The sequence below is a fragment of the Marmota flaviventris genome, chromosome 9 (assembly GCF_047511675.1).
Source record: "Marmota flaviventris isolate mMarFla1 chromosome 9, mMarFla1.hap1, whole genome shotgun sequence".
NCBI lineage: Eukaryota > Metazoa > Chordata > Mammalia > Rodentia > Sciuridae > Marmota > Marmota flaviventris.
The window spans coordinates 88663287-88807465 of record NC_092506.1 but is presented as its reverse complement, the minus strand read 5'-3'; the positions used below and the strand labels follow the sequence as shown (position 1 = coordinate 88807465).

General features: G+C 38.5%; 5 protein-coding genes, 1 non-coding gene and 2 pseudogenes across 6 annotated transcripts; 6 read left to right on the top strand and 2 right to left on the bottom strand.

Moving 5' to 3' along the window:
• The first annotated feature begins 5078 nt into the window (after positions 1-5078).
• Positions 5079-15295, top strand: Mmp12 (matrix metallopeptidase 12). The gene is made up of 9 exons (XM_027930671.1): positions 5079-5302; positions 5903-6051; positions 6149-6274; positions 10057-10218; positions 10675-10798; positions 11906-12039; positions 12369-12528; positions 14351-14460; positions 15198-15295. The coding sequence occupies exons 1-9, from the start codon at positions 5085-5087 to the stop codon at positions 15293-15295; spliced, it is 1281 nt and encodes a 426-aa protein (XP_027786472.1). The 5' UTR covers positions 5079-5084.
• Trnaa-agc (transfer RNA alanine (anticodon AGC)) lies at positions 13546-13620 on the bottom strand. The gene has a single exon. It is a non-coding gene; the product is annotated as a tRNA-Ala (tRNA).
• Positions 15296-29918: 14623 nt separating the features above from the next.
• Positions 29919-33430, bottom strand: LOC114089020 (origin recognition complex subunit 2-like; annotated as a pseudogene).
• A 1655-nt stretch (positions 33431-35085) lies between these two features.
• On the top strand, positions 35086-43131 carry LOC114088888 (stromelysin-1-like). Its single transcript, XM_027930624.2, has 10 exons — positions 35086-35187; positions 35962-36206; positions 36300-36448; positions 36581-36706; positions 38781-38945; positions 39104-39257; positions 40120-40253; positions 40641-40800; positions 41856-41959; positions 43031-43131. The coding sequence occupies exons 1-10, from the start codon at positions 35086-35088 to the stop codon at positions 43129-43131; spliced, it is 1440 nt and encodes a 479-aa protein (XP_027786425.2).
• Positions 43132-64082: 20951 nt separating this feature from the next.
• Positions 64083-70881, top strand: Mmp1 (matrix metallopeptidase 1). The gene is made up of 10 exons (XM_027930579.2): positions 64083-64184; positions 64646-64887; positions 64981-65129; positions 65368-65493; positions 66337-66492; positions 66628-66745; positions 68228-68358; positions 69807-69969; positions 70498-70601; positions 70772-70881. Exons 1-10 carry the CDS (start codon positions 64083-64085, stop codon positions 70879-70881), a joined length of 1401 nt encoding a protein of 466 aa, XP_027786380.2.
• An 8530-nt stretch (positions 70882-79411) lies between these two features.
• LOC114089021 (growth arrest-specific protein 7 pseudogene) lies at positions 79412-80634 on the top strand (annotated as a pseudogene).
• A 3796-nt stretch (positions 80635-84430) lies between these two features.
• Positions 84431-93587, top strand: Mmp10 (matrix metallopeptidase 10). The gene is made up of 10 exons (XM_027930580.2): positions 84431-84535; positions 85173-85417; positions 85516-85664; positions 86096-86221; positions 88068-88232; positions 88393-88537; positions 89626-89759; positions 91177-91336; positions 92044-92147; positions 93487-93587. Exons 1-10 carry the CDS (start codon positions 84431-84433, stop codon positions 93585-93587), a joined length of 1434 nt encoding a protein of 477 aa, XP_027786381.2.
• Positions 93588-127563: 33976 nt separating this feature from the next.
• On the top strand, positions 127564-139288 carry Mmp8 (matrix metallopeptidase 8). The gene is made up of 10 exons (XM_027930625.2): positions 127564-127748; positions 129395-129636; positions 130307-130455; positions 130540-130665; positions 133166-133327; positions 134889-135006; positions 135745-135878; positions 136425-136578; positions 137290-137393; positions 137562-139288. The coding sequence occupies exons 1-10, from the start codon at positions 127638-127640 to the stop codon at positions 137669-137671; spliced, it is 1410 nt and encodes a 469-aa protein (XP_027786426.1). The 5' UTR covers positions 127564-127637; the 3' UTR covers positions 137672-139288.
• Positions 139289-144179: the final 4891 nt, after the last annotated feature.

Sequence of the window (144179 nt, the reverse complement as noted above, 5' to 3'; positions counted from 1 at the left end):
GAGCTCTCTGATACAATTTTGAGCTGAGCACTAGCTTAGAAGGCAGGAGAGCCTCAGCAATTACTCTGATGATCTCTGTCTTACAAATGTGAGCTGAGTAGCAGCCCTGTGCAGGGTCAAGCTCTAGTTCATTCTGGCAGAAGGGGCTCTCCTAGCTGTCTGCATCATCAACCTCACCTGTTTTCAGGACATTTTTCCAGCTGTTTTCTTGTTGGATGTGGATTCACTTGTGGTCAAAACAGAGTAAGAACACAAAGGAACTATGCAAAAGTTTTATTTTCCTACATGTGGAAATCCCTTTCTGTTGAAGGTTTTCTATTTTACTTGTTATTTAGATACATTTTTCTCCATTGCAGAAAAAGTAAGCTGGTCTATCCCAAACATGGCCAACATGCATGAGCAGGGAGGTAAGGGAGAAGGCAAAGAATTAACACTTATTGAGGTCCCATCATATGATGGCACACAGCTAGGTGTTTTTAATGAATTATGCTACTTGTTCTTTACCAAAAAAACCTTAATATTATCCACATTTTTAGATATAAAGAAAATGAAGCACATAAAAATTACTTGTTTAAGTCTACAAACTCACTAGGGTGACTCCAAACATTGTTCTCCTCAGAGATGCTCTAATCCAATTTCTGGGGAGCCCTAGAAGCAGAGGGCATGGTAGTCGCAGGGCCAAGCCCAGGCCAATGTAGGGGCAGAGGTGCGCAGAAGTTCACCCTCCAGAGAGCAGACACGTGTTGCCACCTCCTTGGAGAATTCACATCTACTTACAGTATTCCCAGGACTATCTTGTTACACCTGGCACCCCCAAGAGCAAAGCTTTTACTAAAACGTTTGAGGGTGTCTTGGTATTATTTTTGTAGTTTTTGCAATAAGATATTCATAAGGGAGACACAACTGAAGAAAAATCAAAATAGCAAAGGAAGTGTGACATAGCAAAAAGACAGGACAGAGTCAGGAGACTGCCTGGATGTCTCCTTAAGCAATCCACTTCTCTTTTCCAGATCTCCATTTCTTTATCCATAAAAGGAATCAACTAGCTGAAGTTTTCTTTCTGCACAAACAAACTATTTGTTCAGGGAAGGGACAGCTAAGAAATTTCTTTGAGCATTTTGTGAGTGTTGCTCCTTCCTGGTCCTGGCTGGTAATCATGCTTCTGGATTCCTGGGGATGACACTACAAATGATTGCAGGTATCAAGAGTAAATCAATGGATGTGTAACTGATGTGATTCTGCAATCTGTATATGGGGTAAAAATGGGAGCTCATAACCCACTTGAATCAAAGTGTGAAATATGATATATCAAGAACTATGTAATGTTTTGAACAACCAACAATAAAAAATTAAAAAAAAAAAAGAATATACCCTGGAATATCCTGGTGTCTGGCAAAGGAAGAAAATAATGTAAAAAGCTTTGGAAGCCTTTAGAAGCTTTGTGCTATAAAGCATGCCTTCTAATAAGGAAAACCTTATCAGCATAGTAGACACTCATGAGGAGCTCTGACCTCAGCTGTTCTCTGAATTTTCATAAATATGCTCCTCTTCACATAGAGCATTGCCACTAATCCCTGTATTCTCCCTTCCTTCAGTATGTCCCCTGGGAGCCATGTCTTTCCTGGGACCCTCAGCTTCCAGTATGGGCCTGAGTCAGAATATTTCTGTAGCCCCTTCTATCTCAGGAGAGAGGCCTGGCCAGGTAGTTGATCTCCCTCTTAATTTCCATTACACACTTCTTTAAAAACGCCTTATTTAAGAGTTCAGTAAAGGAAGATGAAGGGAGAGAGCAATTGCTAAACCCTTAAGGTGTATTGGCCGTAGGCTAATATTTTTCCTTATTACTTAATGTAATTTTTGTAATTCACAAGGTATATACAATTATCCCAATTTACAAATGAAAAAAAATAAGTGTTAAAGAGTTTAAAGTGACTGTCCAAGGTCATAAAGTGCTGGAACAATTTTATAGCAGGTCAGTTAGATTCCAGGACCTAAGCTGACAACAATTATAATGTCCTATGGCTGCCCAAATGGCCTTTATCTCCTCCTACTTGACTCATTTGGGGTATTCAGTGAATCAAGACTTCTAAAGAAATAAAATTTGGTTATGGTATTCTATTTTTATTTCTAGTGAAGACATTCTTTCACTTCTCTGTATCTTTGGAAGTGTTTCCTTGTATCTCACATCCTACACTTTCAAGATTCTTACTGTAAATCTTTGTATAACCAGATTCATTCCCGCTGTGTATAAGATCAGTTCTTGCTTTCAGTGAGATTTAGGAATACACCATTCAGGAAAGGATTGCTCCTACTAGGGAAGTTTTCTCTTGATGTCCTTAGCATTCTCCAAATAGATTCATTCACATATGTTTATTACGAATTCCAAGGTAGTTTTTTTGGTATCAGGAATAGAATGGTGGAAAAATCAGCCTTTCTGATATTTTCCAACAAATAATATTTTTCCTGCTTTCAAGTCCAACTCTGTTGTGTTCCTTTTATGATTCTTGAACTGATTTCAGCATTCCAAAGGGTTACCTTACACCTTTCCACCTGATTTTCCTCCTCATGAATTCTAGAACTACATCTGGTTGCAAACTTGATAAAAATCCCACTGGTCCAACTATGGAACTTGAAAAGTTCAGAGTTTGGAGGAGTAATACCAGGGCCAATGCAAAGGCCTCTTTTTCTTCCTATTGAGAAGGGATCATTCCTCCAGAGGTGCCACCTTAGAAAAATGCTAGCAAGCTGCTAGTAGCATGTCCCAGGTCAGGGACGTGGGTCAGAGCAATTATTCAATGATGACACACTACTGAGTGCCTCCAAACATCCAGAAGGCTGTTATGCCAGCATCAGCAGGCAGCTGACTTGTGGTGGGATTTGAAGGGCTGTTCAGTAGGGTCTTTCCCCCCACACAGCCCCACTACTTGCAATTCTACTTTTGAAGTTTTATTCCTTGACTCTTACATATTTTCAGTTCTTAATACTCTATGTCTGTGAGGCAGGTTTTATGAAAAATGGAATAGTTGGGTCAAGAGGGAAAGAAGCTGTGTTGATAAGATGGAGAGATTCCAAAGGTAAACTTTTTCTGTCACTGAAAAGTGTTAAGCCTTGTGCTGCCAACTCTGGACAATTAGGGAGCTAAGGAAATTTTGCCTCTGGAAACTATCAAAGAACCCCATTGGGATTGGTTTTCAAGTGCAATGACTTGATGATCTCAAGTTATAGAATTAGGACCTAAGCTCATACAACACATAGAACATCAAAGCGTACTGATGTTATGAAATTTCTTTTGCTAAACATAAAATCTCTATATCATAGTTCCATAGTTCTCTATGGAGTTCCCAAGGTAGAGAGGATTCATCTATCTGGCAAAAAAAGAAACTTTATTTATTAAATATTTTCAAATCTACTTTAAAAACTGATTTCATTTCTGATGAAGAGGAATATCATAATTAAAACTGAGAATACTAAACTTTATAAAAATGTGTTTTAAGTTATCTTTATATTTTAGATGCTCAGCTTTTTCTTTTCTTTAAAGAAGGGCTTATTTCATAGGGGTGAAAGAACTTAGCATTTTGCAGAAATATACTATGAGATACCTAGGTGAATGATGGGTTAATGCGGATTGACCCATTGTTAGTTAAATAAGGTCATGCTTGCATGTTTTTGAGATAAATCAAGGGATGATATCAACTGTGAGTCACTCAAAGGATTTCATATTCAAAGAGTCTGGCCTAAGAGTTATATAAAAAGGGACATATAAGGAACTTGAACTACAATAGCGCAGAGTAAATTGAGTTAAGCTCTTCTGGAGGGAGAAGTTAACAATGAAGCTTCTTCTGTTGATTCTGGTCCTGTGGGTCACTGAGCTTGGAGCTGCTTCCCAAGCCAAAGTAATAAGCCCCACAGAAATGGATGAGGAATTTGCTGAAGTAAGTATTGTCACTATAGTATTTATCTAGCCTGATTTTTGTCTTTATTGCATTTACTTGTTTTATTTTGAAAAAGGCTATTTGAAAACTGTTCTATTAGGCTGTTTGCCTTCAGCATTGAATTTTTTCTTTGCTAGAGAGGAATATAAAGAAAGTATTAGTTTTGAAGGAGTGTTATGAAATGGGTAAGTGACATTTGTCCCTTTCTCTAAAAAGTCTTGACCAAGGACTTTCAGTTCAGTATAATTCTGTTATAATATTTTATATTAGTCATCTATGCCAATTAACAGTCTGAGATTGTCTGGTGGATTGACCAATTTAACCACATCAGCTGCCATGATAATTTCAACATACTCCCATTACCCTTCTTCATCCCAGATATTTCTTCATAAGCCTTTTTCTTAAAAATATTACTTTCAATTCTTATGTGCTTTATGACTAAAAGAGCTGGATCTCTTATTTTTAAAATTAACTTGATTTTTTTTTAACATAGGCTGGCTTCAAACTCTTGAGCTGAAGTGATGCTCTCACTTTAGCCTCCCACATAGCTGGAACTACAAGCATGTGCTGCCATGCATGGTTCTATTTTCTAAAATTATTTTAACTTTGAACTTATCATAGTTGTCCATTGTGTCCAGCTTTGTATTTTTAAACAAGGATTTTTTTTTTGTAGTACTGAGGATGGAACTTAAGGCTTAAGAGCATGCTAGGCAAGCCGTCTACCACGAATTGCATCCCAAGTCAAGCAAGAAAGTTTTATCCCAGCTTAAATTAACACTTTAAGCATTCTAGCAATGAAGATTTTTGTCATTTATCAAATAACATAATATACTAAAATATTTTCAAAGGAGTAGAAACAAGTTTGAAGAAGTAGAAACAAAGATTTTTTCCCCCCATTGGGCTTCTAGAAATAAATCTAGTAAGTTCTGACATGTTTTTGATAACACATAAATTAAACTGTTTTTTCATTATAATAATCGTCTAAATAACAACATTCTAACCTGTGATTAAAATGTAAAAATACCTAGTTTGAAAATATCACTGTTCAGGTGGGTCAAAACGCAAAGCTCCCAGGGCCAACTTTCCTGCGTGTGGCTATATATTACTGAATGTATCTTTTTCCAGATGTACCTGAATCATTTTTATGGACTTATGGAGACAATTCCAATGACAAAAATGAAAATCAGTAGGGACTCCTTAAAGGAAAAAATCCAGGAAATGCAGCAGTTCTTTGGGCTAAACGTGACCGGGCAGCTGGACACTTCTACTCTGGAGGTGATGCACAAACCTAGATGTGGAGTGCCTGATGTCCATCATTACAGCACATTTCAAGGAAGGCCAGTGTGGAAGAAGCATGAAATCACCTACAGGTAATGCAGGTGTATGGAGCTGTGAGTTCTTCTGTTTTCCCAGTGGTTTGACTTCGAGAAACCCAAGCCCTTTAGATACAATATATCCCTAAATTTGGAAGTAGAGAAGTGACCTTCCTCAATTGTTACTCTATCTCTGTGCTTAAATTCATTATCTCTAGAAGGAAGGAAGAATTGCTCACTCAAGAAGAGTTGTAATTGTATGTCTTGCAGGTTAAGTTAGCAGAATATAAGAAAGTTTCAAATAAAAGGAGCATGAAGTTGAAATAATTATAAGTCCGAGAGAGGAGAAAGTATACAGAGTAGTCAAGATGGGCAAATGTGGAAGTCTGGGAGCAGGAGAAGAAGCTATAAGCATCTATGAAAGAAAATCCATCACAATGACTTCATTTCAGTCATAAATAAGAGAAATTAAGATAGATTTTGGTTAGGAGAAAGTTGTCCAAGGAAAAATGGTTTGTACTAAAGCAAATTGTTCTTTGTCTGAATTCTTGATTTATGCAATGCTTCATCCTTCAGTGAGGGTCTTGGAACTGAAGTATTATGATAAGACAATTAACATATAGTTTCTATGTTTCTCTCTCTTTTTTTCTGATAAAGAATCAATAATTACACTCCTGACATGAAGCAAGAGGATGTTGACTATGCCATCCAGAAAGCTTTTCAAGTATGGAGTGACGTGACCCCCCTGAAATTCAGAAGGGTTCATGCGGGAGAAGCTGACATTATGATATCTTTTGCAAATGGAGGTGAAGAATTTGGACTCCATCTGTCTCATTTGACATGATCTATAGCATATATGAAAGCACTAATTTTCTTTCCTTTTTTTTTTTTTTAAAAAAAAAGCTCATGGAGATTTCAACCCTTTTGATGGCAAAGATGGAGTCTTAGCCCATGCTTATGAACCTGGACCTGGTATTGGAGGAGATGCACATTTTGATGAGGCAGAAACCTGGAGTAAAAATCACAATGGTAGGGAAAAAAAATTAAACCTAACAAATTTTAAAATCTGTCCTGATTTTGAAAGTCTACCTTCTGGCAAAATATGATAACCTGGAAAAATTTGTGCAGACTATAATTTTGCCTCTAGATCAAATTTAACTCTTTAGCTGAGTCTCAGTTTCACCTCTTATAAATTGAGGATATTACACTAGATTATCTTAAAGATAATCTCTAAGAATCTACTGTAATTCTATGAGATATAAGCAAGATTATTAGTATAGACTCAGGGAAGGTAAAAGCTGTTATTTAGGTTTGGAAAGTAAAATCCATGAACTCTAAAGCAAACACAAATACTAATAATTCTGTATATGCCAACACATAGCATAACGTGGTCATGGGTTTGACTCATTACTTGCTGATAATTTCTTAGATTCATATTGATGCAGAAAGATAAAGTTATAGAGAATTTAGAGACCTGTATGGAGAAACCCAAAATTATATAGTCACATGGTCTTGTGTGGTCCTGTGACAAAAATTGCAGAATGTTCAACAAATCAATTATTTAAATGATTGAAGTACTTTGTGTGCATTTGCAGAAGGACTGTAACTCACCCTCTGTCTCAGATGTATGCATATGGTTAACTAAACTCACCTATAACTTGGTGAATCACTAACCTGAAAAATTCTAGATTATATGACTTGCTTATGTGGAAAGTAAATAGGGATAAAGTTAAGAAGATAGTCTAATCAGCATCCCCCTGTCTCTGACTGTAGGGCAATATTTTTATAGACACTCTGTCCACCAGAAAGGCTATTCCAGTCTGATATATAGCTTAAGGCTTATCAACTTTTTGATGAGAAGAGGACTTCTGTATTTTAAAGGCAGATAATGTAGGATTAGGCACTTGCTGAATTGCAAATCCTCAACCAGACATGTTAAATGTGTCTAAATTTTATCCAGGGGTATTTGGGGATTGTAAGCTCTTCATCTGAAATGAGATACTAGTGCTGGCTAGCCTCAAAGAACGTTTAGAATTCTAATAGTCCTTTAAAAAGTATTTAATACAGCTCAAGAGAAAATTGAGACCAAGAGAAGGGTAGTGACTAGTTGGTGGAAAAGCTGGACTGGAATATGTATTTCCCAGTTCTTAGACTTAGTTTTTTAAATTGACTTGATTCTATGCTTCAAAAAGTTATTTATGAAAATTCTAACTTAAAATGCTTATTCTCAACCTAAATTTTTGACTCAAAAAAATTAAGTGAATAATTAGGCTAATTGTTATGGTGTTGGGTGATGGGGTATTTGCATACAGAGATCAGAAGGACACAATTCTGTCATTGAGCCTGCAATCTAGTAGAAGACAGAACATGAGCAGAAATACGTTATTTGGAGTTGGGGACTAATGGTGGTGGTTTGTACAAAGTGATATGAGAACTGAGAATAGAATAAATTCAGATTTAGGCCAAATTGTAAAAGCTTTGTTTACTCTTCCCAGTCTCATGTGGAGTTGAGGGAATAACCTAGTTCTAGCTTCCTTCTTCTGTTTGTGAGAAGAATGACAGCTCTCTGAGTTAGTTGCTGGGCCTGGGTTAAGGTTGTGCATAGCCTGTGTGCCTGGACCCTCTGCAGGAGAGGTGTGGACTCTTCACCTAGTTACCTGGTGGTAGGTATTTCAGGAGTCCCAAGTGGTGCGTGACTCAGACAAATCATTTCTTCTGAGATATAGTTTTGTTACAGGAAAAAACAAAACAAGACAAAACAAAACAGAAGACATAGGTGTAAAACACAAAATTTCAGGAGTTATTTAAATCTGAGAATTTAGAAATTGGGGAGAAGGGGCATACCTTTCTTCCCTCTTTTACTAACAAAAGTGAATCCTCTAAGACATATAGAAATAACGAATAAGCATGATTATAACTTTTTAGTCCAAATTCTGTTAGTGCCTTTAATTATATTTAGAATTATGTGTAGTAAAAATCATGAGCTTCTGAGCCAAGAAATTTGGATCTGATCTTGACCCAAGCACTTAATTTGATCAATTGACCCTTTGGGTTCTCTTTCTTTATTTTGTTTATTTTTATGTGATGCTAAGAATCAAACCCAGTGCCTCACATGTGCAAGGCAGGCACTCTGCCACTGAGCTACAGCCCCAGCCCTGGGTCCTCTTGATATATAAATGATGAGCTGGTGGTTTTCTTGAGTTGGGTAAGGATTAGACACAGTGTGCTGTATTTCTCAGTCATTCATAGTATCTGGAACTTATGGATAGATAGCCTCACATGTGGGTCTAGTAAAGGATGGTTATCAAAGACCTTTCTATATTCACTGAAGCTGGATAAAGAGTAAAAGCAACCAGACATGGTAGTGCAGACCTATAATACTAGCTGCTCAAAAGTCTGATGCAGGAAAATTTCAAGTCCAAGTTTAGCCTGGGCAACTTGGTGAGACCCTGTCTCAAAATAATTTTAAAACGGGGCTGGCAGTGTAGCTCAGTGGTGGGATGCTTGTCTAGCTTGTTCAAAGTGCTGGTTCAATCCCTAGTTCCAAAAAATAAAACAAAACAAAAAAAGGAGTAAGAGCTGAGTATAAGTAGAGTCATGGGACTTGGGAATTACTTTTTTTTTTTTTTTTTGAGATTTTGGGGATTGAACCCAGGGCCTACTAGGTGAGTGCTCTACCACTGAGTTATAACAACCTCTATCTATTTCTCCCCCTTACCCCCCCCCCTTTTTTTTGAGAGACAAGCTCTCTCTACGTTGTCCAGGCTGACCTTGAACTCCTAGGCTCAAGTGATCCTCTTGCTCATTCTCCCAAGTGGTTGAAACAAACACACCTTGCATTAGTTAAGAATGATTAGAATCAATGAGTTAATTACTGAACATAGCTATGAGTTATTCTAGGAATTTTCACAACAGAATACATTTCATTTGCTTACTAGTTCAGTGGTCCCGAGCAAATTTTTCCCTCCCAGGAGATATTTTTGTTGTTGTAAAAAATAGAGGGGGTTTGCCATTAGCATTTAGCATTTAGTGGTACAACTAGAGATTTCTAAACAGCTATAATACAAAGGACTGCCTTATACAAAGAATTATCTGACCTATAATGTCAATAATGTTGATTTTAAGAAACCCTATTTAAGAGAGTGAGGAAATCAGTAATTTCACTGTCTCCAGATATTATGTTATTGTCTTCAGAATTCCAAGGTAAGAAATGTAAAGTTAATTATCCATCAGCTGATGAATAGATAAAGAATGTATTATATATACATAGTGGAATACTATTCAGCTATAAAAAGTATGAAGTCCTATCACTGAATGGAACTGGAAGTCATTAAGTGAAAAACTGGCACAGAAAAACAAGTACCACATGATCTTACTAACAAGTGGAGTCCAAAAAAGTTGATCTCATAAAAGTTGTGAGTAGGATAGTGGTTTCCAGAGGCTAAAGAGAACATAGGGAAGGAAAGAAGTGGGAAAGGTTGATCAATGGTACTAAGTTATAGTTAGGTAGGAGTAAGAATTTTTGGTGTGCTATTGTACAGAAGGGTTACTATAGATAACAATATTGTAGTGCATATTTCAAAAAGCTTGAAGAAATAATTTTGAATGCTTTCCCCACAAAGAAACATTGCATATATATAGATAGATAGATATAGGTATAGATACAAATGTTTCTATACCTATATCTATATTTCTATATCTATATAGATAGAATCATGATACTTCATAAGTATGTACAATTTTATGAGTCATTTTAAAATAAGATGACTATATATTTCACACTTTATCCCCTTTGGTTGATTTCTTCCTAGGCAGAAACTTATTCCTTGTTGCTGTCCATGAACTTGGGCATTCCTTGGGACTTGGGCATTCCAATGATCGAAAGGCAATAATGTACCCCAACTATGGTTATCTCGACCCCAACATGTTTCACCTGTCTTCTGATGACATCCGTGGCATTCAGTCCCTCTACGGTGAGTTGGACCTCCATGTCATTTTGCCATACAAAGTTAGTTACACTTATAAACATTCTAGGAGTATCTACATTAGGATGAAACTTTACTTCCTTTTCTGTTGCATGGATAACATCTTCATATTCCATATGGAGACAAAAGACTTGGGGTGTAATTTCAGGTGAAACCTGTGGCTTTGGTGTGTTGTCCTTTCTATCCGACATGCCATTGTCCCATTGAAGAGGCACATGGAGAAATAATCTAACAATCACAAAAATCAGATTATTCTCCTCCATGATATGCAACTATATGGAAAAAAATCCTTAGCATATACATCTTATGAATTTTATAGAACACTTAAATTAACATTGATGCATTTTGTCGCCAAGAATATGGCATGTTTTTAAAAGAATGGTTCTTTCTCTTAGGAATTAAAATGCACAATTTTTACTAATGTTTCTTGAAATGTATTTTTAGGAGGCCCAGAGAAGCACCAACCTATGCCAAATCCGGACAGACCAAAGCCAGCTGTCTGTGACCCCAACTTGAGTTTTGATGCTGTCACTACATTGGGAGATAAAATTATTTTCTTTAAAGACGGGTAGGACCATTTTCATATCTACCCAATATCCAGGGCTTTGTTTTGTTCAGAGAGAGAGAGAGAGATAATTTTAATATTTATTTTTTAGTTTTCGGCAGACACAACATCTTTGTATGTGGTGCTAAGGATCAAACCCGGGCCGCATGCATGCCAGGCGAGCGTGCTACCGCTTGAGCCACATCCCCAGCCCTTGTCTTTTTTGTTGATCAGAGAATAGTTGAAGTGAGGTAGATGAAACTTGTAAGCAGTGACTTGAATTTGGTTCAATAGACAGAGGAAAGATCTTACAGATTTTAAAGCAAGAAATTGGTATGATTATGTCTGTATTAACTAGAACACTAGTGTGCAAAAATGGATTTACAGTAAGAATCTGGGCTGGGAAGTTAGAAGACAGGAAGCAGAAAAGCCCAACTATTTTAGTTATAGAAAAAGATAGTGAAGTTGGGAGGTAAGGAGCTGCTATGTAAAAGTTTTTCTCCAGGATGACTTACAACTTGTGCCTTGGAACACAGATTGAGGTAGATTTTGCAGGGAGGGCAGTGGGGAAGATTGATATTTGGTAGGTAGGACCAATATTCTGTTTTTTTTTTCTTTTTTGAAATTATAAAACAGACATCTAAGATTAGGTAACTTCCAGTTTATAAAACTGGTGAACGAGCTGGGAGGCCAGGTTAGAATCTTAGATTGCTAGATTCCAAGTTCCAGATTATTTCCATATCTCAGATTGACTGTAAAAGTCATTGTCACTATCAAAAATTGATTAAGATCTTCTCCTGTGGTGCTCCCACTGAGACATCCATAGACTAGAATGTGCAAATAATGGAATGATGTATCAACTCTTAACCAAGAGCTGTGGTGGCCACCTGTCGTCACAGATATGTTGGAGGTTGAGGAGGGAAGACCCCTTGAGTCCAGGAATCTGAGTCCAGTCTGGGCAACATAGTGAGGCCCTCATCTCAAAAAGAGAGGAAGGAAGGAAGGGAGGCAAGGAGGGAGGGAGGGAGGGAGGGAGGAAACAATAACTGATTTCACAGGTCCTTCCTGTTCACATTTCACGGTACTTGAGTCTATAACAGTGGCTAACGTGTCAAATGCCTTTCATGGCAGGTTCTTCTGGTGGAAGTTTCCTGAGACATCAAAGACCGGCATTAGTTCAATATCTTCCTTATGGCCAACCCTGCCTTCTGGCATTCAAGCTGCTTATGAAATTGAAGCCAGAAATCAAGTTTTTCTTTTTAAAGGTAATTCCAATGTTTAGTTTTGCCAAATTAAGGGAAAACTACTATTTTTTTTATTGATATAGATCAAAAAAGCACTCCAGATTTTATTAATGGTAGCTCTGAACCAAAAGTACCCTAACTACACAGGAAATAGAATTTTGGGGGCTAGTTTGTAAAATATAACATGTTGATATTTGTGGGAAAAAAACTCAAAACTGTAGGAGATAGACCATGTTTAAGATCCATGTACATTTAAGAACTCTAGGGAAAGATGATGTTGTTTGTAGTAAGTCAGTATTTTTATTATTCTTTCTGGGTAACCCTAATATATCCTTTTTTTGTCTTCACAGATGACAAGTACTGGTTACTTAGCAATATGAGACTGCAGCCAAACTATCCAAAGAGTATATATTCGCTGGGCTTTCCTAAATATGTGAAAAAAATTGATGGTGCTGTCTTCAACCCACTTCTCTACAAGACCTACTTCTTTGTAAATAGCTGGTATTGGAGGTGAGCTTTAGCTTTGACCTCTAAGATTTGTGAAACAGGCATGGAATGGATCTTTCCAGAAGGTACTTCTTCTAAAGAAAAGAGAACAGGGACCCAGGGGAGGGAGAGAAAGGGGAGGAATGAAAACTGACTGGTATGTTAGGTGCATGTACAAATGTGTCACAGTGATTCTCACTATTATGTATAATCATAATATATGAATAGAAAATTTGGGAAACTTTTTTGAAAAAAAGAAGTAGTTTTTTGATGCAAATTCTTAAAGATCCTTGACCTTCTTGGGAAAGGAATCGAGAGAACATAGGACTGAAATAGTCATTTTCAACCTAGTTCTTTTTTCTCTTTGCTGTGGGTTTCTGATATATAAGAATAGTATAAAATGTATTTTTTAAAAAAAGCATTTTGCTCAGTGGTAGAGCACTTGTCTAGCATGCGTGAGGCCCTTGCTTTGATCTCCAACAGTACATAAAAGAGATAAATAAATCTTAAAAATAAAAAGAAACACTTTATTTTTCCCCCCACATTTTTTACTGATGCATTATAGTTGTACCTACTGATGGGATTCGTTGTTACATATTCATACATGCACACAACACACAGTATAACAATATAACTTGGCCCATATCACTCCCAAAAGAAACACATTAAATGAGATGTTATAGTATTAATCAGAGTGGAAACACTAGAAAATAGTTTTATAGATGTGTGAGAACTAGTATTTAGTGCACAGTCATTTTGGATTTCTGGACTCCTTTCTGTGATCACTGAACCCAAAAGGTAAGGGAGGAAACCTTCCTTAGAATGGCAGGAGATCCTGAATGGCCAGCAGCACATCTGATGATTGTCTGGTTTTGTCTCAAATATCTAATTTTGAAGTACGACTGAGTCATCTATAACTTCTGCAAAAACCAGCCATTTCCCAGATTGCTTACGTGATTAGCATGAGGAATAACAGAATGTATTAAGAAAGCTACATTATAATCTCTATTCTCTAATTTTTTTTCTTTTTCATTTTTGTTTTGTTGGTACTGGGAATTAAACCCAGGACCTCATGCATGCTAGGCAAGTACTCTACCATTGAGCTACACCTCCAACCCTTTTTATTTTGAGACAGATTCTGGGTAAGCTGTCATGGCTAGCCTCCAACTTGTTTCTCCTGTCTCAGCCTCCCAAGTAGCTGGGATTACAGACATGTACCATTAGCAAAATTCTATTTTTCTTTTGAAAATCTAAAATTCAACATTTAATTTCAGTTGACTACCACATGCTTATGACATCTTTGTCCACCAATCTTAGCCTTTTTTTGAGAAGTAGAACTTTTGATTTTAGAAAATAGGACTTTGTGTTCACTAACTGGTATAGTATTTCATAGCCCATCATCATTAACATTTAATATTCAAATTCCTTTGAGTCCATGGATAGTAAACCCTTGCCTCTTCTGTTATCTTCTGGGAGGAAATTGTTGATTTTGTCTCAGTGGTAAGCTTTTGAAAAGAAGACAATGTCATGCAAACAAATATTTGTTCAGTGGGGTCTTTTGCTGTAGTAAATCACCTTCAATTCCAGGCTGCATAAAGGAGGACTCAGCTTTGGGGCAAGCACTGTGGGGTAATAGAAAGGCTTGACTAGAGTCAGCAGCCTAGGGTTGGAGTCATATAAGGACTTAGAGTGAAGCAGAGATCTGTTTAGGTCCCTGGTTTTCTTTAACAGTATAGTTAAAACTTTTTCAGAAAAAAAAAATCTTTCAGGAGAGAAGACAGGTTTAAGGCTCATGTCATATGATCCATTTTCTGATTGAGTTCCTGCTGGTTATTTCTCTGCTCAGGTATGATGAGAGGAATCAGCGCATGGACCCTGGTTATCCCCGACAGATTACCAAGAACTTCCCAGGAATTGGGCCTAAAATTGATGCAGTCTTCTATTTCAAAAGTAAGTAGACTGGAAATCCTACTAACACTTAAACTAGATTTTCAAACTCCAAGATCAGAGAATGAGCTCCAAATAGGAAAGGGGAGGGACTCTGAATTCTTGATAGGGCCACAGAAGGAAAACACCTTGTGCCTGACTGAGAAGACAGGATAGAAAAATGAGTGGGCAGTGGCACCAGCACTGTCCAAGGGTGGTCTGGCAAGCAGGGGGACATGGTCACTGCTAGTCCTCCTGTGTCTGAGCCCCTGGAGTTTCCTGTGACTCCATTGGCTGCTTAGTGTGTGCAGTGAGCCCATGGCAAGCCTGGACTCATATTTTCTTACACCTTACATTCTTTACCTTTTCTTTTTAGTCACTTTTACCCTCATCCATCCTCATGGTCTGGGACTGAGGTGGGATGAGGAAAGAAGTTCAAGTTTGTGTTGTGAATATCTTCAGGTTCAGCCTAAGCATAACTTTTCAATTGGTCTCAGATTATTTTTTTCTTTCCCTAAGTCTATTTTTTCTCCATCAAGGTCTATATGTGCCCCACCTGGCCACACTAGCCACTCTTGAGTCCTGCACCCTGTATGTGATTGGTTCTGGGTAGATATCCAGGGGCAGAATACCTAGCCAAGAGTCCCCAATATTTATATTTTTAAATCCCATCTCATCTAATCTAGGTAATCTATAAAAACAGATTTTTTTCCTAAAGAAATACAAGGGTAAAATTAAATAATTTAATCTGTTTTTATTTTTAGGAGACTACTATTTCTTCCAAGGATCTACCCAACTTAAATATGATGTTATGTTACATCGTGTTACCAAAAGGATGAGAAGCAGTAACTGGTTTGGTTGTTAGAAATTATGTAATTCATGGTGCTTGTTAATTCAACTTCAGTTTAATAAGTATTTATTGCATATTTTCTATGTGCTCAGGGTACCACTACATGATGATATGTACCATAAAGTAAAATCTATAGGCCGTAAGAAAATGATTGTATAGATAAATGATTATACAAAGTGTAAACTTTTACTGTCAATTTTTGCTTGACTCTACTATTAAGTTTGAGAATAGATACCTTCAACGTCCACAAAATACCTTTTAGAGGCTGCTCTGTAAGTTGGTTTCTAATAACCTTGGGCTGAGAAGTTATGATTACTTCTTTGATTTAACTAAATTTTTTTCTCAAATAAAAATTTTAAAGGGAGCATTTGGTTTTTTAATATTTTTTTTTAATTGAAAAACAACATGTTTTGAAAATAGCTCTGGACCTATCTCTAAAGTCTTTCTGTGACTATACCAAGGAGCAAATAGATATATGACAATTATAAACACAAAAAGCTTAGATTCCTTTTGGTCACTTGTGTAAGGTCACCTGTTTCCTTGGTCTCGAGACAAGAAAGCATTCTCTAGTCTGTACACGACCCTGAGGAGTAACTACAGCGTATGACCAAAGACAAGAGAGGAGAAGGGATGGAATGTTTGCTTCCATTCTGATGGAATTTACTGTGTAGTTCACGTTTCATATCACACTGGGGACTATGAATTACTGTGTGACCCTGATAAGCAATTAAGTCTAAGCTTCCTTAAATTTAGGAGAAATATTAGTGGTCCTCACCGTATTGGTTTGCTGTAGAAAATTTTCAAAATATATGGAGAGCAAATGCTGGTAGTATAGACTGTCTCATATCAATTTTGTTGACTATCTTGACACATCCTCCCTGTCTTCTGCATTAGCTCTCACTAATAGCTTATGGCTTATGACATGCTTCCAGTTTTTAAGTTAATTTATGTGCTCAAGATCCAAGATATAGTTAAACCCACTTCATGTCAGATGATGATTTTTGACAAGAGGAATGAACTGAAATCAGGGGGACTATGAGGAACAGAAAGAATCTAGTTGGGCAAGAAGCTCTTTATCCTTCCTATTTTAGATCCATCCTCAACTCGATTATGCATTCCTTCAGAATAATTCTAGAATTGTCTTTGCAAGGAGTAGGGTCAAGTCATCCCTAGATGAAATGTTATTCCCCACAGGAAACTAGATGCTGGACTTCCTTCAAAAGACAAAACTTCCTTAGAGGAGTAGCATCAAAAGAAAATTGAATTGTATCAGGGTTGCACTGTATTTGGCCTTAGGTAATTCTGGAGGAAGCAGTTTATCCTAAATGATGTCAGAACTGACCCAGAGTTCAGCCCTCTCATTTCATGAGAAATGCCTTCAAAGATTTCAGATGTGAATCTTTCTCCCCTTAACCTTTACCTGGATTATATTTTTTAAAAGTCATCAAACAAGCCCTTTAATAAGTGTTAACTGTGTGTTGGCACTGATCCCAGTGCTACACACACATGTTCACACACACATACACACACACACAAATTAGATCACTTAACCCTTATTACAAGCACGAGGTAAGATTATCATCTCATTTTTTCAAGTGAGGAAACTGAGGCATCAAAAAATTTACTCCCCCAAGGTCACATATCCTTGGAACTTCAATTCAGATGTGGGCACTCTGCCTCCCAGAATTTGTGTTATTAACTGCTACAAGATTATGTCATTCAGATTTATAAAGTAGCAAGAATGAACTAAAGCAAAATTCCCAGCACTCCATCCTATAATGCTTTGCATTTTCACTTGGTTTTTCAATTAAAAGTCTTTAATGACTAAGCTTGGTTTATGTCCAATATGGAGAATATAATTTTTTTTCCTCCTGGGGAAAGAAAATAGTGTTATCTTGCTGATGTCAGAAAACAAGTGTCTAAGACTTGGAAATTGCAAATGTCTTTACAATGGAGTGCTGGACATGTTCTAGAAGATCTTCTGGAAGGTGAACACTGCTGACTAGACTCTTGTATAAGTCTGTAAAGATAGAAATAAAAGTAACATAAAAATTATAGTAATGCAAATGGATCCTTCTATAATAATATAAATATTACCTATTAGAGATACAATTGATTTGTGCCTATTAGAAGAGATAAACTTAAACATTTTATTTTACTACCCTATAAGACATTAATCCATTTACATTATTAGAAAATTCATTTCAACATTCCTTACTGCTTATGTATCTGTTCTTCAGACCCTTCTTGGAACTGATTATCTCTTTAGTTAGTGGATGCTACTGATACATGGTGGAATCTTATGGAAATGTTATAGTTTGGATCTAGAATGTTCCCCAGAGGCCCACGTGTTAAAAGCTTAGTCCCCATCCCATGGAACTATTGGAAAGAGGCAGAACCTTTATGAGGAGGAGCCTTGTTGGTGGTTTTGGGTCACTGAGGACATGCCCTTGAAGGGGAATATAAGACCCCAGTCTCTCTTTCTCTTTTGCTTCCTGGTCAGGAATTTTATGGCATTATTCCAGCACAAGTTCTTTACCATGATATGCTGCCTCCCCACAGGCTGGCTTCCAGTCATCCATGGACAGAATCCTCCAAAACTGAGAGTCAAAATAAACCTATCCTCTTTATAAGTTGGTTATCTCAGGTATTTGTTATAATGATGGAAAGCCAGCTAAAATACTGAGTTAACTTATATCTTCAACTAGCTCATTATATATTTTCAACCTTTTGGAAATCATATTTTAGCCTAGTTAGCCAATAGGAAAGATAGTAGGCCTGCCCACCCACCCCACGGAGTACTAGGCGGAGAAGAACTTATGCTAGTGGGCAACTTCTATTTTCCTGATCCTGCCTATCTCCTTATACATGGTGCTTGTATAAAACACACAAAAAAAGGATATATGCACCTGGGTTGCATATAATTTCACAGTTTCACTTTTTAAAACTTCGTTCATCTACTCAAAAATATTTACAATGCTAGATTCCCTGTGATAGGTATGGGGGATTCAAAGACGTCAAAGAATCTGCTTCCAAAGGCACAAAATATGGTAAAAACACAAAAAGATGGACATATAAGCAAAAATCATACTGCAATGTGGTAGGTAGACTAATAAAAGCAGATAGAAGACAGAAATGAATGGGTCTGTGCAGAAGGATTCGGGAACCACAGAACAACTTACTGTGTGAAACAATATCCGGATGTCTTATAAAATATGAGAGGGAGTTGTCGGATGAAGAAGGGAGCTAGAGGATTCCAGATTCAAGAAGCAGTTTCTTCAAAGACTTACTACATACAAATGTAGAGTCAAGACATTAAATACAAGGGAAAGAATGGCAGGAGAAGGGAAACAAGTCATGAAGAAACTTCACTATTGTAAATTTTATTTTTCTCTCATAAATATTCTTTTTTGGGGGGACAGAACTGGGAATTAAGTTCAAAGTCTCGCTTCTACTAGGCAAGCACTCTAACACTGAGTTACACCCCAAGGCCTTTTAAGATTTTATTTTAAGAGAAAGACAGAGCCTTGCTAAATTTCCAGGCTGGCTTCCAGTTTGACTTTCTCTTGCCTCACTCTTTTAAATAGCTGGGATTACAGGCATGTGCTACCACAACCTGGCTGTGATATGGCTTTATTGAAGGACTTAAATAAGCAGAAATTACTAAATTGCATGGAAGATATTTTTGATGGAAGTTTGAAAGATGGATCAGAAGGAATTAAGGCTAGGTACAGAGGAGATCACTATTCTATTATTACAGTAGTCTGTGCAGGAAATACTAGAAACCGAGTTGTAGTCAGGGGAAGGATGGTTATGAGCACTTAGTAAAGGGGAGAGTTCACAGGGTTTGGTGACTGCTTTGCATGTGGACTATGGCTGGAAAGTAATAATATGGGCTGATTTTTTAAACATCTGGTTTAAGAAGCAATCTAAAATAGGGAATAGAGAAGGAATGGCAGAATGTGGAGGAGATGATGGTATGGTTAACGCAATGGAAATAAATTGAGTCTGTTGAGTCTGGGGAGCCTTTGGACAGCCAGGTGGACATGTCCAGTAGATAATGGGATGGAATCAAGGCCTTATAAAGGAATCCAGACCAGCAATCCAACTGTTAGATTCTTTAGTGCACAGACTGAAGAGACAACATGAAAGTTAATGGGTTATTCCCTAAGAAGCATGAGTAATACTCTCTTCAGTCGATGCATCAGCTCTGTGGTGATGTTCTAGATTATACCACTATTGTTGTTAGAATATCAAAATGTTTAAGAAGGCCATAATGTACCAAAGAAAAAGGGCTGTCTTCACTCATGATAGAGAACTCCTAGTTCATGGGGATTAAAATCTAAGTCTTTTTCCTCATTGGTATATAAATATTACATCCCAGGACTATTTTTGCTTCTTTCCAGATTGGAGTAACTAGTACTAGTACTGAATTTTTCTTCCTGTTGTGATTGACTAGGAAGCTTGAAAAAAAATATACAAAACAGCTGATTTCATTCATTGGATATGAAACAGCACAGCAATATGATTTAGAAAAGAGGAGAAACACCTGTGATCCTAGTGACTTGCTATGTTGAAAGGGGAGAATTGCAAGTTCAAAGTCAACCTGGGAAACTTAGAAAAAGCCTGGAAATTTAGCAAGGCTCCGTCTCTCTCTTAAAATAAAATCTTAAAAGGCCTTGGGGTGTAACTCAGTGCTAGAGTGCTTGCCTAGTAGAAGTGAGACCCTGAACTCAATCCCCAGTACTGCCCCCCTCAAAAAAAGAATATTTATGAGAGAAAAATAAAACTTACAATAGTGAAGTTTCTTCATGACTTGTTTTCTCTTCTCCTGCCATTCTTTCCTTCGTATTTTATGCCCTGACTTTACATTTGTATGTAGTAAGTCTTTGAAGAAGCTGCTTCTTGAATCTGGAATCCTCTAGCTCCCTTCTTCATCTGACAAGAAAGGGCTGGGGATGTGGTTCAGTGGCAAAGCAACCCTGGGTTAAAATCCCACTTAAAAAAATCTTTCCTCCTTTCTGCTTTTAGGTAATTTCCAGATTGTAACACAGGGGAAGATAAACCAGCAGAATATTGTGGTCTCAATGAGAGAAAGAGATTAAAATTCTGGAAGGTAAAGATGTGTCTAATTCACAAGGAGAAGTATGAAAGAGGAGAGATCTGCACAAAGAAACTGCTCCAGAAACCAGGACAGGAGTGTCCTTGAGCCTGTTGATGAACACACAGCTGCCCACATACCACCAACAGCTGTAAACTAAATAATTCTCAGAGATTCCACAGAGCTGGGACAAGTTTGAGTTTCATTCATCCAGATATCACTGAACTCCTGGGACTTTCAATAAAGTCATCTTAAAAGTAAGCCCAACTTGCCCTGGAGTGTAGGCTTTACTAGACTCACCCTAAAAAAGCATAAAATCTAATTTTGAAAACTCATGCTGATCTGCAAATTACTTAACTGCCTCCACAAACAAAATTAAATACTTTAAAAGAAAAAAGAAGGGCTGGGGATGTGGCTCAAGCGGTAGCACGCTTGCCTGGTATGCGCGGGGCGCTGGGTTTGATCCTCAGCACCACATACAAATAAAATAAAGATGTGTCCACCGAAAAAAACTAAAAAATAAATATTAAAAAATTTTCTCTGTCTCAAAGAAAAAAGAAAAATTTAAAACAGCTAACACTACCATGTTCACCATGTCCAGCATCTAATAAAAATTAACCAGAGAATCAGGCAAGAGGGCACACGCCTGTAATCCCAGTTCCTCAGGAAGCTAAAGCAGGAAGATCATAAATTCAAGGCCAGCCTGGGCAACTTAGCAAGACTCTGTTTCAAGGGAAAAAAAAAAAAAAAAAAAAAAAAATATATATATATATATATATATATATATATATATATATATATATATATATATATATATATATATTTATGGCTTGAGTTTAACTCCGGGGTAGAGTGCTTGCCTGCATGCATGAGGTCCTAGGTTTAATTCCCAATACTGAAAAAAAAAAATCACTAGCCATACAAAAAAGTAAGAAAATGTGATTTATAACAAAGAGGAAAGTTGTCGATAGAAACACATAGAAATTACACAAATGATGTGATTAGCAGAAAAGGACTTCCCAAATAGTTATATTTTCAAGAATTTGTCAAAAATATGAACATATATGGAGAGAAATGAAAGATATGAAAAACCACCAAATGAAACTTGAACTGAACTGAAAAATACATATTTGAAAAGAAAAATAAGCTGGCTGACCTAACAGACCCTACAGAAGTAAAAAACATCAGTGAAGTTGAAAATATACACCCAGTCCCATAGGCTCAGTGACCTGAGGAAGCAGCTCAGGCATTCTAAATAATTTATAACCAAACTCAAAAAGCTCAATAATGTCAAACATGATACACATGGAAAATCACATTGGGACACATCATAAATATTATGATTTGGATCTATAATGTTCCTCTAAAAAGCTCATGTGTTAGACAATGCAGCAATGTTCACAGCTACAATGATTAGATGGTGACGGCCATAACCTCATCAGTAGATTAATCCATTTGATGGATTAATAATTTAAATGGGCTATTGGGTGGTAACTGTAGGCAGGTGGGTATGACTGGAGGAAGCAGGTCACCTGGGGTGTGCCCTTCAGAACTAGACCAAACTAAATCTTTCCTTCTCTAAGTTGTTATTGTCAGGTATTTTGGTTTCAGTGACACAAAACTGACTAACACAGTAAGCAAATTGCTAAATAACCATGATAAAGAGAAAAGGCATAAAGACAACCACAGGGAAGAACGACATGAATATAGATGGAAATTATGCAATTGGAAGGCAATAAAGTTATAAACTTAATGTGTTGAAAGAAAAAAAGACACCAATCTAGAATTCTATATCTACTGAAAATAACTTTTTAAAGTTAAAAGTGATGCAAGCTTTTTTTCAGAGAAGAAATAACTGATAGAATTCATTGTCAGAAGACAAGTCCTACAGGAAATGTTAAAGAATCTTCTTTTATCAATACTTACGGTGGAGGCACCCTTCAGAATATATCATCAAGCTATACCAAAGGAAATGAAGGTGTGGCTTATCTTTTGTTATTTTAAATATGGAAAGGCAGAGTTCTGGGAAGTGACTAGTTGTACAAAGTCCACTCTACTGATAAATTAGAAACTCTGCTTTATGACTCATTGTGTGATCTTAGGCAAGTTAGCTGACCTCTTTGAAACTAAGGGACAATAATATCTGCTTCCTCACACTGTTCTGAGGATTATCATAGGTGAAACTCCTGGAACTTTGTAGACACTCAACTGAAACACATTTCTTCCCATTCCAGCTTTCCCTTTACCCAGAATTTCCCAGTTTTTCTGCTCTCCTCCTCAAAAGACACATTCACAGCCTAATAACCACTCTGTCTTGCAGGGAAGGCAGAGCGCCCTTGGGGATCCTCTTCCATTTGTTTGTATTTCCTTCATTGCCTACAACTAAATTTAGAAATACTGTCACCTTACTTTTTGCCATCATTCTAGATATCTAATTGTCATGAAAAAATGTCTATCATATTTCTATAAGTTTATATATAATTTGATTTATTTCTATGTATCTACCATGGGTTATAGTTTCTCATATTTTTATTTGTCTCTTCAAGAATGAAGAAAAAAGAACCTTGACAATTTGTCACAGAGCTAGGAAGTACAAACACCAGGATTCTAGCCGAAGGCTGTTTAACCCCAATACTCATGCTTTTTCTACTATACCACTTTGAGTCTTTTGGCTGATAATCTTTTAACTTACAAGGAGTATGATTTGATATTCTTTGGTCCAATTATTAGGGACAAAATAAAATAGGCAATAAATTATTAACGTCGAAATCCTTTCTTCCTCTGTACTTTTATAAGCAGTCAAGTTACCAGAAAAATATTTTAAGGGAGATGTGTATGTAAATGGGGCTTGGTTGAGGTTTTTCTATTGTGCTCTAAATTCATGACTTTAAATAGCATGTTTCCATCATTGTAATTGAACAAAATGAGGCTTAAAAAGAAAAAAAAAAAAGGATTGTAAAATGTGTGTTGGATCACAAAGGTATTGGACTGTGTATATTTGCTCAGATCCTTAGCGTTGGATTTTGTTGAAAAGCACTTGGGAATTCATGCCCAGCAAGATTTTGCTAATTTTTCCAGGACTTGAAACACCGACCAGCCTTTGAAAGTGAAGAGGTTTGGTTTGGTGTATTTTTGAATCTTAGTAAGACATGGTGACGGCCCCGTTGTATCCTAACTGGGTCACATCTGGGCAGCATGAGTGGAAAATAATGGGCAGGAAAGACTGGGTTTAGGGAGAAAAGGAAGTCAGCAGGTCAGAGAATGATGAGAGGTACCCACAAAGCTGATGACTAAGTATCACACAGACACTGGGTTAAGAGTGTCTTAAATCCAGGGTTTGATATGGAACCACCATTTGACACAGCTATCCCTCTCCTCGGTCTATACCCAAAGGACTTAAAAACAGCATACTGCAGGGACACAGCCACATCAATGTTTATACCAGCACAATTCACAATAGCTAAACTGTGGAACCAACCTAGATGCCCTTCAATAGATGAATGGATTAAAGGTGGCATATATACACAATGGAATATTACTCAGCAATAAAAGAGAATAAAATCATGGCATTTGCAGGTAAATGGATGAAGTTAGAAAAGATAATGGTAAGTTAAGTTAGCCAATCCCCCCCAAAAAAACAAATGCAGAGTATTTTCTTTGATATAAGGAGGCTCATTCTTAGTGGGATAGGGAGAGGTAGCATGGGAGGAATAGATGAACTCTAGATAGGGCAGAGGGGTTAGAAGGGAAGGGAGGGGGAATGGGGTTATTGATGAGGTTGGAATGTGATAATCATTATTATCCAAAGTACAGGTATGAAGAAATGAATTGGTATGAATATACTGTGTATATAGCTAGAGATGTGAAAAATTGTGCTCTATATGTGTAATAAGTATTGTAATGCATTCTGCTGTCATATATATATATATATATATATATATATATATATATATATATATATATATATAATGTAAAACTTGACATGTAAACTTTGTAAGGAGGGTTAAGTCTATGCTAAGAGAATATTATTAACAGATAAAATGAAGGGTTTGGGGTTAGCCTAAGGCATAGTAAGCTCTTATTTTTGTTTGTTCTGATTTTACTTGTACAATATTGTACCATCTCTGCTACTTACTGTGTGGACTTAAACAAATGTTTTCACTCTTTCTGAGCTTCAATGTCCTCATCTGTGAAATGGAGATGCTAATAATTACCTTGTAAAGACTGTGTAGAGATTAGACAAAATCTATTGGGAATATAGTAGATGACTCATGTATGGAAATATTTTTTTTTCTAAAGAACAGTTATAGTCCACATGTCTGTTTGTATGACCACCATTACACTCTCTGAAAGACTCTGAGTCATTAATTAACTAAAACTAAAAATTCCAGAAATTCAGCCCTGGTGGCCTTATTCTCACAGTGTTTTTTTTTTTTTTTTAGTTCTTTGTTTTAATTAGTTATACATGACAGCAGAATGCATTTATGCACTTTATATATTATACATAGATGGGTTATAGTTTCTCATTTTTCTGAGTATACATGTTGCAGAATCATATTGGACACGAAGTCACATATACACATATAGTAATAAGGTCTGCTTCATTCTATTATCTTTCCTATCTCCACATCCCCACCCGTCCCCTCCCCTCACTTTCCTCTACCTATTCTTCCCTAGTGCCCCCCACTTTATTATGAATTAGCATCCACATATTAGAGACAACATTTGGCCTTTGGTTTTGTGGAATTGGCTTATTTTGCCACTGAAAGAGAAATTAGAAAAACTACTCTATTCACAATAGCCTCAAAACAAACAAACAAAAAAACCTGGGAATCAATCTAACAAAAGAGGTGAAAGACCTCTACAATGGAAATTACAGAACACTAAAGAAAGAAATTGAAGAAAACCTCAAAAGATGGAAAGATCTCCCATGCTCCTGGATAGGTAAAATTAATATTGTCAAAATGGCCATACTACCAAAAGAGTTAAACAGATTTAATGCAATTCCTATTAAAATCCCAATGAAATTCTTCTTAAAAAAAAGAAAGCACAACAATGAAATTCATTTGGAAAAATAAGAGACCCAGAATAGTTAAAGCAATCCTTAGCAACAAAAGTGAAGTAGGAGACATCACAATACCAGACCTTAAACTATACTATGGAGCAATAGTAACAAAAATGGCATGGTTTTCGCACCAAAATAGACATGTAGACCAATGGTACAGAATAGAGGACACAGAGACAAACCCACATATATATATATAGTTATCTCATACTAGACAAGGGTGCCAAAACATTCATTGGAGAAAAGATAGTTTATTCAATAAACGGTGCTGGCAAAACTAAAAATCCACATGTAGCAAATGAAATTAAACCTCTATCTCTCACCCTGCACAAAAATCAACTCAAAGTTGATCAAAGACTTAAGCACAAGAATAGAGACCCTGTGTCTAACAGAAAAAAAAAAGTAGGCCCAAATCTTCACCACATTGGCTAGGATCTGACTTCCCTACCAAGACACCTAAAGTGCAAGAAGTAAAATCAAGAATCAGTAAATGAGATGGATTCAAATTAAAAAGCTTCTCAGCAAAAGACAGTGTGGTTTTAATGTTGACAGTGGCTCAGGGGATCTGTGTGAGTTGGTTTCATCTTGGTATATATCTAACCCTGATGTTAGCTGTTACTACAACTCTTTCATTCTATCATTCATATATAATGTGATCCATCCAAAGGATGTGTTGATACTAACAAAGTTATGACTTGAAAGAAGATGAGGTCCCTCAGAGCAGTGACAAAGCAGCCTAGGATCATTGCCACAGATATGTCAGGGCAATGAGCAGTACTGGAGTACAGGATTGGAGAAAAAATATGAAGAAATCTAACTCTGAGAATAAAGTACTTATGAATTACAGAGTTTAAGTCAAACAGATGTGGTCATTCAGCCAAGGGAATGCCCCAGACTTTCTCCTGTTACAGAAGTACAAGAGCCATGGAGTTCAGAACAACTTGTTAGTGGGAGAGTGAACATAGAAAGGGACAATGTCTAGATCATGTGTGAACCTGTGCACCTTCCCAGCAAACCAGTCCCTTTATCTACAATATAGCCCAGAAAGCCAGCATCCATGAAGTCAGACTTGTAGGAAGCCAGATTGTCATCTCTAATCATAATCCAGGAAGCTAAACAGCCATCATTTCTGTCACAATTAGCCCCCAATGGTGATGTCTTGATGAATAACTGACAGTGTCTTTTTTGTTCTTTTAGCAATTGGTGCTATTTTATTTTGGGGCTTAAATTCCACACAATAAAATAATTTGGACAAATTTGGTTCCTATTTTTAAAATTTATTTACTTATTTTAATTAGGTATATATCTCAGCAGATTTTTCAACCCAGACCCTCAAAGTCAGGAGATCCTTGAACAACATATACCAAGCTCTGAAAGAAAATGGATGCCAACCAAGAATCTTATATCCAGCAAAATTAAGCTTCAGATTTGATGACAAAATAAAAATCTTTCATGATAAACAAAAGTTAAAAGAATTTACAGTGAGAAAGCCTACAGTATAGAGCATCCTCAGCAAAATATTGCAGGAGTGGGAAATGAAAAATAACAATGAAAATCAGCAAAGGGAGAAACCACACTAAAGGAAAGGCCAATCAAAGGAGAAACCAAGTCAAGTTAAAAACCAAAATAAACCAAACTGGGAAAACACAGCATATTTCAATAATAACCCTGAATGTAAATGGCTTAAACTCATCAATTAAAAGACATAGACTGACAGATTGGATTTTAAAAGAAGACCCAACTATATGTTGCTTTCCAGAGACTCATCTCACAGGAAAAGACATCCACAGACTGAAGGTGAAAGGGTGGGGAAAAAACATACCACTCACATGGACTGGTGTCTTTATTTTTGTCCCTGCTTCCAACTTTGGACCAGTCAGAGGAAACTACACATGTACCCAAAAGCCATCACACAGGATGCCCTACATCCAATAACCAGCCAACAGCTTCCCTTGCCAGCCACCTCCAGTTGGGCAGACCTGAAGCCTTCATTATCACACTAAGAAGTTGCCCTCCTTCTCTACCTGCATTTTGAGCCTGACAAATCTCAAATGACAGCAGCTGATTTCCCTTATTATAGCTAGCTATGAATAAGTAGTCTTTACTTTTTCTCATTTGGGTGATCTTTGTTTATTTCCACACCAGGCAAAGATCCACCAAGAAAGGAACCCAGTTTTAACTATAGACCACCTATTTTCAAGTCTTCCCAATTTATAGGATGTGAGGCCATGCCTTGCCTCTCACCCTGCCTGTCTTTGTTCTGTCCATATCATTTTTTTTTCTGCATCAATTCTTTTTACTGATATCTGGAGTCCTTCAAGTTGCCTTTATTTATTTATTTTGGTACTGGGGATTGAACTGAGGGACATTTAATCACTGAGCCACATCCCCAGCCCTTTTTTTGTATATTCAGGGACAGGGTCTCACCAACTTGCTTAGGGCCTCACTATATTGCTGAGGCTGGCTTTAAATTCAAGATCCTCCTGCCTCAGCTTCCTGAGGTGGTGGGATTATAGGCATGTGTCCCATACCTGGCTCAAGTTGCCTTTATACCTCACTTTGATCATTATAGCCTCTAAACAGTCCACTTTCTACACATTCTAATACACCTTAATCACTGCTACCAGACAGATTCCACAAAAGAACAGTTCTGATGTTGACACTTACCTGACCAAAAATATTAAATGAAAAAAGTTTTGGTCCAAAAAGACAACTACTTAGTAGCCACTGTAGTAGCTGATCTCCCAGCTGATTTCTTGCACTAGAGCACATGAAATGGAATGAAAAACAGAACTAACAGCATGAAAAACAAAATTTTTCTCATTTGGGAATGAGTGTCCCCACTTTTTATAGGGACTGTTAAGCTCTATTGGGAAAAAAGAAGATCCAGAGGCCTATCTGTGCTTGTCTTATGAAAGCTCTGTGACCCCTAGTCATCCAGAAGAACTCTAAAGATATTTTGCTGTTAACAGGGGCAAGAACATATAGGTTTCTATCTATAAAAAGACCAAAGCTGTATCTCTATTGAATGAATCTTGAGATGGGAAGAAAGAAAAAAGATTGTGACCTTAGAATTTCATATTCATCAAGTTATCTGACAAACGATATTTTAAGAAAAGCCATGCTCAAACATGCTGGTGGAATCAGTAAATCCTAAACCATCTTTGGGAAAAAAATTGCTTAAAGACATGCAATTGTCAACTGACTAAAAATGAACAATTTCAGAATGTGTATGTCAGGCTCCCAAAAGTTTATAGAGCTGCTGTTACTCAGCTGTTTGACAAAGTCAGTTTTCTGATTGAAGGATTGCACACCAGGTGGATTTTATAGCCTGGAGCTAGGTTTGGTCCTAATCTTTCCTTCTGCTTCCACTCTAATCCTCATGTGAGAAACAGTATTTCTTAAGTGACATATTTTACCCTATAATCAGATGGGACATACTGCCTGTTGAGGTACAACTAAAAATTAATTTATTATTCTGCTCTTACACAATTGGAATATTTATGACAAGAATATTACAAAATGTTCTTCTTCCTTCCATAAGAGCAGAGTTGCCTAGAGCCACATAAAAGCCTTTGCCAGTGCCAAGGAATTTGAATGATGGATTTCAACATTTTTACAACTCATGGTGAGTGATCTTAGTCATTATGCTTTTCTTTCTTTCTTTTTTTTTTTTTTGCAAGAATAATTAAATGTTTTCATTTCCATTGTCTTGAAAACAATTACTAAAATGTAATTCAGGATTTTATTTCAATTTTTTTCATTTGAATCATGAAAGTCATGGCACAGAATGTCAGCTTTTCCAAACATCGTGGTCCACTATTCACATGCTTTCTAGGTTGGGTGTACACCCTGCATGCTCTTTGTTATTTTTCCCATTACCCCAGTGTTATAAATAGTGTTATGTTCCCCCAGTCGCAGGTATGTAGCCTAAATCCAAAAGGAGGAAACTGGATCATTACTTCTTCCCAATCATTTGTCAGAAGCAGTAAGAGATGATCTGTCTTTTCCATTACATTCATCAGTTCTGACAGTAAGAACAGCAAATGAAACAGATTTATGCAATGCCTATGTGTGTACTTCCACACTCTGGAACAAGCATATTTGCAAATAATCAACTTGAGAAGTATTGAAAAGCCCTCAAAAAATAAGAATAATATCTCTTGTATAAAAGAATTTTAAAAATCCAGTTCCCAATAGTCCCTGAGCACACTGTTTGTTGCAGCAAGAAGTCTCCATAGATGTGATAAATAAAAGGCACATTTTTCTCAACTCGAGTACCACTGCTTAGTACTAGAGATGGTACCTAGTCAGGCTAATCAAAACTTCTAATTGATGATATCTCTGCCTCATTTTAACTGTTTGCCTTAAAAAGAGCCTAATGTTGGGTATAAGACAGCCCTTTAAACTAGGGAAGGGGCAGCTGGAGTACAACAACACTTCCATGGAAGGTTCAAGAGCAAAGGACAACTTCAAGCCTCTTCATCCTCATTTTCCAAGAGATCAATCCATGGTCCATTGCCATCAGGAATTATGAAACATTCCCAAGTTCCCTTCTTTGTTTTTGTGAGTTTGTGGTACCTAAATTCATTTAACAGGGCCTAGAGTGTCAGATAATTATTTGATGAGAAATGCCTCTCAACACTGCTAGTGAACTTTGAGAAGAAAGTTTTGAAAAGAACGTAGGAAGGACATCTGTTACCCAGCTGATACTTCATTAGTAGCTTGAAAAAAATCCCCCTTGTGTTGTGGTAAGACTTTGTAAGACAGGATTCAGGAACTAAGTGGTAGGGATACAGATTATTTAACCAGAATTCTTACAAGGAGGTTTCTTTAGTATAAGGGCTCTGTGTCGTAGTGCCACACCCAAGCCAGTTATAAAGACTCTGCTTTGCATGATTCCATGTGAGAGAAGCATTGAGGTGATTGGTAGATGCTATGAGGTGTATGTTCCATAAAGGTGGCACTGTCTACTAACATGCTGGCTGTTATCCCCTCTCATCATTTGGCTATACAAATTGTGGACGAGAAGAAAGAGTTTCAAAGAGGAATCTTCTTTAAATTTGTTTATTATCCACTCTAACTGATCTAGTACATACAGTCAAAGATTTCTTCTGTTATATAATTCAGGACTGATCTCACACTGACTCCGGGAAGGAAGACATTGATGACAGCACGAGTAGTAATATCTTGCAGCCTGGTGTTTCAAAACCTTTCTAGTAAATTTCTCCTAGGACCCAAATCATAAAGTACCATGTAGAACTCAAGACAGAACTGCAGCATCCTTTTATGAAATGATTTTTCACGTGTTGATTTAGTTGTTCACATTCAGCAGACAACAAAAGAGAATCTTGCTCAATAAATTGCACAAACTTCTGACAGGTTTTGTCTCTCTTTAGCTTCTTCAATGTTCTATCGAAGGCTAAAATTTCTAAACTGCTATGAGCTTCAAAATATTCTTGAACTAAATCATTTGTTTTATCTCTTTTTTATTCTCTTGAAGATGTTTCTTTGCAAACAGGAGCTGGAACTACTCTGTTGTGAGCTTGAATCTTTTGACTAGACGTGACTGCATTATGTTCCTCAGCAACCCCTTCATCATCCTTGGAGTTGGAAGCAGAATGTTCACTTTGGCTGTCAGAATGAATGTTTGGAAATGTTCATCTTTCCTTAGACTATGGAGAGGTGTTGACAGAGATTCACATTTTGTCATTGTTTTCAGGTGAGCTCTGAAGCAGAGTGCCCCTTGCTATTTTTATCAGAATTAAAGGATCATTCTTCAAACTAGTGACATATTTTCTTGGTGTTTTGGCTAGTTCTAGCTAATCTAGCCATCTTTCAAAATGTTTTCTATTTTGAAGAGAATTAGCTTTATTCCCACCATCTGGAGAAGGGCTATTTTTCAAGGATTAATTCAGGAAGTTTGAGGGTATGGTAAAGGCAAGGGTTCAGCCCTGCTGAGGCCTCCTTCGATGGATCATGGAGTGAAAGGCATCATGGTAGGAACACTTACAAGAGGGAGAGGAGAGCTCACACGCCAAGACAGGAATCCCGAGAGCTTGAGCTATTGTGCTTTTACACATGAAACAAAACAAAACAAAACAACAACAACAAAAACCCCCTAAACTACCCAGGTACAGATATCATCTGTTCCTGATCCCCTTTTTTTATTCCAATTAACTTCCAACTGGAATATTTGAAAGTTTCTGTGGAAAACAGGCATAAAAATCAACAAATATGGCCTGAGTTCAGCTATGAAAAGCTCGTGTGGGGAAAAAAATCTGTAAACAATATGATTTATCCCTCAAATCAGATGAAATATAGTGCCTTATTAAAACTTTTCTCTGGCTAGTGAGATTCAGAATTTGGGGGGAAAAAGATAAAATTTTATAAATTCCCATGATTAACATGATGTAAAAGATAATATGCTGGCATTAAAAATTTAGAAGAAAGTACATAATTAATGGTATTAATAGGTTTTTCTCCTGTGCCATGACTATAAATGATTTATTTTTTCTTTCTACTTTTTAGTATATTCTAAATTTTCTATAATAAGTATATCAAACTTTATTGTATTTTGTAGAAACATGACTTTCCACCAAAAATAGAGTGAACTCTAAACACCTTAGCTGCAGACTAATGATCTTACACCATCAGGGTCCAAACTATCATCCCACAATTTTATTTTTTCATATTTCATTATGATCCTTCTCTTCAATACAAAGTAACTCTGCCATTTTCCACGTGTACATGTGTGTTGCTAGAAGTCGAATTCAGGGCCCTGTGTATGCAAGGTAAGCACTTGACAGCTGGACAACATCTCTAGCCCCACACTCTTTTTTGTCTCTGCATAGCTGTTTATTCTATTCCTGAATTTTCCTCCATGTTTAAACTCTGGATTCGCATTTGCTGCTTTACCTATGGTCTTCTCTTGAAGCAAACACTTTCTGCTTCACTCCAGTACAATCTCTTTCTTTCTTTAAATTTTTTATTTGTTCTTTTTAGTTTCCATATTAAAGAGGAGTCTCCATACTGTTTTTCAGAGTGATTGCACCAATTTTCAGTCCCACCAGCAATGTATGAGTGTACCTTTTCCCTCACATCCTTGCCAACATTTACTGTTACTTGTATTCTTGATAATTGCCATTTTGACTAGAGTGAGATGAAATCTCAGTGTAGGTTTAATTTGTATTTCTCTAATTCTTGATTTCTCTCTTATAGAGCTAATTGTATAGGTACTATCTCTTCTAGATTATAACCTTCTTTCCTTCATTTCCTTGTTTCCTCATTCCTGTTCTCTTTCCCACTTTTGGAAAAAACTAATTTAAAATTAACTTTACCTTGATTTATAACTTTTTCTAAATTTCTCTTTTAAGATTTTCTTTAAGTCTACACTCTTGATCTGGGATATTCCAAAGACTTTCAGATTCAGACATTTGATAAATTAATATATAGCTGAATGATTATATCAGCTGACTGTGGCAAGGATCATGCTTCATCATGTCTAATTAGTCATGAAGAAGCATGGTAAACAGGAAGACAAATGTGAAGATTTATCAGATCGAATGTTCCTTGGACAAACAGAATGCAAGTTTGGATCAGTTTAAATTTGAATCCAAGATTACGGAAGTCAGATTTATAAAACCAGCCATTATCTGTCCCTCATATATATTTAACCATGCAATAAATGATGTTTTATGGAATAGCCATTTTATTCTTTTGTGGAAAATGTCCATTTCTCGTATTCACAGTTTCCTTCTACATTTGAATTATAAATTCACCTACCCTCCCTTCTTTCCTTCTTCCTTTTCCTTGTTCTACTCAGTTGTTCTTTGATTTGATTATTCCTTTTCATTAAAGAATTGACATTTCAAGTTTAATCAACAAAATGCAAGGAGAAGCCTTCATCTAGAAGGAATTTGCATTGCAGTTGTTGTAACCCTTCTGCTTTTGATTTCTTACTACCTTCCCCGGTTGGCTCCATTGTTCCTTCCTGGAATTCATATTTGGTATAGGTTCTGCCACCACCCCCATCCACCTTGTCCACCCATCAGTGTGGACAAATATTTCCTCCTTACTTCAATGCAGACAAGATACAGATTTTTTTCCCAAAGGAATGGAAAACCATAGAACACTAGGGTTTGTTTTTGTTTGAGTTGTATGTTTAGAACACTAGTTTTGAGTTGTTTTTATGTAGAATCTAACCCAAAAATGGATGCTTAAATTTTTATATGGCTTCCTGCCACGTGAGCATCTGGCATCTGTTTGGACACTTCCAGTTTTAGAACTCTTACTACCAATGGGAAATCCAATTGCATCTTTTATACTTAGTGGGTGAAATCTCTCCAACAATTATTAAGAAGCATATAAAAATAAAACAAAATGCAAATGGAGGAAGCAAAACTTTCACTTATTAATTACCTCTTAGGTGCACAAAATTTTAATTCAGCACTTTACCTAGTTCTCATTCCCAGAATGTTCTACATTTTAGGAAACAAATAAACAGGCAGTGATCAGGGAAGAGTCGGGGAAGTGGGTGAGAGCAGGTGATGAGGACTCTAAAATGTTTAAGAAAAAACTTTTCCTGAGAATGTTCAACATCTTCCTTATAAGCATTTATTATATACCAATAATGTGATCAACACTGTAGTTGACAAAAGAAGGGAAAGAAAAGGAGAGAGGAGGGGAGGGGAGAAGAAGAGAAAAGAAGAATTATGAAGAGAGAATTTAGGATGTCTTTTTTTTTTTCCAACTTCAAATCATCTACTAATTTGAATTTAAGGATGAGGAAATGAAATTGAAATAGAATAATAAGGTAGAAGACAAAGATAGAATTCCAGTTCGGTGAGAAATGTCATTCATTTCAATTCTACAAGTTTTTGTGGAACAGCTATTATGGTTCCACCACTCACTAATAAATTGGGTAAATAATTAAAACCAACCCAAAAAGCATTTCCCTCCTTCTTTTTAAAAGACCATCTTTGTTCTTTTTTTCCCATGAACTTTTCCTATTTTTAGGGATTGGCAAATGCAACCAGAAATCAATTGCAGGTATTTCAAATTCAAGACACACACAAAAAAGAATGAATTTTCTTCTAGATATTATGCCCTATATTTTAAAATATAATAGCATATAGTATAGATTACAGCTATGTATATGCATCTTTTCATTTGCTTATATCTTACTATATTTAATTTTAGTATGTTTTTAAAATAAAACTGCTTTTAAAAGTTCTGCACGATTCTGACTTTTTAACGAGTCAGTCCACCTCTCTCAAACACAAACATAATTTGCCAGTGAATTCTAGTCAATTTTTCCATCTTAAAAAAAAAAATGTCCTAGTTTTCTCTTCTGCCACGACAGGAAGCATTTCCTGGAGATTAATCACCATTTTGCCTTGCAAAATTGGGAAGGTTGAGAAAAATTAGTAAAGTAGGTTATATCATCCTAATTTGAATTCGGAATTTTTGGATATGGTCCCGCTGCCATTTGGATGAAAGTAATGATGAGTCAAGCTGCGAGTGATCTAAACAAACACTATCACTCTATAAATGTTGAGCTGCAGAGCGTGGACTTAGCAGGAGGTAGACAGAGAGCAGGGCAAAAAGGCATCTCCGATCCAAGGAAAGCCACTGGAAATGAGGAGTCTCCCAGTTCTGCTGCTGTGTGTGGCAGTTTGCTCAGCCTATCCACTGAATGGAGCTTCAAGAGGCGCAGACACCAGCATGGAGCTTCTTCAGGTAACTAATGGAAATAGCCCTCACATGCATTGGTGGGGGCCAAGCTGGGAAACCACCTCTGCTGCCCACAGAAGGGTTTGACTTACTGCATAAGAAGAGTTCAAGGATGGAGATTTATAAAGTACTAGAATGAAGAGGTCCCAATATCACATCATTTGGGATACTCTTTTTTTTTTATGTTGGAAGAAAGAAAGCCTAGAAATATTGGGTATTTTTCAGGATCACATAGCAGCACAGGAGTAGCAGCTGGAGGAACATGAATAGCAAGGGAAGAGTTTATGAACCATGTCTTGCTTGGAACTTCTTTGTGGGTACTTTAATCTAATGTAATTTTACCTAAATATTTATAGTGCTGATATGCTTGCACAAGGAAATTTGTCCAACATTTTTCTTAAGGCAGATCTTTATGAAAAGCATAAAGTGGAAAATTGAATAAATTTCCTTGAAACCTGAAAATATTTATGCTCAAAGAGTTTTATTTGTTATATTTTTAAAAAATTCTCATTTAAGGGCACTGGAAATTTATCTCAGTTTTCTATTTCACCTGCATGTTTTGGTAACAAACTAAGCTCCAGAGATGTTTGGTTACAAATGTGAAGCAAGGGTGAGGAGAAGTCTCTAACTGAAGAATTAAATGCACTTTGACATTTATTATTTCAGCAAACTAGAGAAGTATTTCAAATAGATTAAGAAAAGTGGGGAACTCTAAAATTTTACTATGAATAGCTAGTTCTAAAAATCTTTTTTTAAAAAAAACTATGCTTATTCCACTAGCAATACCTAGAAAAATATTACAACCTTGCAAATGATGGGAAACAATTTGTTAGAAGAAAGGACAGTAGTCCTGTTGTTAAAAAAATCCAAGAAATGCAGAAGTTCCTTGGACTGGAAGTGACAGGAAAGCTGGACTCTAACACATTGGAAGTGATCAACAAGCCCAGATGTGGAGTCCCTGACGTTGGTCACTTCAGTACATTTCCTGGCATGCCAAAGTGGGGGAAAAACCACCTTACTTACAGGTAATGGGTCCAAAGAGGTCCTCACATGTTATTGAAATTTAATTGGCTGTATCATAGGAGAAAATATTACTTTCTTCACATTTTCTCATCCAGAATCGTGAATTACACACTGGATTTGCCAAGAGATGATGTTGATTCTGCCATTGAGAAAGCTCTGAAAGTCTGGGAGGAGGTGACTCCACTCACATTCTCCAGGATGCATGAAGGAGAGGCTGACATAATGATCTCATTTGCAGTTAGAGGTAAAAAATCATGAAAATAAAAAAAATCAAATGAAATGCAAGTATTTATCAGATGCTATTTCATTGATGGCTCAGGAGAGATCATAATTGCCTATCTTTTTAAAAGGAAAAAAAATTTTTTTTTCCTTTTAGAACATGGAGACTTTATCCCTTTTGATGGACCTGGACAAGTTTTGGCTCATGCCTATGCACCTGGGCCAGGGATTAATGGAGATGCTCACTTCGATGACGATGAGCAATGGACAAAGGATACAGCAGGTTAGTGTTACATGTTATAGAGTGTTAATTTCTCTTTATATTTAGAATTATCAAGAAAATGTCTGTTCTGTATTTCCCATTGGGTTAGGGATCAACAGAATATATATATATTATGTAATATATATTTTTTTGTCTCAAGGATTGAACCCATTGGTACTTAACCACTGAGCCACATTTTCATTTTTTATTTTGAGAGGGGATCTTACTAAATTACTTAGGCCCTCGCTAAGTTGCTGAGGCTGGCTTTGAACTTACAATCCTCCTGCCTCGGCCTGCCAAACTGCTGAGATTACAGGCATGTGCCACTCTGCCTGGTCAGGGAAAAAAAATGTATATATATATATATATATATTAGATGGACAGCATGCCTTAGTTTATTTTTATGTGGTGCTAAGGATCAAACCCAGTGCCTCACAAATGCTAGGTAAGCACTTTGCCACTGAATTACAACCCCAGCCCCCAGAATATAGTTTTGTTTTATTATTATTTAACAAATTTTTGTATGTTTAAAAGTTTACTCCCTGACAGGTGTGGTGGCACACACCTGTAATCTCAGTAGCTCAGAGGACCAAGGCAGAAGGATTGCAAGTTCAAAGCCAGCCTCAGCAACAATAAGGCACTAAGCAACTCAGTGAAGACCCTATTTCTAAATAAAATATAAAATAGGGCTGGGGATGTGGCTCAGTGGTTGAGTGCCCCTGAGTTCAATCCCTAATACCCATCCCCCCAAAAGTTTATTCCCTCTCCTAGTAAGCTCAATATAGGAAATATCATTGTTATTTTTTAAAAATGACTGTGGATTGTCTGTGCTCTAAGGAGGACTATTATTAACAGCAGATATACAAGAGATGGTATAGTGCATTGCATCTACACTAAAAGGTGCCCTGGATATTGTTTATGCAATTTCTCCCACCAACTGTGCTTTTCAGACATAAATCAAAACTAAATTCCAGAAACTTAGGTTCTTTTTGTTCTTTATGGCTCAGTCAACATTTTACTACTTCTAGGTTAAGAAGACTATTGGGGGATTTGTGAAAGAAAGGACCAACCCCAATACAATACTCAAACTATTTAGGTGGAAGAAATTTTCTCAGTTCATAACGGTATAGTTTGGGGAATGTCTTCCAAAGTTTTCCAAAAAATGACTGAAACAAATAATTCTACTTCTGAGATTTAATTTGCATTTATAATGAAAATACAGAATATCTGGAGAAAATACATATATGAGTTTAGTGCTATATGAAATTCTTGTTTTGATTCAATTTACATCTTCTTACAAAGTAAGGTTCCTACAGTCTTAAACGAGAACTTTCCCAGGGTTGCAAATTGCCCAAGCAATACTTTAAAAAGTAAAGTATACTTACTTGTTTGTCAATCATAATTACTGAAAGCTTTCCAATTTCCAATTGCGGGTTTTTAAATATATAATATGAAGAAAAAAATCTGAATGCAGCCCACATTTGTATATCCAAAATCTTTTTTATAACAAACACTAGACATGATTGGTCATGTTATACTTTAAACCAATTTTGCAAATCCTATGACATCTATCATAATTCATCTTTTTGGACTCAGTATGTGTGTAATGATGATGAGGCTAAAAATTATGCAGGCAATATTCCAATAGAAAGCCACAGGAGTATGATTGTTCAAGGAGTCCAGAACAGAATACAGGGTGATCTGTTTAACTGAGACTGTGACTGGAAAATGTTAATACACTGAAACAGTGTTTCTCTTTTCATTGGCAAACAAGAGAAATATTTGTTGATATGCTAAACAAGTCCCTTCATATCTGCATAGGAGTAAAAAGGCTCTTGAGGCTGGGGAGGGACAGAGAGGAAATTGTGCCTGGGTACTTTCTCTTGATTAATTTCAAGTATGAGTCTTGAAATACACTTGGCTTTCCATTAAATGTGTAATCAGTTAATTGCACAATTAATCAATGAACAAGGCAGGAAAACGAAAAGAGCCCTGTGTGCCTGTGTGGTTCTGAGAAATAAATAAATTGCACAGCTACCTATATAATGTACATGTATTTAGGGAATAAGTAACTATTTTTATATTTCTGAAGTAGGGACCAATTTATTCCTGGTTGCTGCTCATGAACTTGGCCACTCCCTGGGTCTCTTTCATTCGGCCAACCCTGAAGCCTTGATGTATCCAGTCTACAAATCCTTCACAGACCTGGCCCGCTTCCGCCTTTCTCAAGATGATGTGGATGGCATTCAGTCCCTCTATGGTAAGTGATGCTGGTCAAAATAGGTATCGTAGCTTTGCAACCAACGATGCCATGTGAGTATTGGAGATTTAGCTCACAGCACCTTGAGGATGTTTGCAAAGCATCTAAATCCACATCACCTTTCCCGTCATGTTTGCCTTCTTTATTCTTTCCTTCAGGACCTGCCGCTGACCCCCCTCGGAACCCCCTGGTGCCCACAAAGTCTAGCTCACCAGAGTCTGGGCTAGGCTCACCACCAGCCATGTGCGATCCTGCTTTGTCCTTTGACGCAGTCAGCACCCTCAGGGGAGAAATCCTATTCTTTAAAGACAGGTCAGGCCAGAAAATCATATTTTCCTCTCTGTCCTTTTGATGTAAAATGCTTAGGAAAGAAAACAAACAGAAACTTGATAGAGATATTTAAACATTAAAAATTTAAGATAAAAAACATTTCCCCTGAGCTTCAAATCATTCAGATCTGGTGCTCTCCTTTCCACATTTTCCTAAATTGTCAAGTTCACATATGAAAACTCAGGATGATTTGGTTCTTGATCTTGAATTGTTTTTCCTGGACATTCTAAGTCATATTTACTTTTCAAAGGATACAAGTAGATCTTTAGATTCAGAATTTTATCTGTGCTTCCTTTCAAAATGACACTAGGATAAGTATTACATTTAATTTGCTTACAGTTTGATATATACACACATGCTACACATTCAAACTGCCCAAATGAAAGTTACATTTTTGCTTCCCCAGATGACTCTACAGTCAATACTTCTTGTGTTTCCTCCCAGAATTATTCTAGGCATATACAAGAATATATTTAAGCAACACACACACACACACACACACACACAATCTTTTTGAAAAGTGTGGACGGTAACATGGTGTATACACCATTTTGCATGCCCTACAGGCAGTTAAAGCTTACGCTGGGCCGCTTAGTTTTCATGGTAGGATAACTTTCCTTTCACAGAAGACATTACTCTGGAAATCTGTGACAGGAGACACTTTGCAGTGTTCTGAAGAAAAAGTAAAGCTACTTTTCCAATGATGATATACCTGATTTCCATCTGGAATCTAACCTAGAAGATGAAGGAATGGGAGACAGTGGGAAAAGTGGGACAGGGAGGAAATTGTGCTAAAGATGAAAGACTGTTTTACAGTTTACACTTCTCTTAACATGAATTTCAGGCATTTTTGGCGCAAATCTCTCAGGGCCCTGGAACCTGAGTTTCATCTGATCTCTTCGTTTTGGCCATCCCTTCCTTCAAGTGTGGATGCTGCATATGAAGTTACTAGCAAGGATACTGTTTTCATTTTTAAAGGTAATTATTATATAAACACTGAAATAAACCTGAAACAAACTCTCTGACAATCAAACTTAATAGGACATTAATTTTCTCTACTGTGTCAAATTTTGGCTGTTAAAGTTGCTAAAGGTTATGAGGAAATAGCTAAGATCAATCTTATTCTATTATATCTGGGGGTTAAAAAAATGAACACAGGAAGATAAACTACCCAGGGTTGTAAATTCATTCATTTAATTTTTGTTCATTCCTTTAATATGCATATTTTTGTTAAATGTCCGCTATGGAGCTGGAGACTAAATCTAAAACTTAAGCTTCATCTTTAAGGTGCTCAAATGTATTTCTAATACTAAAAGGATTTTAACTGTTATAAAGTCAATATGACTCTGAATTTTTAACAAATAGGAAACCAGTTCTGGGCCATCAGAGGACAAGCAGTAGAAGCTGGCTACCCACGAAGCATCTACACACTGGGTTTCCCCCCAACAGTAAGGAAAATTGATGCAGCCATTTCTGATAAAGAAAAGAAGAAAACTTACTTCTTTGTAGAGGGTGAATACTGGAGGTAAGATGCAATAGGAAAGACTTTGCCTAGAGCCCAATTAGGGAGATCACCCCTCCACTCTACCCTTGGATCTGCTTCCCTCTCACTAGAGGGTGGGGGCTCCTGACACTGTGGGCCAGCACCTGCACAGACACACGGCAGTGCCTCATAGCAGACATTGCTTCAGCTCTCCTGAGTGGTGTTCCATCAACTCAGCTGGCACTTCTACTTCTACGCTGCTCCCCACTTGCCTGGAGTCCCTCATTTTTTCTCTTCCTACTTGATCCTTCCCATTCTTTGAGTCCTGGTTCAAATCCTATTGCCCCCATGAAGCCTCCCCTCCTGAACTTCAAATCTTCAAGACCAGCTGATCTTTGTCTCATGGCGTGTTTGTCTTATCTTACTAACATTACATATGCTTTTCAAGGACTCCTTTAAATTGACCCATTTATTATCTCTGCCTGTTTGAGGAGCAACAAGAAACATCAGTCCTGTTTTATGAATACAACTCAGGATTTGAAGACAGGCTAGTGTCTAGGCCATCTGCCCAGACTCTGAGATATCAGGGCAGACCATACAATGCCCAGCCCATGAGCCCAAAACATATTTTCATGCTCTGCTTCTTGTCCCAAATCCTTTTCTTAGGAGGCAGCAACAGAACTCCTCTTGTGTGGGGTGAGGAGGGATGGCAGGTATATACAGACCAATTATGGTCGGGAACTTGAGATTGTATTTCAGATAAATGATTAAATTCACTCTGTGTGTATCTGTGTGTACATTTATCTATTTACAATTTCATGCCTGTAAATAGACAATTAAGGAGATTTCCTTACAGTCCATTACAAAAATTATAAGCAGCATCTTCTATAGTAGGGTGTTGTACCTGCTCCTGATGGAGCTTTGGCCTTAAGAACTAAGTTGGTAGTGCTATTAAGGTCATATATTTCTATAGTGATAAATATGCTTGATGTTTATTTGCAGTACTTGGGAAATTTACTAGAATTCCATATGATTTATGAATTTGGTTAACACAGTCTGTTCGCAATCCTGAGCTGGTCTTCTTTTACTTGGTACAGATTTGATGAGAAGAGCCAATCAATGGAGCCAGGCTTTCCCAGGCAGGTGGCTGAAGACTTTCCAGGGGTGGACTCGAAGGTTGACGCTGTTTTTGAAGCATTTGGTAAGAGGATTCTTACTCTGTTGACTGTAGGGGCCTTTAAACATTCCATGGCATCATTGGGAAGAGGAGAATTGAATAAATTTTAATACCAGGATTTTTTAAAAGTCTGTTCCCTCCTCCTTCCCCCAAATTTCAATTCACCTACCTCTGTATCAACTGTATTACTACCTCACATGAGTTGTTTTGCATCGTAAAGATAATTAACACAAACCTCTATTTTATACATGCTTTATATAAAAACCAAATTTCTCAGGTGTTACTTTATCACATTACCATGTGTTAGTGCAAATATCCCATCAAAAGATGTGATCAGGTTTAATACTGCCTGGCTGACCTTCTCCCTCGTCTCATCCAGTTTTTATTACTAATTCCCAGGGATATTTCTCTGTCTTGCCTAAATTTGTGATTGACCACATTGCAAATACTTTTCTTCTCATGTACTCAAGGTTTTAATAATAATAATAATTTAAAAAGCATTTTTTTCTCACTCATGGATAAGTGAATGGAGGTTGATGATCTTTACTGAAAGATAACCTGGGTACCATGTTTTCAGAACACTGAAGTGTAGCCTTTGTTTTGAAAGGGAGAAAGGGAGGAGGAGGAATGTTAGGAAGAAAGAAAGAAATAGAGAGAGAGGTGGGGGGAAGGGAAGGAGTAAGGAAGGAAAGAAGCAAGCAAGCAAGCAAGCAAGAGATCATAGTTTTCAAGCAAGCAGAGAGTGTTTTCGTTTATTTGTTTTTTCTGATTAGAAGCAGAACAACCTAAAAATATAGAACTTGGCTATGATACAGACACCTTCCTTCCTTGTTGAGTAAGCCTGGACAAACATCTGTATCTGTCCAAACCTCTACTTGCTCAACTGTAAGATGGAGTTAGGTGTGTTTACCTTATAGGGCTGTTGTATAAATAAATGAAAACCAATCTCATAAAATGCTTAGTATTTTTCCTGGCACAGAGTAAAACTGTATAAAGGCTTAATATTTTCAGTTATCTATTTTTCTGAGTTTTCTCTGTTGCCCAATTTCTTTTTTTGAAAAAAAATATCACTGTTTCTCTTGTCTGTATTTGCAGGGTTTTTCTATTTCTTCAATGGATCTTCACAGTTGGAGTTTGATCCAAATGCAAAGAAAGTGACACACATCTTGAAGAGTAACAGCTGGCTTAATTGTTAGGAGAGAGAAGGAGAAGGCACAATATGGGCATTTTAATTGGAGCTAACAATTCTTCGTCTGCGTTTGTGAATTGAAGTGGTTTGTTTTCTCCTGCAAGTATTAGGACAGAACTCAAGTGTGAGCTCTGTTTCTTGTCAGTCATCTTCACCTTACAGGGCATTCAAAAGGACTGCTGCTTAGCTTGCACTTTGGCACATGGACTGATCTTTCACAAGAGAAAGGGAAGTGTTCATGGGCAACAGACAAGTGATTGTATCTATATAAACTATTTGCTTGTTATTTAATAAATATGATTTGTCGCTTATTTAATTTTTTTGTTGTTTGTTTCAAGAATAATTCTTATCATCTTGGGCACAGTATGGGCTGAGCAATAGACAGCCTGAGATGCTTGGTCAGTGCAGCTGGCAGGACTAGTCTCCCTGGCTAGGATCTCATAATGGGTTTATCCAGAACTGAAGACAATTATCCACTTGCCCTCCCCATGCACCATACAAATAGGATGCTTATTTCTACCACCCAGACATTGTACATATTCTGACATACCTAAGAAGAATGATCTAGGGGGTTGTTATGTTGTAGAGTAGGCTCTAAGAATAATTGTGAAGTGAACCCTATGATCATAGCAAATCACCTAGTTCACACACCTCATTTTACAGGTGGGAAAGTCAAACTTACTCTTGGTCTCTTCCTTTTACTTATATATTCTCTCAGTAATGCCCCTTCCCTGCCCTAGCCAACAAATTTCCTCATAAATACCCTATTCACACATGAAAATATCTTCTTATACTCATTTTATATCTGTCTGTACCTAGAGGTAAATGTCCATTGACAAATGACAATTCTAAAACACGTTTATCTCCCGTAAGTAACATCTCTAGCACAATGCCTGATACAGGGTAAGAGTTCACCCTTTGGTTGATCTATTCCTTTGAGAATAATTTATTAATCATACTCATGTGCTAGGCATTGTGCTAGGTTGTGGACATAGGAACCTGGAAAAATGGACACAGTCCCTGCTGCCCTTATTGAGATTACAATTGGGCAAAAATGATTATATGCAAATAATCACAAATGTGAACATGTGATTGTAAACTTAATTAAGAGTTACAAAGGAAAAAATAGACACCTTTTGTAAAATAATAGGGAAATCTAATTTGAACTTGATGGCTTTAGAAAAAAGCTTTTGAGGAAATGACATAGAGAAGGTTTGAAGGGAGGTGTGGAGACTAGGTAGGAGATAATGGCATAACTAACGTGGTCACATAGCAGGGTCACAAAGAAGAAATGGCAAATATGCAAATAAGATGAACATTAGGACTCAATGCGGGGGGTGGGGGGGTTGGACATGCAGCTAAAGAGAAAGTATCCAAAATAATTCCCAGATAGTTTGTTTGAGCACAAAGGTAGAAGGTGACATCATTTACTGAGATGGAGGAAGAATGGCAGAGAAGGTTTATGAGGGAAGGGCAAGAGTTAAAATAAATTACTTAGTTTTGCCAATTCTTGTAATGTCTGTGAGATATTCAGGTAATTGCAAGACAAAGTAGTCTGGAATTCAAAAGACAGAACATAAATATGTGAGAATTTGCAGTATTTGTTAATTTATATATGTATTTATTTAGATATTGCATCTTGCTATGTTGTCTGGGTTTGTCTCAAACACCTGGGCTCAAGCCCTCCTTGGTCAGCCTCCTGAATGGCTGGGACTACAGGCATGCACCACCATGCTCAGCTTAGTTTTCAGCATTGAGGTTTTTCTTAAAGTCACAAATGTAGGAGAGACCATATGGGGAGACTTTATGATGAAAGTCCAAGAAATAGCTACATTTTGTTAAGAAATATAGCATTTCCTTATTTTTAAGGTTATCTAAATTTATTTAGTTTGTGTTTGAAAGTCACTCCTTAGTCACAAGGCAAAATTCAAAAGGTAAAAATATATGCAATGGAAAGTAAATTTTCCCTCACCTTTGTCTATTTCTTTTTCTCAAAGACAGTCAAGTAGATTTTAAAGATTTTTATGAATCCTTCTAGAGATAGCTTATGCTTACCAAGTATAAATATCTTTTAAAATAAAATCACATTGTCCTGCTCTTTATTATTTTTACTTTACATTTATTGGCAACCATTCCATATTAGTACATGAACAAATGCCTCATTTATTCTTTTTATTTTAAGATTCTTTTAATTTAGTATCAAAAGTGCAAGACTTAAGGCTCAAATGCAATAAAAGAACACATTCATCCATTTATACTAATGACAATGCACTTTTAATAAAGCTCATTACTGAAAAAAAAATAATAGTGAGTCTTATCACAGTAAATGTCCTTCTAAAATATTTTGCAAAATCATTATTTATAATTCTGCAATCTATACCTGAAGTTTGATACCACATCTTCATGTTTGCACAGTCCTCAGTGTATCATACCATATACCTCAAAGAACAAATCATTAATTTAAGAGTCAATTAAGTAATATTATCCCAAACCAAATGGTTAAACAAAGGAACCAGTTGTATTGACATCTGTTATTTGATTTTCCCAAGAGTATTAGAAGTTGTTTCTTAGCAAATTAACTTGACAAAATTCACCTTATCTGAGTTTTGACCCAGCAGCTGAACAACAATGATAAAGTCTACAGTCTTACTGAAAAATCTGATAGACAGTGTCTCTAAGTCACTATGCTCAATTAAGAGCAATGCATATTCCATTTTTACATTGTGCTAGAATTTTACTTGTTCAATTTATGATTTTTAAATCTCTGGATTTCCATTTCTCCAAACTGCTAAAGACAAAATGTGCCACACACCTAAGACTTCTGTTTCTCCCTCTATATTTTTCCAACAGAAACATTTTCTCAAGTGTCTACATGTTCTATAGAAGAAAAAATTTTCACAGATGGCCACCTTTGTCTAATGCCATCAAGTCTCTGAATCAAGGGGACTTGGAACAGAAAAAAGCAGAAACAAGGTTCTTCTAAGTTTTACATGAACTACTACAAGTGGGAAGTATAAGAAAGTGGTTTTCTTTTCTTAGGAAGTGTGAGTCTTTTTCAGGAAATGAGTACTTAGTTGTCATATCACAACTTTTTAAGTAGTGAGCCGGTCAGGGAATTCTGCACTGGTGAGCATGGTCTGTTTACTTACCAAGTATAAACTTCCAGCACTTCATTCATTTTGTGCTTGCTCCAATTTGGCTTGAGTCTGTGCTAGTTCACTAGTTCACCTTTTGTTTTTAGAAAAACCAAGTTGGTTGTTAAGTCTACCACTACTGATCTCAGCTAGGCAATACTAGGCTGTTGGCTTTGCTTGAGGTCCTGGATTTGAGAAGCAATCTCTTACCCCTGGGTTGCTACTCCTCTGTCCCTGTGTGCAAACTCCTGCTATGGTTGCTTTAGTTTTTCTTCAGGATGCCTTTAGCCAGTTACATCACTCAAGCTGGGTTTTGCAGATGGCCTTCCAAAGCTCAAACGGCTGTTTCATATTTAGCGTCTCATGTTAAAACGAACTCAAAAAGTGCCATGGCTTTGAAGTCTGTTCCACTCAGCCAAATCTTTAGGAAGAGTTTTTCTGTTGGTTATTTTCAATCTGAGAGTTGCTTCCTGGGCCAGACTCAGGCATTCCTCCAACCCTGCAAGGGGATTGTGGCCAACCAGAGCCCCAGCAGCCTGACCCAGCTCTGTCCTTTCCCTGGAGTCTGTGGAATAAATATGTTGTTTATTTACTCAATTATTGGTGATTGAACACATAAATTTATGCACTAAAAAACAAATTGAAGAAATAAAATGTTAACGAATATTTAAATAAATATTTTATAAAGAATATAACAATTTTATAACATACAAATACATTTTAGATACATGATATTTAAAAGAAAAATAATAAAATTTGTGTGTAGCTGTAGATTATTTCCAGTATTCAGTTATCAGTAAGCTATCATCTTCAATATTTTGCTATCACATCCAGTGCTACAATGAATATGCTTGAACACACTTGCATATTTGATGAAAAATCTAATCTTCAAAGGCTGAGCAAGGATGGAGAAGCAAGAACACTGCAGGATGATTTCTCCAACAGGAAGGCCATTGGGTGCTCTTCACAATAGCAGTGTTGGTGGAATAGCTGATCTGCATTAGGATTGTGGGTAGAAAAGTTGCAAAGTTAGAATTCTTGATTACAGGTAGTAGAAAATTTGTGTTGGTTTATATATAAAGGAGACTATTGGTTTGCATTACTTAAAAGTACAAGACCAGGGCAGGTTTTAGTTTTAGTGTAATGGGGTACTGGCTTCTTCACTCTGGGACTGTCTTATTTTACTTTAAGAGTGACTTTCATCAAGGCAACAAAACAAATACAGTAGTTCCAGGCATCAAGCCTACATAGAATACCACCTCTGACCAGGAGAAGACAGTTTTGGGCCTCCCCCTACTTGGATCATTTTAATCACATAAGCATCCAGACCAGTCACTGTGGCAAAGAGGAATTCACCCTGGTCACATTGGTGTTGCAGAGTGGAGGAAAATATGTTGAGGCAGCAATCTCTGTCCATTTACCACAAAACAAATCTGGGTCATGAGAATGTGGAAATAGTAGATACAGATGATTATTAGATGTTGGTCTGGGGAGATAGAAAAAAAATATTTTCTGTGTCCTGGAAGACCAGATTCATAATTCTTACACATGTGTTTGCTTAATTGGGCAAAAGGAATGAAATAACTTTTTATTTACTGGATAGCTCTTTTGTGTCAGCCACTGGACTAGGGTCCTGATATGAAATGCTGTTCATTTACTCCTCATAGTAACAGTTGCATTGGTGGTTTGTCTCAATAGTACAAAAAAAATTTGAGTGCTTCAGTAACTTTGCGGTGGTTACATAGTAAGTACCATTGGTGGGATCTGATTTTATATCATCCTAATTTCAAAGATCTCATTCTTACTTTGTCTTACAGACAATAAGTTAGCCTCCATGGTCTTATCTCATTAGTTTTGACTCCATTCTGTAGTAGAGGTTCTGCTGTATGCTGTATGACCACGATGGGCCTGGATAATCTTCAATCCTGCAGTTTAAAATCCCCTCAAGCTCAAAGGCCAAGGTTCTTTTGTGTGCATTTCACATATATCCCTGCTAAATTCTTCTGTGCCCTCCTAACTTGTAATTAAAATTGGGGAACCTTATACCTGCTACTTACTATTTGTGTCTGTAAATTTCCCCAAGCCATCTTGTTCCAAAAGGCCTGATGTGTATGTGTGTGTGCTCACAAGCCACTTGCCAAGGTTTGCTTGATACCAGCCGGAGGCCAGCTGCTAGAGCCCAGACTTGCAGCCCACATCAAGACAAGACCAGTCCTAATGGTGACGTGATGCTGAGTCCCAGAATGATGTTTAGTTCTTGGCTCAGTTCCTCTTGCCTTGGGCAGGTTTGCGCTGGGAACTGTGAAGTCCGCATGCATTAACAGGAAGTGATTGATCTGAGGCCTGAGGTTGCGGGTTGGAGAAGGAAAGTAGAAGCCAGAAATCAGATTGGGACTTGGCAATAAGCCAACAGAACGGTGGATTTGACAAAGATGAGAGAATAAGACAAAGAAGGTTTGGAATTTCACCAGTCAGTGAACAGAAGAGTCACGATTCTGGAGGCATTTGGGAAGCCTATCACAAAAACTCAAGTGGAGAGACATTAGTGGTGATCCTATTGTGAAGGGACATAGTGGGGAGAGCATGCTGAATCTACTCAAATTTGATGGAAATGACTTGCGAAAGCAGTAGTAAAATTGAAGAAGCTGGCAGGGTTTATTCGTGAGGAAGTGTCTAGCTTGCTTGTCACAAACCATCCATGAGCTGTGTGTGAACTATGGCGCATAGTAGCCAAATGAGGGGATAGGCCCCGGCATTGCAGGCTCCCTGTCAGGAGTGATCACATGATACAGGTGCGCATCCCTCTCTAGCTCTGCCTAAGATCCCACACAGCAACTGAGATGGGAATGATTTGCCAAGATGTCAATCAATCTGCCGACCACAAGACATCATGAAGCAAGACTCCACCCTTGAAACCTTATGCTTGCCTCTGATGTCCCCGCTACAAAATAAAGGAAGCACAGGCTCTTGCTTTTTTTCTAGTGCTCTTTTTCCAGTGTGGAAGCTGACCTTTAAGGTCGCAGAGCTGTCTCGCTCTTGATTTGAAAAACTAATATGTCTATGTTGCATGACTTTTCTCCACTTTCTTAGTTTAAGTTGCAGCTAGCTCTATTAAACCCAATGAGTCTTGTCTGCATGGGTCATGGGTGAGACTTGCTAACTTTGGATTTGGATAGAATCATGGAAGCAGCACAGATGTCCTTTGCCTCAACTTACAATCTCAGATAATAATCTGTATGTGCAACTTTAATGTGTACTGGGTCTGACATAATAATATGGTGAGGAAGCAAATTGGCCACTTTTAGAAGGAGGAAATATATAGTGAGAGAGAGAAGAAGAATTAGAAGAAATACAATATTGAGATTTGACTTAAGTAGTATTGATGTGCTGTTTGTAGTCAGTATCAAAACTCTGTTTTCTGTTTTTTAAGATATTTGAAAAGTATATGAGAATTCAATGTAAAGCATTTAATTTTTTCATTTATTAGATTAATAGGAGTTAAAATGCTTAAAAATAACCTGCTTGTTGAATTTTAAGAATGCACCATAGGTTTGAATTATTTGAAAGAATTAGCCGTATTAAAATTGTAATTATATCTTGAGGTATTGATGAAAATGCTATTTATAACTGCAAATAGTATTAAATGATCAAGGATATTTCATATTTCAATTATATGAGTCCATGAAACATTAATAAAAGAGTAGAGAAAGTGATTATGTTTATTTTTATACAAACATATTTCATTGGTAAACAGAATAACAAGGTTAGAGTGCTGCACTTAAAAACCTTAAGAAAACCTAAGACTTAATTTCTTGATAAGTTGAACGTTAATTGTAATATAAGTAGAACTCTATTAATAGGCAGGCAAAAAGAAAGCTCCATTGGACATTACCAAATCCAACTGCAGGCTGACATATATTACTAGTCCTATTTTACCACAGAGGGAGACATATTTTACATATATTTTCTCATTTAATTCTCACCTATGAGGTAGATATTATTAAATTCATTTTGTAAATATAATTGTTGCTATTTGGAATGTTTGTGCAACATCCCCGAGGTCATGCGGAAAGTAGCAGAGCCAGAGATCCAGCCCATCTTCCTTGACATCAAGCTTATATTTCGTCCACTCTGCTGCCTCCCTACTCATTACGTTAACATGAATCAACCTAGAGATGTGATGGACAACAAAAGCAGTGGAGCAAGAAGAAGCCTGACTGAGGTAAGGCAGCGACTGTCTGAATTGAAAAGAGAGAAGGAGCAGTGGCTCTTTGTAGCAGGCCAAGTGAAAGGGGTAAGATGGAGTGGCTCAGCAATAGGCATATGATAGAGATATGCCAAAGTCAAAGGTTCATAATTTCAATAAGCTCCAGTAAGTGATATCTCATATTATTTTTCCATTTAGATAAGCAATTTAAATTTTATTGATAAAGTATTTTTACTTGCATGTAAGTGCCTACAAATAAGTATAGTAGCCATTTCATTGTTCAGAAGTTGGAATAAATCTTTTAAGAAATCACTGGAAATATTTCATATCACAAGGAAAGTCCTGGATGACTCCCTGAAGAGCATCGTGCAGGGCCTTTGCATTCTTGAAACAAGTTCTCCATCAGAAAATGACAATTTAATCCTTAACTTTTTCTCTATGTGAACTTCTTTTGAATTCCTTTCTCACAAAATCATGTTACCTTTTGACTCTGAGGCAGGTAAAATAGTCCTTTTCTAGAAGCACTCAGCTGGCAAAAGGCTTGTGACTATTCAGATTCAAATTATTCTTGTGAATGAGTGATCCACGACCTTCCGAGGAGGGTCACAACCACAAGGCTACAGAAATTTAGGTCAAAATTTTGCTCTGCTAAGAAAAGATAGAAACACTTTCAATCCTTTGAAGCTCACAATTTGGGGATGATATCACTGATGTGGAGATAAACAGATGGTTGACAATAAACAATAAATATAGTAGATAAATACATTATATTATATATTAGAAGGAGATAAGTGCTATAAGAAAAAAAAAGTGGAGTGGGATGGGTTGCAGTATTGTACAGGATGGATGAAGTGGGTCGCACTGAGACAAAGGCTTGGAGGAGGTGCAAGAGCCGGCCAAGAGAATGAGGGGGAAGAAAAACCAGGCAGAGAGATCAGCTGGAGTGCAGAGTGTGCTCAGGATGTCCTAAGAACAACACAAAAACCAGTCATGGTAATGAAGTGGAGGAGGGAGGGAGTACCAGATGAGAAAGTCAAAGATATGAGGGCTGAGATGGGAATAAGTCCTGTGGGGTTATGAGAGCCCATGTGCACACTTCCTCTTTCCCTAGGAGTGGAATGGGGGCCACTGGAAAGTATGGAGCAGAGAAGACCCTGGTGTTCTTATAGAAAGGGTAAAAATGCAGATACCTATTAGGAAGCAAGACAGAAAGGTGGCTCCAACCATGGTGGTGGCTGTGCAAGCGATGAGAAGTGGGGAGAAGTGTATATTGGAAGGTGGAAACGGCAGCAGTTTTTTTCCTGTAGTTTGACATTCTATAATTTGTTCATTTGTTTTGCTTTTATAGTCATATGCAAACCATTAGCAGAAGGATTGTACTCCAGTTTTCATGGGGACACATATTTAAATAGCATTGTTATAGAAATTACTTGAATCAACAGAGAGGGGGTAGTTCTTTGAAAACAGTTTTATTTTAAAAGGGGGTTGCATACATGGCTTAGGTCGAAGAAATATATTATTTGATGTGACGTTTCCTAGCATAGGATCAGGAGCTCTCAATTCCTTTCAACTCATTGATTTCTCCATGAGAAATCTGCCAGTGATCTTTCTGAGAGGCTTCCCCAATGCTCAATTCAGTGATATGTGATGCATTGGAAGGGCAGGAGTTGCTCTCTATATCCTCCATCAGCAGCACTTGGGACCATCGGGATCTAATGATAGACTGGCTGTGAAGTATAACAGAGAGGAGGAGTTTATTCTGATTCCAAATTCTTCAGACTGAGCAACTGGAAGCATGAAGTTGCCAAGTTGCCATCACCCAAGATGTAGAGGACATGGATGAACGGAGTTTGGTGGGAAGACTGGAAGTTCAGTTTTGGACATGTGTGTTTGATATGTCTATTTGACAGTCAAGTGGAGATTTTGGACATATGAGTCTGTGGTTTAGGGAAAGTGTCTGGATTAGAGAGAGAAATTTGTGAGTTGTCAGCACATAGATAGTTTCCAATTTGAGACTAGATGAGTTTGACAATGGAATAAGAACACAGTTGAGAAGTGGTCCAAGGATCAAGCCCTGCAGCACTACAACATCGAGCTAGAAACACTTGTAAAATAAGCAGATAGTTAGCCATTCTTTCCTAGTACTAGAACACAGCATCATAATCATTAATGAAATAAAACAGGATAGCAAATGCATTATAATCTATAATTGTAGATCGCCTCTTACTACTCTTTGTGAAAGTCAAGACAGTGAATTATTACATTTATATAAATATGTCGGGGAGATGAGTAGGAGGTGATGTGCTGGTCGTATCAACAGTTGGGAAAAGGAATGTGCGAACTCTAACAGATGATCCAGAGATGAGCAGGTGATGAATGTAGGTGTGTTTCAGCAGGTCAGGGGGAGGAAATGCGGAGAAGCTTGTGGAGAAGGAAAAGGATTAACGTGACAAAATGCAGAATCACACTGGGAAATAATCTAGGCTGAACTTGCAGGAAGTGAGCAGAGAGTTTGGAAGAGAGAGGTATCTGGAGAATATTTATCCAGAGTACTAGTATTGAGACCAGAGAACTTCCAGGAGAGCTTTCATTCTTTGGGAACTAGGAGCTAAGAAAGCTCCCGCTGTTCTAAGAAGCAAAACCAGATTTATTGTGTCTCTAATCCAATCAGCCATTGCTGCAATTGTGGGATTGTTGGTACAAATGTGGTTGTATCAATACCAATCTCTTTCTCAAGAGAGAAAGGGGGTGCTTGCTGTTGGCTTGATTTGTGTCCATCTCATTCGTTCCTTGATTTATTCATTTACTAAACAGACTTGTACTGAAGGTTTAAGATCACCAGGCATTGTTCTAGGGATAAAAATACATTCAAACAAGATTCCTGCTTATTCTCTAGTGAAAAAGATGGAAAAGTGAACAGGCAGTCAGAACACAGATGAGATATGAACACTGCTCAGTCCAGGCACTCAGAACTGGGGAAGCACACAGTAACCCACCCAGCCTTAGGAGGGAGGAACTCCACAGCAGTTAAATACAAAGGGCAATGACTTAGTAAATCAAGGAGAGGAGGTATGATATCCCAGTCAGGTAGGGGGTTTAGAATGTGTAAAGGCCAAGAGGGGAGAGAGTACCTGGTTTTTTATGCTCTTTATAATTTCAGCCTTAGTCACTATTCTAGCTCATCTCTCATCATGTCTTACCCCAATTGCAACACAGCAGGAATATTGGACCACTTGACATTCCCTATCTGTACCAAGTTCTCTTTCTCTTCTAGTTCTCAAGTTCAAGTTCACCATACCCACTGCCTGGAATATTGTGGATAACACTTGAAATGCAGGCCCTGTTGCTTTCCCTTCTCTGGATATGTCCCCCCAAAGTTCCAATGGAGGTGGTGCGCCTAGGCAACCATGTTTGTACCAACAATGCCACAACTGCAGCAATAGCTGGTTTAGACTACAGACAGACACAAGAATAATACAAAGCCTGTCAGGTGCTCACTCCTAGAATGAGAATCAACAGGCCCATAACTTATAGTCAGTCCATGTTGGGGACTGGATCTATAATATCCCCTAGGGTTCGAACCAGAATTAGAACCACGGCAAGTCAAAGTCATGCACAAAAGGTTGATGTTATTGCCGCAGTCTGGCTGGGCACAATCAGGAGCCACTTGTCAAAAGAAACTAACTTTATTTTTAGAACCACACACGCCAAACAAAACAGCCTCTCAGGAAAAACCCTCAGAGCCTCAACTGCCACCACCGGCTTTCCACAAGCCTCTCTCTCCCACACCAGCTTCTCTCCACCTCCCACAATCCTCCTGCTCTTGAGGCCGATTGGCTGGGTCATGTGGGCGGAGCCAAAAAAGTCCCCCAATGAGCAGCTCCTGGTCTGAAAGGGCAGGGAAACAGCCCAATGAGCATCACCGCAGAGGAGCCAATCAGCTAGATGTTGCTGGGGCCGCTGTGAGCCAATCATCAGCCGACAGCTGGAAGTTTGCTGGGGCCCCTTCGGCTGTGGCTCTCAACAATGTTATGGACAAGCATTGTCCTTGAAGAAAAGCTGATATATGGAAAGACAGGGTTTAAAAAAAAAAGACAACAACCATTTCTCACTAAGGCTGTCCTGAGATGTGATTCCTAAGGCTTCCCAAGTTTCTTATTGTGAATAAATTGTAAATTATCTCCCAAGAAAATGATTCTAGGTTTAGACACGAATAAGAGCGGATTGGCAAGCCAGAGACTTCCCAAGAGCATGTGGAATTGGCTGTGGGGTCCCAGCAGGGCAGAGCTAAGTGCCGCATCATGGTGAAGCCAGCAGTCTGTGAGGAGAGGAGAAAAGCAGCTGGGTTCACTTCCATCTCATCAAGTTGTCTTCTGGAACCCATGCCATGGGTTCCCTGAAGATGAACCTTTAAGGTCTTTGGATAAAAAGTAGATATGTCTGAGGATTTTGATTTCTCCTCACCTACAGTCTATGAGGAAAATGATATAATACAATCGAGATTTCCTTCTTGAAAATAAGTAAAAACAGCAAGGAAGCCCTTACAGCCTGTTATTCCCATTCAGACTACCCAAAACATGTCCAAAAATTATTCATGCACCAAGCCAAATTGAAACAGTGGAATGTTCTGCCCCACCCAGGTGCTAATAGAAACACAGTGTTCAGAGTGGTGAGAAATGGGATCAAGACCATTGAGAAAAGCTGGCGGAGGGATTGGAGAAGTTTAATTCTATCTGCTGAACAATCCCTTAGAACTCTTCTCATTAATGGATTCCATGAGATTCCTGATTCTTTAAACTTCTCTTTAATTCAGTTTATCATTCCCACCTACCAAATCGTTCCCGATTAAAACAGACTTGCCATTTTCCACTAGCAGATCCAGCTCAGGGGTCAGCTTCTCTGGGAACCTACATACACTGCCCTCTGACTGTGTTCAGTCTTCCTCCTGAGTATGTCCAGTAACACAGCACACTGCAACTGTCATTCATATACATCTACGTGGGCACATTGAGCAGTGCCAGCACAGTGCCTGTGACTTAGTGCCTATTAAACTTCTGTTGAATGAATAAGTTTGGAAAGGAAGCAATGCTTATCCTAGGTTTGAAGAAGCAGTAGGAGTCTATCATGCTAAGTACAGAGAAAGAGAGAGCACATGCAATGACAAATATGGGCAAATATGTCATATTTGGGGAATCATGAAGAGTTTGACTGCAGTGAAGAAGAGATTGTCTTTTCTGAGTCATACCTACAAGGGAGAATATGAAGAAATTTTATATAATGAAGAACATTAAGTTTCTTTTAGCAAATGTAACAACTGACAAATTTCTGCCCAATGCACACTAATTAGTTAATTCAGTTAGTGAATAAATATTCAGCTTCTATAGAAAATCATTTTGAAAGTAGCCTGACTATAAGCAATAAATTAAACTATGAATTTACTCAGCTAACTTGCCCTGCACACAAAGGAAATTTCTAAAACATCTCTGAAATACATTAAATGTGCTTCAGAAAGGGCCAAAAATATACAGGAAAAAGCACCTGGAAGGTACTTGAGAATCCATACAAAGCACTCAATTCCTATAGGTCAATGGGAAAAAAACTACTTTGGGGAAGAGTTCACTCAGGGGTAATGCAAGGCAATGTAAGTGTAAGGTCACAGAAAAACAGGAAGTTGAGTCTTGGTGGTGATGATGTGGTTTTTTTGTTTTATTTTTTGCATTACTAGGAATCTGATTGTTTTGGGGGGTGAATGAACTCAGGGGCACTCCACCACTGAGCCACATTCCCAACCCTATTTTTTATATTTTATTTAGGGACAGGATTTCACTGAGCTACTTAGTGCCTTGCTTTCACTAAGGCTGGCTTTGAACTCAAGATCCTCCTGCCTCAGCCTCCCAAGCTGCTGGGATTACAGGCATGTGCCCAGCAGGAATCTGATTTTTTTTTTTAAATGTTGATGGGACTTTATTTTATTCATTTATTTTTATGTGGTGCTGAGGCTTGAACCCAGTGCCTCACACATGCTAGGCAAGCACTCTACCACTGAGCCACAACCCCAAACCCAAGGGAATCTGATTCTTAATGTAGATGTATTTGCCCCCCGCCCCCACCCCCCCAAAAAAAACCCCAAACCCAAAATAAAGCAAAAAACTCCTCAGCATGATCAGAGGTAAAATGTTCACTTTCTTAAGCTAATACTAAAGGTAGGAAAGCTTCCTGGCTATGATTTACACAACTAAGGAATTTGCCACCTTTGCATTTTATGACAATAAAGATGGTGGTGGTGGTGGTGGTGGTGATATAACATCTTATAACATGCTTATAGCATGGTTGCTTTTCAAGCAAGATTCCAAAATTAATAAAGGAAGCAACTCAATATTTTGGTCTATAATATGCAATATATTCCAATTGACTTGCTTTGCTTTATGGCCTGATAACAATTTCATCAAGAATCATTTAATTTACATTTTAGAGAATCATTTAGCATCAATATTCAATGTATCAAAACATTCTCATCAAGATGCTTGAACCACATACAGAAATCAATAAACATAATTCACCACATCAATAGACTTAAAGACTTAAAGAAAAGAATCACATGATTATTTAAATAGACACAGAAAAAGCATTTGACAAAATTCAGCATCTATTCATGCTCAAAATACTAGGAAAAACTAGGAATCGTAGGAACGTACCTCAGCATTGTAAAAGCTATTGTATTAGTCAAGGTTTTCTAAGGAACAGAATCAACAGGAAGTATAGTTATAAAAAGGAAACTTATTAAGTTGGTTTATGTGACCAGAAGCTGGATAGTTCACAATGGCTGTGAGAGGACTGGAGAACTAGAGGAACCAGTAGCTGCACAGTCCAAGAGCCCCAGAACAAGAGGGATCAACAGCGCTACCCTAGTACAAGACCAAAGGCTTCCAGAGAATCACTGGCAGAGTCGGCTTTGGAAGAGTAAAGAAGTGATAGTTCAATATGCTCAGACAATTGCAGTGGCAATCAAAAATCTGTTCAAGAAGAATCAAGCTTGTATCTGCGGCTGCTTCCTTGTTCTTCCAACCTTTATTCCATTCAAGCCATTCAAGCCATCATCCTATTGGACAGTGCTGCCTATGCTTAGGGAGGGTCTCCATTTCAGTTGGCTATCCCACATGCCAATCATTCCTAGACACACCTTCATTGACACACCCATAAACCTCTTAATCTTGGGTATCTCTTAATCCAATCAAGTTGACAATGCAAATTAATTCAAATTAACCATTACAGTTATATACTCTAAACCCAAGGCCAACATCATTCTAAATGAAGAAAAACTGAAAGCATCCCCTTTAAAAACTGGAACAAGACAGGATGTCCTCTTGCAGCAACCCTACTCAACATAGTCCTTGAAACCCTAGCCAGAGCAATCAGACAAAGAAAGAAATGAAAGAAATACAAACAGGAAAAAAGAGCTCAAACCATCCCTATATTTGCAAATGACACAATTATACGTTTAGAAGGCCCAAAAAATTCTACTAGAAAGTTTCTAGAACTCATAAACAAATTCAGCAAAGTAGCAGAGTTTAAAATCAATACCAATAAATCAATTGCATTTCTATACACCAAGGATATATCAGTTGAAAGAGAAATCAGGAAAACTATCTCCTTTACAGTAGCCTAAATGTAAAAAAAAATGGGAATAAAACTAACAAAGAAGTGAAAGAACTCTATAATGAAAACTATAGAACACTAAAGAAAAAATTGAAGATGACCTCAGAAAATGGAAAGATCTTCCATGTTCCTGGATAGGCAGAATTAGTATTATAAAAATGGCCATAACACCAAAAGTGCTACATAGATTTATGCAATTACCATAAATATCCTAATGATGTTCTTCAAGAAATAGAAAATGCAGTCATGAAATTCATTTGGAAAAATAAGAGACCTAGAATAGCCAAAGCAATCCTTAGCATGAAAAGTGAAGTAGGAGGCATCACAATACCAGACCTTAATTTATACTATAGAGCTATAGTAACAAAAACAGTGTGGTATTGCACCAAAATAGACAAAAGGACCAATGGAACAGAATAGAAGACACATCCACATAAGGACAGTTATCTCATCCTAATCAAAGCTGCTATAAACATATATTGGGGAAAAGGTAGCCTCTTCAACAAATGGTGCTGGGAAAACTGTAAATCCATATGTAATAGAAAGAAATTGAACCTCTATATCTCACCCTGCACAAAACTCAACTCCAAGTGGATCAAGGACATAGGCATTAGACCAGAGACCCTGCACTTACTAGAAGAAAAAGTAGGGCCAACTCTCTGACATGTCAGCTTAGGCACCAACTTCCTCAATAAGACTCCTACAGTACAAGAAGTAAAATCAAGAATCAATAAATAGGATGGTATCAAACTGAAAAACTTCTTCATAGCAAAAGAAACAATCAAGAACATGAACAGAGACCCTACAGAATGGGAGAAAATCTTCACCACCAGTACCTTAGATAAGGCATTAATTTCTAGGATATACAAAGAACTTAAAAAACTTAACACCAGAAAAATAAATAACCCAGTCAATAAATGGGCAAAGGAACTGAACAAACATTTCACAAAAGAAGAAATGTGAGTGTTCAAAAATATATGAAAAAATGTTCAACATCTCTAGCAATTAGAGAACTGCAAATCAAAACTACACTGAGATTCCCTCTCACTCCAGTCAGAATGGCAATTCTCAAGAATAACAAAAATATTGGTGAGTATGTAGGGAGAAAGATACTCTCATACATTGTTTGTGGGACTCAAATTGGTACAACCACTCTGGAAAACAGTATGGAGATTCCTCAGAAAACTTGGATGGAATCACCATTTGACCCAGCTATCCCAGTACTTGGTCTATACCCAAACGACTTAAAATCAGCATACTATAGTAACGCAGTCACATCAATGTTTTATAGCAGCTCAATTTACAATAGCCAAGCTATGGAAACAACCAAGATGTCCTTCCGTGGATGAAAGGATAAAGAAAATGTGGTGTATATACACAATGGAATATTACTTAGCTATAAAGAAGAATGAAATGATGGCATTTGCTGGTAAATAGATGGAACTGGAGAATATCATGCTAAGTGAAATAAGGCAATCCTAAAAAAGCAAAGGCTGAATGTTCTCTCTGATTTGTGGATGCTAACCCAAAACAAGGGAGTTGGGGAGGAGAATAGTAGAAATCCATTAGATTAGACAAAGGGAAATGAAGGGAAAGGGAATAGGAAAGAGAGTAGAATTAACTGGACACAACTTTCCTAGCCTTGTATTTCAATACACAACCAGGGTTACGCCACATCATGTACAACTACAAAAGTGAGATCATAAATAAAACATTATACTCTATGTATGCATAATTTGCCAAAATACATTCTACTGTCATGTGTAACTAAGAAAAACAAATAAAAATTTTAAAAAGATACTTGAACCATACATAGTTCCGATATTTTGCTTCCAGTGAAATAAAAACAAATGAAAATTTAGGGATTTAATTTGCTCATCTCCAATGAAAGAGGGTTAAATTAAGTGGTCTGAGTATCTTTCCATGCTGATAGAAATTAGTATTCATTGAACAGCTATAATGTAACAAGCATGATTTTGTTTTATTTGGGAATTTAACTACTCCCCAAATTCATGCAGATCTTAATATTATTGTTTTCCCTATATATGTGGGAAAACAACAACAACAGAGTACTACAGAGGTTGACATGCTAAATCTATGTGTCTAAAAATTCACCCACAAAAATCAGATTTTGCCTCACACCAGAATGCTTTCTAGTTTTATATTGTTTCTATGTATATCTGATAATTTTACCTTTGCAATCAATAGTAGTATATAGAATTTTTAATACATACATAATATTTTGTATTATAATAACATAGGGACAAATTTCTATTACTCAAGAAAATACTAACTATGGAGTAAGAAAATGAGCTACATGTCTGTGAGTCCCTCTGTTGACCTTTCATTGCCATGTAGTACCTGATCATGGGGACAGTCTTAGAGATTAGAAGGCAATAACTACAATATGCTGTGACTCCACTTGACTGTCACTTCAGTTACATCATAAGTCACTGGGCGAGGCAGTATTAACTTCTTTTTGCAGATAACATCCAAGGTTTCAGCTAACATCTACTCAGTGAATCATCCATATTATTTCTATGATGATCTAAATAATTTTAGTTTTAGGAGACTAAAAGAATGAAAATATCCTAAAATCCTAACCACAAGCATAGACTTTTGCAGACAACTGAACCTAATAAGAAATACTCCTTTTATTCAAGTGTAATTTAAATATCTATTGATCCATTTATTGATTCATAATTAATTCATTCAACAATCATTTGTAAACAAAGACTAAGTTGATGTAGTAAGTATAGGCTGCAATTTGAAGAAGATTGACAAGGGAGAGTGAGTAGTAACTTGAAGGGGAAGTGAGAAAGATTATTTTGGACCAGCGGGACAGGATAGTGGCGTGGTGACATTATTATAGACACAAGGTGGTTGATATAAAAGTCCTAGTGTCTCAAGATACTTTCTCTCTATTAGGAAATAAAATTTCTATATCCAGTGTATGTGTGTGTGTGTGTGTGTGTGTGTGTGTGTGTGTGTGTTTGCCTGCGCATGCACCTGAAAGGGGAGGGTGGGGAGATACCTGCTGGAGTCACAGAGACCTTTGTCTCCATCACTCACCTGCTGTGACCCAGGACTTAGAGCCGTTGGGTCAGTCTTTCTACCTGGAGGGCAACCATGAAGACTGAAGTGACAATGTATACCAAGTATCTGCAGGGTTTAGCCATAAGGCTACCAGATGGCCATATATGGGGAGAATATAGAATGGGAAAAATTTTGCCACATGTCACTCTCAAAACAGAGCAGCATTAAATATTTAAATTTCTAACTGAAGACCATTTCAAGATTTGTAAGACAAAAAAATAAATAAAAAAATCCAACTCGAATGGATATATCTAAAACTGAATAGCTTATTCTTTTTTTCAAGCACAAAAAATAAGAAAGAAGATTGAAACTACAAAATTGAACTTAATATGGAAAACACAAACATACTTGAGGTCTTCCACAGAGCAGCCAGGGTGAAGCAAACAAGAATATCACAGAATAAGTTGCATGCTAGGAGAGTCACGTTGACGTAGTCATACTCACGAGAGCCCTCTTAAGCCTATGATTCTCCCAGCAGATGGAGGATAGAGGAGTAATTTTCACAAAATTATATCCAAAATGAAATTTCAGGGTAAGAAGATACTCCCAGAGAAGGACAGTTTTACTATGTTTTAATCTTGGAAACTATGCTAAATCCAGGCATTGCTAGGATTGGGTTGGAAAACAGAATCCCTGTTTTTCTGTTCTTGATTTTTGTTTTCTTTTTTTACTCTAAAGTAATCACGCACTAGCACCAGCTCAGAAGTTCCGTGTGTATATTGTTGGTTGTGCTATGAATACGTAACTGCTTAACCATGACTTAATTTTAAAATCCTTGGTTATTTTAGGAAGAAATTTAACAAAACAAAACAACAACAAAAAAAGTGGTTTTAAGCAACCAGTTTCCAATCCACGTCAGCAACCCTGACATGTAAGGAAACATTTCTAGTATTGGGGGTAATGGCTCAGGAGCTGGACCAGGAGAAAGTGGTGGGCTCTTCTAGAGAAGGAGGGACCAAGTGGGCCTGACCTATGTGGGACCCTCAAGCTCAGCTTCCAGTTTCCAGAGAGGTTCTGCTTTTATCTGATTTACAAGTTGTTCAAGTAAAGGATATTCTGGTTTACAACTGTTTGAAAACCTCTAAAGCAGAATATGTAGCTCTTGCCAGATTAGACAGACATTTTATGAGACTCTTCCAGGGTGATTGTTACGCTATTTCTTGCCCAGTCCCCTGTAGTTGCAGTCTGCTTTCTTGAGTTAATTCAGTTAATTCAGTATCCCTTGTTTCCCAGCCCCCAGGGGGGACCTCTCCACACCAACCAGGTTCTCCAGCTATCAGGGTGTGTCAGATGCCCCTTGACTTTTAAAAAACAGTCTGTGTCCAGCTTCTAATTCACAGAGCCCCTCTGGCTACCTCCCTCACCGGAAGTGGCTTGAGCCACCTCATCACTGATGTCCTTTGGAGTCCTCCCCACCCTCCATGTGATGTCCACCAGAAGGAGACTTCGTTTTTCTGAGAATTTCTTCCCATTCCTATGACCCTCTCCAGCTTACGTATTATTCCACTTAGATGAGGAAGTTGGTGGCTAAATGATCAGAGAGGAAATGATTAGAGTGATTTCAAATCAATCTGAGATATTTTGACGCATCATTTATAAATAAGATATTGGGTTCGATGTGGCAAGCAAAACAGAAATCCACAAGGTGAGGAAAGTCTTGAAAAAGCAAGCCTGACACAGCAGTCAAAGTGGGAGACACCTCGAGGTGCCTCAGTGGGGAAATGGAGGCAAATGTTAACTCAATGTCTCATTTAAACACTTTCAAAGGAGAAGGATGCAGCAAGGGTAGAGGAAGCTACAACAACCGACCAGCTTTCCTCACTAAGAATGGTATGAATACCATGAGGGGTACTCAAGACAATTTGATATGGACCACTAACACTGGAGTGTGAATATTTCAGTACACAACTATGCATTTATTTACTATGCAGGACATGTTGATAAGATCTTTTGAATGGCTGGATGCATAAATACATGAATGAATGCATCCATGAAAGAATAAATAAATGCTATGTACGCCAAAGGAAAAAAGATGTGCTCAAGCCAAGGGGAAAAAAGACAAAAATAAGACCCTTGCTTTGCACTTGGCCTCTTGACAGCCCCTGCCCACCTGGTATTTTCTGACCGGTTTTAGCGAGGATCCTGTTTGTCCCATAATGCTGATGGGCAGGGTCTACATGATGCTCGGGCAGGGAGTTATCTCATATCCCACTTGTGGATGAGAGTTCTTCTTGGGCAAGGGTCTCAAATCTTAGGCCTGAATAAAGATTAAGGGAGACCCCAGTGCTATAGCAAGCAAACTAGGGAGCTTAACAAAAGCAGACAGGAGAGCCTGTGTCAAATGAGTGAGGAGTTTAACTTCAGTTAGTGCAGGGTGACTTAAGGCACAGTGTCAGAAATTTCACCCTATGCCCCAGGGCGGGTGTGAGCCCACACCTGCAGCCCTTTATGAACAGCAGGAAAAAAAAGGCAAAACACTTTTTTTTTTTTAATGGCCATGCTACTCTGTGCCTGTGTGTATAACGGGTCCTTTCTCAATTAAGATGGACATGAACTAGAGAAAACAACTGTTCACATGGTAAAAAAAAAAAATGTCCCCTTCACACATGTCCCATTTGATATTAATCATGGGATTACAACATCAAGCTAATCCAAATAATCTGCGTGGAGTCACCATTTCTGATGATTGCTCAGGCTATTCATTGCTAATCAAGAGGATGTTATGAAATGTGAGTCATATGGCCTCAAGCTTTCTGGGAGTGCTAGTCTGTATATAAAGAGGGAAAGTCTGAGCTGAGATATTGGAGCAACAGGCAGGTAGGAGCCCTCCATTGTCTTGCCTTGAGGAGGAAGACAAAGGCCAGGATGCTCTGCTTTTCTCTGCTGCTGCTACTGCTCTGGGACGTGGGGTCTCATGGTTTCCCAGCATCTGTAGAAACACAACAGCAGGATGTGGAGATCGTCCAGGTAAGTGCTGCGTTACACACACTAGAAATGCAAGTCTCTTGTTTGTATTTTTCTACCGTAGTAGAATGGAGTTAATTTAAGGGAGCATTTCCTACAAAGACAAATGATTTGTGTTAGAAACGGGATCCTCCCCAAATTGTATCTAGCCAAGTGTCGACTCTCCTTTTCCAGTTGGAAGTGAGAAAGAACTGCAGAAACAGGATGCAAATCTTGGTCTACAGGGACGTTTGAACTTTTCAGTAACATGATGGGGAGATTTCTACTCTGAAATTGCATTTTTCCACCAATGATAAGAATAACAATAATCATGAACTCTAAACAACAGCTTTTTAAAAGTTTCCCTATTTTGGCTAAAACTTCATTGCTCTCGGTTTTTTTATTGTTTGTTTGTTTGCTTGTTTTTGTTTTTTTAATGAGAAATGTTTCCTATTCAGTGTTTCAACAATTATGTCTTTTATCAGAAATACCTGGAAAACTACTACAATTTGAAGAATGAGAGACAAATTGAAAAGCAGAGAAGCAGTAGTTCAGTGGTTGAAAAGCTGAAGGAAATGCAGGAATTCTTTGGACTGAAAGTGACTGGAAAGCCAGATGCTGAAACCCTGAAGGTGATGAAGCAGCCCAGATGTGGGGTGCCTGATGTGGCTCGGTTTGTCCTCACTCAGGGGAACCCTCGTTGGGAGAAAACACATTTGACCTACAGGTAACCAGACTGGGTACCAGGATGAGGGAACTATTTCCCATTCAAATGGTAACAAATAAGATCCAATGGGTCTCTATTTTATTTCTTTCAAAGGATTGAAAATTACACACCAGATTTGTCAAGAGAAGATGTGGACCACGCCATTGAGAAAGCCTTTCAACTTTGGAGTAATGTCTCACCACTGACATTCACCAAAATCTTTGAGGGCCAAGCAGACATAATGATTTCCTTTGTCAGAGGAGGTAAACTGTTCGTGTAGCATGAAAACATCCTCAGCTTAACTTCATTTTGCCCCTAAATGTCTCTAGTCTTGTAGCTGGAACTCCTTGTTGAAGAGGACTGTTGACTTTATGGGCTGAGGGAGGGAAACCTCATCACACCTGATGGAAGGCTATTGGTCTCTTAACAAGCTAATGTTTGCTCTCTTAACTTAGCTGGAATGAGAGCCCAGAGGGCCCTGGATTGATTTCTGTTTTACAGACCATCGTGACAACTCTCCCTTTGATGGACCTGGAGGAAACCTCGCTCACGCCTTCCAACCAGGCCCAGATATTGGAGGAGATGCTCATTTTGATGAAGATGAAAGGTGGACCAAAAACTTCAGAGGTAAGTCCACTAGTTTTGTTTTTCTCTATTCCCCGCCCCTTCACAAGTCATCATAATATTGGTTAATTTAACTAACAGAATACATTAATAGAAGCTGGTATTTTTCTATTTCTGTTCAGAAAGTTAATAGTAAGTTTAGAAAAGTGAGAAGTTATTTCTGCCAATACAGCATCTAATTGGTGACAAATAGGCCTCTCTAAAATTTCCATTAAGAAAATATTGGAGCTGGGGTTTTGGCTCAGTGGTAGAGCTCTTGCCTCACATATGTGGAGCAATGGGTTTGATCCTCAGCACTACATAAATAAATTTAAAAAATAAAGGTATTGTGTCCATCTACAATTAAATTTTTTTTAAAAAAAGAAAAGATTAAAGCTTAATGTTTTGTTTGTGGACATCTCCACTGAATCTTCTCTATTTGAAAGACAACAAAATTTGCACATGGGGAAATTAACAGAAGGAAAGGCTTTCTGTGTTTCCTAGAATTTTCAGCATTTTATCAGTTTCGAAAATAATAAAAAATATTAAATATTAATAGAACTATATTGCTTCTCTGTGAAATAATATCTGCCAGCTAATCATTAACAAGATTGGCTCATCTGTGCTAGACTCTCAGCCAGAGGGTTTATCTTAATTTTATCTGTTATAACAACAGAACTTAGGCTTGAACATATCCCTTTATTAATAATGTGTACTTCTCACCTTCAGAAAAAGTTATTAGATGTGTATTTCATCAACAAGAAAATATGAGCATTGGTCTTTGCAGATCTGTAGATTATTTCTTAATCAAATGCCTCAAAGCTGAATACATTTCAAATAATTTAAATGGGTTCATTGACTCTTTAGATTACAACTTGTATCGTGTTGCGGCTCATGAATTAGGCCATTCTCTTGGACTCGCTCATTCTACTGATATTGGAGCTTTAATGTACCCCAACTACATCTTCAGTGGTGATGTTCAGCTTGCTCAGGATGACATCAATGGCATTCAAGCCATATACGGTGAGTAAAAATAAGAGTGTCATAGACAGGGGCCTATTGGTTTCATACCTACTTCAAAGGAAAGAGCCATTGGTTTCATAGTTTAATAGTTCTAACACTAGGCAAAACTAACTCCAGGCCTTTTATTTTCTTTAGGATCTTCCCCAAATCCCACCCAGGCAACAGGCCCACAAACCCCAGAAGTGTGTGATAGTAAGCTAACCTTTGATGCCATAACTACAATTCGGGGAGAACTGATGTTCTTTAAAGACAGGTAAGATGCCACTTCTTTGTGTTCTGCATTCACCACTATGTGTGACCAATATGCTCCGTGTATTATTTATCTTATCTTTGTTTACATCTATAACTACAGAGCAGCAATTGCTTGCATTTGTACAATGTAACATTGCAACTTTGTTTTTGCCCATGTGTTAAGTCATTTGATTCTTAGAAAATACCAATGAAGTAGAAAATCAGTAACTATCAGCCCACTTTACAGATCAGTAAATTAAGGCAGAGAGAAGAAAAGAGAAACCTTTTTGGGGCACAGAGCTAACTAGTGACAGAGTAATTATTGGTCTTCTGACCCCTTATCCAGGGTCACATTTCATTATGCCAGTCTGATTGTAAGTAAGGTAGGACTTCAGTAGGAGTAGTCAGTCCTTTCTGCAACACTATCACATTAATGAGGCTCATGGGCTTCTTGACAGTGCTTAAGTATAGCTAATAAGGTTACATATTCCAGTCCCTACAAACTGCAGAATCAACTTTGTGTACCACCAATCAAAGGACAAGGGAGTCCCTGCCAGAACTGGGTTTAAATTTAGACTTTGCCTTTTACCAGCTGTGTGGCCTTAGAAGCCTCCCCTACTCCCACTAACTCAATTTCTCATCCCTGAGATGTGAGTCATACTCTTGTCGGGTTTTTGTGATAGTCACGATATAGGTAGAAGGCCTTAGTGTGTTGTAAGTACAATTGGTTCTCCAAATCTGGAAGTTCCACCTCTACAGATTCAATCTCAAGTCCATTGATCTAACCAATATATTTTTTTAATTGCTCCTCTACTGAATCCATACATATTATATATTGTCGTTATTCCTAAACAACTATTTATATTGTATTAGGTATTATAAGTAACCTAGAGATGATTTAAAGCATGTGAGAGAATGTTCACGGGATATATGAAGAAATGACACCACTTTATACAATGGATTTGAGCATCTGCAGATTTTGGTATCCGCAAGGGGTCCTGGCACCAACACAATGCAGATGCCCAGGGATGACTATATTTACTAAATACAGGGTATCAGTGTTGTGTTCCAAGTAGCAATGTACTGTAGCTGGCTCCTAATGGCTCACCAAAGTTGACTTAAATTTTGTTGTGAACCACAGCCATTATTCAAAATTAAATTATATAAAAAATAAAATAATAAAAACATCCCTCCATGGTTATTTTAACCAGATTTTACTGTTAATTCTTGTATTTGAGGTTATTCATGCTGATTGCATTTTTATGGTAGAAATACTATACAATGGTGCTCTGTTCTGACTCTTGAAATTTGCCATGGTGGGAATATTTTCACCAAGGAAATAAGCAACTGCTAGAACCTTCCATGCCTGGCCTCTCCTTTGGAAAGCCAGATGTTAAACATTTACAAGTGTACCACAAGTGCCAGCAACTAAAAGGAGCTGGAAGTCAGCCAGAGATAATTAGAAACTAGAGAGAAACCTTGCTTTCTTTTGTTTTCAAAACAGATTCTACATGCGTGCAAATTCCTTCTACCCAGTTGAGCTCAATTTCATTTCTGTTTTCTGGCCACATCTGCCAAATGGACTTGAAGCGGCCTATGAACTTGCTGATAGGGATGAAGTCAGGTTTTTCAAAGGTAATGCTCCTGATTATTTTTCACTGCTTTGAAGAATTATTTCTCATCTACTTTTGGGTTGAGATATAAAGATACTAGCTATATTCTCAACATGAAGTTCTGAAAATTCAATAGTCTCACTAATGGGAATCCAATAGTTCAATTAAAAATTGCATCAGGAATTTCCAAGTCATTTTAAATAAATTGCAAATGACTGGAGATAAAAGAGTTCAGGCCTGTTTATGAATCTGGACTTAGAACATGTTTTCTGAGAAAACTATTCATGTATTTTAAACTCCCTTCATATTCCTAGGAAATAAAAGTGCTCAGGAATAAAAGCGAGAAAGATGATCCCATTCTAGAGAGATAAAACAAAGATTTTGTTTGTGCAAGTTCCTGAATCCTGTTTTAATTTGAACCCCAACTTAAGAGAACACCACCATTGGGCAGCCAGATGGTGGCACGGACACCCTGCTGTCCAGATGTGGTCTTCAGATAGTGGCATTGGCTTCACTGGACTATCAATTACAATCATAGAACCCCAAGTCCTATCCAGACCTTCTTTGACCAAATTGAATTTTAATAAGTTCCCCAGGCAATTCATTTGCATATTAAAATATGAGAAGGCCTGAATTATTGTGAAGTGAATTAGACAAATTTGTTTGATTCTATTAGAATGAAATAGAGTCCCATGCTCCTGACTTTGAAGACACTAGGCCAAACACACGTTCTTTTGCAAATTTCTGTACAGGTGTTTAGCATCATATAGACACATGTTAAGACACTTGATGCAGTGATACACTCAAGGCAATGATTTTAAAGTAGTTCAGATGGGCAAAACACTTTGAAACAGAATTTCTAGTTTTCATTTTATGAAATTAATTAGGAATTTACATGTGCAAAGTATCAAACTGACTTTTTGTGAAGAATAAATAACCATAGTGAACAAGAGCTATTATGGTTCTAGGACATAAGACTAGTTTTATGTGATATGGGTTTTATTGAGTATAAACATGTACAGCATGAATTCACATACTCATAATTGTAGTCTAGTCAGATACAATGAATTCAATACAGGATTGCAAGTCATTTGAGATTGTGAGTCATTGCTGTGCTCTGCCCTTAGTATAGCATTGTCGTGAACTTCCACTTGAACTTTGTATCACTGAGGTAGTATGACAAATTAGCCATTGAACATCTGGCATTGGAAAAAAGCCTCCATCCCATAAACAGGTCATTCTCAAAGCTTGCTTCAGGTTAGACCCACCTGGGAAACTTAAAAAAAAAATACTGATTTAGTGGTTCAGGAAAGGATCCCAGCATCAGTATTTTAAAAGTCTCCCTAAACTATTCTAACCTGCAGCTAGGACACTGCTGTATCTTGCAAAACTATTAACTCGGTGGAAACATAGTTTACAGTCTACTGGAGCCCTGGACAATTATTTTCATCTCTGGTTTTTGATTGGCAGGAAATAAGTACTGGGCTGTTCAGGGGCAAGATGTGCTACGTGGATACCCCAAGGACATCTACAGTTCCTTTGGCTTCCCTCGAACTGTGAAGCATATTGATGCTGCTGTTTCAGAGGAAGACACTGGAAAAACCTACTTCTTTGTTGCTAACAAGTGCTGGAGGTAAAGATAGAGCACAAGAACTATTAGGGAACCAATTCTTTCTAGGCAGAAAATTCTACATGAACCCTTCTCAAAATAAGTCTCAAATTGTTTTGGACACCTGCCTCTTCTTTGATTGGCTGTATCCAAACCAGCATCCATTTAATTAATTGAACAATACCCATCATTCAATTGCTGTGCTGAGAATACAAATAACAGGTGATGCTGAATTTTGAAAAGATTTGAAAATAAGAGCAATTATCTTGATAGAGCTTTGGCCAAAAGGAACTTACCTTTCATAGCATCTTACCTTAATAGGACATAGAACTTACTAGATAATGAATATAAGATGTTGAATTTCAGAGGAATCTTATAAATCTTCTAGACCACCCAACATTCTACCTCTCCCCATCTAGGTCCCCATTTTACAATCTCTAGAATTAAAAGTTCTTGTTAAATTTCTTGTTAACTTCTGCTAAATTTCCTGTAGTGTTTTTGAATTTACATGTTTAGCAAAAGGTTTTGACACCCCAATTCCTTTTTGATTAGATATGATGAGTATAAACGATCCATGGATGCAGGTTATCCTAAAATGATATCTCACGACTTTCCTGGAATTGGCAATAAAGTTGATGCTGTTTTCAAGAAAGATGGTAAGTGAATCTAACAGTCTATACTTCATTTTGTTGCCATAGTGATAGCATCAGTACTGTTATTTAGAACAGCAAAGGCCAAAAAATAATTGGTGCTGTTTTTGGTAGATTCAAGTCAAATCTGGAAACTACTTGTATAATATGATAAATCTCTTTTCTTTTATTTCTAGGATTTTTCTATTTCTTCCATGGAACAAGACAATACAAATTTGATTCTAAAACAAAGCGAATTTTGACTATCCAGAAAGCCAACAGCTGGTTCAACTGCAGAAAAAATTGACAAACTATTACAAAGTTAATGAAAAAAATGTACTTTGTGAGCCAAAGAAAGGTGTTTTCCTGAAGAGCCATGTATTTTTCAGTATTTTATTTAACTTCTAGAATCACTAATATGCAGCTACTAAGTATAACCTTATTTATACTTTATTTTACATATTTTTTACAATTTAGTATTATGTTTTTATTTACTAATATAATTTAATACTACAAATGGTGGAAAAAGCCGATCAAGTTCATGGCTTAAGAATTCACATATTCCAGTGTTACAAAGAAGATCATTTCCACAGTATAAGAGTGTGACATTGGTCCTGGAGATCAGCCTCAGTGCTCTTATCTTCTTTTTAAAAAAAAAAAAGTCAAAAGATGTAAACGGTTACTGGAGGAAAGGCAACACCTGAGCCATCATTAGTATCATCTTGACACACAGGGACAACTCTTCTTACACAAAATAAAGTGGTATTTGCAATAAGGCCATCCTTGTCTCTATTTTTTTTTATAAACATTCTATTACTTTTACAATACAAATTTGATCCTAAAACAAAATTTGATCCTACTGTTATTTCCTGATTATAAAGCCACATGTACAGAGATTAAATTTCAAATGTGAAGTGGAAAGTAAATGATATACAAAATATTCATGTGGGAAATTAATATATCCCCAAATTTCAAATTTCTATATTCTTGTGGAATTTATTTCACATATAGGGGGGAAAAATCATTCTCCAAGTTCCATTTAATGACCCCAAAGTTGGTTTTAGATAAAATAGGTGAAGGCATGATAAGCTTTCTGAGTAGAAGTCACTTATAAGCTTTCTGAGTAGAAGTCACTTTCTTTTCTGAGCATGTGTGAAGATTATATTTTCCCAGTCCTACCCCTTACAGTTATGAGGTGTTGTGGGGCTGAGGATGGTGGGCAGTGGGGCAACTAACAAGTTATGACCAAGGGTTGTATGAAGTGGCAAAATCACTTCTGGACAGAACTCTTGAGTGATGGTACCAAGATTTCCAGCGGTCTACTGTTAGGGTCTGTAAACAAGTCAAGATGGCGCCTGGCATTTTGCCAGAGGGAATAGTTTGTGAAGTAACGCCAGCGAGCCAATAAGTGTGGAGATTCCTTATTGGTTGACTGCTGTATCTAGTTTATGTTAATTAAGATAAGCTGTGTGGAATGTATATATACCCCTCCGGTCCTACAATAAACGGCTCCCACTCCTGCTGTATCAATGTACACAAGTTCCTTGTCACCCCCCGGTTATTTTGCTGCAGCCGGACTGGGGCAGTCTACTCCCCTGTTGTGGTGATGGTGGAAGCATGTCACGAGAGACTTGCCACAAGATGGAAGAAGCCAGAATTGCTGGGTTACCATTCCCACCAGTTACCCCCCACTTTAGTAGACTTCACTTGAGGAAGAAAAAACTTACTATGCTAAGCCACTAAAATTTTAGATTTTGTTAATGCTGCATAATCTAGTTCGTCTAGATAAAACACTATCTAGTTTATCATGACTAATTTGGGAAGAAGTTAATGGAGGTAGGAGTCCTTTCAGTAGCTTCCAAGGCTCATGAGTTTTGTGAATAGTTCAAGGACTTTGTAGGCTTTGCAAGTACATAGAGAGTCTTGAAAATGTTATGAGGAACGTATGATTCTAAGCAGTTCCAAACTAAAGATTTTGATAGTATAACTTCTCCTTTGGCCAAAATAAGTCAGTCAGTCAGTCTGTCTGTTTGTCTCTCTCAAATAAAACTTTTAAATATTGAACTATAACATAAATGCAGAAAAAAAAGCAAAAATCATAAATGTTCATCTTGGTGTCTTATCATAAAGTTAACAAACTCTCAGCCAGGTCAGGACACAGGACATCATCAATACCACAGAAGCCCCCTTGATGGCCCCATCAGTGCTCCACTCTCCATGAGGTTGATTCATTAGAAGCAGAGCCTGGAACAGAGATTCTTTGATGAGGTCATAGGGGGAGAGTGCCCTCTGGAGAAGAGGAATGAGGGAAACATTTGACAGCAGGAGAAAAACTAGACTGTGGTCTCAGTGGGGATCTAATTTCATGAGAAGACTATGAAACAAAATCAGAATAAGAAAGTTAGTCCCATCCTGAGGCAGAAGGGCCAGGCTTTTGTATTCCTGTGTCAACCAGTCATCAGTCAAGGTCTGGTTGGGAAAGGGAGCATAGTTATCCCAGCAAGATGTTTCCATTTGACAAAGGAATTAACTGTAAGTTGTAAATAACCAATTCTTGCAATAGCCAGGAGGATGGATGCCCTGATATTAGAGATCTGAGGAGGGCTCCAACAGCACCTACTGCACATTATCTAGTCCTAAGGATGACCACCATGCTGACTCCTAACACCTTAGGTTAAATTTGCCTATTTTTCAACTAAACAGGATGTGACATGAATTTCCTTACTCTGCCTTACTGTGATTAACATTATGTTTCTGCACTTCGTCATTGTTGGTGGGCCTCAGGTTATTAGCATTAGGGGAGTTTATAAGTAATATTGCACATATGCAGGCATTTCTGTCAATTATCTGCCTAAAAGTGCAGTCGCTGAATCACAGAGATTTTCAGACACTTCGGGTTCTTCCTCAGACTCACCTGTCCTTTTTCACAGCGGCAGCAGTGGACCCTGGTTCTGCACAGGTCCTAAACCAGCTTCTAACCTTAGCTGTTTGGGGTAGGCCTGTGCAGTACGCTTCCTGCTTCCTGTTCCAAAGCTTTCCTGGCTTTTCTGCTGATGTTGCATGAGGGTCTCCTGTGGTACCTTAACAGGTCTTAAGACCTGTTTCAGGAGGAATCTCTAGAGTAGGAGCAGTGCTTCGGCAGTGGTGGCTGTGGTGATGTTCTAATCATATTGGATAAAGGTGATGTTGAGGGTCAAGAGATAAGTGAAGCAGACCCCATTCTTGAAAATGGAAACTGTGAGCCAGCCAAGAATTCTGAGTCTTTTGAACAAAGTGCCACAGCAGAGAGTAAATTGGAACCTGTAGTGTCCACTCAGAAAAGACCAGAGGTCAAACCTTCTAGTGATCTTGAAACTTCAGAAGTTTTCTCTGGATTGGGGCATTTCTGACGGGACCATTAGCAGAGAAGGAAGAAGAGGAAGAAAACAATCAGAGGCAGAAAATACTGAGGAAGTCAATAAAAATTCAGTAGAGGATGTCCATGCCTTTGCAATCTGCTGCCTAGCAGAATTGACTGCCTGCTCAATGACCTGTTTCACAAAACAGCAGCATTGGTTCTGCATGGCTGGAAGCAGGAAGTGACAGACATAGAAAAAAGCCAAACTCTTTCCCAGATGACAGTTGTATTGTGCAAAGAGTTGTCCTTTCTGTCTAAAGAGTTCACCACCTGTCTAACAACTGCTGAGATCAAAGAAAAGGCAGAGGTCCTGAACCCATTAATCACAGCAGTCTTTCTAGAGCATCAATGGTGCCATCTACATCCAGGATGCCTTTCAGCTACTTTTACCTTGTGCTGCAGGTCTCTCTCATTAAGAACAAGACAGAATTACCCAGGCAGGAGTTGCAAGTCCAGAGGCTTGCAGAACATTGAAGAATAAAGGAGATTTGATCTAGGATTTGTGATGGCTAACAAGTGCCAAATTCTTCAAGGACCCCCACAGGAATGAATGAGAAAGGTTATTTTTAATATATAAAAATTCAGACAGGAGAACAGGTTTAAGAAGAAGTTTGTTTCTTCACTTGGCTGAAGTAGTCAAGTCCTCTCACTATTCCCAGTTGTTATAATAAATAAATTATTTGAAAAGAAATTTTTGTAAAAAGGCCAAGAATAATAGCTCTAGATAAAAATTAGTGGGACACTCAGGAAAAAAAATGTTGATCTACTTTTGACATGTTGCAAAACACTAACAATCTTGTCATAGATATAATCTATAGTCTGTAGGTAAAATTGGTGTAATACAGAAGAAAAAGAACTTAATTTGGCATTCTAGAATTTACAACATGCTTGGTTAATTAATGCCATGTACTTTCTCCTTTCTAGAATAAAATCTATGGCTTTAAGAAAACTGAACATATATAAACTCTAAATAGATTATCTTTAATCATGTGAATTCTTGGAAATGGTTAGGAAGTTTCATCTGCTCTTTAATTCTCAGCACCTATTTGACATTGAGGAGAAACTTGCAGAATATTATACTTTCATGGGCACATGAATGAACTATAGCAAAGGCCCCTTTGCCTTCAAATGACTCCACCATGATGACAAGGTTCAAGTCATAGCTGATCCCTACTCAACTGGATTTAAGACCAATAAGTGCAAATTAGAGAAACAGTTTCATATTTTAGACACTCTGAATGTCTTTAGGTTGTTTTTCATACATATCTCATAAACAGGATAAATTTGGTCACAACCAAGCCTAAGGAAGTGTTGAGGCTCTTTTCTTAGTAGGGGTTTTGTCAATTGAATATTGTTAAAGTTAGTCATAGAATCCCATAGAGATGATATTCGTTTATAATAGGATTTAAACTCTTTGCTTCTTCTTTGTTTTAATTTATTGTTTAGCATGCTTTTAAATACAACTTTTATCCTGTAAATCTTAAGCCCTTTTTCGCTTTCTTCAACAACTAAAAGATATTTTGGTATATGTTATTAAAAAAAAAAGTTCTCCACTTTGTGGTTTTAATAATTCAGGCAACATTTTGTGAGCTCTGTCCCTCATATAACCTTTTATTTTAAACCTTATAAAAGGTTTAAGATAAAATATAATTGTACCAATGTAAAAAAAGAGGGCTCTCAAACAATGCCATATGATCAACACATTCTTGTATCTCTAACTGGTTGACAGTTCACGTTTGTATTATCTCCCTCAGGTTCCCTGCTTGCTCTTCCTGTTCTTCAATCAGCCTCTAGATCATAGATCCCAATACATACTTATTCTTTGTCCTGGGCTCTGCTCTCTGGGAATGCCAGATTAAGTTTATTCTGGAAGTGGGGTTGTAATACCCCAGTAGCTAGGGGGCACACAGTTACTAAGATTCTTACCATAAAGGTGAATGGTGAGGTATAGAGTTATCTGGTAATTGCACTTCAATAATATGAGAGGGATGATAATTACAAGAAGTGAGGAGTGGGCTGGATTACTATTCTGGGAATTTGTAAAAGAAAGTAGCATGTTCAGGGAAGCTGAATATCCAATAAGACACAGCAAATACCAACAGTCATTACTGGTAACATTAAAAGAAATCCTCATCTATCATAAACTGTGATGACAAACAGTTCCTGACCTGGGGGCAAAGCTTTCACATCCTAGTTGGAGTGATGAATGAACAAATCTGGAAACCTTAAACACTTCAGTTTCTCAGAAAATTCCACACAGGCAGAAGTAGTACCTCTTTCTTCCCAGAAGAGAGCAATCTGCCCTTGCATAGGGAATTAAAGATCTTATCTGGGATGATATTTCACAAGATAATGCTTGTCCTGCTCCCAAATTACCTTCCTCATCCCTTCTTGATCTCAGTAAAATAACTAAGATAAAGTCTCAGGGTAGTTCAAATCTTTAGCTACTGTCAGAAAATATAAATCAAAGGAATTACAGGAGCTGGACAACATTAAGTACCATAAAGAAACCCAGGGAATGTGTAGGGAAGTTTTTTTTATTTTAAAGGTGTTGGAACAAGGTGGGGGGACTTAAGGCTGGACAGGGGAGAATTTATTGACACAGGAATATTTATTTGATATTGGAGATTCAATATTTTGGGAAGGAAATCAGAAGCTTGTCCAATATTCTGCTGACATGGATTTTTAAATCTTAGACACAATGATGTCCCCTAGCATACGAAACAGATAGAGATACCAATACTTCTGTTGCAAGGTATTGAGGAAGGAGTCAGAAAGTTCAGGAAAATGGAAACTTCAGAATGGATTTATTACATGAGTTTGAAGTACTCACCCCTAGGTTCTGTTTCCTAGGATGGCCCAAAGGGTACCTCTTTCACTGAAGCTATAAAGAATGCACTAGAGAGAGACACCTGGGTGTCTCAGAGATACACGGTGGTGGTTATTCTCTGTGGGTGGGGTTGAGGGTGTCAGCTATAACTGTGGAATTGGGCTCTTGGCATCATTAGAGATGCTGGGACTCAGAATGGTGACAGGGAAGGCAGCAACACTTAACCATCAGAGGCATGAGATTGAAAATGATTCCAAAAAGCAGGGGAGTATCTATCAGAGAACCATGCTCTCTATGGTCCATCGGTCATGTGTTTCCAGGGGCAAGTACATGCAGAAGAGAGATAGACAGACAAAGAGTTGTCAGGGGGAGAGATATCTTTAAGGGAAGCCAGCATCCTACACATACATGAGCACATGTATCTTAGTAACCACAGACAAAGAGATATGTATCTGGGATCATCTACCAAGATAATTGTGTACTAGGGAAATAGGAGGACTCACACTTGGTAAGGACAGCTGGATATTGTATCTGAACTGACACTGGAGTCAAAGTACCCAAAATGCCATGACAATCTTCCAGTTTAGAAAAGAGGCTATGAAGGTAAGTGATGAATTAGGTTATGGTCAAGGTCATCTTACAGTCCACAGACATCCCATGGTTGTTTCTTTGGACAAATTTTTACTGGTTCCCTGACTTGTAGAGTAAGACTGTTACTGTAGGAACCAACTGAAAGCCATTGAAAACTGCTCCCCACAAATTTTCTGGCCAAGATAGTAGGTCAGAACCAGAAAGACGAAGACGAAGAAGAAGAAGAGGAGGAGGAGGAGGAGGAGGAGGAGGAGGAGGAGGAGGAGGAGGAGGAGGAGGAAGAAAACACACATACACACACACAGGGAGGACTACACAGATTAGTGATATTATCAAAGACTAAAAAGCCAAAAGGGAGGGCGGTGTCATCATCATCTCATTCAATTAATCTTTCAAGCTCCTGCTTAAGCCAAATAAATCATGTCAGATGCTTGTACACTTCTGTAAAACTACCTAGTTGGTAACTACCATTGCAGCTACTGTGTCAGTTATGATTTCTTTACTAGAGCAAACCAACACAACCTCAGAAACTTGATATAGATGATTTAGAAGGAGTGTTTAGAGATTCCCTTTATTGTCTATGAGCTCAGAAATGCATTGAAAAGTATGGATTTTTGCTTGTTTACATTTTATTTGAATTTGAATTTGAATTTTTCTAGCTGGAAGCATTTAAGGCACTTTAGCCTCAAACACTTCTATAAGGAGAAGAAGAATTTGCTTTATTCTTGACCTATACCACATTCTTGAAGAGGCAGCATACAGTCCTGTGGATTATAGTGCAAAACTCAAAGATCTGGTCTGCCACTCTGTGATCTTAAGTAAGTGATCTGGGATTTCTGAGAGTTATTTTTTTTATGCAAAAAAAGGGAAATAATATTAACTTCTAGAGTTGTCATTAGGGTGCAAGAGGCTAAATCATCTAGTATAGTATCAGCCATGACAAAAATATTCAGTAAATCATAGTTGCCTTATCCTTCTTACATTCTCCAAATGCCAACAATTCCTCAACAAACTTCTTCGCAACAAAGAAGCCCACTGCACTGGTGATCACCCCAACAATAAACTCTAATCCAAATTGGAAATATACCAACAATGTGCAGACAACATTCTTCTATGTATTAGCTATTATTAATAATAGCAGTAATTTAAGGCTATAATATATAATTATACATTCTAATCCTTACAACACACACTGAAGCCACTCTGAGGTCTCTATTACCCCTTTTTTTCACACTTTCCTCCTTCAGTTGATAGTTTTTCTATAGTAAGTATTGGTAACATAAAATACTTGGTTAAATTATCAGGAAGAAACTAAAACAAATTCAACAGCACACTACATATCCATTATGAGTAAATTAAATTGGTATTTAAATTTGGGGAAAGAGATGAACTCACTTTTTCTGGATCTGACTTAGCATAATAACCCCAACTTGTAATAAAACCAATATTTCCAATGAAAGAAGGAAGTTGCAAAATATGAAGATATCGTCATGCTGCATTAACCCAGAATCATGTTAATTGTGTTATTATGTGCAGTCTTAAAATAAGAGGTCAATGGACACTGAAAATGGATAGCTCACCAGGATTCCCAAGAATTGGACCACCTGATATTGAGGAGCTGTTACGTATTTCTTAGCCTTAGTTGTGGATTGTGGTAAAATGTCAACACATGTACCTTCTGGACCATCTCAGTGCAGCACAAGCCAAGAAGAACTGCAGGTGTAAGAGTAGAGAGACATGGATCAAAAGAAGTAGCTGCCACTCTCTCCCGGAGTTCATCCATCGTCCTTGGTCGGTGAGCCTTCTGGGTCCTGCAGTGTGGGAGAGCCTGCAGAAACCGGAGCCTGGATCTGCAAGTTTCTGGAAACCCTCAGGGACACTTCAAATCTACAGAGTAGAAACTATCCTACCTCAGATCCACACGGCTAGATGGGAAGACACACAAACAAAATGAAAAAACAAGGGAATAAAGTGCTCCAAACAAACCAAGCTGCTCCCATAAGAGAATCCATCGAAGAAATGTCAGAGAAGGAGTTCAGGATGTATTTAGTAAAACTGTTCCATGACTTAAAGAATTATATAAGAGAGCAGGCACAGGAGTTAAGCAGTAAAATAACAGATTTGCTTCAGGAGATGAAAGATCACTTCTGTAAAGATATATTAGAGGTCCTGAAAAGAAATAAAGAAGAAATCCTTGAAATGAAGGAATCACTAAACCAACTTAAAAGTTCAATGGAAAGTATCACCCACAGACAAGACCATTTGGAAGATAGAACCTCAGGCAATGAAGACAAAATACATAATCTTGAAAATAAAGTTGACACCACAGAGAAGATGATAAATTGTGTGACATTCCCTCACCCAGACACCATGCCTGAACAGCAACTGCTAAAGCCAACTGAGTGGAGCTACTGTGACTACTTCTGGGCTGATAAGAAGGATCCCCAAGGCAATGGCACGGTGGCTGGGTTCCAACTGCTGCTCCCAAAGCAACTGAAGGGCAAACAAATGCAGGAAGAAATGTCTGAATTCGTCCGAGAGAGGATAAAGATTGAAGAAGAATATGCAAAGAACTTGGCTAAGCTCTCTCAGAACTCCTTGGCTGCACAGGAGGAAGGCTCCTTGGGAGAAGCCTGGGCCCAGGTGAAGAAGAGTCTGGCAGATGAAGCATAAGTTCATCTCAAGTTCTCTGCCAAGCTTCACAGCGAGGTAGAGAAGCCCTTAATGAACTTTCATGAAAACTTCAAGAAAGACATGAAAAAGTGTGACCACCATATCGCTGACCTCCGCAAGCAGCTCGCCAGCTGCTACGCGTCGGTGGAGAAGGCCTGGAAAGCCCTCACAGAGCGGCAGAGAGACCTGGAGATGAAGACCCAGCAGCTGGAGATCAAGCTGAGCAACAAGACGGAGGAGGACATCAAGAAGGCACTGAGAAAGTCTACACAGGCTGGTGATGACCTCATGCGCTGTGTGGACCTCTACAACCAGGCCCAGTCCAAGTGGTTTGAAGAGATGGTGACCACCACTTGGAGCTGGAGCGGCTGGAGGTGGAGAGGGTGGAGATGATCCGGCAAGATCTGTGTCAGTACACACAGCTGCGGCATGAGACAGATGTGTTCAACCAAAGCACAGTCGAGCCTGTGGACCAACTGCTTCGGAAAGTGGACCCGGCCAAAGACAGAGAGCTGTGGGTCAGAGAGCACAAAACGGGCAACATTCGCCCCGTGGACATGGAGATCTAGACACGCCTGTGTGGCCCCGGGAGTCCTGCCCAGGAGAGGGGCTGGGGGTCCGGTGGAGAGGGGTGGTGGCTCCCACTGGGTGAAGCTGCCCTCCCACCCACTCTCCTGTCCGCTGAGGAGAGAGGAGAGAGCTGGCAATTCCAGAAGGGTGATCTGGATGGTCCAGCTGGGGAATCCCAAATATTCCCAGGCCAAGAAGACAGACCTGCAACCCCGCCCATTTCTCCAAGACTGAAGCCCCCCCCCAAACCCCATGCTGTGCTTGTTGCTCTGAGAACAAACTGAGGCTGGAACTTTGTGGTCCCTGCTGAGTTCCATAGGGGTGGCCGTCATACATTTGTGCCCTTGGATGCCCCAAAGCCCATCCTTCAGCTGGTCCCTTTATCTCCCGGGATTTGGAAGATCAGGAAGGGCTGTCTCTACCTCTAAGCCAATTTTAAGAACAGAATCATGGGTAGAAGGCGCCCTCAGCTCAGCCTGCACCTAGAATCCTTTACAGCCCTCTCTCTATTTTTCTCAGTGAGTTCTGGGAGCCCAAATCTGGCTTTTCTTGGCCACTTTTCATCCCCGTGGGTCTTGGGAAGGCCTGTTTTTCTGTCTTCCCTGACCAACCCTGCCCAGAGAGGTCAGGATGGACTACCTCATTAGGCTATCAGACCAGGCATCATCTCTGAAGTCTCTGGAAAATCCCAATCCCTCCATTCCTCAGCTGCTTTCTCAAGGCAGTCCCCACCCCCACCCTGCCACCCCTGCCCAGGCTCACTAGAAGAAGCTTTCCAAAGTTCTCTGCCCGTGAGACTTCGTCTAGCTGTGTGCATGTCCAAAAGCTTTGAGAGATGGAGATGAGCCAGAAACCACATGGGGTCTGTCTCCCATGGTATCCTGTCCAACACCGGGCTACCCTGATCCCCGCTCTCCCAGGCTGCCCACCAAGAGCTTAATAGGGCTAGGTCAGTCCCACATGAGAGACAGGTTAGGGCAAGACATCCCCCATGTGACTCCATCTGCTTATGCAAGATAGGGTTTGGACTGCTGTCCCTTGTATGAGCATTGCAGACTCTCTCTCTCTCTTTGCTATCCCAGCTCGTCCTGCCACCTGGACCAGTTCCTCTGTCCATCTTCCCTGGAGAAGCCTGAGCCAAGCGTGACTCGGGAAGCTTTTCAGCACTACCTCTGGGTTCAGCCCGCCACTTTGTTTCTACAGCAAACACCATCTCCACCATCTTAGTCTAAAGAATCAGCCTGAGGGGGCTGGGAGAAAAAATTGACACAGTGATCAAGGAACAGCTTCTAGCCAGAAACCCCTGCGCTGAGAGCCCATCTTTCTTCATCTTTCCCATTGATGGCTTTCGGCTTGACCCTTCCGTCTCCCATGGGGGCAGAATTCTATGAGCACAATTCACTGATCTTTCCCTCAATTTAACATTGCTGATAATGGATGTTAATCTTGAATCTTTCAGCATCTCTTCCATTGAATTAGAATGGCTTTCTCATAGTTAATTTTAGAAAGATGTTCAATATACTAAAGCAAACTAGAAAAAAAAAGAAGTAGCTGGATTAGCAAGACATTCAGATGAACAGAACAGCAACTAATGAAGAAATTGAAGGCAAGTTCAGGCATAAGTGTCAAGAGCAAGAGAAAAATATCAGAAGGTCAAATCCAAGAGAAAGATGTTGAGACAGAACCAAAGTCCAAGCCAAGAGATCTTTGATAAACCTACAAATTGTAGTGGCCGAGTTCTATGATGACAGTTCTGAGAAATCGCTTTCCACTCATTAGTTAGATGACCTTGAATTTATCATTCAAGTTTTCTGATCCTAATTTCAACCTTGTTGGGTGGTTCTAAAGAGTAGAAATAACATACTACATTTAGAAACTGGTACCTAATAGAAACTCTATCCTAGGAGTTTCACCTTTCCTTAAAGATTAATTAAGGCCTGCTTGTCTGACAGTATGTATACTCCAATAAACTTAATAAGTAATAAATTACTTAAAGACAAATAGGACTCCCCTGCCAAAGTCACTATTTTTTTCCAGATATTATGGCTTAATGCAGGATAAGTTTACACACCAACATCACTACTGTGAGGTATGTGGTTTGATGTTTTGACAATCATAATCATAATTATAGCTCTCACTACTACATAAGATCTCTTAATAGGATGTGCCAACACTAATAAAGTTATGACTCCATTGAATATGAGGCATCTCAGAGCTTGTCTAATCACTGCCTAAGTGCACCATCCTGGCTTTGTCCAACCAATGAGCTTTGCCTCTGAAAGAACTTGGAATGAAATGAAAGGACATTTGCTCCCCAGCATCAAGTATACATAACCACCCTTCAAATGAAGTTATCTACATCTCATTTTTCAGGTGCAAAGTAATTGCCTGAAGAAATGGTGGTATATTTGCTCCAACCCATCTGTCTTTGTCTGGGTCTGGTTGTCAATCCTTTCCCTCTGATTTTTGAGCTGATTCCATTCTACTCTACCTCATTGTGGAGCAAACTGGCTACACTAAGCCACAAGTTGACTCATCTGGCTCAGCGCATATCCAAGCTTCTCCCCAACTCTGGTCAGGAGGTCTTTCTTGTAGTCTCCTGGATTTGGACATCCAACCTGTCCAGTCTGTCTCAGGTAGGGTGGAGGTGGTAGATGGTACTAAAAAGATCATTTCCTACACATTAATTAATTTAATGTCCCTTTACTTTGGATTTTCATACTTCAGAGATGGTAGAACTAATTTATCTTTACTGAGAGAAAACATGTAATTCTATACAACAAAATTTTCAGGGTCTTTTATATTAATAGGTTAATTTGACCATTTATTGCAGAGTTTGTGTTACTGCATGGAAAGCACTGTATTTGTGCGAGTAAAAAAGAAAAGAGAAAAAAGGAAATTCTATTCATGAGTAAAGGTGAGTGAAGGAAAGGAAGGATTTGAAATCATTCTCTATAACAAATTTCAATCCATCTCTTCCTTTGTACCTTTGGAGAATGAAAAAAGGATAAAAATAATTTGAAAAGCTAAGATGAGAAGGAAGCTAGAAGGAACATTTTAGTCAAATGTGCAATTTAATATATCTCAACTTATTAAGTCTCACAAAGCAATTACTGTGTCCATATCATTCATTCTGGAATGGAGAATGAGTGAACACCAAAAGTTCTCTCCTTTGTGTCCTCCTTCCCCTACAGGTTCTCCTGTTCATGCTCAGCTCCTTCTCACAGTCCTCCTACTCCAGGTCCAGCATATACTTCTGAAAATCTGTAATACTCATTAAAAACAAGGATTTTGGAAATGAGATATCTGTCATTAGATTTCCCTAGATAGTAAGCCCCACATTTAGGCCACAGTTGTATTTGGAATTTTGTCCCATCAATCTATTTATTCCTTGCCTGCTTATATTTGAGATTAAAATATAGCCTTTTTAAGGAAATTGCACTGATTTTAAAATATCTAAATATTTGAGATTTTATCAGGCTCGTCAGCAATCTCCCAGAAAATAAACAATTATGAATTATCCACCCAGTTCTTTTTCTTCTTTACAAACACAGAAACCACTTCCTGGAAATTAGTCATGTTTTCAAGTTTATTCAGTGGAGGGAAATTACTGATGTAGGCTATATCGTACTCACATTGAATTTTTGTGAATATTTTTGGTGTCATTCAGATTAAAAACCCACAAATATGAATCATGCTATTGGTGATCTAAACATTGTTTCCCTATAAAACGGTAGCCACTGAAAGGTAGAGATAGAAGCCAGTAGGAGCTTTCTTCAGGTGAAGGCAGTCAGGATGAAGCATCTAGCCTTCCTTGTGCTGTTGTGTCTGCCAGTCTGTTCAGCTTATCCTCTGAATGGGGCAATGAAGGAAGAGGACCCAAACATGGATCTTGTCCAGGTAATTAAAGGTGGTATCCACTGCAGCTACTGGCCAGCCCACGTAGAGAAACACATATGCCTGCTTGATCTTTCAAAAGCAGCATGACTTGATTGGAAGTTATTGTGTTGGGGAAAAAAAAATTAGCATTAGCAAATGTCAAAGCGCTGCAGGTGAAGAATGGTTTCATTTTAACAGAGAGGGAAAGAAAGGCACAGGAAGTGGGAATAATTACTCAGGAACAGAATAGTGGTAGTAACTTTGGGGCTATGTTAAAATAATTGAGGAGGGAGAACATGCTAATTTTGGTCTTTAAATAATATCAGGTAATAGTACTTTAATTATTATTTGCTGTGTGTGGACGAAAGAATTTCTCTCACTTCAGTCTTGAGCCAGGTCCACATTAGCAATGTCAAGTGGAAAAAAATTAGATATTTTACTCAAAGTATTTACACAAGTATATCAATTTCCTCACTTGGCTAAGAAATTAAATTACAATGAAATAATAAAATAAGACATCTCAATGAAATATCAAATCAAATGTGATACTTACTTTTGTTTCAATAAACAGGGAAATAATTAAAATGTTTTTGAAATTTAAGTAAATGGCTAAAAAGTGACATGAATGACTTAAGAACTGTATTTATTGTTCCACTAGCAATACCTAGAAAAATACTACAACCTTGCAAAAGATGAAAAACATGTTTTTAGAAGAAAGGACAGTAGTCCTGTTGTTAACAAAATCCAAGAAATGCAGAAGTTCCTTGGACTGGAAGTGACAGGAAAGTTGGACTCTAACACATTGGAAGTGATCAACAAGCCCAGATGTGGAGTCCCTGACATTGGTCACTTCAGTACATTTCCTGGCATGCCAAAGTGGGTGAAAAACCACCTTACTTACAGGTAATGGGTCCAAAGAGGTCCTCACATGTTATTGAAATTTGATTGGCTGTATCACAGGAGAAAACATTACATTACTTTCTTCACATTTTCTCATCCAGAATTGTGAATTACACGCCAGATTTGCCAAGAGATGCTGTTGATTCTGCCATTGAGAAAGCTCTGAAAGTCTGGGAGGAGGTGACTCCACTCACATTCTCCAGGATGCATGAAGGAGAGGCTGACATAATGATCTCATTTGCAGTTGGAGGTAATGAAATAAAATACCAATTCATCTCGTGTTACGATCAGTTCAGGCTAAAAAAACAATACATTTGGTTGGGTTATTTCCAAACAACAGAAATTCATTGTTTAGCGTTCTGGAGGCTGAGAAAGCCAAGATCAAATTGCCAGCAGATGGTGTGTCTGATGAGGGTCTATTCTGTGTTCCTACTTGGTAGAAGGGGCCAAGAGACTTCCTCCAGCCTCTTTTATAGGGGACACTAATCCCATTCATTAAACTCTCAAGACCAAATTACTTCCTAAAGGGCCCATTTTTAATACTTTCATACCAGAAATTGTTTCAACATATGGATTTTGAGGAGACACTAACATTCAGATCATTGCATTGGTATTATCTTACTAAAATGAATTTTTAAAAAATCTGAATACTCATATTTACATTAATTGTTTTTCCACCAGCACATGGAGACTTTGAACCTTTTGATGGACCAGGACAAAGTTTGGCTCATGCCTATCCACCTGGGTCTGGACTTTATGGAGATGTTCACTTTGACGATGATGAAAAGTGGACGGAGGATGCATCAGGTGGGTCATTAAGTCCCTGAGGGTAATTTCATAAAAAATGTTGAGCTACTTAAGAATAATTTGTACAGAGTGAGCAGTGAGTGGAATAGACTGATAACTGAGATTTCTTATTAACTGAGTGGTAACTAGAAGTACCTATCTTCATTTAATCATTTTTGAAGAAATTTTGTGGGGAGGGTGGAGTACTGGGGATTGAACTCAGGGGCACTTTACAACTAAGCCACATCCACAGCCTAATAAAATTGAATTTTATTTAGAGACAGGGTCTCACTGAGTTGCTTAGCACCTCGCCATTGCTGAGGCTGGCTTTGAACTCGCAAACCTCCTGTCTCAGACTCCAGAGCCGCTGGGATTACGGGGGTGCACCACTGCACCCAGCTGAAGAATTTTATAAAATGTGTGCATTTCCTTCTTTGCCCTCGCCATATACAATGCAATAAGCACCATTTGATCTATTTCCACAACTCGAGATCTTGTGGCTGTTTTAGGACTGGCATTTTTAATTGTTTTTCATCACTTAAATTATGAAGGATTACTGAGGAATGAATTCCATTGAGTCTGTTCTGACTCTAAAATGTGCCCTTGAGTTTTTTTTTTTTTTTTTCCTTTCTTTCTTCTCATTTGCCTCCTTTTAAAAGTAAAGATCTGGAGAAAGTGCTAGGAGTGAGTAAATCTCTAGTTTATCTGTTTACATAGTACATCCTGCTGCTAGCTTGGGAGCTTTTTTTTTCTTTTTTCCCCCAAGTTGGTTCTGAAAGACTTTACTAAATCTAAATATGATGGCAAAAATTAACTTGGCTTCCGAAATTTGGAAATAGATGGTTGAAACAATTACGATTTCTGAGATTGGGTGAGATCTTCAAAGCAAATGCAAAGAGCATCTCTGCTGAGTAGATAGATCTGAACTTTGTGCCACATGAAAAGATCTAGTTTGAATGATTATTCATTTCTGCATAACTGTTCAGGCCTTTGGTGAAGTCATTTGTACTATTAATTAAACTCTTTTTATAATCTAAAGAAAAGTAGAATCCAGCTATGTTTGTGCTACAGAAAACTGGTATTGGGCATGTTTCTGTTATTTATTTTAGTGTTTTCCATGTCCAATGTATTCTGATTTTCTATTTGTTCTATTTATTTGCTGAGAGAAATGTCCAAACACAATTGTGAATGTGTCTATTGTTTTTCAGTTCTGATAATTTTTGATACAGATATTTTATTTTTTTCTTCCATATTTTAGTGGGGCATTATAATTGTACATACTAATGGGATTTGTTGTCAAGTTTCTTTTTTAAATTAAAAAGTTTGCACATCCAATGGCACCTATTACTGGGAAGATTTTTGACAATCAAAAATTATTTGACTATGATGAAGAGGGAGAAGAACAAATCAAGCTAAATCCCCATAGGAAATATCTTAGTTTTATACTTTGAGGAATATGTAAATTAAATTCTCTGTGATTAATTTAAACTAAGGCTGAAACTGGTACATGTTACTAAATCTGAAAAATGACTAACTTTATTTTTAGACAACGAAAATCAATCTTGGTGTCTTGAAAGAAATATCTTTTGGAAATAATGTTTATCACTATTAGTATAGGAAAAGTGACCTAGTTTTCCTGCCCCAAAAAGGAACTAAGGCGGGATATAGTGAAAAACTCTCCCATATATTGACTTGTTAACCTTGAAACACACATGCATCTCTTTGAAGTATGGAACATACCAATCAACAAACCTGTCCATAAACAAGGGACAGACAAGAATGAACTGTATAGCTGGCATGTGTTCTGAATGCATATTTATGGAATAAATCAATGTTAGACTCTGAAGATTTATGGTTTTACCAATAGGGACCAATTTATTCCTGGTTGCTGCACATGAACTTGGCCACTCCCTGGGTCTCTTTCATTCGGCCAACCCTGAAGCCTTGATGTATGCAGTCTACAAACCCAACCGGAACCTGGACCACTTCCGCCTTTCTCAGGATGATGTGGATGGCATTCAGTCCCTCTATGGTGAGTGATGCTGGACAAAACAGGCATCCAAGCTTTGCGACGATGCCACCTGAGTATTGGTGATTCAGCTCACAGCACCTTGAGGATGTTGGCAAAGCATCTAAGTCCACAGATGCATCACCTTTCCCCTCACGTTTGCTTCCCCAACTCTTTCCTTCAGGACCTGCCCCTGAAACCTTTCAGAACTCCGTGGTATCCACCCAGTCTAGCCCACCAGAACCTGGGACACCAGCCATGTGTGATCCTGCTTTGTCCTTTGACGCAGTCAGCACCCTCAGGGGAGAAATCCTATTCTTTAAAGACAGGTCAGGCTGGAAAATTGAATCTTTCTCTCTATCCTTTTGCTATACGATGCCTAAAAAGGAAAACAAACAGAAACCTGGTTGAGATTTTTAAATGAAAAATTTCCTATACATTTGAAAACATTCAAATCTGGCTCTTATTGAATTTTTAACATCTCCAAAGAATTGTCCAGGTCATTTCTTTACAGACTTACAAGGGATGATTCTTGGTCACTGGAATGTATACTCCATGAAGACAGGGGGTTTTACCTATTTGTTTACTTTTAAAATATCACAGGTTATAGGACTTCTTCAAAAAGTACTGGTGTACCTTTAAAAGCAGAGCAGTATCTTTATCTTTAAAATTCTACTATTTCAATTAACCAGTTTTGGAAAAAGCAATATGGGCTTACGCATAATATTTAAATAGTACCCAAAGACACAGAGGTATAAGAAAAATCCCACCATCTCTGACTTACAGTTCTCTAGTTCCTTCCTATGTGCAACCACTGCTACCAATTTTCTTCATTTCTTTACTAAGATGTTCTATTCATATACAAGCATAAAGAGGGCCAAGTGTGGTGGTGCATGCCTCTAATACAAGCAACCTGGGAGGCTGAGACAGGAGGATCGCAAGTTCAAAGCCAGCCTCATCAATTTAGCAAGGCCCTAAGCAACTTAGTGAAACCCTGTCTCAAAATAAAAATTTTTTAAAAAGAGCGAGCTAGGGACATGGCTCAGTGGTTAAGTGCCCCTGAGTTCAATCCCCAGTACCAAAAATTTTTAAATGAATACAAATAAAATTACAAGTATAAAGAGGTATATAATAATTTTTGAAAAAATATTAATGGGTAAATAATATACACAACATTCTACAGACATTTATAATGAAATCAAGCTAAATTATCATATTGGCACTGGTTAATAGACTTGCAGTAGATTTCATTATCCTAGAATCCCATGTAGTAAGATCCAATCTAGGCTTCTGCAGAAGGATTAATTAGCACCGATTGGAAGTAAGAAGACTATGTTTCTTTTACTTATATGTCTATTTCTACATATTTGTTATTTAATGAAGAAATACAATTGTAAATCATTTTTATGTATTGCAGATATTTATGGCGCAAATCCCCCTGGAGCTTTCAACCTGAATTGCATTTGATTTCTGCATTTTGGCCCTCTCTTCCATCAGACTTGGATGCTGCATATGAAGATAGTAGCAAGGACATTGTTTTTATTTTTAAAGGCAAGTATTGTACAAGAATTTTTAACTTGTTCACTCCATTTTATTACATTTTAGATGATCTATTACTGCAAGACCTAGTGTCAATGATTTTTAAGGATGTCTACAAAGAACATCATAAGCTTTATTTTAAAACATTCAATGAAGCTTCCTGAATAAATAGATGATATCTCATATCGATGGACAGAAAAAAAAAATCAATGAGTTCAAAATGCCAATTTATCTACAGATAAATAACATTATCAATTCAAATGTCAACATATCTTTCATGGAATTTGAAAACTTGATTCCATGATTTTTATGAAAGAGCAAAGGCCAAGAATAGCCAGGATGCTCCTAAAGGATAATAAGATGAGAATAGCTCTGGGATACAAGGCTCAGTAGGTTAGATACTGTAATATGAGGGCAGGGATAGGTCAGTGGAACTATCTAGGCTCAGTGGCTGCTTTGTTAGATTTAGACTAGATTTATGGTGCAATTCCCCTGTATTACATTTTATTTGAGCTTCTATTACTTTTTGAGTTAGTTTTATTAACATGTTTTTGTAGGAAATTGCCAACTTGTTTTCAAATCAATTGATATAAAGTTTTCAGAACATTATTTTGTTGCAATAAATTATTGCTGAAGTTATCTTTTTTTTGTTTGTTTGTTTCTCATATCGACTCTTTTTGACTTCTACTTTTCTTCATCAATCTCATAGGACACAATAATTCTACTGGTCTTCTCAGGGAATTAAGTTCTTTGTAGATCCTCTAATGCATTTTTATTTTCTATGTGTTTAATTTTTTATCCTTATTATGCCTTTATTTTTTCTTTGAATTTATTCCACTATTGTTTTTATAACTTAAGTTTGACTTATCTTTTTGACTGCAACCTATTTTCTTTTCTAATATAAGCATTTATGCCTATAAATATCCTCTTTTTTTCTTCATCCCACAAATTTTGATATGTGGTATCAAAAGGCACTTTGTTCCCTTTTAAGTTTTTTATTTCCATTTTTTCCCCCTTGGCTCATAACTTATTTGTTGTGAGGAAGGAATTCAGGCTGGGCTAGGATAATAAAATAAATGTGGAGGGATTAATTGGAATCCATTGGCCCAATTCACTTGAATTTGAGTGGATTTCTAGAATATTCAGAAGAAACACAAATTAGACTTGACAATTTTGAACTACCTAAGAGGAAGTGTCCAAAAAGCAACTGATCTACTGATATGACATTTGGGAGGGAGGTCTAGGTTAGAAATGTTGATTAAAAATTCATCAGCAATTGAGTACTGAATCAGAGTTCTTTACTAATTTATTTGTTCATTCATTCACTCATTCAGGAAATTTTTATTCAACATGCCAGCATCTAGACCTCGGGTTAGTAGCTGGCATTAAAACCAGGACCTTCTCTTAATGCAGCAATGTTTTTCAACAGGAAATAAGTTCTGGGCAGTCAGAGGAAGTCTGGTACAAGCAGGTTACCCAAAAGTCATCCACATTCTTGGATTTCCTCCAACCATAAGGAAAATAGATGCAGCTGTTTATGATAAGGAAAAAAAGAAAACATACTTCTTTGTAGAAGACAAATATTGGAGGTAAGGTGCAATAGAAAGAACTTTGGAGGGAAATTATTTTCTTTATTTAAGGATACTCATGCACCCCACTCTCTTTCTCTAATTTCAATTTTTGTGATTATGAGGAAGATAAGTTTAGTCTTTGCAACTTTCCAGATGCAAAGAGCTTTGAAAATGGCAATCACTGTCTACATATTCAGACACCAAAAGACATCAGGAGGGGCCCACTGAGGTCCAAAGGCACATTTACTTCTCACCCTATTACCAGTCACCATGTGACTACCTTGGGAAACCCAGGTATTGCAAGCTACAAAGCCAAGGTCCCTGTGTGATAGATGACCAGAAGTTTGTTTTTAACCAAATGATTTAATTCACTTTGCATCTTATGTACATGTTGTCCTCATGAATTTGTGGCAGGTAGATACTTGGGTTCTATGTGTCCAAGCTTAGAAAATCGACTTTAGATACATACATACATACATACATACATACATACATACATAAAACCTCTGTAGCACCATGACCCTGTTTCTGGAGAAAATATTCTTTCATATGATGAGTTTATAAGCCCAGAAATGACATTATGATAGCCTTCAAAATGTTTAACCCCTCTTTGTACAAGTGGAGAAGTATCTATAATTCCACTCTAGAACATTGACATCATTTCATACTGTTGTGTAACAGGACTTCTATACAACAATCAGCTGAATTTCTTTTCTTTGGTGCAGATTTGATGAAAAGAGCCAGTCCATGGAGAAAGGCTTCCCTAGAAGAATAGCTGATGACTTTCCAGGAGTGAAGACAAAGGTTGATGCTGTACTACAGGAATCTGGTAAGAGGATTCTCATGTTATTGCCAGTGGGGTACTTTGGGGCATTTTATGGCATCAAAATGAAGTTTTAAAGTATATTTTAGACTGTTTTGACTCTTTGCCCATTTATAGAAAATGCTACTGTGAACATTTGTGTACAAATCTTTATATAACACTTATTAAACAGTACACTTAAAATTGGTAGATTTTATGTTATGTAAATGGTACCTACATAAAGTTGCTAAAACATCACAAAAAAATGAAGAATCAAAGCAGTTTTTAAATCATTCAGTCTTCTACTCTTTTTGCTCTCTTTCTATTCCTAAAATTTTTAACTTTTCAACTTGTACAGATTGGTTTTATATTTTGTTTTTTATTGAATAATCTCTAGTCTCTGTTTCATGCCTCCATACAAAATCAAAGGATACATCCTTATGCTGAAACCAGTATCTTTAAGATCCCTATGTTGGTATTAATATACCACCAAATGTGAGCCAGATTTACTGATGACTGATTATTTTTCTCCCCTATTTCATTCTGCTGTCCCTTCAATCCTATCCTACCTTAAGAGGCCTCTACTGGACTTCTGTTGCAATCTGCGATTGTTTACATTGGTTTTTTTGTAAATAAATAATTGTCTTCCCATCTACTCAAAAGAGACAAAATTTGACTCCCGATAAAGGGTAGAGGGCAAAGCAAAACTTGTGCTTGCTTACTCTGAAGCAAAACTTTTACTTGCTTGCTCAGATTTTGGAGGGAGCTATCAGGGCTTGACACTGATCTATCAGCCATAATGCTCAAGAGGCTGATGACCTTGTTATTCAGACAACTTCACCATAATGTATACAAAGTGGAAAATGAACCTCTGGCACATTTTACCATTAGTCAGATTCTCTTGGATTCAATTGCCTCCCATTCTGTGATTTCTGACCTAGCAGAGGGAGGAGAGGTTGGGAAGAAAGAGGAGCAGATAAAAGTTTTGAAAAACCATAAAATCCCATTTAAAGACAATATAATGTAATGTTTAGAGCACTGGCTTTGGAGTCAGACAGAGGAGAGGGAATCATCCTTCAATCTTTCATTAGAGATATTACCTTTGGAAAAATACAAAGCCTTCCTAATTTTCAGTTTCGTCCTCAGTAATAACACCTTACTTTTTTTTGTTGTTGTTTGTTTGTTTTTTGTTTTTTTAACAAGGATGGATGAGATAAAACATGTAAAGCATGCAACATAATGCCGGGAACAGAGAACTTCTTAATAAATGTCATCCATTATTGCTCACTCTTATTTTAAGTTATACAGGTTGTGAAACTGATTAATTTAAAGAATGTCTCATCATTTTCTTCATCTATGTTTTCAGGGTTTTTCTATTTCTTTAGTGGATCATTACAGTTCGAGTTTGACCCGAATGCCAAGACGGTGACACATATACTGAAGAGTAACAGCCGGCTACGTTGTTAAGAAAGATCAGGAGAAGACAATGTGAAATTTTTGAATTAATTTAATAATTGCTCATCTAATTTATTGTGAGTTAGAAAGATTGATTATTCCTGTATGTGTGGTGGCCAAAGACGAACCTCGCAGACATCTTTGTGGTCGTGGAGCATTGTCTAAATTTCTTCACTTGCTCTTGAATTACATTGCACAGAAGTGAGAAATGCTCATGTGCAATAAGTGAAAGGGTGTATCTTGTGGTTATTTTATTTATTATTTAATAAAGATTTTAATTTTGTTCTGTTCCTTGCTTTCTGGAGTAATTCATGTTCAAAACCTATATTGTGGACTGAGATTTGACAGATGTTCTGCCAATAGGTGTGTTAGGATCCTACATTCCATGGGTGGGTTCCATGCACATCACAAAAAAAAGCTCCTGTTCTCTGCACCAACTCAGATGTTTTAAATGTGCCGTAAACATCTAAAAAAAGGAAGCAGGTCAATAGTGGTCCTATGGCAATGGTTCTTGGCAATCTCAGGAAGTGACATTTAAGAATGCTGGAGCCTGGGACTCTGGTATATCATCTAGTGCACATTATACTTTTACAGGTGGGGAAACAACTTGTTTGGAGCTCAGTGACCTCTGTTTCATTTCAAATATTTCTTCAGCAAAATTCTCTGCTGTCCTAGAGACCAAAATTCTCTTAACATCTTCACCTTCTCATTAAAATATTCTCTTGTTGCCATTATGTGTCTGGAAAACCCTGTATGATAAGAGTTTGGGTGTACATGCCAATCATCTGACAGATTTGTTACCACTAAGTCATATGCCGTAAACCACACCAATTACAACATAGAAACTTGTTCAGTCTTTCGTTGATTTACCTAAATACCACACATCAAGGTATAGAATAGTAAGGAAACCACATTTAACCCAACCTGATTGATTTTTTAGCTAGTGGGAGAAGGAAATCAAATAAATGAATGTAGATTACATATAACAACAAATGACATAAGTATTATTTTTTAAATGACAAAATGTAAAGGGAGAATAATGTTGAAGGAGGAGTTACCTGTTAAAGTTTTTTGGGTTAGAAAAGGTTTCTCTGGAGCAGTAATGAAAAAAAAAGCATCAAAATTCAATTAGCAAGGTGGATGAGTAAAAGGAGACAGACCATTCTAAGAAAAGAAAATGAAAAATTAGTGTTGAGGTCTAGTGGTGAAAAAAAATCTTGGCAGATTCAAGAAACTGAATGAAGATAAGTACCTGATCAGAGTCTTGGAAGGGAGATATATTGGAAAGGAAGATGATGTTAGGTAAGCAGAATCAAATCAGCAGGAGTCTTTCAGACATATTAAAGATATATTTTATTTTTAATGCAAAGTGGCACAATCCATCTTTATTCTGAGTGATTAGCTGGAGGGAATTGGAAGAAAGAAGTGATGAAAACTAGAACCCAGGCTAAAAGCCTATTACAGATGATGGATCTCAGGGAAGATTTAGAGAGATTACTGGATTTGAGTTATATTTTATCATTATTCAGATTTAATGGTGGATTAGATAAACAGTTATAAGGAAAAATAAGTTGCTAAGAATACTCCTTAAATTTCTGGCTTAAACAACTTCTTGGATGGCAGTGGTTTCAACAGAGTTAGGGGAAGACCTGAAGAGAAATAATTTTATGGGAGAAAGTTAAGAGTCAGGAGGAATCATGTCATTGTTAGATTTATAATTTCTGTAAGATAACCAAGTAAAGGCATTAAAAAGCAATAGATAAGGGAATCTGAAGCTCAAAAAAAGTAAATATAACTGGCAGTTTGGTGGCTTCACACAAGTCCTGGGAATAGATAAAGTTATATGGGATACTGCAGAGATAAAAAAAAATATGGTTCAGGACTGATTGTTATAAAATCAAGTGTCACTAAGTTGAGGTCAGGCTGTGCTGTGGCAATCCCCAATTGTCAGTGTCTTTCCACTGAAAGTGCATCATGGTGTTCTATTTGGGTCTTTAAGTCATCCTCACTTCAAGATCCAGGCTAGTAAAAGACCTTGAGCTCTGCCCTTCACTGTGGCACAGGGAGTTACTGATACTTCTCACACCAACTCCTAAAGCTCTATGTGGAGATAACAGACATTATTCTGTTCACATTTCACTGGCCAAAGAAAATTACATTGCCCAATCTAATGCCAAGGATGGGGAAATGATATCCTTTCACTCACCTGGGAGGAGAATCAGAAAGTTCCTAGATAGCACTAATCATAATCACAAGGACATTTTCTTTCTTTCTTTTTCTATGCTTTTTTTCATTAGTGCATTATAACCATACATGATAGTGGGTTTGTTTTGATGTAATCATGCATGAAATATACATTATTCCATTTCAGTCTCTAGTACCTCCTCCTTCCTTGCCCTTCTCCTCCTCCCCATGCACCCTCTACTCCCCTGGTCTTCCACTCATGTATTTACAGGAATATATACAGGTGGAATTCATGGCACATTCACACACGCACACAGAATAATTCATTCAACCTCATTCTGATGTCCTTCCCCTTTTGTGTCCCTTCCCTCATCCTGTCAACCCCCACCGCACCCTTTTCCTTTCCTCTGATATCACAAGAGACTTTTTCTTGGGGAAAAAAGAAAGTGTAATTTCTTTATTTTAAATATTTGACACTAGTTTTTTGAATTGGAAATACATAAAAATGACCCAAAAATCCAAAAGGAAAGAAACATTTATTTAATAAAATAAATGATTTTTCTTTTTCTGTTTCTCTCATCTCAGCCACCCAGTTTTCTGGTGCAGATGTGAGCAATGCTACTAATTTCTTATGAATCCTTTCATCTTCTCTATGCATTTATAACATTAACTAACTATGTCCTTTAAATTTTGTGTTTTTTTTTTACCCAAAGGATAGCATCCTGAACCATATTCTTATCCCACTCTTCACTTTTTCTCATTTGATGTCTCTCAGAGACTGTTCTGTATCAGTAAGAGAGGGATGGCCTCATTCCATTAAATAGCTATATAGTAACCCACTATATGAATCCATAATTTAAGATTACCTTATTTGTATGAATTTTGGATTTGTTTTCATTTTTTTTTTACAAAAACATTACAAGTATCCTTTTACATATGTCATTTCACAGATGTGAGTATATCTACTGAAAAACTCTACCGTTATGGGCTAGATAAAGAAACAAGAACTGGAAGAGAAATTCAATGATTTGGTGATGCAGAAGTCACGGAGGAGCCCAACAATAGTAGCATGGATGGAACAATGGGGGCAGAAATCTGACCAAAGTATGCCTTAGGATGGTTTTCGTACAGATTGATTTAATGAACAGAACTCAGTGGCTCACCAACTAGCAAGAAAGCCTCAGAGTAGCTTTTAGTTGTGGTTTGATCAGTCTCTTCACCTGTTCTTTTGACTCTGCCTTCTGAGTGATACCTAGATGTCCTCCTAGTGGCCTAGCAACATCAGGACTATGTGTCTGCCACACATTATCTCTATGCACCAAAGAAGACTTCTCCACTCTTTCTGAAACAGGCCAGAGGACCACCCCCCCCCCAGAAGACCCTTATCATAATTAATCAGAAACCCCCATTATATTTGTAATACATAAGTTCCTCTTCTTCAGAAAGCTTTCTATCAGCAAAAACTTCTGCATGCAGAAGGGCATTGTGGTTGATAGTTTCCTCTTTTTGCAAAGGCCAGGTTTGCAGGAAAAAAATAAAGTGAAACCTCTGTCTAGAGGATGAAATGAAATGCACTTGTCACATGAACCTCCTAGCCAGCGGCCCCCCCACCCGCAAGCGCGCGCACGCGCACACACACACACACACACACACACACACACACTGGATATAAAGTTCAAAGAGTTTCTGTACTCATTGCCACCTCTGAACTCTGCAGTCAATAAATCTGCTTCCTGAAGATTCCTCAGGTGTCCGGCCTCTTCTGTCCTATTTCATTCCCTGGCTGGGCTATCTTTGGTCATGGAGCCACACTTACTATAGAAACAAGACTGGTTAGACTCTTGGAGGTGGAGACATGCTTAATCTCATACCAATTATGTGGTCACTAGTCAGTGGATGAGTTGACTCTGAGGCAGCATCAGTGCTTTCCACCAAGAACAACTGTGCTTTGAGGAAGGAGAAAGTGTATGCAAAAATTAGTTGTGGGAAAATGTTGGCAAAGCCCTCAGAAAGTGCTTTCTTCTGTGTTTCCAGGTTTGATTAATGGTTCTCATGAATGCTCTTATTTGGTTGGGGTGGGATTAAAGATAAAAAGAAACTTTAGTTTATAGGCACCATAAAGTGCTTTACATGTGCAATTCATTTAATCCTCATAATAACCATGGTAAATAGTAATCTCTTTATATTACAGACTCTTAGCCTCAGAATGATGATTTCCCCAAGATCAGCAACCATTGAACAGTAGCACCAAGATTCTCCTCCAGAACTCTCTGGATTCAAAGATTTTATTCTTCTTCAGACTCAGGTAACAGAACATAAATCAGCCTAAGATAACTTTGCCTCCGTGATTCTCTTGTTAATGTCTTTGCTTTCAAGGGCATAAAAGTTTAACCGTACTGTGGTTCTCTGAGATTGCTGAGTTATCTCACCATGGTATTTCTGATTCTCAGTCCTTGATATGTGAAAACCTCTGAGAACAGTTAGCACTAAGATGAAACGTAGACTGACTCAGAATCCTGACACTGACTCAGAATTCACCTCCAGAGTTACCAGGGAAGTACTGGATTCATAGCACATTTCACATGTTTGGAGACAGTAAACTAAACAATATTAAGTGGACTCCTTTAGATACCTGAAGCTGGAGAAATCTGATTCTTATGGTTCTACCATCCCTTCAACATATGTGACCTCCCCAGGCTTGTTTCTTCTTCAGTGTTCCTGGTACAGACAGCAGCACCACTTTCTTATTGAGTTTTCCTCTTAAAATCTCAGTCATCTTTGACCCTTTTTTTCCCCCTTGTGGGCTCCATTCCCTCAGCTGTTGTAGCCTGTGTCATGTCTAGAAAGGGAAAAGTAAGGGATGGGTACAGCATGAGAGGAGCAGGGTAGACAAGAAGAAATACGTGAGAAGTGTTACTCAATTCTTGTGGTTGTCTACCTACCAGTGTGCGCTCACATTGCCTCTATTCTTACCTACTTTCTTCTTTTTCTTTATCTACGAAAACTCAACCATGCCTCAAAGCCTGGATCATTTTCCACCTTGCCCTTGAAGCCCACATAAAATTAACTTCTGACTCAGATTTAACAAGTTATGGAATCAATTCTGGCATAACCACTTTCTTAGAGCTGATGATGTTGAATCAGTATCTGTTCAGAACAGGGACTGAGACAGAACTGGAGTTGAAGAAACTGTTCCAGATTCAGGCACCAACAAGAAGTGACAGTCCAGTGAGCAAAACATACATTCAAAAGGGATAAAAGCAGAGTCCAGTCACAATTGAGTCAAGCAGGTGAGGTTTGCAAATGAGTCAGTGGCAATCCCAGGAAGTGGGAGGAGCACCAAGAACAATCTGAGGTGAGCAGGCTGGAAAATCCAGGCAGGGAGGCAAGCAGAGTGCAGGTGGGAGGCAGGGTCCCAACAGGTAACACCTTGGATGGTTGGAGTAGAAATCTATTTATGAGTGACAGCTCATTGCTGACTTAGTAGCAAAACAGGAATCTCTGAACAGGAACTAAAGCAGAAAATAAATAACCCAATCTGCCACCTCCGCATACTTTGGGATTCAGCTAATGACTTTTAAATAGACTTGTAACCTGTATGGAAAAACCGGACTGTTTTCTCCTCTATACCCACAATACTACTGACACCAGAAATATGGGGTTTTCCCCATACCAATCAATTCTCCAACTCAACCAACACCAACTAGGTGTCCTATAATTCAATTCTGACACTAACTACTGGGAGTTAGTACAGACCCCGCAGGTTAAGAGTCCAGTCCCATTCGATTGCTCCCCTCATTTCAGACACCAGATGCATATTGGGGCCACCCAATCTCTGACAGACCATCTATAAATCAGGGTCCTGCAACCCACTCCTCATGATTGTTAATTTGCCAGAAAAGCTCATGATACTCAGGGAAACATTTACTTATGTTTACCAGTTTATTGTTACAAAGGATGAAAATGAAAAGGCCCATTCACGGGTCGAGGTAGGTGGAAGGGCACAGAGTTTCCACACCTTCTTGGCTTGCCGCCCTCCCACTACCTCAATGTGTTTTTGTTCACCAACCAAGAAGCTCTCAAAATCCCATATTTTAAAAATTTTTATGGAGACTTTCTCACTTAAGCACCCTAGACATGATTTCCAGTTCCTCTCCCATCCCTAAGATTTAGAGGTGGGGCTTCTAATCATGGGTTGGTCTCTGCAGTGACCACTCCTATCTAGGACCCTGCAAAGAGTCACCTTATTAGAGTAAAAGATGCTCTTGCTCTTATCAACCAGACAATTCCACAGGATTGGGAGTTCTGTATCAGGAGCTAGGGTCAGAAACCAACTATTAAGACTCATTTCCACCCACGTTTACACTAGTATTAGGAGCCCTGTCTCAGGAATCTGGGTAGAGGCCAAACACAGAAGATTCTCATGCACATGTATCACTCAGAAAATTCCAAGGGATAAGGGCTCTGTTTTAGGAACTGGGGGTGGAGAACAAAGTATATTTCTTATTATTTCATGGATTCCTACGTCAGGACAAGACCTGTATTAATGATAACCTAATGAGAATTTTCAGAAAGAGGGAAGGTAGATATTTCAGTGGTTCCTACCTCTGGTCAATTTTGGTTCAGAAATTTGGGAATATGTTTGCATGTTCAGGAAAGGAACAAATGGTTCAAGCTTTGGATAGACGAATGCTGAGAATAGGCTGGGATTGCCAATAAATAGCCACAGACGGTGATAGCAAAACAGAAAAGAAAGTAAATAAATACAACCTGAATAAATGTGGATGTAGATTTTTCTGTAGTAAAACCTCCAAATAAGAATGAAACCTAGAGGTTAACTAGGTTATCGTATGCAGAGGACCTATCCAAGGATACAGCTAATATCCACACTCAAACCTGCAGCTATTGAAATAATATATGTGTGCTCTTTTAATCTGCTAAATTTGCCGTATTTTTCTGCTTAACAATGGATATCTAATAAAACGAACGATCTCCTTATATGGAGCCTTAGCCACACAACAATTATCCATGTAATTCAGGGACAAATTCAGTTCTGTTAAGAAGGTCTGGAAGCATAAATACTTCATCCCTTTGTGGAGCTAACAGTCTGGCAAAGATACCCTTAACAAAGAGAGACATTACTGTGTCTAAGGTGAGCTTTAAGACAACATTTTGAAATGGGGAAAACTGACCATCAATGTCCTCATTTGATTTGGGGTACTTTTTTCTTTCTTTCTTTCTTTTTTTTTTTTTTTTTTTTGTATTTTACTCACCTATTTATTCAGGCACCAAGCAGCACTTGCATTTATTAATAAAATTATGCACAATAACAAGTTTGAGGTGTGTATGCTACAAATTTCCCTTTCCTACAGTTGACCAATATTAGGTAACATGTTCAACATGCTTATTAAGAGACAGAGAGATGACAGAATCAGAACAAAATACATGCACACACACCACAGAAAGAGAGACAAAGTCAGAGGCAGAGAAAAAGAGACAGAGAGGAGGAAAAAGGAGACTCGGTGGTAAGAACAACTGTGGGCAAGAATATGTGAGCCACATTTGAACTGCAGGAAGATGATCCAGGTGAGAACAGAAGAAGGGGAAGTCTGTGAGTTGGTGAAGGACGAGGGAGGGGCAAGGTCAGTAAGAGGGAAAGGACCTGGATGACAGGCAGGACTGCGGGAGGAAGTTACACTAGGAAGTTCCAGCTGCAAAGTAGCCTGGAGATCAGGGAGGAGAGACTGGCTTGTAGAGCAGTTTCTTCTTAAACTCTGGGTGAAACAGAAGACTTGGCAGGGGGACCTTGATGCTTCAACTACCAGGAGCAGAAAGAATTTCAACTGGTCACCCAAGAAGCAAAGTCCAGCTGCTAAGTGCAGAAATGGCTGTTGGTATGAAGCCGTTTCTGGAGCTTGGATGGCAGTTTTGCCTCCTTCACTCCAACATTTATTGATTAAGTAATTCATTTAACAGACGTCCACTGAGGATCTGCTGTATAGCAGGCTCCATGCTAGGAACACAGAACTTACCAGACACTGCCCCACTCTTGCAGAATGTATGTTCTCCAGAAGGAGATGGAGAAGTGAGCAGCCTGCGTGATTTACTGAGTGTTGTGGCCGTGGTGGGGAAGCACAGAGAATTGTGGGCAACCCTTCATCCCCAAGACCAAGAGATGGGGGTGGGGGGCTTCCAAGAGGAGTAAGTATCTACATGGAGAAGGGAGAAGCCAAGAGCAAGACCTTAGGAGGCAAGAGGCAGGGAGGTGGTGCATATGAGGAAACAAGGGTATTAGAGGGTTTGGGACCTTGTGTTCATCAGTGCTTTTCGAACCATCTGCAGTGAAGCTCTAACTTTCTTGAATGTCCAATAAATCACAGACCAATACTTTTATAGAATATAGTAAAGAGAAATTAGTTAGAAAATGAAAGACAAAGATATTAAGAAAGCCTCATTTTCAAATTATTGGAGTCAGAAGACATATGTCCCTGTGTCAGACTGCTACAAGAGCTCTAAGTACTTAGTCTCCATTTTTTCCCACCTTTTAATACATAAGACAGGCATTACTGAGATGGGGGAAGTTAGAGAACTCTATGGCCAGAAGTTCTTTCTGCATATAGCTGGCACTCAGGTTGCTGAAAGCCAGATCTAAGGAATCAATCATACACCTGGCTGAATTGTGGAATCCTCACAGCACCTGATAACAATCGGGATATTATTCTGGTAGAGACAATGGAACCCTAGCAACTGGAACAGGGGTGGGAAAGTTGGGAGAGGAGTTGGGAAAAACTAACCTTCCCTCACTATCCCTCCTTCAATGGACTTTTATCATTGCAAATCTTTTTACTACTCGAAATAAACCTTTAGTCTGACTTGACTTTCCAATAAATGGCCTCTGGTTAAAAACATAAAACAGGAAAAAAATCCCACAAAAGCTATTGTCCACTCCTTTTCTTCAGTCCTTGCTAGTTACCTCCTCAGGCTTCAAGACTCTGGTCAGGAGCTACCTTCTTTGAGATGCCCTCTCTATTCTCCTGGCTCTGTTGGATATCCTGCCCTAGAGCTTCTGAAATACTTACCACACTACATTGTAATTATTGCCTTAAATGTATCCTTCATTAAACTGCAACTTCTTTGAGTTGTATATCATTCTTTGTCAAGGATACAATAATTAATACAAGTGGGTGCTTAATAAATGATTGTGGAATAAATGAATAAATTTATCCCTAAGCCTAGGGAGGAAGTATGTCTGATCTTGGAGTGAAGAACAAGAGGAGTTGTCAGGCCATAGGTCTGAGGAGAGAGGGCATCCAAATAACTCCACGAACAATGGCAGAAAAGCACTAGAAGACTTGCTGTGTTCAGGAACTTTGGAGGAGATGCTTAGAGGTCAAGAAAAGGGTGAGCATTCTTGGTATGTTTTTAAGAGAAAATGATGAAGAATTCAACTTATTAAGTCACCACATGAAATTTTATTCAGTAAATGAAACGACTGAGTTAAATGTCTCCATAAGTTAAAAAGTTTCTGATTTTTAAGTGTGTAATGATTTATTTGCCACCTAAATTCATTCACTAATCATTTGATCACAGCATCACATTTGATTTGGAAGCAGGAAGGATATCAATTGAAAATCAGGAACGTACTCGGTCAGCTAACAAGCACCACAAAGTACCCTCTACTACATATACACTGCCTTTCCTCAGCAACTCAACAGACAAACATTATCTCATTAAGCTCCACAGGGAAGGGTGACCTGGTCTTCCAGAAATTTAAGTAAGGGAGATTGTCTGGTTATTTATTGCTATATAACAGCAATGACAACACACACACACACACACACACACACACACGCTCCAAAATTTAGTAAGTTACAACAACAGTCACCCTTGGTTGTGTGGGTTGACTGTTTACAGCTGTGCAGTTCTGGCTCAGGCGCACTCGCATTCGGGGGCTGTAGTTAGAAAATTAGTAGAGATGGAGTCATCACAGGCTTCTTCCCTCGTGTGTCTGACACCTGCTGGAATGGAAACAGCCTCACCCCTCAGCACAGTCTCTTCATCTGCTGGCTTGGGCTTATTCACCCTGTGTGGTCTCAGCAAAGTCAGACATCCTTATATGGAGACTCAGCGCTCCAAAAGTAAGTGTTCTGAGACTTACATGAAGGCTGCCAATCTGCCACTTACTTTTGCTTGTTCTAGTGGTCAAAATACTCACAGAATACACCCGTATTTAAGAGGAAAGGGCATAGACCTAATTTTTCAAAGGAAGGGAGAAAAATGCCAGAAATTTGAGGCCATTTTTTATTTGTCCTAGAGGTATTTAAGGATTCATATGAACTTGATCCTTACAAGGTCAATAGGAGACACAGCTCTTTGGAGACAGTCTTCTCTAGACCATGGACGTGGTAAGTGGCAGACAAGTGGATATCTAGATGGTGACACATGTGTGATTTTATCAGTATAGCTTTCCCAGTATTATCATCAACTGATCCAAGCATGTGTGCATGTTATATGACTTTATAGCATAATTTATCTTGAGAATACACCATCTCAGCAGTTATACTTAGAATCACATTTAGCTCATGACGATGACAATGATGCTTGAATACTTGATCACATGACTGTCCCTTGGACAAGGCTTTCAAATTTACACAGGGGATGATTCAATGTGTGGTTTACCATGCAGATTCAGCTAAAAATGTTTCTTTTTAAAGTCATTTTATCTCATCACAGAGAAGCAATTTCCTCAGGAAATTTACTTTAAGAAGTTGATATCCACTTTCCTGTCCCTTGAATCATTTTTTCCAAGAAATAAATATTTTTTCCCTAAGAAATAAAACAGCTTAGCACATCTGGATCTTGATTTTCCCATCTTTCATGTGAGAAGTTTTAATAAAGTGATTTGAAGGGGGAGGGTACTGGATATTGAACTCAGGGGCACTCAGCCACTGAGCCACATCCCCAGCCCTATTTTATATTTTATTCAGAGGCAGGGTCTCACTGAGTTGCTTAGCACCTCGCTTTTACTGAGGCTGGCTTTGAACTCACGATCTTCCTGCCTCAGTCTCATCCCCCTCCCTGAGGTGCTGGGATTACAGGCCTGTGCCACTGCACCTTGTTTAAAGCAATTTTAAAAAGCTTTGTTTCAAGTCTAAGAAGAATCAACACTCACTGGGCAATAGGACAAGCATTGAAGTAGATCAACATTGCACACTTTTTTCATTTAACTCTCTTGAAAACCATTTTTGAAGATATTATTATTATTTCTATTTTCCAAGAAAAGGAACTGAACCAATAAACAGTAGCAGTTATTATGAAAAATAAATCTCTTCAGTGATTCTTCAGTGCCTTCCAAGATAATTCCCACTTCATCTTGACATCCATGAACTTCCATGCTCAAATTGTGAAATGCCTTACAAGATGGCACCCCTTCCTCCCCTATCCTTCAGTAAATAAACAAAGAGGTAAATAAACAAGTACACTAAGATCTCTCATTCTTTCAATGTGTCTCAAACTTTGTTTTCTTGTCATTATACATACTTTATGTTTACATACATCTCTGCCTTGGTTTTTATCCCTGTCTTGTATTTTCTTTTAAATAAAATATATTTTTATATGACAGATTCTGCTCACTGCAGTGCTTTGTACAAACTAAATGTTCTATGTAGGAAAGGCTATATTCAATTGGAAGGGCCTCAACAGGTAGATCACAAATGACTTCATGCAAAGGTGTCTCAAGTTCTTTGAACAGTCAAAATGTTCAGTCAAAATTGCACAGTCAAAATTGAATAAAGCAATATATAAATTACCCAATGAAATGATGAAGTTATAATTTTAGAATTTATACTGTGAAATATATGGGCAAGAACACATTGGTTAATGATTTATTTTTATTTTTCTGTCAAAGAGTCAAAAAGTTTACATAAATCTCACTCACTCCTTCAGCAAGTAAGCGTTATTCTTGTATGAACGACTGAATGGAAGCCCTAAGAGTGTCTCCTCAATACCAAAATAGTAAAACAGAAGCAATCTCATATTCCTGGGAAGAATTACAGAGGTTGCTTCCAGCATCAAAGACTTAAAACAAGCTGCATGAAGCCAGGAAGGTATCAATGCCATGCTTTTGGACGTTCAGAAGCATGAGACCAAATAAACCTCTTTTTTATATCAATTACCCAGTCTTGGGTATTTTGTTATAACAACAGAAAATGGACCAATTGTATGCTGGTCTGGTAAAGCTGACTGTCTTCTCCATAGCAACCAGATAATCTCTCTCTTTTCCCCATAAGTAGTTTTCAATTTGAACTGATTTGAGCTAAATTGCTATCTGCTCTGCCGCAGTCTGGCTGGGCACACAATCACGAGCCACCACACAGCTTGTAGATTCAAACAGCAACTCTTTATTCCCGAACTCACACCAGCCGTCTACAATCACGTTCTGGGGAAATCCACGTTCTCTGCCCAAATCCACGTTCTCTGCCCAAATTCACGTTCTCTGCCCAAATTCACCTCCACTGGGCTTCTATCTCCAAAATATACTGTCTAAATCCCGTGAGAATTCAAGGGGAACTCAGGCAGCAGGATACGCCCTATTCCCAGCAGGAATAATCTTAAACCTTAAACCTGGAACCTAAACCGGGAACGCCCTAATCCGCCTTGGTCCTTGAGCAAGGTCACCTACATTCAATGTCACTGCAACATGGGGTACGCTGGCAAGGAAATTGTCATACCTACTTGGCTAATGGCTCCCAGCATCTCCCCCCTTCTGATTAATTAAACAACAAGCAATGTGGCTTAAGGACCGTGCCTGGTAGGTTGTCCAATTCAACATATGGTTCTTACCCGTCATCGGAAAACTGACCTTTAGGCGTCAGCCTCCTGTCTTAGGTTGATACCACTGCAATTGGATCATACCCGTCACTGACTACTGGTCCAGCATACAGCCATACTTGTGGATAGGTCTATGCACCAGTGGGGGGGTGAGGTTCTTTGCCTCACCTCTGTTGGCCCCCAAATTTGGCCTTGGTGCCAGTGGGGGAGTGAGGTTAATGTGGCTTATGGACCGTGCCTGGTAGGTTGTCCAATTCAACATATGGTTCTTACCCGTCATCGGAAAACTGACCTTTTGGCGTCAGCCTCCTGTCTTAGGTTGATACCACTGCAATTGGATCATACCCGTCACTGACTACCGGTCCAGCATAAGCCATTGGCCCCCAAATTTTAGACCATCACTAGCAGAAGGGAGTAGGATACAGAAATGCCACGACACCAAGCCAATTGACGGCTCCTTGGGAAAAATTGCATCACTGGTGACACCATCAGCAAAGATATGTCAGCACTACCACAATTAACATGGGGTGCGCTGGCAAGGAAATAAAAATTGCATCACTGGTTAATCACTGTCGCAGATGTAAGGATGGCCAAGCTGGAGCTCTGGATATCAGCTGTTATGGATTTGAGTCAAATCATCTTCTTTTCGATCTGTAGAAATTGTTTTAGTTAATCTCTCTGGAATCCAAATCGGCTGCTGTTCTCCCTGTGGAAAAACACAAACAGACCCCCGACTCCAGACAATCACTGGGTCAGGACCTTTCCATTGTCCTGTTAGAATATCTTTCCAAAGTACTTTAGGCTTATGTACATTTTTTGGATACATATGCCTTTCCGCGGCACTAAGTCCTGATGAATCCAAATTAAAAAAGTTTAGAGTAAAAAGCATTATTTTAAGTTTATCTTTGGGGGATATATACCCCCTTCTAAGGAACAAGCCAGACATATAATAAAACAATGTCAAAATTGTGTGACATTTTTACCACAAGTTAATCTTGGAGTCAATCCTAGAGGACTGATACCTAACCATATTTGGCAGATGGATGTCACACACTTGCCAGAATTTGGAAAATTAAAATATTTACACGTTACAGTTGATACTTCTTCTGGATTTTTGATGGGCTCCCTTCATGCCGGAGAAAAAACTAAAGATGTTATAGCTCATTGCTTACAAAATTTTGCCACTGTGGGCGTTCCTAAACAGTTAAAAACCGATAATGGTCCTGGCTATACCTCTACCTCTTTTAAACAATTTTGCTCATCATTTGGTATTACTCATATAACAGGAATCCCATACAATCCACAGGGACAAGGCATAGTTGAAAGAGCTCATCAAACTATTAAAACATACTTATTAAAGCAAAAAGAGGGAATTGGAAGGCGGCACTGCTCAATTTCAATAAGTTTAAGGAATTATCTACTACCAACCAAACAAGCAATAACATACATATGCAAATAACTCCTCATTGGGGATGATAGAAATGAATGCAATATGAACTGAGTTATTAGGAAACTCCTGAAATCTCTAGGCAGGTGCCTGAGTATCTTCTTTAGGGTAACAATACATCCTGATAGTTGAGACATTTTGCCACAGTCTGGCTGGGCACAAATAACAGGGAGGTGACAAACAACTTGAAGGTTCAAGCGGGAACTACTTTATTGCGAGTGAACTCAATGGGAACTGAGCAAGAACTCAAAAGTAGCGGGCACCCAAGGTAGCAGGAGCCGGTTCTCTGCCGGACAGCAGAGGTATATATACTTAACTAATTACACACAGCTTGACTCAGTTATCATCATCTAGATACAGCAGTCAGCCAATAAGGAATCTTCATCATCTTATTGGCTCGCTGGCGTTGCTTCACAAACCACTCCTCCTAGCAAAGTGCCAGGCGCCATCTTGACTTGATTTGCATCCCCAACAACATTTCAGTTTGCAAACAGTCTGAATTTGATCTTGTGGACTTGTAAGACCATGTGCCCGTCCCTAAACCATAGACAATGTCAGCCAGCAAATTCTTTGAGCAAATTCTGGACCCAAAATCTAACTTTATGGTGAATGAACATGCTGAAAATGAAATTTGAGCTTCCAATTGGAGTGGAACAAAAGTAAAAGCAATCAATTCTCAGTACTCATAGTACATTTCAAAGCTACTTCTAAATCTATATCAATAAAATTAAAGAATATAGCATCTTATTAGGCTTGAAGATCTGTGAACCAATATTTAAGAAAGATCTATCAGTCTTTCTCTATCTTTCCTCAACAACTCAGCCAAGATGTCTGCACATTCACAGATTTGTATTCTGCACCTGTTTTATAATTCAAAGACCTGAGCTCCAGACCTTTCACTATTTGCTGGCTGTATGATCTCAGACTAATCATTTAAGTAGTATGAGCAATGACAGAGTCTTCATGTGTCAAAGGGAACTGATAATTTCTGCCCCAATTGCTCTCTAGGATTGCTGAAAAGACAAAGTGAGCTCATGTATGTAAAAGATGTCAAGCCCTGGTCATGTTTAATATTGCTCATTTCATCCAGTGCATCATTGATTAAACAAAAACAACAGAGCATATTGGTTGTTATTCCAAAAGATTAGAGACAGAGATTCGAGTAATCTAGAAAAATAAGAATAAAATGCATAAAAGAAGCATACACATTTTGCATCATGTAAAAATTTCTCTTTGTTAAAAGTAGACACAAATTCAGCAAGACAAAACATAATCTGAACCTGATTCACAGAAAAGGGATCTCAAGGCAAGAGATAAATTTACTTTAGAAACATACAAATAAGCCAGTCATAGTCTGAGGATTGCATCCCTACATCTCATAGGGGCTTCCTGAGAAGGTTGCATCTCAGACCCAGGTGCACAAGAGCTGAAGGCTAGGAAGATTTGTCCTGACTGGTCCCACTTGAACACACTATAAGACTCTCTGGTTTGACCTGTTTAGAAAGAGCTGCTCTTGAGAAAGAATGTTGGTTATACAAACACTATGTTCCTTGTCTGTTATCAGTGCCCCATTAATCTGCCCATCGTATTGTTTCATAAATTACACAAAAGAAGAAATATTATTGGCATACAGATGAATAAAGAACACAGTCAAAGCTAAGGCAAAATGATTGTAGCAGGTCATATCAATCCCTATAGATGTGTCACTCAAAACATCCACTCATCTCACTGACAAATTAAATAAATTATTCACCTTGAAAAGGGTAAATAAATGAACTTTAATTATACAGATAAAGTATTTTTGCAAACAACTGAACCTGAAGTGTCCAATTTTTCATTTGTTCCTTCATCCAGCCAACAGTTATGGCTTATCTCCTAAGTGCCAGGCAGAAAAACTGAGGGAGTAGTATAAACTCTCACCAGAGAGAGAGAAAGAGAAAGAAAAAAAGAAGGATAGAGCTATGATCCCAGAAAGTTTCTTCAAGTAATGAGGAGGTTAGGGGTCAGAAAGGAAAGATAGAGAGGCAAGTTCCATTGAAAAGAGATTGTTTAATGATGCAGTAAAGAAAAAAAAAGTTGCTAATAAGTGAAGTAAAGTACCAGAGCAAGTGAAAATATCAACAGAAAAATCTTCGATCACAGTGTCAATTCCAGCTAACGTTAGCCACAGGCCTCTTTGTTGTCCTGCAGGCACCCTGAGGAGGAAATGGTTATAAATGTGGGGGTGGAGGAACACAAACATCTCCATTCTCAGACGAATTTGTAAAAGAAATCCCCTGACAGGGTGAGACAACAGAGGAAGGGAGGAGACTCAGGGGATTTACACTCTGTACAGAAACTGAGGGTGACTCAATGGAAGTGAGTCTTTTGGGTCTGTCTAGAGTGGGCTGTGTCTAGTAGTAGCCCTGTTGGCATCAACAGTGGTGAATCCCAGCATCCTAGAAGCAAGGAGTTCCATCCTCAGTGCTTTCCGGTGGGATTATTGGGCTTCAGTGGGAGCCCACTCTGAGGGCCCAAGCACCCCTGTAGGGCAGCACTCCTTCACTAAATACAACCAGAGCTGGGCCATGGTTGAAGTGAAAACAGATTTTATTCAGGAACTATTGCAATAGAGGGGAAAAGAGTTGTCAGAATAGACCTGGGTTCAACTCCAAAAAGCATGGGCAAGTGGAGCTTGATACCCAAGGAGCAGAGAGCAGGTGGGTGCATGGATAATTACTAAGAGGAGACACCAAGAGAAAAGGGATTCTGGCTAAATCTCAGGCAGTTTTCTTGCTAATGAAACTTGGTAGGATTTTTGTTGAAGGCAGACAAAAGTGATTAGATACCAAGGGTGAGGAATGGGAAGTTTGCATCTGCCTGAAACTCTTCCCAGATGGATATTAATATTTCTCATTAATGTCTTAATGGCCACCACAGACTTTTTTCCTCCAGGAGGGCGGGGAAGCTGTAAAGTGGAAATAATAATTCTTTCCTTGAGAAAATAATGACAAGGAGTCTTAGCAGATTACATAAAATAGATGAAAAGGGCTCCACTAATGAAAGCTAATATATGATTTTTTTTTCATATCAGACAGACAAGGCAGAGTACAGGATATTTTTAATGCTTGCCTGCCCAAACCATAGTTAATATATCTAATATTTTAAAAAATATATAATAATATTAATTACTATTAGAATATGTCTGATAATAGGAAAAAGACTGAATTTTCCCTGGCCAAGAAGATGGGGGTGGGAGCACTGAGACTAGGAGGCCAAACCTATACTGTGCTTATGTATTCTTAGTCTAATGAAGTCTGGGATGCTACACATCATATAAGGAGAGGCCAGGAGAAAGATTACTATTTATGGTATGCCTTCCACATTCCAGTCTTTATGATACATACTGTATAAGTAAGTAATTTCCCCCAAATTTCAACTAAAGCAAGTATAGTTACAAATGCCATGTATTTTCATTTTTCCCTCCTGGGTCCCTCCCCTGTGTCATTGTACATCAATTATGATTTCATTTCTTAAGTATCCCCCTTCTCATTGAGGACTTCATGAGCAAAGTCTAAAACCATACCACAAAGAAAAGACCTGGTAAGAACTTAGGATGCAAATGTGGCATCAGACCTTTAAGGCCGTGGTAAATTTTCCCCCTGGTCACACAGGAATGTGGTGGGTAATCTTGCCAATTCTTATGTCTTATGAGTGTCACTCACCAAGACATAGAATGTGAGAAGGCCTAGAGAGAACAGGACATAATGAAGACTAGCAGAACTCTGAGGTCACACAGATCAGGACTCAACAACTACCTCCATGTCTTACCTGCACTGTGATCTTGATTAGTTACTTAACCTCCCTGAACAACCTTCCTATTATTTTGGGAATGGAGTCCACCTTCATTACCCACCTGCTGAGTACCATAAGGATTAAACACACAAAATACGCAAAGTCACTGAGAACACATCTGGTGCACAGTGGGTATTCACCAACTGTTAATTGTCATGTGAGAATGGTTTACCAAGAAATAACTTTGACAAAAAGATGTGTGTTCTGGTTTGTCCCTCAAGGGTTTATGTGTTGGAGATTTGGTCCTCAGAGAAGCAGTGTTGAGATGAGGGGAACTTTAAGAGATGGATCCTTGTGGGAGGTCATTGAGAATGCTGCCCCTATAAGGGTTCAGGAAGTTCTTGTGCGACCTCAATGGTTCTCATGAGAGGAAGTTATAAAAAGAACAAAACTGGCCCTCCACCTCTCTTGAGCTTCCTGTCTCACTAAGTGATCTTTCCTACTTGCACACAGTCCCCATGAGGACATCCACCATGAGGCAATGAAGCAGAGGGTGGAGGGGCTCTCATCAGAGCTGGCACTATGATATTTGGACTTTCATCCTCCAAAACTGTGAGCTGAATAAACCTCTCTTCTTTAAAGTTTCCCTATCTTGGGTATTTTGTTATAGCAACAGAAAATGAATTTAATGCAACACGAGATGGAGTGTCTTTTAAAAAAAAAAAAAGTCAAATTATCAAAGCTTCTAATCAAAGACCATTGGCCAGACCTTCTGAAAATAATTAGGATATAAACTCACTCCCAAAACAAGTTGAAAACTTGAAGTGGAATTTCTGAGCATAAAAGCATAGGAGAAGCTCTGAGCATAAAAGCTTAAGAGAATATTCCATGGTTTATTTAGTATTGAAAGTGTGGTTTGGGAGAACTTGTGAGGCTTTCCACACTGCCACCAGCGAAAAATGGCAAGAACAAGAATGGACTGAGGTTTAGTTGACTATTTTTTAAATATTTATTTATTTATTTTAGTTTTAGGTGGACACAATATTTTTATTTTATTTTTATGTGGTGTTGAGGATCGAACCCAGCACCCGGCACATGCCAGGTGAGAGGGCTACCGATTGAGCCATATCCCCAGCCCAAGGTTTAGTGAACCAACTGTCCATGGATGCACTAATATACTGAGTTGTTTTTTTTTTAAAGAGAGAGAGAGAGAATTTTTAATATTTATTTTTTAGTTTTTTTGGTGGACACAACATCTTTATTTTTATGTGGTGCTGAAGATTGAACCCAGCGCCCTGCGCATGCCAGGCGAGTGCGCTACCGCTTGAGCCACATCCCCAGCCCCTATACTGAGCTTTTTTAGACCAGCAATTATCCCAGAGTCTAGGGCAGAGGAAAGAGGAAGGAACAGAAAGTTGGAAGGCTATTTTCCTCTCAGTGGGATGTAAGGAAAGTGAGAGCTCCCACAAAAAATTAATCTGCACTTGAAGAGCAAATCAGATTCAAGAAGTGTTTTGAGCTATTTGAAAAACATATTAATTGAAGATCTCAGAAATGCCTGTCTCTCAAATCAACAAGTGAATTGAATCACCTCTTTAAAAGCCCCCTGCTCACACTGATGGTCAGAATTACAGCCTCTGGGATGGGAGTCCCCTGTGTTTCTCCTTTGCTAACAAAGCAATAAACCTTCTTTTTCCTTTTTCTGAAAACCATGTCCTCATTATTGGATTGGCATCAGGGACAAGGACCAAGCTTTTGACAACAAGCCTGAACAATTTAGCAAGACTTCTCTCTCAAAGTAAAATAAAAAGGACTAGGGATGCAGCTCAGAGGTAAAGCCCCACTGGGTTCAATCCCCAGTACCCACCCCCCAAAAAAAGTAATTCAATTAAAATTTAAAAATAAAAATATACAGTAATTAAAATAATAATTAAAAAAGATAGTAATTCCACATATTATGGGCAAGATTCCATTTCTGGCTTTCTTTTTCTTTCTTTCTTTCTTTTTTTTGATTTATTGTTCTCTTTTTTCCCCTCAAGAGTGACATACTTCAACTCCGAAAACAATGTTATACGTATCACATTGTGAGTCCTGCCATAGATACATCCCCAAAAGAATTTCAAGATTACAATCTTCCATGCTTGGCAATAAAGCAAAATTAAATTCAAAATTCATTTGCCAGGTTTCTTTGAAACAAGAACTTGTCAATAGGCTATTTGATAGATACCACAATCTAATTCCATCACAGTTTAATCAAAATGCAATGGAATCCTGAGTACAGCAATCTTAGACTGGGGTGGGGGGCAGAAAACAATGGTTTTAATTACAGTTCTACTTGCCACTAGCTGCACGACCTAAGCAAGTAATGAATCATTTATGCCCTTTATTCAGTTGAAAGATGCAGCTTTGTACTAGACTGGAGATTTTCAATCTGTGTTTCTCTAGCCCTTCCAGTTCCCTACATATCAGGTACTATAGGGAGAGAAAGCAGGACTAGAGATGATCATTTCCACTCGACTTTAATCAGAGCAAATCTTCTTTAATTTGATCTTTATGGAGGACATAACAAAGTTCTGTTTGTTTGGTCTGAGCAAAGTGTAATTTTTTTTTTAATTGTCATTAACTTCTAGGTTGCTAATTGCATGAGTCTTTATTAAGACGACTTCATCTGCAAATTCTTGCTCAATCCCAACAATCCCAATGGTGGTGGTTTCCTGATTCAGCAAAAGTCACCTTTACCTTCACTATGGCTACTGAATGACTTGGTGATCCTTCACAGGAAGCAGCAGAAGTGCTGAGGTGACTGGCACTTCATACCCAGTGGGGTTCTTCCTAGTGCTGGGGGGAGGGGAGTCCTGCCTCACATTGGTGGAAAACAGCCTGTATTCCACCTGTCCTGAAAATACCTCCTTCCATAACTTCCTTTGTCTCAGCAATCCTTAGAAAGTGATTTGGTTTTACCTGACAAATTATTTACTACACTTTTTCTGCTTTAATTCATGTCGTAGCCCACATAGATAGGCTAGTTGTGTATAAACATTAAATTAACAGAGGAGAAGGTGATCTTATCTAATGTGTGTTGAAAGTCCACACAAGAATCCCTATTGCATACAAAGTAATGTTGAGGTCACTGGATGGAAGACAGAGACTTTATCAAACCTGTGAAATTCTGCTTAATCAAACCGTAGGAAGTTGGAGAGACACCTACCAAAAAGGAGAGAGTGGAAGAATCCAGCATGACCGCTGTGTATCTTCAATGTAACAATGTTATGCTCTCGAGGAAAGAGATTTGTGCAGCAGAGAGAACTAGTCACCAGGATTGGCAAAACACAAGCCAGTGCTGACTCAGAAGATGACTGTATGGATTCATTCCATTCTCCATTTTAAAACCTATATATTCAAATTCATGTGATCTGAAAACAACATTCACATTTGCACATTGTTTCCAATGAGACGACCTCTTTAAAGTAAGTGTAGTCAGAGACAGACGTATAAAGATTAAAGGGGGTCTGTGGATCTGACAAACAGCAGGGAACAAGCATGAAGTTAACAAAGTCTGGGAAACACAGGGCCAGAAGAACTGTCGTCTCTTGCCAAGGTCCTCCATGGAAGTCTCTGTCTTCTATGTAACTGTAGCACTTTGTGCAAATCTCTCATAAAACAAACTAAAGAAACCATGAATCATTTACTGGCCCACTTCTCCTCTTTCTACCTTAAGTAATTGGAACACCAAAGTGATTAAGCAAATATCTGTGGACAACATACATGTATGAATGGATAATTAAATGTTGTCTAGCTCTGTGGACCAAATTGTTATCAAATTGTTAAAAGAAAAATCTGGCTCCCCACTGAAGTGGAGAAAGCTCTGGGGCTTGCTGGAGGGAGAGAGGGAGAATGAGAGAGAAAATGAAGTCCTGGTGTCCCTGGGGAGCCCAGCCTTCCCATCTTCTCCACCAAGACACCAGATCTGTGACAAAGCTGGAACATCTTGGCTGTCCAGCCCCAGTGACAGGAGAGATGCCAAAGACCAGCCAAACTGTCCAGCTGAGGTCCCAGTGGTCATAAAATCATGGCAGATAATCTTTATTATTTTGAAACACTAAGTTTTGCTAGAATACATTAGTAGTAATAGGTCATTGAAACACCTTCATGAAGCTAAATGTATAGAGGAGAGACAGCCAAGCAAACAAACAGACATTCCATGATGTACACTGTTCCTAGAATCGACATGGAAAATCTTCCCCCCACTTCCAGGAAAACAAGACCCACACCTAAGAGAAAGGATGGCAAAGACCATCCTTCTGGCCCTCACAAAATCTATAAAGAAAAAAAACCCCAACTGAGTTGCTAAAGCAACAAGTACTCTTTTTCCTGAAAATTTATTAGAATTAATCATCACTAATCAATAAGAAGGAAAGACTGTCACGACTTAAGAGTCCTGGTAGAAATGTTCTCTCACTCCTGCCTCCCCATCACTACCTGGAGAGATGAATGACAGCGGATCAAAGTACAAAATTCTTGGATTTTGTCATGTCAAATCACATTCCAATTCCAATAACAAATCCTGGCATTGTGTACATTACATCAAGCATTCAGCCTCTTGAAATATTCAGTGTTTGATTTTTGTATGCATAAAATATAAAGGATCAAGACCCTATCACAGAAATATCATGAATAATTTAAATTCATTAGGTAAGCTAAGAGCGTCAGATTTATACAACATGTCCATCCTGAAAATAAAGAGTATTTGTGTATATGTGAAGTTTTTAAAGTGCGTTTTTGTGAGAAAGCAATATGTATATTTGTGCAGATATACCCTGGTTTCATGATGTTTAAATAAATATATATTCCGAGGTGGTTAAATGAACAAATGCAGAATCCTTTGTCTGGAGCCAGTCTAGCTGAGAGTTCAGAGGTGTATTCCAGCCAGAGGACATGATTTATAGGCAGTGTGCATACTTTCCTGCCCATGCTGTCCTGCAGGGTGCCCACCTGTGCTCCAGTGCAGCTGAAGTGATCCAATTACAGTAGGGAGGAATGGCTGCCTTGGGTGCACCTCACTTTGAAATAAAACTCTCCATTCACTTCCTGTGAGGTGAACATCTGGACGAACTCTTGCCTAATGTTTACAGAGTCCCTGGTGAATGTCCTCATGGTTGATATTGGGTTGTAGGCAATAAGTCCTGGGTGGTGGGGGAAACTCAGTTGTCCTATGAATGGGGCATCTACAGCTCCTTTGACTTCCCTGCAAGAGTGAAGAAAATACTGGCAAGATGTACTTCTTAACTGTTGTCAATGAGCTTTGGAGGTAAAGACTGACCCTGAGAATCCTGGGGTCATTGATCACCAGTGAAAGGAGAATTGCCTTTAAAGCTATTCCCAGAGAGTGTTGAGGCTTCTCCCTCCTTCTGTGAATGGATACAGCCCAGCCACAGCCATTCAGTCCCTCATCTGTGGTCATCCCCTGCCTGGCCTTGAATGCACTGAGTTTTAAAAAGAGACAAAAATACTTCCTGGGGGTCTTCCTTCCCTTCTGAGAGTACCTCTACCCTCACTAAGTCCCTCCATTTATCAAGAAGCACCTCTGCTTTGATTGTTGCATTAATGAGTTTGAACTAATTCACAATCTGGTTTCAAGAGATTAAGATAAATCCTCTGTTGTTGAAGTAATTGTGGGAATGGTAGTAATCCAGGCTGCAACCAAGAGGATGATGAAATGATATTTTCCCTTTGTGAGGTGGAAGTGGAGGATCATCCTGCAATCCCTCCAAATATATCTACATAGGCTCACCTTGCGCTGAGGGGTGGAGGGATGTGGCTGGCATAGTCAACTACCTTTGTTTGTCCAGGCCACAGCCTTCCTTCATCACGGAACAGCATCTTCCTTCCCCTTTCGGGGAATTTCGCTCGCTCTTCTCCATCCACATCATTCTAGTGAAATTGATTAATCATGGCCCTCATGCTGGCCAATGCTGAGTGTGGGGAGTCTCATGACAAAAACAGGTAAATCATCTTTCCTTGAGATTCTTCAAATTCAGAAAAGAGGAACAAGAGCTGGCAAAAAAGGCTATAGAACATCAACATTCCCACCAGGTAGGAGACACTCTGATGTCTCCATGGTTGGTGCATACTGTAGCTCTTTCAGTGTAGAAAGCAGACACTAGATGTGGCTTTGTTAATGTATTGCCCTGTGATCTCTAACAAGGAATGCTTCCCACTCAGAAATGACAAGGATTATTCAAAAGTTTGTCCACTATTTGCTAAATGACTGCCTACAGAAAATTTAATAGAATCTTGGAGTAAAATTTCTCTCTCAATATTTGCACACCATTTTTGCAGGATATTACTATAGACTTTCCAACTAGACTAGAAATACATTAGGGAATACTAAATTGAGTCCTGGTGGGGGAGAATAGTTGTTTCTGGGGACAAGGGTTGGGGGAAGGTCATTTTCTCTGTTCAGAGAGACATATTTGAAACTATGGTAACATAAAATATATTTTGAAGGTTTTGTCCACAGTTCTTGGCTCATAACTCCCTCCCCAAGGCAGACCATGGAAATGAGAATTTCTTTTCCCCGGGGTGGGCCATGGAAATATTTCCTCCACCTTTCTGTCTTGGAATGGGCCACAAAGAATTCTCTGCTGCACCCTGGCCTGACAGTAGGTCGTAAGATGGTGCTCATTCCAGAGGGTTGCTGCCTGGGGCCCTGGAGGAAGGCATGCTGCACACAGAGGCCAAAATATAATCTGAATAGACTTGCTGGGGTTCTGCTCCTACCCTATTAGCAACCATGTGTACCTAGGAAGACTCCATGAAAACAAAAAAAACAAAGAACTTTCATGTAGCTGGGCACCTGAACGATCCAGGAATGTGGTGTTCTCACAAAAGGTAGGGAAACACTACTCCCCTTCCCCTGTGCCTCACCCTATACTTCTCTTCATCTGTGTTCTTTGTAATAACTTTCAAAATAAGTCTGTAAATGGAGAGGAAAGGAATGGGAGGAAGACCCAAGGAAAAAAGTAGTAATATCTCCTGGTGACCAGCAGGGGTCACCCCATGACCAGAAAAACTGCAGAATGAAAAATCAAAAGGTCCTGTGAAGACATGCAGAACTCCCTCATAACCCTAACCCCAAACCGAAAAAACATCAATCGACTTCCCAAAAGTGACGTTCTTCTCTGGGTAAAAGGAGAAAATCTCAAAGCCAACTCTGAGGCTCTGCTATGAACAGGGGAGTGGAGAATAATGGAGTCGCTGACGTTAGAGTAGACAACACCTAAGTCGGGGAAACTGCCTTTTGCGTTTAGATGCTACTGTTCTGTTTGGAGACTCAGAACACAGAGTACCACCTCCAATCAGGTTTCAAGTTCAAAAGATTAAAAACAGTTCTAACTTTATGCTTCAAAGGCTTTTATAATATATATTTCTAAATTTTTTTTTTTTTAAGTTTAGACCTCAAGGTTTTTTGCAATGATTCTTCCATTCTTTCTACAACTACTCTATGCTTTCTTTTCTCTTCAGTTTCTACCATAAAAAACTGGTGTCTCCATCCACTCTTTGTCTCTGGATTCCCAAACCATTCTCTGAAAGGATCTTCAAGAAGAGGTATTAGAAATTAATATTGTTGAGAGTACTGTGTCCTGCTGTGCCAGAAGCTCTTATTGAATAGGTGTATGTCTGATAGCCCTCAAAAGGACTCCATTTGATGTGGATATCCTTTTAAGGATGATAAAACCAAGCTTCACAGAGAGCAAAAGAACCCCATTTTCCTGATCCTCACACTGTGAGTGACAGCAAATTCAGTCCAAAGGGAGAAAAGGTCATTAAAATCCAACCATTCCAACCACCTGCCTGATGCCCAACCTTACTCTACAGTACTTCCATCAGCTGGTCACCTTGCTGTACTTACATATTGCTTAATGAGGACTTAGGAGGCCCCATTGTGTCTTTGGTCAACTCTGACTGCACAGAGTACTGCCTTATCATTCGATGGAAAAAAAGCATCTGATAACTAGTCTTTTTCATTTACTGGTGCATTTTCTTTTTCTGGTGGATCAATATAACTGCGTTTTCTTTTTATGACAGCTTTTCATACATTTGAAGGGAGTTGCTCCAAAACCCTCAATTCTTTTCTTCCTCATACCAAGATCTCTCAGTGGTCTTCATTTTATTTTTTAGAGGTGGTGTCACTTTTAATTCTTCCTCTATCTGAGTGAATCACATTTGTCCATGTTCTTCCTAACATTTGGAACCCAGAACAGAGGGAGAAATACTTGTTAAGGTTTAGATGTAAGATGCCACCCCAAAATTCACATGTGAAATGATGCAAGACATTCCAAGGTGAAATGGTTGAGTTATGAGAGGCTTAACCTAATCAGTGCATTGATCCATTGATAGGGATTAACTGTAGGCCGGTAGGGCATGGATGGAGGAGGTGAGGGCATGCCATTTGGCTTATATTTTGTCCCTGGTGAACTGAATGTGTTCCCTCCCCACCCTCCTTCCTGAATGTCATGTGCTGACCTGCTCTCCTCTACCACACTCTGCCATGATGTCCTGCCTCACCTTGGGCGAGAGCAATGGAGCCAGCTATCTATAAACTGAGACTTCTGAAACCATGAGCCCTAAAAAACTTTTCCTCCTCTAAAATTGTTCTTGTCAGATCTTTTGGTCACAGAGGCAAAGAAGCTGAATAAAACAACACTATATTTCTGTTAATGCCCATATTCTAAGAAACAAATTGTTATTTTTCTCCCTTACTAATGTTCTTTCAGTTTCTGGAAATTATATTTTTCATTGGGTCCTTATGATCAGATAAAAATGCACAACTCTATGATGAAAAATGAAGAACTCTATGTGATAACTCATGACCAAAACCAAAAATGGTTTTATAAATGGTAGGTTCAGTGGTAGACAATGGCAGGATTCAACCTCCCCAAACCTTAACTGACTTTTCTTAAAACGCCTTGTACCAACGGTGCTTTACAAATTATGGCGAGCACATCAGGTTGGGTTGCAATGATAAAGTTGTCATTATGTTCATTACTAGTTAAGGAATTTACCACCATGAAAACACATATGTAAATACATTTAGATGTATAGATTATCACAAAGTAATATGCTAAAGTCATTGCCTTCTTATGAACAGTTAAGTATCATTTTTTAAAACTATTCAGCTATCCCAATAGAGTGTGAACAAGTTGGAAAATAGAATTAAACAGCATGTCAGCAAACAGCAGAGTGGTGACTGAGTTAATGTTTCCGCTTTCTTTCTCAGGGACTCTCAGATTACTATGTGAAAACAATCTGAATTAAGGATGCATAATATGTCAATTCAAAGTTATCCAAGTTATTTTATAGGCATTAAAAATAACTTGCATCATAATTCTCAAATTTCATAAATGGACAAAGTCTAATTTGCACAGATCTACATTAAATTTTACTGTGGTTAAACTTTGAATGTATGCCAAGATAGGAGTAACAATGATTAGCTTACTTTGAAAATCTCCAATTTAATCTTTCCTATTACTGGCAGCATCTAATGAAGAAAGAGTCTTCACCAAGATTTCCCACTTGACATCCTGAATAAGATTGAAGGTCTGAGCTTGACTTTCAGACCTACTATTGACCCAAGGCAAATTAGTCTTCTCTGGGGTTTTACTTGAGGATACTGAGCCAATGCCTAGAAGAATGATCATAGTATTTACATCCTACAGCAGAAGACCAAAAACATGACTTAAGAAAGATTTTACTGAAGGGAAAGGAGCCATAAGAAGGTTAAAAGAAAAGGATAAAGAGAGGCGGAAGTAGGCATTAGGACTTATATGCTTAAGTATCTCCAAAGGGATCAGTACTGGAGCTCTTTTGAATCTCAAACAAGACCAGCTATGAGACAATTAAAATCTCAGCTGAATCAAGAGGACATCTAAACAAAATAGAAACCTATGCCCACTTGAAATCTAAAGAAGTGACATCTTTAGTGTATGATTTGAATATGTCCCCCCAAAAAGTATGTGTTGAAAACTCAAAACCTAATGCAATAGTGTTGGTAGGTGGGGATTAATGGAAGGAGTTTAGGTCATGAGGACTCCACTTTCATGAATGAATTAATGTTGATTATATAAGGGCTTGAGACCGATTGATCTCTTGCTCTCAGTCACTTCTCTTCGCCCTTCCGCCATGGGATAAACTGCTGTCACCAAAGGGCTTATGTGGTATCTTTAGGATATTTTTTTGTTTAAAAAACAAAACTAAGTTGAGAACTTTCAATCAAGTCAAGAAAGAACAGTATCTAGCAGGGGCCTACAGGTGCAATGCTGGGCTTAGGTGAGTCCTCACAGATGCCAACAGTTTCCTGCAGAGTGGCAGCTGGCCACAAGGGGATAAGGAATAGGTGTGTGGTGTGAGGAAGTGGAGCCACCAGGTTAGACTTCCAAAAAGTGTGACCATGAGAAAAAGAGCAAAGACAATCACTCAAATGGTTAGCAGGGTAGAGACGGCTCTTGGTTAGTTTTGTTTCATTTTAATAGAAAAAAAAAGCCTATGGACAGAAGGGAATGAGCCAATGGGGGAAAAAAGAAAGTGGAGAGAATATACAAGGAAAATAGATTCTGGTATCTAGGTGTGGAGAGAGATTCTTGGATACCATATTTCACAGCATAATGGACACCACCACATAATCATCACAACTTTTCAGTCCAAAAAAATTGGTTTATAATCTTCCATTGTGTAATTATCGTGTGTGATAATTTTGTTCCTCAAGCTGCCTGAAAGGTAAACCAAGAAGCAACGTGCTCACCAGTGGCACATGGATGTGCATTTGCCTCCTGTGCTGTGAGCTGAGCCTAGAACGCTCAGTGCATGCGCATTGTCTGTGTGTTTCTGAAAGCCCACTTGTGTGATTTTTTTTTAGAGTGCTGCAGAACTAAGAGTGAACTCATATTCTATGAGCAGCCCTGAGGAAGGCAGGTCAGATCACGGAACCAGTGATAGCAACCCAGAACCTTCCAACGGGAAGGTTAAATTTTACTCCACAACACAGTAGTAAATTTTCTAAAGTGAAATATTTTGACTACAATGTGAAAATCAGTAATAGCTGTGTTAATTTTTTATCTTCCATACTGAAAAAATGTTTGCCCAACTGTCATGAAGAAAGGATGTGCTTCGATTTGAACCATTCAATTTTAAAGTATATTCTCGAGTATTCTGTGCATCCTACCTAACCTTGCACCCAGGACAGTTTAGTAATAAATGATTTTTAAGTAATACCAGCACAGTTTCTTTCAAAAAGCTTCATATATTAGTAAAACCCCCACTTTTTTGCAAAAAAAGTCATAAAATCTGTGATTACTAGGCAGTGAAATACTGTACATTAAAGCACAGAATGCTTATCAGGAGGGTAGGATAAGCAAAATTAAGAAAAACAAGTGAATTTATCTAAAGTGGAGGTAATATGCTGTTTTGGTATAGCTGGACATGAGATTAGACGAATGAAAGTGGAGAAGATTTTAAAAAACACTGACTCAAGAAAAATAAAAAATACAATACGCCAGCCACAGAACTGGCCTTATTGAGAAGAGAGTTTTGGCAAATCCACTCAGCAAATTCCTATCCCAGAAACACAGTGCAGCCTAGAATGGAAACGCCTATCGTTCCACGATTGGTTGTTATGGGTTTCTGTCTAACTGGTTAGTGAACATTATTAACCATCAATGGGTGGCTTTGCTCCTTCTGTCTTATCCTCAACACCCTCCAACTGGAAGGTGAGGAGAAGTGAGGGAAGAAATACAGAGGTTTTGGGCAGAATCTTCCCTGAATGGACTAGATCCTCACAGCTCGCAGTACCTACCCTCTAATGCAGGATATCACAGGGGACTTGCAGCTGCCCGGCTGGCCTGTCGTCAGCCTCATCTGCCTGTTGATCTCTCTGCCAGGGCTTCTGCAAGTCTTCTCCACTTCCTTCAAGCTCCACTTGTCATCTCAAGAGAACTCCTCCCTGTTTCCCAGTGTAGATTCCCCGTGCATCTCTGGGATGATTGGCTGCCTCTTGGAGATGTGAAGCACGATGACCTAGGTTTCTTCCTGTCCTCCTCAACCTCATTTCTTCACTGTCCATCTCACAGCTTGAGGCCAAGTCTTTATGACTTTTCACCTCGTCTCTTACCCTCTCACTGTTCACTCTTACAGCCTTTCCTACCCCAGTAGTCCCTGATACTGTGGACAGGTTAGCTTTATCAACTCAGAGTGTGACTTGGCCCAGAAACTAATGAAGATTTCTCATTGCCGACCTTTTGACCTTTAATTCCTGCCTCCCCACCCCCTGGCTGTATCATTCCAGTCACTTCTCCTAATATATTCTACGTGGATTCACCCAGAGTCTTATTATTCCCCACCTTTGACTCAAGGTTTCTTATCTCACTGCCTCTGCCATTTGTTTCTTCCAGTCTCACTACCATTCACCTAAATTTTAATAACAGAATTCAATCTGCCTTTCAAAGTTCACCTCAAGCACTCTTTCCTTCATGAAGGCTGTACTGATCTCTCCAATAGGAGATGAGTGTTCCTTCTTCTAAACCACCAAGGCTAGATTTTTAAAAATTCTCTTTTCATTTACTATCTTCCCTTACAATCGAGGCTCTCAGTTCATTCTGAGTCAAGTGGGTTACTTTCTAAAACTAGCTATGCCAGGCCCCACTCAGAGACTCTGACTCAGTAGCTGGAGTAGAGTTGTCGTAGGGCTGGCTGCTCTAACAAAATACCATGGACTTATACACCACAGGAATTTATTCTCCTCTCACAGTTCTGGAGGCTGGACATCCTAGATCAGACTTCTCAACATATCTTCACATGATGGAAGGGGCAAGAGAGCTCTCTGGGGTCCCTTTTCCAAGAGCACTGATTCCACTCCTCAGGGTTCCACTCTTGTGACCTAATTAGATCCCAAAGCCCCATCTCCTAATACCATCACCTTAAGTGTTAGGACTCCAGTATATGAATTTTGGGTGGGTAGACTCAATATTTGGTCCCTAGAAGAAGACTACTTGTGTGTGTGTGTTTTTTAAGTTGTAGTCAGACAATACCTTTATTTTATTTATTTTTATGTGGTTTTGTGGATCGAACCCAGCACTTCGCACATGCTAGATGAGCGCTCTACCTCTGAGCCAAAACCCCAGCCCCTTATTTGTGTTTTTAATACAGATTCTGATAGAGAGCCAAGGCTGAGAACCTTATTTTGAAATTTCCTTTGGGAGAATAAAGGGGATTACTAGGAATGGTAAATGGAAATGTAGGTTGGAACCATATCTCTGAAGTTTCTTTCTTTCTTTCTTTCAATGGAGATAAGATTCCCTACTTCCCTGGGCAGTTATGAAGCTGAAGGGAGATAGTAAGATGTTAAACATCTAAGGCAGATTCCTATAGAGTGTAGACACTTAATACATGTTTCCCTCACTTGACAGGAGAGACTCCCAGCTTGACAGGGTGTTCAATACATGAAGGTTCATGATATTTATACTCAGTGCAAAAAGAATAAGCCACATACTTAAGAATAAGCCACATACTTAAGTTCCCTAGCTAAACTGAGTATCAGGCAGTAAAGGAAACTCAAGGAAGTTACTTCACCACATGGTGGCTTAACTTTGAAATACTCTTCTTTTTAGAAAAGAGGAACTTTCAACATTGTAAACCCATTCACAGAATGAACACATGTACTAACACAGCTATAACTCAACCACATTCATGATACAAAGGGGACGCCCCACTGGAGAGCTCACATAGAGCTTTTCCAGAGATGAATACCTCTAATTCTCCTGATGCCCTATGAGGGGGATGTTAATGTACCAGTTTTATAGATGTGGAAGATAAGTCTCAAAAGGATTTAGAAGATTTGCCAAATAGTTGTATAAGAAGTGGCCAGACTACAGTTAGAACCCTGTTACTTTAATTTCAACTCCAATGCTGTTTATTCTTCATCACAAGTGGCCCCAACAGTTATCCTGTTAACTTGATCAGAGTGTCTATACATCTATCTTGTTCACAGAGCTCAAAAAGGCATGAGACAGAAGATATTTTGTTTATGTGAGGCACATCTACGCTCCCTCCTACTGGGCCATATAACCCACGGGCAAATTCCCACTCACCCTTTGAGATTCAAGCACATGCCCACTCCAGCCAATTGAATCCATTCTTTATTTTTATAACTAAAGAGAAAATAGACCATGATTATGCAAACGTTTCATCTTTTCAGGCCTAAGAAGCAAAACTGAGCTATAAAAATGCAGTTTGCTATTCTGCTGTGCAAGGGTACCTCAGATGATAAGAATAGTCTGCTGCCTTCAGGACGGGAGGGAGCTGTGTCAGTCAACTTTTTGTCACTGTGACTAAAATAACCTTACAAGAAAAACTTAGAGGAGGAGAAGCTTATTTGGCTCACATTCAGTCCATGGTTAGCCAACTACACTGCTCTGGGCCTGAGATGAGACAGAACATCATGATAGAAGGGTGTGATGGAGGAAAGCAGCTCAGGCAGAGAGGAGAGAGAGAGCACACGCACCAGGGACAAGATGCACTTCAAGGTCCCCAGTGACCTACTTCCTCCAGCTATGCCCCACCTCCTATGATGGTCATCCGGTAGTTCACTCAAATTATTAATCCATCAAATGGATTAATCCACTGATGAGGTTACAGCTCTTATAATCATTATTTCACCTCTGAACATTGCTCATTGCCTAACACCTGAGATTTTGTGGGGAACATTTTTAGATCCAAACCATAACAGTGACCAAGTACTAAAAGAGACAGAAATTTCCTCCATGACCTTGCATGTTTTCTATTTAAAACTAAACCTCCCCCATCTTATTAACTGACTCTGAAACTCATCTTATAGGAAACAGTCTTCCCTAAGTTCACATGGAGGTATAAATGACTGACAGTTCATCTTTTGGGGAGAGAGCCTAAGAGAACTCTGGGTCCCAGGCACAAGAAACAGTGAGTCAACTAAGACTCTCTTGGACTTGATTTCATCTGTAGGATGGAGATAATAACAATGTGTCTTTCCCCAGGCTGAGTGAGCATGGACTGAAGTAATGTGTATACAGTGTGTATGTCTGGGATGTTGTAAATATTTATCAAGTTTCATCATCATTATCATCATCATCATCATCATCATCATCATCATCATCATCATCAGTATTTTTCCCCTCTGTCATTTCTATGGGAAATCCAGCTCACAGTTTGGGGATTTTCTAATACATTGATGCCAAAGCCACATCCTCTAAATGCTGCTCTGGGACCTCTATACAAAGCCTACTTTGTGACAATGCATTCAGGCACTCAGTCTCCCCACAGAGAGCTAGCGTGGATAAAAACAGAGATTGTGTTGTGCTTCTTGGTCCCAATATGCCTACCACTAATCTAATAATATTCCCCTGCATGAACTAATACAGCCCCAGCATCTTACATAGGCAAAAAATGTAAACCAATAACTTCAGAGTTAGTCCCTTGCTCCTTCTTCTTGACCAGACAATTTTGCAAGAGTAACTAAAACCCCCAAAGCAGAGCTGCAAATTATACTGTCTTTTTTCTGTTGAAAGCTTCAGCCATTTTGAGGTACCAAATCACATTTTAACATTGCAAAAATTGTCAGAGTGTAATGAACCTGTGTTGCTTCATATGCCTGATGCAGCAATTGTTAAAGACATGGCTTTATAAGGGACCAAAAGAGATCAGGGAGCATCACAGGATGCTGAAAACTTCAGTGTACCCATTAGGCTGTACCCAGAGGAGCAGAAAGGAAGGCCAGGAGAGGTAGAATTGAAGAAAAGGCCATGCTTGGTCTGAAGACATTTCCATTTCTGTTCTTACTCCATATGCAGCTCACCAAGGCCTTTCCTGTACCTTCTGAACACTCAGAAGAGAAAAATGCAAAAATTGTTCAGGTAAATTACTTATTAATTAAGTGGGTGGTTGATTTACTAATTATTAGGAAATTGTGCAGGTTTTTCTCTCTCTCTCCAGTCTAAACTGCCTGAAAGAAATGGTCTGAGTGATTTGCTTGAGGTTCCATCTCTCTTCCTTCTAGTGATTTGAAGCGTTCCAAGCTGGCAAGGTCCAGCACTCTAAAATCTAGCCATGAAAACAAACTGGGCTCTTCAAAACTTGAGAAAATACAGCAGCCTCCTCCAGCTGAAAATTCATTTAAAAGTAATGGTTTTCTTTCTTACCTAAGATTTTTTCTCTTCCACTGTATCTGTAATCCAGGTACTACACATCTGGTGCTTCTGATATGGACATTTTTTTTTTACATCCAAAAATGTCAGACATATAAGAAAACATGAAGATGGGGGTTATAATGGACTAGAAGTAGCACATGGTGCAATCAGATTTCCCAGCAACAACTGTGAAACGCTTATAAACTCTTGGAAGCATTTTAAAAGCAAAAACCAATAGCTTTTTCCACATTGCTTTGCAGTACGAAAGTCAGGCCAAATGTTTAATAAATACAAGGGAATGTTGTGTATGTGTTTCTCACACACAATTTTCTTAGCATTACAGTTATAGAACCGCGTTATTCTTATTGTCTTTTGGGGGGTTGGGGTGTATTTCTTACAATAATATCTGTGACCCCAGAGTTAATATCTAAAATCCACTGAGTGCTTACTCTTTACAAGGCACCTGCTGAGTTCATAACAGCCTTGTGGGGGCGGGGGGAAATTATTATTCTTATTTCAGAGACAAAAGTGAATCTTAAATCAAATAAGTAATGTATCCAAGCCTCACAGTTAATCCATGGCAGAGCTAAGATTTGTTCAAACCTATTCAATCTCATAGTATGTGCTCTGTCCTGTGTCACCTTCAAAATGTCAGATTCACAGACCACATGAAATGAGACAGAGTCTCAGGACTGGCTTGTTAACACCTGTCAGAAACTGTACTTTCAAATGATTTTGGGGGGTATTAAGAATTGTAATGCGAAAATAAATAAATGAATAAATAAATTTTAAAAAATGGTTTTGGGCCCCTTCCAAAGGAAATAACTTGGTGACTAAAACATTAATATCAGTGATGCTCCCTTTACCCCCAAACATATTTGGACTTCTTTTGAAATGATCAGTTCTCATTAGAGAGGCAACATGGTGAGTTGGGACCTACATTGTGCCTCACTTCTCTATGCCTCCGCTTCTTCATTAAAACTCTCCAGTAGTTAAAAAATAAAAGGATTAAAATGGAAAATCTGCACTGATGCAACTAATGCCTCAACAGAAGCCAAAAATCTAGTCCTGATTTTTTTTAAATAGAGGTAAGAAGGCAGTTTCCTGACTATAGTAGCTTTTTGCATGTGTGTGACTTGGTCCTGGTCCTCTGTGAACATTCATTTTTGTGCATGGCTGTTAACTGTGTACTACACAGAGGGGGCATTCTTTCTAATAAGCATTGTTCCCTCAAAGTCAACCCATGAATATAAGTTAATCTGTGGCTGTCAGAATCTGAGTTTGAGCTCTGTATTAATTTAGAAACGGTTGCAAAATGCCCAGAGAACTGATGGTAATTTCACAGCAAAGACCCTTATGCTTATTTTATCCAGAATTACCTAGAAAAGTTCTACCAGCTACCAAGCATCCAATATCGGTCTCCAAGGAAGAACAGCCCTAGCATGATTGTAGAAAAGCTCAAAGAAATGCAGCGATTTTTTGGGTTGAATGTGACGGGGAAGCCAAATGCAGAAACTCTGGAGATGATGGAAAAGCCTCGCTGTGGAGTGCCCGATAGTGGTGACTATATGTTGACCCCTGGAAGTCCCTGGAAACACACTGACCTGACTTACAGGTGATACTTCTAGAGCTTCAGAATTTACTCACCCAGCTCCTATGATATGCCAGGCACAAATGGGTAAATGGCCCTGCCTCTGCAGAGAATGAACCGTGAATGAGTCAAGCATGAACTGGGAAAAAGTATGAGAACGAAAGGGTAGTGATCCCATGGTTGTTTTTTGTTTTTGTTTTAATCCAAAGCCTGAAATTTTTTTGTCTTCCTTCTCCACCAATCTAAAGAAGGCTATGGCAATGGGAGGCTGTCTCTCTAGGTACTGACTTTAGGACCAAAAAAAAAAAAAAAAAAGTCTTAATCATTGCTGGAGAGAATCTGGCCTGTCCTTTCATACATCTCGATAGAAATAACAAGAATACTCAGTATTTGTGAAACACTATTGGTCAAGTAGAAAATTAAATGCTTTATGTGTATTTAATCCCTGCAACAAACCTATGAGAGAAAAATGATGTTATCATCCTCATTTTGCAGGTGAGGACACGGAGACGTAAGGATATGGCATACTCTGTACCTGTGTCTGCTTTTAACCCAGAGGCTCGCACTCCCTCCTCATCCTCTTTCCAGTGGTGGCACCTTACATATTCAAGTCTCACATAAAGAGTGACTTGTCTGCCAATGGAAGGCTGTTCCCAGCAGTAACTGACCCTTTTTGCTCCTTCTCATTTTGAAGGATTATAAACTACACCCCACAGTTGTCAGAGGCTGAAGTGGAAACTGCGTTTGAGAAAGCCTTTAAAGTCTGGAGCGCTGCATCACCTCTGACCTTCACCAGGGTATCACAGGGAGAAGCAGACATCAATATTGCTTTTGCCCAGAGAGGTAGGCTCAAAGAACTCATGCTCAGTTTTGCATCCCTGGCTAACCTAAGATGTGAAAAGGACTTAACTAATTGTTTTATTTCAGATCATGGTGATAACTCTCCATTTGATGGACCCAATGGAATCCTTGCTCATGCCTTTCAGCCAGGCCAAGGTATTGGAGGAGATGCTCATTTTGATGCAGAAGAAACATGGACACAAACTTCTAGAAGTAAGTTAACCAAGATTATGTCTACTTGCAGCTTATGAATTAACTTTGCACATTAGAATCTACATACATATATGTGTACACACTCCCAACTTATTGTAATATTTCAAACTCTTGCAAATGATCATTTAAAAATTTTGCTACCTTAAAAAATTAAGTCAATTTGAGTTTAAAAAAATTCCAAAACTAAGTATTGACCTTATTTCCTAGGGTACTATCATAGTCTGTTTGGTCTACTATAACAGAATACCTGAGACTTGGTAATTGATGAAGAAGAAAAATTATTTCCTCATGATTTTAAAGGGTAGGAAATCTAAGATCAAGGTGCTGGCATCTGTTGAGGTCTTTCTTGCTGCATCCTCACATGGTGGAAGGCAGAAGGGCAAGAGAGGAAAGAATGAACTCGCAGACTTATTAAGAGTATTAATCTAAACTTTCCATTAGGCCCCATCTCTCAACACTGTTGTATTGGGGGTTAAGTTTGTATCACATGAATTTCTGAGTAACACATGCAAACCATAGCAGGCAGGGATCAGAAAACTACAAACCATGGCCAAATCCTGCCTGGCCCCTGTTTGTGTAAATAAAGTTTTATTAGAGGCAGGACAGGCTCATTTGGCTATGTATAGGCTAAGGCTGCTTTCATTCTGCAACAGCAGAGCTAAGTAGCTGTGACAGAGACTATATGGCTTACACAGCCTAAAAGTTTACTGACCAATGTTTTAGGTCATATTCTTTTTTAATATTATGAAATATAATGGTATTTGAAAAGACCTACTGTCCAATTTTTTGGAAATTCAGAAATAATTTGGTTCACTTGGGAAGTTATCCTATTTAGAAAAAAGTAGCCACATTTTCTCACTTAGTTTCATTTTCAGGAAGCTCTTTTTCAATGGTATGTTCCTATGCAGCAAACCACTCCTTCCAGGAGACTCCTCATAACTAGAAGAGCAAGGCCACCTAAAGGGAAGAAAAGAGTTGAGGACAGGTGTATGCAGACAATGTGGGATTTAACAAAGCCATCAGGTCACAATGTGCCAGAGAGCCCATTTCAGAAAATGACAGGAAAGGCTCCTTCTATCTTTTTTGGGACTTGTTCCTCCCTCCATTTTCTCCACATATATGTTGTGAGTGTCTACTCAAGTCCCTGTGCTAGGAGATGTGTATACCCGAAGATAAATAATAACTCTCCATGACACGATTCCTCCCCACTAGTAGTCTTCCCCACTAGTTCGGGCTCCTCATTTCTTACCTCCACTTAATGATTCAAATTCCTAACTCGACTCGCCCCCTTCAGTCTCTGCTCCCTCTAATTTTTCCCTGCAGCATGGTCTGTCTTTGGAAAGCCCATCTTAGATCACATGACTCTCCTGCTTAAAAGTTTCAGTGTTTAGATAATCTGCACCAAATCGGATCTAAATACCTTCACTTGGCATGGAAGCCTTTTCATGATTGTCCACCCTCATCTGTGACTTGTCTTCACATTTCAAATATACCAGTCACACTGTGCATGGACCATTTCTAGAACACATTTCATGCTTCCCATCTTCCCTACACTTGCTCACATTGTTTTCTCTCTTTAAAACGTCCATTTTCTTATCCCAAACCCTATCTTTAAGAATCTCCCTCATCTAGCCATGCTGTGACAAAAGCCACAGTCTAGCTTGTCTTCGGCGGGAGATGAGGCCTTCCCCCTGAGAGCCTTTGTTTCTCCTCTCTGTTCTCACACATTTTTCTGTGCCTTCAAGTTGTTTGCACACATATCTCCTCTTCTAGATGATGCACTCCTGGAGAACAAAGAACCCCTGAAAATCTCACACAGCCCCTCACTCGGTACCCAGGCACTCAAAGATGTTTTCTGAAAGGTCTTGAAGGCCAGGGAAAGGTGCTTGGGCTTTGTTTGATGGGAAATTTTAAAGTTCTTTGGTATGAAAGGCACTATGTTCGTGGAAGTTAGAAGATGGGGAAAGGGAACAAGAGAGGGTGGCTTTGCCTCTCTCTGGTGAAAATTAATTCCTAGAGCTGCTTGGAGAACATGGACACAGGGAGAAGCCATCCTAGGCTATGGATGACCAGGGAGTGAATGAGAGACATCCCTGCATCTCAGTCTCCCCTACTGCCTGAAGGCTTCCTTCCTAACTGCCCATTTACTAAGACCCTACTAATGAGCCGGAGGGTCTAGGCACTGGATAGTGGGTGTGGGGGAGCACAGGAGGATAAATTTTTCTCCAAGCCTCAGTTCCATGTCCACAAAGTGTGGGGACTAGAATAAAAGCAGCTTTTCTTAGTTCTAAGACTTGATAAGAAGCTCAGATTCACCTCCTCCACACCTTTGGCTCTTCCCTAGATTCCTCCCACTCCCCATTTCTTCAGATACCTAAGAGAAGATGTAAAAGGTGATCACGGGAAATGTCGCTTGTCTTGGAAACTGAATTTCTAGAGATCATGCTTCTTCCATGTGGAATCCTCCTGAAGTCATTCACCACGCCTGCTTGTATTTCAGATTACAACTTGTTTCTGGTTGCTGCACATGAGTTCGGCCATTCCTTGGGGCTCTCTCATTCCTCTGACCCTGGTGCCTTGATGTATCCCAACTATGCTTTCAGAGATCCCAGCACCTACTCACTCCCTCAAGATGACATCAATGGCATTCAGGCCATCTACGGTAAGGTCACCATAAGGAACCAAGCAGCACATGGTGGTACCTGGAAATAGGCCCCCAACAGGCCCAAGAGCATCTCTCTTTGGACTTCTAGCACATTCTGTTCTCAGGGCAAGCTCAAACTGAACTCTGAAAGTTGCCAGCAATAAATGTGATATTAGCAAAGGAGGCCTTGGGGATGGAGCCTCTATCACTGCTTGAAAAAAAAAAATGTGGGGAAGAAATGTACACGTCAATCCCCAGCCATCGTCTCTGGATGATGGGGAGTTTTTCTTCTTCATTTTTTTATGTTTCCCAATTTATGTAGTCTAAAAAAGCAGGACTGTACCTTTTCAATACTGCAAACCTGCTTCTAGATATACTTAAAAAAAAACCTCACATAGGTCCTAAGGGGACAGATACAGAGCATGCTGAAGATGTTCACTCAAGTCTTACATATGGTGGTGGGAGTTGGAGGGCACCTAGTGCCATAGGTGGAAACAGCATTAGGAGTGTATATGGCAATAATATAAAAGGGTCTTCAAAGCTTTGAGCTTTGTGAAGAGGAAACAGAATGACACTACTCTATAAGGTATTAATTAAATGACACAATCTATGACTTTACATAGACCTAAAATGTATAATAGATGAAGCAAGGCATTTTCAAGAAACATGCAAACAAAAAGGTATACAGTGAACATATTAGAATAGTTGTCTGAAGGAGAAGGGGGGACAGAAGTGGGGTGTGGTTAAAAAAATACATATTTTTCAGGGAGGACAGGAGGGAACTTTTGCCTGGTCCTAAGAAGTTCTCCCTGGGTAAAAACACAATATCTCTCATTCCTCTTGCCCTCCTGTTCCCTAGAAATGTGCAATGGAATGGAGTGAAATGGAAGAGAATCGAGAGGAGAGGAAGGGAATTAGATGAAGCACTCTCCCCTCTCTGGCAGAAGAGTACCATAAAATTAAGAATGACAACCAGGGGATTTTTTTTTGGTGATGGTTGAATTTCCAGGATCACTGAACACTAATCCAATTCCCTCTGTACCCCAACTCTCCCCTTCACCCCAAACACCTCCTTTGTTTGCTCACTGATGTTTTAAATTCCCTTAACTATCAGTTTAGCCCTTCATCTTACAATAACAAAATACATTACAATGTAAATTCTTACATAAAAGATACAGATAAAATTTGATCTATATTTGCAATGTAAGATAAAAGACAAGTATCACCTATTTCCCTGGATGTGAATTTTGGTGGGAAGGAGGTTGACACTGAATGACCAGAAGTATCAGAAGGAGTAACCAAGAAGGGGGAGAGAATATTAGAAATTAAAGGGAGGAGGACAGAGATTTACATTTCTTTACTTCCCAACTTAACCTGAAACTGATCCTGAAAATCATCATTACTCTTGTTAAGCAAACAAAAACTTCAGAAGGGGCATTATACAGCAACTTCAGTGCCTTGTGGGAGAGGCTGGCAGTATTTCTCTTCTGCGAAGACCCTTCACCTTCCTGAGAAATAGCTCAAGTAAAAGCTAAGAGTGACGCTGGACTCATGCTTATAAAAACTCTTTTACCCCCAGGACCTTCAAATAACCCTATCCAACCTACCGGAGAAACCACACCCACAGCCTGTGATCCTCGATTGACATTTGACGCTGCCACCACGCTCCGTGGAGAAATACTCTTCTTTAAAGACAAGTATAAAGTGGAACTGTTCCTTCCTTTGACTTCTCTTACTGCCAGATCTTAAAACAGGACTCTATCTAAGTCTAATTATTCAGTTTTTCTTTTGAATTCTACACATACACACCTCATTGGAAGTTTTAGTGTTTTCTGGGTAACTCAGAACATACAAGGAAAAAAAAACAACAACACTAAAGCATTCAGATATTTGGTGGTATAAATAGACATGGGCTATATTTGCTTGGGAACTTGATAAATGTGTTTAATCAACACCAAAACATCATTGAATTCATTCAAAATCAGCCAAGTATATAGAAGCTATCACATAGTTTAGCTGTGAGGCAAATCATCTGACATTAAAATCTTCTCTCTTTTTTCTTTTTTGCTATTTGTGAGTGGAATCACAGATTAAACAAATGTGTTTTTGCTTTTGTCAATGGCTACCTATATTTAATGAATATTGTAATGGAAGTATTAATGAAGTAAGATCTGTTAATGTGAGAGGACATTTAATTGCATTTGGGGCAGTGCCAAATCAAATAATATCACTCCCATGACCTCCCTGAGGAAGAGACAGTATCACCACAGAGCCTAGCCATGTGCTGGTCACTGTAGTAAAAATTGCATACATGATATAGTTATATCCTCCCAGCAATCTCATAATGGCCATTACTACCTGAGAATCACAGAAACTGACAACCTAGACTACAGTGTATATTTGCGTGTGGTACACTTTTTCTTGTGTCCTATTAGGTACTTCTGGAGACGGCATCCTCAGCTCCGACTAGTTGAACTCAATTTTATTTCTCTATTCTGGCCATCCCTGCCAAATGGTATTCAGGCTGCTTATGAGGATTTTGATAGAGACCTGGTTTTCCTATTCAAAGGTAACTTCTTAAAGTTTTCTTATTTCAGTTCTTCCTGACAGGAAGGAGCAAGGTTCTTTGTGGGTCAGGTTCTGAAGGGTAAGCCACAGAGAGCTTGTGTTGGCCAGGCCTTTGCCCATCTTGGTCACTCTCCACTGTGTGAATTTGAGCAGGTCATGCTCTCTTCAGGCTTCAGTATTGTCATCAACAAACTGAGAAAACCACAGTCGACCCTGTTTAGTATTTTCCATCCTCATCCTAAATATAATTTTCTAACATTTCTCAAGTTTATGATTTAGACACTATATAGAAGTCGCATGAGATAGAACATTCAATTGTGGGGCCCCGAATGTCAGGCTAAGAAGTCGGAATGTTTTATGGGTGTAGGGAGGAACCACTAGGGCTCTACAGCCCCATGAAATTAACTTTTCTACCCTCATCTTTCAAAGACTGTTTTTTTCCCATTTTTATTTCTTTATGGCTAATTATTCAAAGACCAGGAAGGAGTATATATTATCTCGTAGAAACTGAAGGACTTTATTTAATGTGTAACCTGAATCATGACAGGCAACCAATACTGGGCTCTGAGTGGCTATGACATTCTGAGAGGTTATCCCAGGAGCATGACCAACTTTGGCTTCCCAAGCACTGTGCAAGCAATAGACGCAGCTGTTTCTTATAGAAGGAAGACATACTTCTTTGTAAATGACCAATTCTGGAGGTAGGATAAACATTTTTCAATTATAAGTAGAAATCCTTGTTTCTCCACCCTGTCTACAAACCAATAAGAATCAGACATATGAAGGTTTGAAATATCTAGGTAAGATTTGAGAGGTTTTCATGAGACTAGATTCATTTTCACAAGATGACTGGTGTTACCATGGCTTTTGAAGTTTTTATTTTTATAAAATTAAAATGCCTGCACAATAGTATTGAGAATTTTGTGAAACAGAATGCATTCTCATAAAACACTAGTTTGAGATGCAAAGAAAGACATAGGCTAATTCTTATTAATAGTTAAATTCTGACACAAACAAACAAATAATCTCTTGATAGCCTACAGAATTTGGTGCCCAAGATGAACATATTATTTACATTTATGTATACACACATACACATACATACACACATATACTATGTAACAATTGATTAAAAATCCTTAGAAAATATGAACTCTTGTTTTGGGGAACGACTTTGTATCAACAATAAGAACCCTGTTTTAGAATTAACAATATCCATATGTTTAATAAATAAGTGTGTACCCTTAGATGAAATTAACCATTCCTAATTTCAATAAATAAAATACTGTGGAAACTGAAAGACAAAGTATGTGAGAAGGTCCTTTGTAAAGTTTTAATTGTATAATTAAAAGAAAACTGTTATCATTATAGTCTACATTGATATTAAATCATGTGACTTTTTTTTAAACCAGATATGATAACGAAAGACAATCCATGGAACCAGGTTATCCCAAAAGCATATCAAGTACTTTTCCAGGAATAGAAAGTAGAATTGATGCAGTTTTCCAGCAGAATCGTAAGTAAGGGGGAAAAGAACGCTACTAATAAATTTACTTATAATTTTTAAAGAGCACTTTTACATTTGGATACTGTATTAGGATGGGAGGGGGCAGGTGTCTTCTTTAACTGAAAACATCTGATCTCTTTTGCAAGCTAGTTCAATAAATTATCTCTTTTTTTGTAGACTTCTTCCTTTTCTTCAGCGGACCAAGATATTATGCATTTGATCTTATTGCTCACAGAGTTACTAGAGTTGCAAGAAGCAATTTGTGGCTTAACTGTAGATACAGTTGAAGCAAAATCAAATGTGTTCTCATCCAATTTCAAGATGAAAGGAAATCCGACTTGCATATCCATCATATTGTGTCCTGTTTATATTTTCCTCAATTCTAAGTAGTGTTTCACATGACTGTTTTCATTTGTCCTAGTCTCAGGGAAAATATGTTTGGAATATTACACAGCAGACCCTGATTCAGTCATCCACATTCCATCTAGTGAATCTATCACAAAGAGAAGGAAAGTAAGCCCTTTGTCACCTCAATATTCTGTTCACCTCATGTGCTGTTTGTTTACTTGATTATCTGAGTTTTAAAATTCACTGTTTCATTACTTGCTTATCTGACTTCAAATATCCCTGTTTCTTTAAACACATCTTACATATATCTGCTACATGAAATTTAGCCCTCAATTTTGATTAGAAATAACAATAATCAGCAACACAGACAATAACTTTTATCTTTACAAAAAATGTGGTGCTATTTTTCACTGTTGGAATGAAATAAGGATATAATATATTATAGGTTGATTGTCTCTTTCAAAAGAAAATATGTTGAAGTCTTAACATAAATATGAGTTTACTAGGTTCTTTGCAGATGTTATTAAGTAAAGATGATGTCATACTGGATTAGGGTTGAGTCCTAAAATCATATTACTTTTATCCTTATAAAAAGAGGAGAGGGTTTGGGATATAGTTCAGTGGTAGAGCACTTGCCCAGCATGCACAAAGGCCCTGGGTTCAATTCCCAACACTGCTAAAAAGAAAAGTTGAGAGAGAGGAGAGACATGACCACATAGGGGACAAGACCATATAAAGAAAGAGCTTAGAGATTAGAGGGATGCATCTACAAGGCAAGGTATGCCAAAGATTACCAGCAGCCACCAGCAGCTGGGAAGAGACAAGGAAGAAGCCTCCCAATAAGCTGCAGAAAGGGGACTCTGGCCCCGAGCTACCTGCTGGTTTGAGACATCTAGTCTTCAGGATTGTGAGAGAATAAATTTCTGTTGTTTCAAGCCACAAGTTCATTGTACTTTGTTATAGCAGCCCTAGAAAGCTAACGAAGTTCATCTGAACGTAAGAAAAGGAATCAATAAGGAATGTGGAAGTGAAGTCCCCACTGAGGATTACTAGGCATCTTCCCAGGAAGGCAACCAAAAGGAGAGCTCTGCTCCCTCTCCTGCCTCCTTCCTGCACTCTCCTTCTAGAGTTCTAACAGATGGGCCAGTGGGTCTGTTGTTTCCTAATTCTTTACTCCTGGATACTCAGGAGGGCACACTCTACAGCTGACTGCACCAACAGAACAGTGTTGGGTGCAACATTTAATAAATCTTATTAAATTGAACTAAACTAAACATCAATACATCAATTTGCTAAGGATTTTTTTCTGTTAAGAACTTTAGGACATGTGGGGCCTCAATGTGTAGCATAGACACCAAAATCATTATAATATCAAACTTGCAGATATTAGAATGTAAAGCGGCTTATTAAATACTAAATACATGAACTGTAAAATATATTTTCACTAGCACATCCTCCTTTTTTCTCTGTTAAAGTTTTTAAATTAACATGGCATCTTATTCTGATTCAAAATATCTACGAAATCAATTCAAAATAAAGATTCTTATGTTAAATGACTGGTGATCTACTTTTAATTTCTTAAAATGCCACCACAGAGTTGATGCGAAGCATAAAAAAGAATAGAAAATTTTAGATACGTTTATTATTACTATATGTGTGTGTGTGTGATGTCCTCAAAAAACCTCCTCAAATATGTCAGCACATTATTTTCAACTTATTTTACAAGATGTTAAAAAAACAGAGACTAGTAGACACCAACATTCTACTCATTCATTCATTTATTCAGCAGGAATGAATCACCTACAAGTTCCTGGTGCCATGCTGGGGAAAGAGAGATCTATAACTAATTCATTGCATCCATGGAACAAGTACAAAAGGACCTATAGGAGCTGCACACCCTGTTTTTAGCTATAGAGTCAATTTCAGACTACTATGCTTTCTAAAATTTCCTATGATGTGTTTATGTGCATATAAATGAGGCTCATTTCCTCAGAACACCTCCTAACTGTGTAAGCCAATCATGACAGATTCTTGACCCAAACTTCATGTATACATTTTTGACATGAGAATTGAGTTGATAATTTCTTTAACGGTACTTCACAGATTCACAGGAAGTGAACAACAATATGAAATGTAATAAAGAATTCGAAAAGTATTCCTTTTTCCCCCTTTTAATTCTTTTCTTGCCAATGTGTGGTATCTCCTGGCTGCCCCATTGAAGTTTTATGTGAGTATATAAGATATAAGGATCTAAGCTTAGAATTAAAATAATGAGATTCCTTTTTAGTTAGGTTGAGTTTATTCAAAAGCAAAGCCTAAGTCAAGACCTTGGTGCAATGATTTTGGAGGGACAGGCATGGTCCCAGCAAGCAAGAGTGACGTAACAGGGAAGGCAGAAAAGTCGATAAAAATACAGTACAGGTGTAGGTTGTAACAGTTTCTACTATGCGCCACCAGGGCCTCCAGAGAAGTCACCAGAACCCCTTCAGAGGTTCACGACTCAGATGGACACAGACCTAGAACAATCACCCTTCAGTCCCCAGTCCTCATTAGGTGAGAACTGTCCCTGAAGGTGTTTACAATTTACCCTTCTGGGCTGTACTCTCAGTTCCACAGAATCTCTGTAGCAGAAAGCAGAAAGACCCACAGCATGTGCTTATGGTTGGACTTTGTCAGAGCAAGGTGTTACACTAACCTCCCCACCTGCAACAATTCAATCAGAGGTGTGCGGTGGGCACCAGAGGCACCTCCTGTCGTTTTGTTTCAGGGAGATTTAAATGATGGGAAATGGGAAGAGTCCTCTTTGAAGAAACTTACCAGCCCAAGGAAAAAGATTCATAGATACTGACGCTGGAGAAATCTCAACATGGCAGAGGCCACTAATTACCAACCCTAATATCCATTCTCAACTTCCACTTTTGCTTTGAGTCCCCAATTTCATCAGAGGTAACAATACATCCAGCTAAAAGACTACATTTTATTGTCTTGCTTACAGTTAGACGTGGCCATGTGTTTAATTTCTACACAAAATGTGTAATTTAAATGTTGTGTGGAGCTTCTCAGAAGAGACTGAGAGTTTGCTTTTCTTTTCCCCTGCTGTCTATAATGCAGATTCTTTATAAAGCTAGAGCTAGAGCTTGAGAAGACACCTGGACCATGAGACATTGATTTAAGAGAGTGGAATAGCAAGGTGTTCTCTACATTCCCGATGAGGAGCTGCCGCAGAAGCCTTGGATCATGGAAGCTGGTCTTCTTTTATTTGAGGAAAAAATAAATTTTAATTTTATTAAGTCTCTGCTATTTTTTTTATTTTTGTTGTGTTCAACTAAATCTCATTCTGACTAATACACCACATGAAATGTCTTGGACCTGCTCTGTCTCCCTGCTGGGAAGGTCATCAATTTGTCAGCCCAGCCCATGCACAGAAAAGTTTCCAGTGGGCTTTCTTATCTCACATTCCAAAACAGATTGTACAACACAAGTCACCAAGCATCTGAAAACAGACTCCAGTGTGAAAAACAGAGACCAAGAAAGAAATTTTAAGGAAATATAGACAATTCTGGGAGTAAAAGTAAATGTCAAAATAAACTAAGGAACACTTAATTTTAACATTCTCAACAAACAAAAAAGAATAAAAGACAATATTTTACTTCCAAAAAAAATCACTTCAAATGCAAAAAAGTAAAACCAAATGTAAAAAGTTACTCCAAGAACTGAAAAGAACTCTTCAAAATACAATAGTGGAAATAAATATTCAATAGGTGAGCTGGATAGTATAGTAAAGGGCATATCAGATACCACAACTCAGTTCAGGAGGGTCAATCAATGCACATTCCAGGAAAATAAAAAGAGAAATGAGAGGAATGGATTATAGAAGAAATACTACATGAAACTTACTTCCAATAGAACTTTCCATAATAAAAAGGCCCATTTACTGTCCAATATTAATAGAAGACCCACAACAAGAGATGGTTATGAAATTTAAGAATAACTAGGTAAAGAGAAAATTTTTCAAATTATCAAGAGTCATAATAGAAGATTTCTCAATTGCAACACTGTATCCTACCAAAGCAGTGGAACTGGACCTTCAAAACTACAAAGTTCGGTACACTCACATTCTCAACCAAGTGTGAGAATGGAAAAAAAGGAATTCTTAGGCATAAAAGTATTCAAAATATTTGTTTTCCTTGCATTCTTTCTTAGAAAACGCCTTGGAGATAAACTCCATCAAAACAAGGAAGCAAGTCCAAAACTGGGTAGAAATTAGATCCAGGAACTAGGGATCTAACACAGAGTCATAACAGAAATTTTCTGGCTCATGACTGGATGACAGCTTTGCTACAAACCCAAATTGAAGGCAACAAAGTGTCTTCAAGGGGGAAAAATTGTATTGCTACATGTTCTATAGTGTTTGATAATTTGAGAAGGGTTTAAGAGGTGTTTTTTTTAAATTTTTAGACATTGATGGTCCTTTATTTTATTCATTTATTTATATGTAGTGCTGAGAATCGAACCCAGTGTCTCACACATGATAGGCAAGCACTCTACAACTGAGCCACAACCCCAGCCCGAGAAGGGTTTAAGAGTTCTATTGGAGGGGATCCAAGATGGTGGGGCCAGAGGGAGGCAGCATTTTGTGTCACTCTGTGACCCAGATCTCATCTAGTGGGAATACAGCATCTCTGAGAGTGATAGAGGATCCCTATACAGGTGCTCTCGTGCAGAAATCACCAGCGCTGTACCCCCGATGCATGGCTCCTGGCCTCAGCATTTCAGCACTCCCAGGCTCCTGACACCAAACTCACAAAGATCTAGCCAACACACAGCTCCGGATCTCTAGGTAGGATCATCTATCAGCACCGCTGCAGAACTCCCAGATGCTGCTCCACTCCCATGCAAGTCACTCAGCTGATTCATATCCTCAGCACAATGCCATCGCCAGGCTCTGGAAGCAGCCTGACTCCATCTTGGCTCACTTTCCTCACCATGTTTGGTGGGGGCAGCTCCCAGATTGGAACTCCAGCTGGCCAGGTACCTGGTTTCCAACCCCCCCTCTCCCCATTGGTGGTAATCCAGCACAGTAGCTTCCCAACACAAAATAGCTCTCAGTGGGACAGGTGCGCAGTGCTACCACAGGAGCTCCTGGGAGAGAGGTCCCTCAATTGGGAAGTGCTAAGGGACAGAGAGACAGGGCAAAAGTTTGGAGACTAACAGAGAGACCAGGAACTGGGAAATCTTTTATATATATATATATATATATATATATATATATATATATATATATATATATAAATAAATATATTTATATATATATTTATAGACGGACACAATATCTTTATTTTGTTTATTTTTGTTTGGTGCCAAGGATCGAACCCAGCACCTCATATATGCGAGGCAAGCGCTCTGCCACTGAACCACAAGAGAGACAAGAGAGTTAGGACCAGGCACTCAAGGAGTACCAGTGGTCCCCAAAACAAACCCTTGAAGTGCAGTGTCCCTACTGGGACTGGTGGGTGCCACTCCTCACTTCCAGGTGCCCTGCATCAGGACCAGCCTTCCCACCCTGATTACCTTCACCATCCAGAGGGCAGAGACACCAGCTTACGACAGACAACCCCTCCTATTGGGAAGCAGGAAAGTTACAAATCTCTAAAACTAGTAACAATTCTTCCTTCGAGAATTTCTTTTCTTTTTTTTTTTCTCTTCTTTCCTCTCCCCCTCTATCCTCCCGCCCTCACATTCCCAACATATGTGAAACCAAGAACTTTGCATGAATTAGGATTTTGAGAACCGGGACATCTGAATCATATAATATAGAAGTGTTGTATATGCCCTTTCCCCCCTTCTTTTATTTTTCTTTTCCCCTCCAATTTTTACTATTTTAACATCCTTTAGTTTTCTAAATTCATATGTGTTTCTTTTATGTACTCTACTGTCTTCCCATGTACTTGTCTACCCACAACTACTTCCTATCCATTCTCTTGCTACTAACCCTCTTCATAAGATTTCTCTTTCACACTTCCTAAGATATATTAACTCTATATCCTCATATCCTACCTCCTCAGCATATCGTCCTATGCCTCACCCCCAGTTCATTGTCCGCCATCAAAAACTGTAAACCCTTTTACAAACCTACTGATTATATTATAGATAGTAATCAGATTCAACATTTCTGTACATTGTGACCAAAATGTAAATGTCTTAATAGCAACAAATTGTTCATAGGTGGTATATTATTGATACTGGGATCTGTTAATATTGTTTTTCCCCACAAAAGAGAAGTTTTGGAACCCTACAGGAGCACTACAAAACTATAGGGTAAAAACAATAACACCCTGGACCCACAGAGCTAGAAGGGAAGAAACACGAGCAACATGAAAAGACAGGGAAGAAAGTCCCCCAAACAAATCAAGATATCACATTAATAGAATCCATGGCAACCACAGC

Bases quoted from the DNA above. Each gene is read 5' to 3' on its own strand.
- LOC114088888 (XM_027930624.2), top strand. From the start codon at position 35,086: ATGAGGAGTCTCCCAGTTCTGCTGCTGTGTGTGGCAGTTTGCTCAGCC. The intron at 40,254-40,640 runs GTAATTATTATA...TTTAACAAATAG, and splicing joins TACTGTTTTCATTTTTAAAG to GAAACCAGTTCTGGGCCATC. The intron at 40,801-41,855 runs GTAAGATGCAAT...TACTTGGTACAG, and splicing joins GTAGAGGGTGAATACTGGAG to ATTTGATGAGAAGAGCCAAT.
- Mmp10 (XM_027930580.2), top strand. From the start codon at position 84,431: ATGAAGCATCTAGCCTTCCTTGTGCTGTTGTGTCTGCCAGTCTGTTCA. The intron at 88,233-88,392 runs GTGAGTGATGCT...TCTTTCCTTCAG, and splicing joins TGGCATTCAGTCCCTCTATG to GACCTGCCCCTGAAACCTTT. The intron at 89,760-91,176 runs GCAAGTATTGTA...GTTTTTCAACAG, and splicing joins CATTGTTTTTATTTTTAAAG to GAAATAAGTTCTGGGCAGTC.
- Mmp1 (XM_027930579.2), top strand. From the start codon at position 64,083: ATGCTCTGCTTTTCTCTGCTGCTGCTACTGCTCTGGGACGTGGGGTCT. The intron at 66,746-68,227 runs GTAAGATGCCAC...TTTTCAAAACAG, and splicing joins CTGATGTTCTTTAAAGACAG to ATTCTACATGCGTGCAAATT. The intron at 68,359-69,806 runs GTAATGCTCCTG...TTTGATTGGCAG, and splicing joins TGAAGTCAGGTTTTTCAAAG to GAAATAAGTACTGGGCTGTT.
- Mmp12 (XM_027930671.1), top strand. From the start codon at position 5,085: ATGGAGACAATTCCAATGACAAAAATGAAAATCAGTAGGGACTCCTTA. The intron at 6,052-6,148 runs GTGAAGAATTTG...TTAAAAAAAAAG, and splicing joins GATATCTTTTGCAAATGGAG to CTCATGGAGATTTCAACCCT. The intron at 10,799-11,905 runs GTAGGACCATTT...CTTTCATGGCAG, and splicing joins ATTATTTTCTTTAAAGACGG to GTTCTTCTGGTGGAAGTTTC.
- Mmp8 (XM_027930625.2), top strand. From the start codon at position 127,638: ATGCTTGGTCTGAAGACATTTCCATTTCTGTTCTTACTCCATATGCAG. The intron at 130,456-130,539 runs GTAGGCTCAAAG...GTTTTATTTCAG, and splicing joins TATTGCTTTTGCCCAGAGAG to ATCATGGTGATAACTCTCCA. The intron at 135,879-136,424 runs GTAACTTCTTAA...GAATCATGACAG, and splicing joins CCTGGTTTTCCTATTCAAAG to GCAACCAATACTGGGCTCTG.